This window comes from Hypomesus transpacificus, chromosome 18 (genome assembly GCF_021917145.1).
Source record: "Hypomesus transpacificus isolate Combined female chromosome 18, fHypTra1, whole genome shotgun sequence".
NCBI lineage: Eukaryota > Metazoa > Chordata > Actinopteri > Osmeriformes > Osmeridae > Hypomesus > Hypomesus transpacificus.
In genome coordinates, this window is record NC_061077.1 from 2,179,914 (window position 1) to 2,318,680 (window position 138,767).

General features: G+C 46.7%; 14 protein-coding genes, 1 long non-coding RNA gene and 3 other non-coding genes across 21 annotated transcripts in view; 7 read left to right on the forward strand and 11 right to left on the reverse strand.

Annotated features, from left to right (window-relative positions):
* Positions 1–2,387: 2,387 nt before the first annotated feature.
* On the reverse strand, positions 2,388–18,640 carry LOC124480197 (ERC protein 2-like). Its single transcript, XM_047039301.1, has 8 exons — positions 18,509–18,640; positions 15,102–15,830; positions 9,150–9,224; positions 8,093–8,137; positions 6,932–7,087; positions 4,623–4,730; positions 3,130–3,297; positions 2,388–2,402 (listed from the first exon to the last, which is right to left on the reverse strand). Exons 1-8 carry the CDS (start codon positions 18,638–18,640, stop codon positions 2,388–2,390), a joined length of 1,428 nt encoding a protein of 475 aa, XP_046895257.1.
* A 135-nt stretch (positions 18,641–18,775) lies between these two features.
* LOC124480198 (hyphally-regulated protein-like) lies at positions 18,776–22,589 on the reverse strand (the record flags this gene model as incomplete). Its single annotated transcript, XM_047039302.1, has 3 exons — positions 22,140–22,589; positions 19,738–19,997; positions 18,776–19,586 (listed from the first exon to the last, which is right to left on the reverse strand). A coding segment is annotated over exon 3 (756 nt), but the record flags the coding sequence as incomplete, so codon positions are not given.
* A 300-nt stretch (positions 22,590–22,889) lies between these two features.
* tlr9 (toll-like receptor 9) lies at positions 22,890–25,023 on the reverse strand. Its single transcript, XM_047040075.1, is given in 3 exon segments — positions 22,890–23,191; positions 23,333–24,854; positions 24,856–25,023. Coding segments are annotated over 3 exon segments (1,818 nt in total). The 5' UTR covers positions 24,945–25,023; the 3' UTR covers positions 22,890–22,984.
* A 2,374-nt stretch (positions 25,024–27,397) lies between these two features.
* apeh (acylaminoacyl-peptide hydrolase) lies at positions 27,398–35,518 on the reverse strand. The gene is made up of 23 exons (XM_047040574.1): positions 35,434–35,518; positions 34,522–34,651; positions 34,061–34,187; positions 33,759–33,846; positions 33,444–33,519; positions 33,154–33,245; positions 32,984–33,058; positions 32,709–32,846; positions 32,531–32,622; positions 32,337–32,377; positions 32,058–32,179; positions 31,843–31,903; positions 31,641–31,738; positions 31,399–31,453; positions 31,128–31,216; positions 30,492–30,630; positions 30,281–30,364; positions 30,121–30,201; positions 29,677–29,765; positions 29,084–29,274; positions 28,630–28,732; positions 28,121–28,227; positions 27,398–28,013 (listed from the first exon to the last, which is right to left on the reverse strand). Exons 1-23 carry the CDS (start codon positions 35,437–35,439, stop codon positions 27,908–27,910), a joined length of 2,190 nt encoding a protein of 729 aa, XP_046896530.1. The 5' UTR covers positions 35,440–35,518; the 3' UTR covers positions 27,398–27,907.
* Positions 35,519–35,720: 202 nt separating this feature from the next.
* Positions 35,721–40,204, reverse strand: LOC124480199 (GTPase IMAP family member 8-like). The gene is made up of 7 exons (XM_047039304.1): positions 40,144–40,204; positions 39,761–39,833; positions 39,379–39,429; positions 38,569–39,294; positions 37,783–38,455; positions 36,608–37,245; positions 35,721–36,265 (listed from the first exon to the last, which is right to left on the reverse strand). Exons 3-7 carry the CDS (start codon positions 39,407–39,409, stop codon positions 36,003–36,005), a joined length of 2,331 nt encoding a protein of 776 aa, XP_046895260.1. The 5' UTR covers positions 39,410–39,429; positions 39,761–39,833; positions 40,144–40,204; the 3' UTR covers positions 35,721–36,002.
* A 633-nt stretch (positions 40,205–40,837) lies between these two features.
* On the forward strand, positions 40,838–43,997 carry LOC124480462 (F-actin-capping protein subunit alpha-1-like). The gene is made up of 10 exons (XM_047039795.1): positions 40,838–40,898; positions 41,791–41,854; positions 42,030–42,081; positions 42,239–42,302; positions 42,578–42,784; positions 42,898–42,977; positions 43,082–43,160; positions 43,293–43,364; positions 43,591–43,653; positions 43,760–43,997. The coding sequence occupies exons 1-10, from the start codon at positions 40,860–40,862 to the stop codon at positions 43,898–43,900; spliced, it is 861 nt and encodes a 286-aa protein (XP_046895751.1). The 5' UTR covers positions 40,838–40,859; the 3' UTR covers positions 43,901–43,997.
* A 2,530-nt stretch (positions 43,998–46,527) lies between these two features.
* Positions 46,528–62,930, reverse strand: LOC124480461 (CTTNBP2 N-terminal-like protein). The gene is given in 7 exon segments (XM_047039794.1): positions 46,528–47,251; positions 47,253–47,699; positions 47,702–48,385; positions 50,370–50,477; positions 51,358–51,630; positions 59,613–59,720; positions 62,808–62,930. Coding segments are annotated over 7 exon segments (1,815 nt in total). The 5' UTR covers positions 62,814–62,930; the 3' UTR covers positions 46,528–47,062.
* Positions 62,931–68,714: 5,784 nt separating this feature from the next.
* On the reverse strand, positions 68,715–78,333 carry LOC124480617 (putative helicase mov-10-B.1). Its single transcript, XM_047040111.1, has 23 exons — positions 78,071–78,333; positions 77,716–77,818; positions 75,683–75,870; positions 75,320–75,416; positions 74,956–75,100; positions 74,435–74,684; positions 74,057–74,143; positions 73,493–73,655; positions 73,104–73,264; positions 72,735–72,908; positions 72,327–72,439; positions 72,007–72,203; positions 71,782–71,885; positions 71,524–71,621; positions 71,274–71,372; positions 71,022–71,127; positions 70,629–70,746; positions 70,354–70,545; positions 70,132–70,200; positions 69,899–70,024; positions 69,664–69,752; positions 69,393–69,514; positions 68,715–69,242 (listed from the first exon to the last, which is right to left on the reverse strand). The coding sequence occupies exons 1-23, from the start codon at positions 78,202–78,204 to the stop codon at positions 69,181–69,183; spliced, it is 2,997 nt and encodes a 998-aa protein (XP_046896067.1). The 5' UTR covers positions 78,205–78,333; the 3' UTR covers positions 68,715–69,180.
* Positions 78,334–78,464: 131 nt separating this feature from the next.
* On the forward strand, positions 78,465–84,396 carry LOC124480625. The gene is made up of 3 exons (XR_006957557.1): positions 78,465–78,844; positions 79,195–79,375; positions 83,158–84,396. It is a non-coding gene; the product is annotated as an uncharacterized LOC124480625 (long non-coding RNA).
* A 6,444-nt stretch (positions 84,397–90,840) lies between these two features.
* Positions 90,841–108,288, reverse strand: LOC124480619 (protein Wnt-2b-A). Of its 2 annotated transcripts, XM_047040114.1 has the most exons (8): positions 108,199–108,288; positions 107,980–108,094; positions 103,944–104,166; positions 101,750–102,760; positions 96,975–97,195; positions 94,937–95,214; positions 94,568–94,832; positions 90,841–92,261 (listed from the first exon to the last, which is right to left on the reverse strand). In XM_047040114.1, the coding sequence occupies exons 4-8, from the start codon at positions 101,932–101,934 to the stop codon at positions 92,032–92,034; spliced, it is 1,179 nt and encodes a 392-aa protein (XP_046896070.1). In that variant the 5' UTR covers positions 101,935–102,760; positions 103,944–104,166; positions 107,980–108,094; positions 108,199–108,288; the 3' UTR covers positions 90,841–92,031. The 2 variants fall into 2 exon arrangements, with proteins under 2 accessions (XP_046896070.1, XP_046896069.1); XM_047040113.1 differs by lacking the exons at positions 107,980–108,094; positions 108,199–108,288 and having other exon boundaries at positions 103,944–104,629.
* Positions 108,289–121,032: 12,744 nt separating this feature from the next.
* fkbpl (FKBP prolyl isomerase like) lies at positions 121,033–124,181 on the forward strand. The gene is made up of 4 exons (XM_047040115.1): positions 121,033–121,197; positions 121,638–121,775; positions 121,888–122,168; positions 122,264–124,181. The coding sequence occupies exons 2-4, from the start codon at positions 121,640–121,642 to the stop codon at positions 122,987–122,989; spliced, it is 1,143 nt and encodes a 380-aa protein (XP_046896071.1). The 5' UTR covers positions 121,033–121,197; positions 121,638–121,639; the 3' UTR covers positions 122,990–124,181.
* trnaf-gaa lies at positions 123,701–123,773 on the reverse strand. The gene has a single exon. It is a non-coding gene; the product is annotated as a tRNA-Phe (tRNA).
* A 90-nt stretch (positions 124,182–124,271) lies between the features above and the next one.
* LOC124480623 (EBP cholestenol delta-isomerase) lies at positions 124,272–127,232 on the reverse strand. Of its 3 annotated transcripts, none has more exons than XM_047040117.1 (6): positions 127,152–127,232; positions 126,140–126,276; positions 125,455–125,755; positions 125,205–125,241; positions 124,985–125,115; positions 124,272–124,823 (listed from the first exon to the last, which is right to left on the reverse strand). In XM_047040117.1, exons 3-6 carry the CDS (start codon positions 125,753–125,755, stop codon positions 124,603–124,605), a joined length of 690 nt encoding a protein of 229 aa, XP_046896073.1. In that variant the 5' UTR covers positions 126,140–126,276; positions 127,152–127,232; the 3' UTR covers positions 124,272–124,602. The 3 variants fall into 3 exon arrangements, with proteins under 3 accessions (XP_046896073.1, XP_046896075.1, XP_046896076.1); XM_047040119.1 differs by lacking the exon at positions 127,152–127,232 and adding an exon at positions 126,918–127,114; XM_047040120.1 differs by lacking the exon at positions 127,152–127,232 and adding an exon at positions 127,071–127,087.
* On the reverse strand, positions 126,583–126,654 carry trnah-gug. The gene has a single exon. It is a non-coding gene; the product is annotated as a tRNA-His (tRNA).
* trnae-uuc lies at positions 126,965–127,036 on the forward strand. Its single transcript has one exon. It is a non-coding gene; the product is annotated as a tRNA-Glu (tRNA).
* A 103-nt stretch (positions 127,233–127,335) lies between the features above and the next one.
* Positions 127,336–129,050, forward strand: ccdc115 (coiled-coil domain containing 115). Its single transcript, XM_047040121.1, has 5 exons — positions 127,336–127,523; positions 127,627–127,730; positions 127,811–127,920; positions 128,099–128,293; positions 128,798–129,050. The coding sequence occupies exons 1-5, from the start codon at positions 127,407–127,409 to the stop codon at positions 128,917–128,919; spliced, it is 648 nt and encodes a 215-aa protein (XP_046896077.1). The 5' UTR covers positions 127,336–127,406; the 3' UTR covers positions 128,920–129,050.
* A 219-nt stretch (positions 129,051–129,269) lies between these two features.
* On the forward strand, positions 129,270–136,055 carry si:dkey-109j17.5. The gene is made up of 5 exons (XM_047040112.1): positions 129,270–131,092; positions 131,528–131,737; positions 132,311–132,582; positions 132,864–133,461; positions 133,668–136,055. The coding sequence occupies exons 1-5, from the start codon at positions 130,943–130,945 to the stop codon at positions 134,496–134,498; spliced, it is 2,061 nt and encodes a 686-aa protein (XP_046896068.1). The 5' UTR covers positions 129,270–130,942; the 3' UTR covers positions 134,499–136,055.
* Positions 136,056–137,448: 1,393 nt separating this feature from the next.
* apobec2b (apolipoprotein B mRNA editing enzyme, catalytic polypeptide-like 2b) overlaps positions 137,449–138,767 on the forward strand; it is a 2,238-nt gene continuing 919 nt past the window's right edge. Inside the window, exons 1-2 of the mRNA XM_047040116.1 lie at positions 137,449–137,901; positions 138,685–138,767. The exon at positions 138,685–138,767 is cut by the window's right edge and continues 98 nt beyond it. Of these exons, the coding sequence (XP_046896072.1) occupies positions 137,603–137,901; positions 138,685–138,767 (382 nt within the window). The 5' untranslated portion in view covers positions 137,449–137,602. The remainder of the gene's footprint in view (positions 137,902–138,684) is intronic.

Genomic DNA, 138,767 nt, shown 5'->3' on the forward strand with positions numbered 1-138,767 from the left:
AAAGAGGGGAGGAGAGGGGGGAGAGGGGAGGTGGGGAGGAGGGGAGCTGACTGACAGTGCCTTGAAGGGTCATATCTGAATGTGCTCCTCACCTCTCCTCTGCTCTGCTCTCCTCTCCACACACCTGTTACCTAAATATCATCATGCCCCGGTCCCTTAATGTTACCTAATGTCAGCTGCTGTATCTCCTCTAGTGTCCCAGTGTCCTGTATGTGTATGTGGACATGGTGTGTGTGTTTTTGCACTCGCGCATGTTTACCTCTCATTCTGTGTAAACCATTAAATATCTCCTCCTCCCTCTGACCCCTATAACTCGTCTTTATGGGTTTTCCACATGGTCTCTCCAGAACACGCGGGGTCTTTACTTTGGACTGCGCCATGTTTGTTCTGGGGGGCTCGGCTAGCGCCGTGTCCCAAACCACACGGACGCAACCGGGGAACACGGGCCGGGCCCCAGGACTGGTGACAGCGGTCAAACGGGTTCAGATGAAGTCATCGTCTGCTTTGAAAACCGACGGTTCAAATAAGGGTCGTGGCAATGTCATGCCAGGTCAGGGTGGTCAGCTAAAGGAGGGACGTTCGGGTGCCTTTCCAGATTTCAGTGCTCCGTTTGTGGTGACTGTTTGAACCTTTTCAGTGCTGACTACTTCTCACCTGCAGGACCTTGTGGCCTTACTCACGAGACAGAGCAGAAGTGAGAGAGGGAGAAAGAGAGAGAGGGAGACACAGAGGAGAAAAAGAAAGGGAAGGAGAGTGAGAGAGCTTCAGAAGCGGGGAAGGGAGACAGGATGAGAGCTCAGCAGGGTTCAGGCTGTGTGGTGGAGAGTCCACAGCTCCTTCACAACTCACTAGCTCTCAAGAACATCCATCAGAGAGAGAGCACAGGACGATCCAGGACAAGAACCAGGAGAGGAACCAGGAGAGGAACCAGGACAGGAACCAAAGGAAAGGAACCAGGAGAGGAACCAGGAGAGGAACCAGGGGAGAGGAACCAGGAGAGGAACCAGGAGAGGAACAAGGACAGGAACCAGGACAGGAACCAGGACAGGAACCAAGGGAGAGGAACCAGGGGAGAGGAACCAGGGGAGAGGAACCAGGGGAGAGGAACCAGGACAGGAACCAGGACAGGAACCAGGAGAGGAACCAAGGAGAGGAACCATGAGAGGAACCAGGAGAGGAACCCAGGAGAGGAACCAGGATAGGAACCAAACCATAAAATGGGTGATGTTCCATAAAAACTCTCTCATTCAGAGTTACATACATGTTTCCTCTTTATCTAATATCTCTTTATGCTTTCAAACAGACAAAAACAAAGACAATATTCCAGAAAAAGAAACTTCTTCATCTCCATTTAAAAGCTAGAGTTGGTAGCATGGCAACTGTAGTGCACGGTACCAATCCATGTCAGCCCAGCTTCCTGTCACTCTCCCATTGGCTGGTTAAATATGTAGGGAGGCCTGTTATAGGTTACCTGATCAGGGGTGTATCATTTCACCACTCTGCTCTCCTGAGGATAGAATGACACCGAGCTATTAAAGGGTTACATTACTGCTGATATTAACAGCAAAATGCTTTCACACAGATCACATGCACACACACATCATTTTTCAAATTTTCCAGTAATCGAGAGATGGATTCAATCAGCCCTATTTAGAGAGCTGTCCCGAGCTTTGACTGACATATAAATGCCCTTCCATTCTGTCATCCCTCTTTCGCACACTGCCTCCTCTGTTCCCAGCCCCTCTCCGCTTTTGTTTCCACCATGAAGGCTATTCAAGAGTGGATCTCTGGAAGACACACACACAAGTAGATGTATACACACACATATAAACATACAGTACATATACACACACACACTCAACTATACACACACAGTATGCAAATGCAGAGGGGGGGGAATCAGGGATGGGAAAGGAAACAAGAGGGGCAGGAAGGAAGGAGGGGAAAGATGGAGGGGGAACATCGTCATGGTAATGGGGAGGCCGGTGCTGGAGGAGGGTGGGAGGGGCGGCGGGGGGGGGGGGGGTGGATACAGAGTCCGAGGCACACCGTGAGAAAGCCTGTCGTCTCCGCCTGGCTGAGTGACAGGGGTGGAGGAGGAATGCAGGGGGGGGCTGTGGTGTTGGTGGGGGGGTAAAGAGCTCCACCACTTTACAGACAGGCTCATCCTTTAGCCACTTAACCCTCCTTAACTCTCCTAGTCAGGAAACCCAAGCCTTCCCCGGGCCAGGGGGAACATGCCACATGAAGGAGAGCACAGCACAGAGGGCCGGAGACGAGCGCGCTGCAATCGGGACTGACAGGTTGTGTGTGTGTGTGTGTGTGTGTGTGTGTGTGTGTGTGTGTGTGTGTGTGTGTAGGAATGGCAGATCCAGTTACGAGGGCTCCTATGCCAGCATCTTCTAGGAGGAGAGGAGATGGCCATGTCAGGGATAGGGTTGAGAGTCAGGTGGGTTCTGGTCTGTTCTACATGAACCCTTTTAAGACACACAGACACACACACACTCACACACAGAACAAACTCCATGCACACTGACACACACCACCCAGAAAATGCCAATTTCTTAAGTGAGATATATTCCCCTTACCCATGTGCCAAACATTCTTTGCACATGTACAGACAATTAGACCTAATTTTGGCCCAAATTGCTTCCTGTAATGAAGAGTGGACATCGTTAGTGAGACGCTCTCCACTGCTCAACATGAAGCCGTCTAAAGTATCGGTTCCAAACTCTAGAGAAGTTTGCAGAAAAATGTTAACCGCCACCCTCCCTCCCCTCCCCACACACACACACACACATTAACACACCCTACCACCCCCTATGGCTGTGTGACTGATAAAATCATTAGACCCACAGAGTTCAGAACTTCAAAAGACAGAGATGAAAACGCTGCCAGTTTCTATCTGCCTCTCTCCCTGGCGGGGCGAGTTAGTAGGCAGGGTACCCATTTAGAGAGAGAGAGAGAGAGAGAGGGAGAGAGAGAGAGAGAGAGAGACAGAGAGAGAGAGAGAGAGTGAAAGAACAATAATGTGTGTGTATGTACTTTGTGCTTGTGTGTGTGTATGTACTTTGTGCTTGTGTGTGTGTATGTACTTTGTGCTTGTGTGTGTGTGTGTGTTAGACTCACCTCAGTCTGCAGCGTGGATGATCGCTGCTCCTTGGCGTTAAGAGACTCCTTCAGCACGTCAATGTGTTGTTTGCAATCCGAATTCTGATTGGTCAACGTCTCCAGCTTGGTCTGCAAGGCCTGCATGTCCGATTCTTTCTTGTTCAGTTCCTGCTTCTGTTGGTCTATCTGTAGATTACACAGCACACACACACACACACACAGTGTTAGCAAAACAGGCTAGCATCCCTGAATGGACGTGAATCAACCCTTGAACACAAGAACACAAGACTTGGTGAACACAGCATGCAGGTCCTTCTGCGTTAGCACACACACAAGCAGTACCAAGCATGCACCCTGCAGGCCACAGTGGAGCCACCTTCATCTGGATACACCCTATATCTCCTCTGATGCTCAGTTTAGGGAGTGGGAAAGATCAAGTAAAGGAGCTCTGTTCCTGTTGCTCCTCCGAGCCCACAGCAAGATGGTTCTCATCACACGCTCCCTCAACAGAACCAACGGTCGAGAAATACTGAAATGCGGGTCAAAACGACTCAGATGGATGAACATGTATCGTACGGGTACCGTACAAAACAACTCGTATTCGAATGATTCAAATATATGGTTTTAGGACAACTCATGATCGTTGATCGATTGAACTGATCCTTTCTGATTACCCTGGGATGGTATTCAGTCTAATGCAAAGATGTGGAGGCAGACGCATTCATATGATCTTGGATTCCTCTGATGTCATGTATAGGGTTTCCTCTGTGTCTTAGCTGTGAAGGTGCCCCCCAAAAAATGCTCTGCTGTGCAACCCAGTCAGCCCTAGTCTTGTCCTGTCCCAGTCCTGCCACTGGCCCCTGTGAAGCCCCTGCAAAGCCTCTCCGGAGACCCTGAGGAGCCCCTGCATCCCAACAGCCAACTGGAGAGCAGGAGAAACACTCAGAGGAAGAACAAGACTTATGAGGGGGCAATGCTACACTCTGATATCTGGCAGGCTGATGATTGGTTTAGAAAATGGTGCAACTGAAGGGAAAAGATTTGTAAGACCAGCACCGAAAACCACAAAGGAAATCAAATGGGCCATTTGTGTAAGTGTGTATATATGTGTGTGTGTGTGTGTGTGTGTAAGTGCATGGGGAAGGGGGGGGTTCTGACCCCGTGTTCTTTCTTTTTTCTGTCTTTTCGAGAGGGTTCGGTATGTGCAGGAGATTATCATCTGCGTTCACTGGTGCCAAAAAATTCAACAGGCTGATTTGGAGGGAAGATTTCTTAATTGTGGCGCTCGACAAGAGAACACGTCATGAAAGGGAAAATTCAGAGCCAGAACTGGACCAATAAGGAGGGAGAGGAGAGGAGAGGAGAGGAAGAGGACAGGACTAGCACGTGGACCAGCGAGTGAAAGAAGAACTGTAGAACAAGAAAAGAAGAGCCGGGAGATTCAGCAGGTGAGCGAGAGATCTGAAGACAGAGGAAAGTGAAAGGGAGGGAGGAGGCATGGGAGGGGGTACTTCTGGGCGGTGTGCTATCCAAGGTTGCTGGTAGAGGAGGAGGGTGGGGTCTAAATGGCGTGGGGGGGCAGCCCTGGAAGACACTGGGACGCTGGACGAGAGTTTGTCCTGAAGAAACAAAAACACAAGAACACAACAACCGCTAAGCTAGGTGAAACTGCTGACTAACAGCCCTCCAGAGACTAAACAGTTGGGTTTGAAGACGTGTTTACAAATGGCTGAGTGAAACAGGCTTTGCAGGAATGAATAAACATTCCAGTTTTTCAGTTCAATAATACAAGATATCTTTCTGACTGACTCTAGAAAATGAATGGCCAGGATGCCCCTTTTAAATCTTTGGATGACACAACTCTCCTTTTAAACCAACAAATGATTTAATAAATTAAAAGTTAACAATTTAGATGTACACCGATTACTTTGTTACTAAAAAAGCCTATTTAGTACAACAATGTAGTTACATTGGAATAGCCATGTAATGACATGAGTTTAAACCCTAACTGATGTTCTTCCCACTGGGACAACAGACCAAACACCTGAAAGGAATGATGGCAAACCAGAGAGGCCTGGGACTCCTGTCCTCCTCCTCCTCCTCCTCCTCCTCCTCCTCCTCCTCCTCCTCCTCCTCCTCCTCCTCTCAACTCATTCCGCCCCTCCACCCCCCGTGTTCAGCACCACCCTGGCCTGGTGCTGAAAGAACAGCCCCCTGGAAGATACTGCTGACGACAGATGCCATGAGAGAGACGTGACTTTGGCAGTGTGTGTGTGTGTGTGTGTGTGTGTGTGTGTGTGTGTGTGTGTAGCTGACATATGGGTCAGACAAAAGTGAAGTACCTGAGAGGGTCCACCACATTATGGTATATCCGTGTGCATGTGTGTGTGTGTATGAGTGTGTGGATGTGTGTGCGTGTATGAGTGTGTGGATGTGTGTGTGTGTGTGTATGAGTGTGTGTGTGTGTGTGTGTATGAGTGTGTGTGTGTGTGGGTGTGTATGAGTGTGTGTGTGTGTGTGTATGAGTGTGTGTGTGTGTGTGTGTGTGTGTGCATGTGTATGAGTGTGTGTGTGTGTGTGTGTGTGTGTATGAGTGTGTGTGTGTGTGTGTACGCTTGCAGAAAGACGAGGCCTCCGAGACCAAACCCTAGCCGTCACAGTGATGTATATCATTCCAGAACGTTCCAGTGAGGAGAGAGCTCTTTCCTCTGCTGTTGTAAGCTCACAGTCATCTGTCAAGGCTCCATTCATAAAAACATCCTTTTGTGATTGCATCAGGAACTTCCCCAATGCATTGACAAATGGGGCTTACAAAGAGCGCCATTAACTAAGCAAAGAGAAACATTCTCACATGAAACGCTACTCGACGAGCCAGGCCATCACAGACACTCAGACAGAGCTATGAAGTCTATGAAACCCTACACCTCACTGTCAAACACACCCTCTGCACAGGCTTCATCTACCTACTCATCTACGTGTGTGTGTGTGTGTGTGTATGTGTGTGTGTGTGTTTGTGTGGGCCGGTGCGTATGTGTGTACGTGTGTGTGTGCTTGCACTACTTATGAATAAACCAACATAAAGCTACAGAACTTCAGGGCAGACGAAACCTGACCCGGGTGGTGTGAAATGCCAGCTTCCTGCTGGCTAAAGAAAGTGAGGTAAAGTGACACCTTTAATCGTCAGGGGATACCAGTTTGTTCCATCAGGACAATCACGCCGAGCAGGAAGTGCATCAGAGAGCTGTGTAACGGCAAGACTGAATCAATGTCTCTAATCCAGCGGGGTATAGCTCAGTGGTAGAGCATTTGACTGCAAAGCCAGAGGTTACAGGTTCAAATTCCCTTTAGGATAAAAGCGTTGTCGTCGCGACTGCATTTGAGTCATGGCAAGCAGGTCTCACAGTTCTGAACAGAACACCTTTACAGAACCACAGCAGCACAAACATGATCACTCAAGCATGCGAAGAGGAGAAAACAGTAGGCAAAACACCTCAGGCAAACTGCCTAAGGAAAAACAGACAAATCAACCAGACTAAAGCCATGCAGCGAGCGGCCCATTCCCATGACCTTCCTCCTTCACGAACATGCAGAGGAGAGCAACACACACACAGAACAGGAACTTCAAATCATATTTCTTGTTCCGCTAAACAGAACCACACACTGCGCAGTCCCTTTGAAGTTCCACATTGTCCTGTAAGAACTCGGGAGAGTCGCGAGGTGGCGTTTCAAAGAGCATGCGCACACGCAGCAGAGAGCCGAGGAGACGGAACCGAGCAGCTCACACGAATGCGGGGCAGAAGAACCACCCGGAATGTTCTACCTTGGTCTTCATGAACTTGGAGTGGCTCTTGTAGAGCTCCGCGTGCTTCAGCTCCTCGTGGCGGTCGTCTGGGTGGAGCAGGCCGCCCGTCTTTAACATCTGGACCTCGTCCTCCAGATCTCTGATGTTCCTCTCCAGGGAGGAGATCTTGGTGTCCTGAACCACCACCACCACCCCGAGGAGAAGCCACAGATGTCACACACTGTCAGAAGGCTTTCTCTCTGACACACACACTGTCGTCGTTGACGTAAACCCGGTTTGTGTTCTAGGGTTTTCCGTGGGGGGTCTTAGGATGCCTGGAGCTACCTATAAACAGCTATCCACTCTATGGTTTGTTTTGAAAGCTCATGCGGAGTTTCGGTGGATACGGTTTCGAAAGACAAGTCATGCATTGCAAAGGAGGTTGGGACAGAGAAAGAAGATGACTTTGTGACACAGCCTTTACCTGAAAGCAGCAAAGGGAAGGATAGTCATGGGGTCAAGAGGGCTAAGCTAACCAGCTAAGATGACACTTTCCTGTACGTCTAGGGGCCAGTACATAGATGCTAACGTGAGCACGCACATGATAGTTTGTTATTAGTTGGACCACCCCTAGGTCATGTATAGGGGCCCATCTAAATGCTGTTGCCAACCACTGTAATGAATCTGAGCTGAGCTGTTGCTCGTATTAGACAAGCAAATTCTTCTGCCTTCTTTAGCAGTGTAAACTGAGGCATCCTGTACGCTAGACTGTAATGCACAACAGCCTCTGGAACACATCCCTAGGTAGTCCATCCTGAGTGCATTTGTACTGTATACAGTATGTTTGTTTTTTTTCCCCCTGTCTATGAGGGAATGGAACAGGGCACGTCCCTGAAGTTGTTCAGCTCCATAGGACCAGACATACATGGAACGGTAAGCCTTGGAGGAGAGGCACTGGTAATTGAATAAATGGAAGCAGGCTGTATGATGCCATGAGGCAGAGAGACCACAGGCAGAATGCAAGCATCTGACCTTTATTATATCCCCTGACATCAATGCCCCCACCCCTCCCGGCACACACTATATGCAGGCCACAGTTATTCGCAGGAGTGATTGTGAGAGGAGAGGAGGGAAGGGGAGATGAGAGGGGAGCAGGGGAGAGGAAAGACGAGTCTTTAAAAAGTGCCACTCTTACTGTACCTGCCAGATAACATCAGGATCAAAACAGAAAGGGGGCGCTGTCGTCTGAAATCACACGACAAACATACACAATTCAGCACAGTACAAAACCCACACACGCACAGCATCACAACTGACACAAAACAGCACACATTTAAACACTGACAAACATACAATTCGCTCAATAACACACACACAGAGAAGTGAAACTATCCCTCTTCTTGTATCTGTGTACATGCCTCTGCCTGACTCAGTATCTGGCTAGGTGTCTGGCTCTGGAATGCTACGATGCACCAGTGAAATACAGTTTCAAGCAGACCCAAGCGAGCATGCCATTACAACGCTGCCCACACTCTGTTCCAACACATGCAGTTTGTTAATGGGTGGACAAATCACAGAGTGTGTGTGAAAAATAACTGTGGTTTAGCAGTAAAACATCCACGTTTGTGGAAAGCATGTGCTGACTGCGTGTGTGTGTGCATGTGTGTACATGTGCGTGCACACATGTGCAGTCAACTGCATTTTTCACAGCTTCCACTTACTTCAAAGAGTCAGGATGAGAGAGAAAGCTTCCATATGTGACATTTGAAACAAATTGAGTAAGTATTCAACTCAGCATGGACCAATATGCACCCTGGGAATGGCCTCTGTACACACTCCACACGTATGTGTTTGTACAGTATGTTTGAGTGTGTGCGTGTTTGAACAGTATGTTTGTGTGAGTGTGTGGGTGCGAATGTTTGCAATTAGATCCTTCCTTCCTCCTCTCCTCACACTAGAATGATTATCAATAATTGACAAGGTTTCTGTATGAAACTGATATCACAGTCTGGGTGAACTACTGGCCTGTAGTACATTATAGTAGGACAGATCTGTGTGCGGGTTCCAGATCAGTGGCAGGTCAACGGACAACATATCCTTGATCATAGCAGTATCGATCACTAATGAATTTTGGTGTGTGTATGGATGGCTGAGCGGGCCAGGCTGTGTGTGTGTGTGTGTGTGTGTGCGTGCATCGGTATGGGACTAGCTCAGGATGGCGTGTAGTGGGCTGCTCTGAGGTGTGAGGAAGGCCTACCTTCATATCAATGACAGTCTGCAGGGCCTTGGTCTTGGTCGGGTCTGCTTGGAGCTGGTTCCTCCTGTGCAACTCCTGAGGAGGAACACGGTAGAAGTAAGCCTGACGATTCATCATCGTCTCACTTCCTCTCTATCTCTCTCTATCTCTCTCTCTCACACACACACACGCTGGAATGTCACTAGCTCTCTCTTCTCTGCAGCTACTGTATGGATCTCTTCCTGTCCCGCTCTGTTCCAGAGAGTTCTGTCCTTGTCTCTGTGGGACGCACCCTCCTCCTCCACCTTCTTCTGCTCCTACGTCTCCCTTAGCGACCGTAAACCCTCGTTAGAGGTGCTGTAGCTAGGGTGCCAAACTGAAGCTACTGGTGCCACAATCTCTTTCTGTCTCTTGCCATCCCCCTCTCTCTCGTTCTCTCTCTCTCTATGTCTAACACACTAAAGCTCTCGCTTAGCAACACTTTCTGCAAGCACATGCGCTATCGCCAAGCTTCAACTATTAATAATTGATGTCAACACTGACACATAAGATGGTGTCCACATGCACCATTTCAAAGAACAGTATAAACTTGTCCTGGGAAGTAACCTATTTTATTAATATGCTTGTATAAAATAGTGAAAAAGGACTACTGTTGTCAAAAGTGAACACAAAACTATTATGGGTTGTCTAAACCAAGTTATCACAGTAAGTTTAGTCTCCCACAAGAACTAGAACAACAACTAGTGTCTATGTAAGGAAGCCGGAGTCTAAGTTCTGAAAGCTAGAGGCTACAAGCTAGAGGCTACAAGCTAGAGGCTACAAGCTCGAGGCTACAAGCTAGAGGCTACAAGCTAGAGGCTATAAACTAGAGGCTATAAGCTAGAGGCTACATGCTAGAGGCTACAAGCTAGAGGCAGGGCTGGGTGATATGGCCAAAAAAAAAATCACAATAAGTTTTTACATCGATCGATGTCCATAACTATCTAAATGGGGCCTAAATATTTAATAATAACAATTTACAGTTTTACAAGTATTCTCTTTAGACAGAACCCCTGAAGAAACCAGGTTAATGTATGCTTGCTACCAGCAAGGCACACTATTATCTCACATTACTCAGTGGACGGGTGTGCTTGCGACGCGCACGTAGACTAGCTTAATATGTAACTACTCAGACAGTTTTCAGTAGCCTAGCCTACGTAGAGATGAAAGGTGTCAACATTTTCATCTCGTTACCGATTGCGTTACTATTGTTTTCTGTTGCACAGTTTATGATTATTCAAGTTTTTGCGGCTAAATATTTACCGGCAGGCAGGTGAAAATGTTTCCTTTGCAAAACGATTGTATCATTGTAGTATTTTTGTTGGTATAGGAAAACGGAAAACAAAAAACTGTATCGAAAATGTACATCTCATAAACGTATCACCGTTACCGTGGAAGATTTTCTTGTGTAGATTTTTGGGATCGTTTTATCGCCCAGCCATAGCTAAAGGCTGGAGGCTAGAGGCTGGAGGGGAAAGGCTATAATATACAAGCTTAATGCTAGAGGCAAAATAATGTAATTTTATGCAGAAGGCAGGAGGCTGGAGATCATAACTCTACCTTCAAGCCGCTGCTTGATGATGAACACCGCCTCTTTGCCCAATGGGATAGACAGACATGGAGGAGACCCAATCACAGGAACATCAGAATATCAGACAGAATGACATAAGGAAAAACATCAGACAATCATTAGCAGGAACACACACACACCGACACACGCACACATACAGAGACACACGCATTGTGTGTGATATTCTGATGCATTAAAGCCTCGTAACAAACACATCTACTATGGGTGTGTTTGTGTGTGTTTACAATAACAACACACTATCCTGAAGTGTGTATGAGTGTGTGTGTACTGCTTCACTGTGTGTGTGTGGAGTGGTGAAGCATTGATGGTTAATGTGTATCCACATGCGCGTGCTCAGTCCTCATAAAGACATCATAAGGGTGTCCACGTTCCTATGCTGCCCCACTAAAGGGAAATGAAGTCATCAAAGACAGCGAGTCATCAAAGCATCTCTCTCTCTCCATATGTGTCAAAGCGCTGGGCATATGGAATGAATAGGATCAAAAGTAACTTTATATCAATGACTGCCAGAATCCCCAAACAAAGGAAATGGTCGAAAGGTTCAACTTCAGCCCCGAGGCACTGGTGTCACATTCATCACACACACAGAGAAGCACACACTGACCAATCATACCAGAAACCCAGATGGAGGATGGAAAAAAAACTTCCCTGAGCTTTGTATATTTTCTTAAAGGTCTAGCCCCCAATGTACAAATAGTGTGTGAGTCTATCAAGTCATTGACTTGTAAGTGTGCTTTCAAAAGGACAGAGACTGTGTGAAACGGCAAGAGTGTTAGACAGAGCACCCTGGATGGATGGATGGATGGATGGATAGGGGGGGGTAAAAGAGGGAGAGGGGAAGAGGAGGAGTGTAATTTTGTCCCGATAAACTTTTTCCGCTCAAACATTCTGTGGGATCAGCAGAGTGTGTCGGGTATGCAGTGCCCTGGGTGTCTGCGCTTTGGTGTGTGTGTTGTATGCGTGTTGTGTGTGTGTGTTGTATGCATGTTGTGTGTGTGTGTCTGTGGCGAGGAGGTGGGGGGGGGGGGTTAATGACAGTTGAGAAGGTTTGTTAGTGGAGATTCGGGGCAGCGAATCAGAAGACAGCTTCTAAAGAGCCCAACAAGCCTTTGACCAATTACACTAACCACATCAGATAGCCTATCAGCCTGCAGCACAGACAGAGATGTGCGTGTGTGTGTTGTGTGGGTGTGGGGGGGGGGGGGGGGGGGGGTGGAGAGGAGGGGAGGGTTAACTCCAAGACTATACTACAGTCAACCTTAGCTAAACCGTCTCCAAATACACAACAGCCTTCATGCCCAACAACCCTCCTCTAATTGGTTAACCAGTCTCTTTTCACCTTGGTTCTTGTAGTATAGTCTGAGTAGGTATATGAGTGTGTCCATGCAAACTTTGGTGGGACTGAAAGTAAGTCTCTGGGTTAGTGTGCGAGCGTCGTGTGCATGCATGAGTGCGAGTGTGTACGTGGAAGTGTTTGCGTGTGGGTATGGATGTGTGTATCTGGGTGTGAACGTGTGTGTGCATCTGGGCATGTGTGTCTGTGTCTGGGTGTGTGTGTGCGTCTGGGTGTGTGTATGTGTCTGGGTGTGTGCGTGCGTCTGGGTGTGTGTGTGTGTGCGTGCGTCTGGGTGTGTGTGTCTGTGTGAGCAGCGACCTCCTGAAGCTCATTTCTCTGCCACTGGCAGCAGGTCAGAGCTGGGCAGGAACAGGCCAGTGGCGCGGTTGTTATTACTGGGTCTTTTGGGAGCAGGCGGCAGGGGAGAGTCGATTAGGCCCAGATTTATGCCTCCGACTTTGTGTGTGTGCGTTGGCGTGGGTGTGTGGGTGTGTATGTGTGGATGTGTGTGTGTGTGTGGGCGGGTGTGCGTGCGTGCGATTGTGTTCTTTTCAGGCCACTTTTGGCCTCCCGTCAGTCAACACTGGGCTCTTGAAATGTTTCTCTCGCAGGCCCACCAGCCATATCTTGTGGAGTATTGCCCCTCAGTGGACAACACTGGTGCAGCACATAGAGCGCACGTTTGTGGTACAGGGACGGCTATTCGAAGGATCAAACAACTGTACAAGCAGAGGTGTGTGTGACTCTGACGGCACTCATCACACTAGGAGTCAGAGCTGAGGAATAAGAACCACCCATCTCTCTCTCACACACACACACACACACACACAGTACCCTGACACTGCCGCTTAGCAGGTCGACTAGTGAGACAGAGAGAGAGAAAGAAATGGATGGAAGACAAGAGACAGAGGGAGGAAGGCCCTACTACTTCTTCTCTGAAGGCCTGCAAAACAGCCTGTGCTAATGCACACACAGCCACATCCACCCTTACACTACCCTCTGACCTAGACCACAAAGACCCACAGGGAGCATCCAGGGAATTCCAAATGAGTAAAATAAGATAATATAAACAAAAAAACGAGGTGCTAATTTCACTTTATACAGGTCAACAGCAGCTACAGGAACCCTCTCCCTCCCTCTCCCCCTCTCCCCTTCTCTCCCTCTCTCCCTCTCTCCCTCTCTCTCTACCCCTTAACCCTTGTCTGAAGAGGAAAATTAAAGGCGCAGGGAGGGAGAAATTAGAGGTATTTATTATCCTGTCCTAAAGCAAACAGAGCGGGTAATTTCAAGGGGAGTAATGGCAACAGTAATGTGAGGCAGTTGGAGCTGGTTTCCGTTGAAAGTCATCAAATGAACAGAGAGTAGTTCCTCCCCTAATAACAAGCCTCCATGCCACAGTCACCCTGCCCCTGCTAACAATGACAAGTGTAAGTGTAAGGCTAAATTACTGCATTCCGGCTTGACTCATGGTGCCTATACTTAGGCTGCCTAGCTATCTTACTGCTCCGTACAGCCACTCATGGTGAACATGGTGTTTGCGCACACACACACACACACACACACACACACACACACACACACACTCTCTCACAGGCTCTCCTTCAGCCCATCTGCAGGCTCAGACATGCAGAGTGGAAGACAACAGTTCCTCTCTTCTCAATCAGGGCGGTCCGCATGTTTTCCCTCATTAATCACCGATTAATATTCATCCAAACAAACCCTGTTTTTCTACCCAAGAAAAACAGTCCCTCTCCTCTCCCTCTCCTCTCTCTCTCTCTCTCTCTCGCTCTCTCGCTCTCTTGCTCTCTCTCTCTCTCTCTCTCTCTCTCTCTCTCTCTCTCTCTCTCTCTCTCTCCCGCTCTCATACCTTCTATGTAGCACGCCCAGTGTCTCTTCTAAGCTGATGGACAGTTATAAATATCTTGGTAGTGAGTGTGTACTCACCTTCTACACACGCTGAAAAGCCAGCTCCCCGCCCCACACACACACACACACACTCACACACACATGCACACACAGATACACACACACTCCTGTTGTAGCGTCCAAGCATGGGCCCAAACCCCCACGCTCGCAGCTCCGAGTTGCCGCGGTGACCAAACCCCCTGGCAAGGGGAAATATCCCATCAGCCACTGCAACAGGTTACAGGGCGTGTCCTGGTGTAAGGCTCTATAAGCTGGTCACATACATGTCAAACACCCCCCCCCCACACACACACACACACACACACCATAATAGCACTAAACAAACCTAAACCTAACTTAATCAAAGTTGTAACCACAAGCACACCCTCAGTGACAGCACTGGGTCAGAAATTAAAGACTAAGAAGATTTAGGAGTTAAAAATAAACATGGCAGGAGCCAGGACACAAGAGCTGTCTATTCCCAGCCCTCAGACGGCACACACACACACACACGCACACACGCAAACTGGGTAGGATAGTGTGATTGTGAGGAGTCTGAATCCCAGCATACAGGCTTGTCTAGGACCCGTACGAACCATAGAAGAACCTTCAGAAAACAATTCCATGAACCGTGAGGTTCCAAACGTAGGCATGCTGAGCTGGAGAGGGTCCTATTTTAGAAACTGTTTTATTATTCTCTTTACTCTCTCACTGTCTCTAACACTCACACACACACACACACACGTCCACACAGGCAGGAACAGTGCGAGAGCGTAGTAAGGAGTGCAGGCTTAAATCTCTCTCTGCACTAATCTGACCCATTGATTAGACCTGCTGAGCTGATCACTACAACCAAATCAGCTTTCTGCTTTCACACGCTGCTGAACACACACACACACACAATTACTGAGTCTGGGTTGTGGGTGGGATGTGGACCATGTATTTACAAGCAAGCTCCAGTAGGGGGTGTTATGACATCAACATACTTTCTTAAAGGGAAATGATCCAAAACGCACACACACACACACACATCACACATATCTTAAGAAAAGAGGCAGATACATGTCATGTGTAATATGTATAGATGTCATGTGACACACACCTCTCTCAGGTGAAGATTCTCTTCCTCCAGATGGCCGAGCTCCTCCGTAGCCATGGAGACGACCCCTGGCCTCTGTCCCCGGCCCCCCTGCAGCATCTCCAGCAGCCTCTGGATGGACTCGTCCCTGGCCCCCAGGGTCTGCTTCTGGGAGTCGATCCTCAGCTCCATCTCCTCCATGGTCCTCCTCAGGACGGACAGCTCCTTCGCCTGCCGCTCGTGCTCCGACTGCAGGTGGCTGAAATTCTCCTCCGTGAGGTCCTTGGGAGGGGGCGAGGACGAGCCATCACACCCCGGGACCTGGCAGGGGCTGCGGGGGTGAGCAGGGCTGGAGCTGGGGCCTGGGTGTCCGGGGCTGTACAGGTGGCTGGGGCTGCCCCGAGGCCCAGCGACCAAGGTGCTGGCTGGGCTGTGCCTCTGCGCGGGGATGGAGATGCCGTAGCCAGGACTGGTGGTCTGGATGTCTGCTTGGTGGTGTCTGGAGTTGTAAGTGTTGCTGGGGCTCTGTCTGGGGCTCTGCCTGGAGCCGGGGCTGGGGCTGTGGCTGGTGCCCAGGCCAGCAGGGCTGTGTCTGGGGCTGTGGACGGGACTGAAGCCCCCCCGACGCTCCTGCTGGTAGGGGTCCACCTGGAGGTCCCTCTGAGAGCTGGAGGCCTCCTGCTGCAGACGGCAGTTCTGCTCCCTGTGGGCCCTCAGCTCCTCCTGGAGCTCTGCCACAGAAAGCAGGAGATGCTGGGGGGAGGAGAGGAGGGGAGGGGATGAGAGGAGAGGAGGGGAGGGCTCTTTATTACGGATGAAATTCCACGTTACCAAACATACATATATGGAGCAGACCAGACCAACCATAGATACTAGTAGGCATACTGAGAAACACCTGTTATCCACACCATACGTGTGTTGGAATAAATAATTCTCATTCAAGAACAGAGATTTGTAAGAATGTTGATTGTTGACCAATTGTTCAGTACCAATAAATCTCCACTAGGTGGCTGCCTCTAGCAGGTGCCTGCAACTGAACATAGATGTAAACCCACCAGTCCTGACACTGGTGGGTTTACACCAGACACAGTATAGAAAATGTAAAGCTGCTTTTAATCTTATCATGCATGATCCTCTTATGTCCTCTATGTGAAACTACTAGTTTTGACCATGAGAGCTTTAATATTGTGTGGGAAATAGCTTGCAGTGACCTCGTAAGAAAACAAAGACCTTTTCTTCATTTGAGCTCGTTTAGGACTTGAGATGACACACCACTAGGAAACCATGGAGACGGCGACCAAATCAGAACAGTCCAAACCTGTTCCTGGAGACTCCAAGCTCTGAAACTAGGCTTACCCAGTTGTACCCCAAGCCCCAAAGCTTCAACGCCAGTAGACACGAGTGAAAACAGACGCACAAACACGGCAAACAAAGCATGACTGACTGGAGGACATTTCAACAGGTCGTCCATCTGTGCCACCACCTCCAATGTCCCTCTGACTACACAGCTGAAGAGCCGGCGAGACAGCCCGGGCGCCAAGGACGGGACGTGTCGAGAGGTGGGAGGTGATGTTTGAAATCCATAATAGATTCAACCGGCAAAACAGCGAATGTTTAATGAGGCCAGACGAGGACGAGGGGAGCTGCTCCTGTCAGAGCGAGGAGGCACGCACAGACACGGAAACCATGACGCGTCGTGTCGCGCGCGGGCGTCTGGCGCGCTCTCTGCCCGGGTTAGTCTCTTCATCCCTTTCCCTTTCCGTCTCACACGCACGTGTCAAACCGCAAACACGCATAACACACACACACACTGACCACACAGATGAGCAGATGGTTAAGGCCAAAAACAGACCGGAGGTCAAGCCTTTGTCGATGAAGGAAAAGGTGACATTGTTATGCTAATGTGGCAGAATGTGTCATCTACAGCCAGAACCCTCCCCCCCCTCGGCCAAGGAAGGGTAGGCAGAGAAGAAGGTGAAAGGAGGAGGTGAAACAATAGAGGATACCTAAAGAGATAGAGGAGGGAGAATGAAAGGGTGTGGAGAGGGGAGCAAATGCACTGTGCGAACGTGTGACATGTTATGGGATGGGAACAGGATGAAGGAGAAAGAAGATGGGATTTCAAGAGATAAATGATCATGTGGAGAAAACCCATGAGACTGACTGGACAGAACCTGTGAAGTGATCAATAATCCGATCTGAGCTGTGGTTATTAATGATTACGGCTGAATGATCCTCCAGTGGGAGGTTGGAGGGGGGTGTGCGTGTGTGTGTGTTTGTGAGAGTGTGCACATGCATACATGCATAGGAGGTAATGATCAAAAGTACCTTTAAAAGGAAGAAGCAGATAGAGGCAAAGACAGAGGCAGAGACAGAGGCAGAGGCAGAGACTGAGGCAGACGCAGAGGCAGAGACAGAGGCAAAAGTACCTTTAATTGGAAGAACCAAATAGAGGCAAAGACAGAGACAGAGGCAGAGACTGAGGCAGATGCAGAGGCAAAAACAGAGACAGAGGCAGAGGCAGAGGCAGAGACTGAGGCAGAGACAGATGCAGAGACAGGAAGAGACAGAGGTTGATGCAGAGGCAAAGACAGAGACAGAGGCAGAGACTGAGACAGATGCAGAGACAGAGACAGAGACAGAGGCAGAGGCAGAGGCAGAGGCAGAGGCAGAGGCAGAGGCAGAGGCAGAGGCAGAGACTGAGGCAGAGACAGAGACAGAGACAGAGGCAGAGACAGAAGTACCTTTAAAGGCAGAAGCAGATAGAGGCAGAGGCAGAAACAGAGGCAGAGACAGAAGTACCTTTAGAGGCAGAAGCAGATAGAGGCAGAGGCAGAAACAGAGGCAGAGACAGGCAGAATTACCTTTAAAGCCAGAAGCAGATAGAGGCAGAGGCAGAGACAGAAGCAGAGACAGAAACAAAGATGTAACAGAGATAGAGGCAGAGACAGATACGGACAGAGATGCACCTCAAACAACCCCAGAGAGACAAAGTGAGGACTAGCCTCCAGTAGCTGAGCATGATTGAAGCTTGTCTTTGTTCCCCTTCTGCGCTAAGTCACTTAGTATTAGCAGCCCTGTACTCGGGCACGAATCAGAACTGTATGAATTCACTGACAACCTTGAGGGGGATAACAAAGTACGAAGGCAGAAGTGCTTCAGACAAAGCACTCAAAGGAATGTGTATTAATGGTAACTTTTTTAAGAACAGCTCTATAGTGCACACCCTGAGGGCTCAAGGCTTCTGTGGGCCCTATGTCTACACCACTGACAGGAGTATCTAACAACCATGGAAGTGTGTCAAGAACTGAGTGTGCGTGTGTGTGTGTGTGTGTCTACCAACAGCACACAGCTGTCTTGCTCTGTGCTATGGTTGTGGTTGTGGTGACATAAGGGGTTCACAGAGAACACATACACACTGGTGGACTCACCTGGGTCTCATCCGGGTTGGTCCTGTACTGGTCCTTCAGTATGGAGGTGCGTCCGCCCTCCTCCTTCCTCATCCCCCTCTCTCTCTTCACCTCTGGGCTCCAGAAGTTCACACTGTTGATAGAGGAACCCATCCTCCCATCCCTCCCCTCCCTGACCTCCCTCACCTCCCTCCCCTCCCTCCCATCCCTCACCTCCCTGCCCTCCCTCCCATCCCTCACCTCCCTCACCTCCCTCCCATCCCTCCCCTCCCCCCCTCTCCGCAGCAGCTCGTTCTCTCTCTGCAGCTCCCTGAGCTGATCCTGGAGGTCCAGTGACAACCCTTCTCCTCCCACAGCCGAGCCCAGGCCCGATGCACCTCGGCCAGCCTGCCGCAGCAGCCCTGAAGGCCCTCCCGTCTGGAGATGCTGGGTGTGCTGCTCCCCGTAGGCGTCTGGGGAGTGGGCCGTGCCCAAGGAGGTGGAGGTGATGTTGGGGCTGCTGCCCATGGCTGTGGTCCGGTCTGCGTAAGAGGTCCGGCTGGTGTTGCGGGTGGTGTTGCGGCCTAGGGTCATGGTTCCTTTGGGGTAACCCCCCGATGACCCCAGACCGTCACGGTCACTCAGGTAGACGGGTCCAGATGAGGTGTAGGCAGCGCTCAGGGACTGGACGTTCTCCATAGACATGGTTTTACCACCTGTGTCGGTGGTACCCGATTTGGAGCCTGACCCTGGTCTCTCTCCTGATCCCGACCATGTCCCTGTCCTCGATCGCGACCCATTCCTTGATCCCGTCCCTGCCCCAGTCCCAGACCCTGAACTAGGCCCTGCTCTTGGCCCTGACACTGACCCCGGCGCAAGCCCCGACACAGAACCGGGTGCGAGCCCTGATCTCAATCCCACCACTGTCCCAGCTTCCACACCTGTCTTTGACGCCGACCCGCTGGCCCCTCCCAGTTTGCGAGGACCCTGCTTGGAGGACCTGGGTAACCGTGGCGACCGTGAAGAGCTGCCTTCATGTCCGGAGCCTCTGGATCCACTGTGCATCTTGTTCTGAGAGAAGGCCTGACTGTACGCGCTGGGGCGCGTCAGCTATACATGACTGGACAGGAAAACAGATAAAAGATCGTTAAAAACAGAGAATCAGGTTCATTTCCCCTCAGAAAGGAGCGTCAGCAAGAAAACGCCCCGTAGGGCAGGAGAAGAAGAGTTCCTAGAAACCGCCATCTTGTTTGGCTTTCAGTGTGCCGTACTTAAAAGTTCTCCCCTTTGCCTGGTCGTGCTGTTAGGTCTCTTTCGGCAATGAGAATGAAGGGATGAAGAGGGTGATGGAGCCAGGTCTTGAGTCAGCGTCTGACGTCAGCCACTCGAGGTGGATGTGTCAGAGTTGCAGTGTGGGTCTTGGTTGATTCTAAGTTTAGATGGTAACAGTTACTGCCAGGTTCTGAGCTCTCCCACGGGCAGATGGACAATCTGGTCATCCTGTTGCTGCATGAGGACATTGTGAAAATACCTGTTCAAGCAGGACAAAGCAGGAGACAGGAAGAGAAGGTGAACTTTGAGAACATCCGAGTGTTTCAGAGACAGTAGCAGAGACAGAGGCTGAGGCTGGGGTACAAGTTGAGGCAGAAACAAACAGAGCACAAAGAGAGAGTGATCAAGACAAGGGAGGGGGGTCAGAAACAAGGACAAGTCAATACCACACCAGCACAGTCAAGACCATCCCCTGAGACCAGCGCTGTTGGACAGGCAGGATGGGAGCTCGCGACCATGTCTGGACATGTACCCTGCAACAACAGAACTGCTTGATTCTCAACCCCTGTGGAATTCACTGTCATATAAACTCACTAACAGGCCAATATAGGAAGTAATATGACCACTCCTATAAGCCCTATAAGAAGCATAGTGGTAATAGTAACAGTACCAATGTATTTTCTAGCACTGATGTTGGCGACAGCAGTGGACCGAAAGAAGGCGTATGTTGATAGATAAATGAATGCTGTGAGACTGGTAATATAGACTTCAGGTTTTTACCGTGGGTGGTAGAGTGATAGGGGGGTACTTCTGCCCTCTAATGTCTTTGCCCTCTGTCAGCCAAAGTACAGGGCACAGACGAGTTGGGGGGGGGGGGGTGGCAGGGAGTGAGAGAAAGCGAGCGATACAGAGAAAATAGGAGAATATTACAGAACCATGGACAGCGTACTAACAACTTTGCGTCAAGATCACATTGCTAAATCGAAGCTCCGACCAAACTGAACTTCGATAAGTTACCACACACGGTAGCGGTCCTAGCACTTTTGGCAACCTGGGCAAGATTTATCACCGACACCCCCCATTGCATTACAAATAGAAACTTGGAAATTAGAATTAGAAATCTGAGCGTAATGTGCGTAATGTGCCAGTCTCTGATTTTTCAGTCTCTTTAAACAAGCCAAGGTGAGCGGTGAGGGGAGAAATCGTGTGAACGAGGTTAGAGTGGGCCCACTCAACAACTGCAACAAGATACCCAACACATGAAGGTGTTGTGATTAAATGAAATAATTGTTAAAAATTCGGTGTGACATCTCCCTGACAATGTAGACCTGGCTTGTCCAAAACACTGTATAACCCGAATACAATCAGCCCACGGGGACTGCAAAAGCGGACGCAAATCCATTCCTTAATCCCTCCTCATATCTAAGAGGATTGGACGTTTGAGTCACAACCCGGTGCCACGGCTGGACGATTGGTTTAGGCTATGTCCATCACATGAACTGTCAATCCCTTGTCCATCAGAGTATGAGTGACAATGAATGATATTGTCTCGCAGTATTCCACCCAAAAGAAAGCAGTGTATTATGTTTTCACGTAAAACCTAAACATCTCAAGTCCTATGCTAAGTAAGTGCTATGAAGTACAGTAAAACATGAATGTATTATCTCTGCATTTTAATCATTCACACACAAGCGCAAACAGGTTAGCATATTGGCTACAACCCGTGTTGAATCACATTTTACAAGAACTCGGCCTTTAAATTACAATGATAAAATGGTGAGTTGGAGCAGCAATATTTCCTGTGGCCTTTCCCTTAAAGTAGGCTACAATTCCATGAGACGCACACAGTTCCACATGTTAACGCGGGGCTTTGCCATGTGTCTTAGCAAACCGTTTTTTAAAGGAATTGTTGCAGATTACTGCCTCGTTATTCTAAAGAACATGTTCTGAATTCTAACTAAAAGTAAAACTAATTGGAACTAATCGACAATCACTTTCTCCAACCAAAAAGCAGGTTTTCCTAATACAGCAGATGGCAACTAACTGTTGTTGAGGTTAATGGTGAGGTTCGCTTGACCTCAGACACTGCGCTACAGGTTTCTTACGTATAAGATACCTGAGACAGGTGTCAAATCTGATTGTACGTAAATTCATGATGTGGGCTACAGTAGCCTATGCTACTCTTTCTACGACAGACCGCGGGACCAAACAACTCTACAACCACGGCTGGGGGGATTAGTCTGACTCTAATGTGTACTACATGTATTTCTACATTACATAAGAATTAAGCCGCCACAGTACAAACTGGTATAGTTCACGTTAAAAAAGCAAAGAAAGTGCTGGAAAAATGTATCAATGTGATGTGTACCGATGTTTGTAAAACCTCCAGTCCTCCACTTACCGGACAGGCCATTCTCCATCACTGTAGAGTCCAGCTCGTGTCCCGGGCAAGATCCATAGTCTCATCATTCTCGTGACTTGTCCCACTGTCAGGCCTCAGGCGCGCGCACTCGCTTGCTAGCTCGCTCACCCACCATCGGTACGGCAGCAGCGGAGACAATTAAAGGGACCGCGATGGTTAGAGTTGTGCGCGCATACATTAGGCTATTACAGCTCTGGAACGACAGACCAGTATACCGCAAGTTCTATAGGCGCGTAGGCCATTCAAAGCCAACCGCATTCTTCGTGCACCAAGGACACACAAACAGATTGTAGACATAACACATTATTAAACTTGGAGCCCCTCCAGTCGTGTTTCGTTTCAATATGAACTGATCTTCCACACCCAAATGAAAAAGTTGGGGGAGTTAAGGGATCATTCCACCAGCCCCCCTCGTAACATCCACCTGACACCAACACAATGCATGTGTGTAGCCCCAAACACGCACTGTTGCATAATAAGGAACTGATCAGTCATTCAACATCGATGCAGCTGTGTTCCTGTTTTTGGCTTCTGGCTTCATTATTACTATAATAATGAAGTGGTTATTACATCCAGCGGAAATAGGCACACTGACGTAATATCTGCGTTTCATTTCCCCTTTGTTGAGTAGTAGACATGGGAGGACATTGAAAAGTTAATGCTTTGAAGAAAGTTGTAAGTGTTGTATTTATTATCATTATTATTATTATTTTTTATTGTATTTCCATTTATTTTATTTCACACAGCTGGGGAAACAAATGATTATCTAAAGAAAGAAAACAACCTTTTGATTTAAAAAAATGCAATTAAATTCATTACGTTTACTACATGAAGCTCTCACTCATATTGCCGTCATAGGATTGCAGGTTGTCTGATGACAGCGCTGCTCTCATACTGTTCCAGAATAAGGGCTGGGCTCGTGGGTTTCTGGGCCAGGACAGCACTGACTTTCTGCACAGCCTTTTCCTCAGCTGCAGATATTTCATTTTAGGAAACACCTCATCCAGAAGAACCAGCACTGCCACATCCACCTTTAAGACAGAAAAATACATGACATGTTGAATCCCCTAATAGACAATACGATTGCAAAACACTACACGCAGCAACACCACAAACATAACGTATGACAGGCAAAATGTGGACTAATAGAAAATATATTAGATCTTGCTGACCTTCTCATCCAGCAGCCTCTGCTGAACCATGAAGAACGCCTGGCGGATCATGCCACTAACGTTTGCACCACTCCCAGTCCCACCGCTCGTGAGGACGAACACGGTCTTTGCGCTGCTGTACACTGCATTATGGAGGTTCTCTATGCAGGACAAGCCAGGAAGCCAGTCCCTTTCTTCCAGGCAGAGACGGAACCTCCTGCGACCTCCATTCTCTAGGTGGACGGTCAACTCATTGTAGACCCAGTCCCTCACCGATTGGTTCTCAGTGTCAAACACCACAAACGCATCATAGTGGTCGTCGTAATCACTGCCTGGTAGTTGCGAGTAGCCTTTGTGTCCGGCCCACAACAACTGAAAGCAGTACCAGAGGTCCCAGCCATAGAGGTGCTTCAAGAGGGGCAGAGCAGTGAGTACCAAAACTAGGAAGGAGGTGGAGAGGAACGACACCCTTCCGAAAATCTCCGGGCAGGAGCGTGGGTCCATAGTCAGCAAGTTGGTCCCTTGCAGGGACTCTGGGAACTCGCATTGCACGTGCGTCGTGAGGCGAGGGATGTGCACCGGACTAGCCCGCAGGAAGTCTGAAAACCAGGCTGTGTCACATGAGCAAACAAATGGATTCCCATGCAGAGTGAGTGTTTTGAGGCTGCTACCGTTTCCCATGAGGGCAGGCAAGATCTGATGTTTAAGTATTTTGAGTTGATTGTTGTTTAGGTAGAGATAGCGCAAGCCCTCCATTTTTCGGAAGAATTTTTCTGGAAGCTTGCTAATCCAGTTGTAGCTCAAATCTAAGACAGTAAAGTTCGATCTAAAAGGTATGACTACATTAGGCAAGCTGGAGAGACGGTTTTTACTGATATTGAAGTGTTGTAACTGGCTAAGTACTGTGATGTTCTCCCATGGGAAATAGTTCAAAAGGTTATCGCTCAGTCTCAGTGCTCTGAGACTTTGTGGCAGATTACAAATAACCTTTTGTGAAAGGGACCTCAGCTGGTTCCTGGAGATGTCTAGATATACTAAGTTGGTGAGATATTTGAAAAACTCAAGGTAGTTGTCTCCTGTCTTCCACATGATGTTAAGCTGGTTCCCGGCAAAGTAGAGGTACTTAAGGGAAGTGCTGTTTAGAGCTTTATCTATTCGCATCCCAATGTCATTGTCATCCAGACTTAGCACTTCTAAACTGGGTAGGTTATTTATAAAGCCGAAGCGATGGCCCATGCCCCTCATCAGGAAGTGAAACTCATTGTTGCTTAGGTCTAGTGCCTTCAATGTGGCATTCAACTCCTGGAAGGCATTTTCATAATAAAAGTCAATCCTGTTGTGAGCCATGTTGAGGTACACAAGGTTGTCCAAATGTATGAACTGTTTTCCATTTAAAGCCTGACTCATATAGTTGTAGGAGAGGTCCAAACAAACAGCCCTCTCAATTCCCTTAAATATGTCACCCTTTATTGAGGTAATGACATTTTGAGAAAGGTCAAAAGTCAAGCTTTGATTGCAGAATTGTATCCTGAAATCCCAAATAGTTCGGATCTGAGAGAAATCTTCCTTTGATATCTCTGTCACGTCTTGTGTTGTCATGGCGGTGAGGGCTGTTGGACTTGGAGGAGCCCATAGCTCACGCCTCTCCCAGATCATGGGAGGTGGGTTCAGATCATCCACCCTGGTGTTGCCATTTTGATTCGCAGACATCTGAGGCAACTGATACATGGAGTTGTTGGTACACTTTGGAAGGAAATTCAAAAGGTTCTGGGAGAGGTCTACCTTTCTCAGGGATGGTAACTGTCCAAGAGCAGTTAGGTCGGAGGACTTTATGAAGTTCATTCGCAGCTCTAGGCTCTGAAGGTGACGTAGCTTTGTAAGAATTGCAAGGCTTTTGCTGGAGAGTTTTAGGAAAAAATTCCCACTAAGGAGAAGATAGTTTAAGTCTGTGATTTGGCTCAGATAGTTTGAGAGCACCAGGTTAGGAAATGTCTTCTTTGGTTCGTAGTTGTAAATGAGACTTAGCCAGGTCAATTGACTCAGCTCTTGAAAGAAGGTGCCATTACGTATGGCATGAGACAAGAAGTTGTCAGAGATATCAAGCCTTTTTAATTGTCTCAAAGAGCTGAAGAGGCCCTCCGGAAATGTACGCAGAGAGTTTCCTCTTAGGCTGAGAAACGTGAGTGAGCTGTTGTTGATTTGTAAAGAGTTTCTGTGTAGCTTTAAGGAGTTGTTATTAAGGCAAGGGAAACAGGGCTGGGCTGCATGATCACATCGTTGGCAGTTCCACTCCAAGTTAAGCCACTCAAGTTTCGTCATCCCAACAAATGCCTCATCGCCAACCTCAGAGATCTTGTTCTCCCTCAGATCCAGTTGTTTTAGTGAGAGAGGCAGCCCCAGAGGGATGGATGTGATATTGTTAAAGCCAAGATTAAGTTTTATCAGGTTACTTAGCTCATTGAAAACTCTCTCATTGATGTGGAACGACTGGTTGCAAGGGTTGAGATAGTGACAGTTCTTACCAAGAAACAGCTTCTTAAGCCCTGGAGTACCGAGGGGTTCACTTATGTTAAAGAAGTGATTATATTCCAGATCCAGAACTTCCAGGCTAGTGGGCAGCCAGGGGAGGGAAGAAAGGCTGTTCCCTGACAAATACAGTATTCTGAGTTTCTTAAGGCCTCTGAAAGCCTCCTTGTTGATATCCATCTGACATAACGGATTCCCCAGATCCCGTAGACTACCAGGGAGGCAGTTCCATCTGAGGTCCAACTCCTGTAGATTTGGAACACCAGAGAAAGCTACTCCCCTGACCTTCTGGATCTCAGTATGACTCAAATTCAATAACGTAACAGAGGGAGACTGGATCCAGGGGATGTGAGTGAGCTTCCTCTGAGAGCAGTCTACGTGCGTGCGGTTCACTTCATTGTCGCAGGGGAAGAACCTGGGATCTATGCTTCCAACCACAGGTAAAAGCTGACAAAGACAAAGTAGGTGCACATAATCCATAACCTGTAACGACAGAAGTAAACATTAACGATGGGAGGAACATTTCAATGAAGGCATTTAGGGCTGTGGTGCAAATTGAGAGGCCAGTTGTTTTCAAAACAAATTACAGGCTGTCTAAATGTCCCTCCAAACACATCATGCACTAAACCATAAATCACATTTCAACTTAATGTTTGCGGGGCAGAGGGAGGAAAAAGAGAAAATGGCCTTAATCAAGTCAAAAAGATAGGGTAACTGGCAAATAAATACAATACATATCTTTCCAGGTAGATTTACCTTCATGGTTCCCTATACAGTACATATTGATTTCCAGTGGCCAAAAAGGTCACATGCTAAAACATCCACTTGAATTGATTTTGATGTGAAATACAAAGTGCCCAGATATAAATGAACACATTTTGCTCAAATGTACTACTGTAACAATTTAGACATTTTACTGTATGTAAACTAAATTACATGAAAGTGTTTACCTTCAGTAGAAAAGAGAAATGAACAAAACACTTACCATAATTGTTTTGGAATAATCATCAACAACAACACCTTTCTTTTGCTTTGACTTGCAAATTTCAGAAATTTGTTGTAGATATTTGAACATCCACCGTGTATTAAGTGTTTGGAACAGAACAGCCCCTCGGTTGTTCTGATCTACTGTACTTACCATCCAATGGTTTAGTTTGCCTATTGAGAAGTGAGAGTCTGTGGTAACCTGTCATGTGTTAACAAAATGAGCTCATATCTAATCAGAAGGAGGGATTGAACCCTCTAAACACGATCTTGACTATTCTAAAGCCCTATCTAACTGCAACCTGTAAGACAAAGTAGAGAAAAACAGTATCCGAACTGAGATTATCTAGAAATAACATGTATTGGGTACTAGTGGTGCTCCTAACTTCATTCATTAAATTCTCAATTTCCATTGAGACGCGTCATTTAACACATCATTGAGAAATGACAGAGGCATAAACCCTGTCATCAGAAAAGTTAGTCCTCCTTCAGACGACAAACAAAATACAAAATAATGGTTCAACAAAAAACACAAAATACAACATAACAAAAAATACAATAACAAAAAATACAAAATAATGGTTCAACTTTTTTATTTAAATATGAATGATGGTTTTAATGTCCTTACCCAACACAGTACATCTTCATTAATACAATATCTTTTCAATAGTGTATGTCCCCACAATCAAATCATGTATAGATCAGACTTTAAGGCTATTTTAAAAGAGATAACATATTTCATTCTGAATGGTGGTACCCCTACAAAAGCCCTTGGAAGAAATAATAATTTTAATGAAATTACAAACCTCACCAAAATATGTTTGACTGTTTTGGTTTTGACAAAATTAAAAGAATATTACTACATTCTCTAATGGAATTGTGATTCAATCCAAATGACAACGAAACAAATAGATGAAACAGGCAAGCCCCTGGAGAGTTAGTGCAGATAAAGTCATTGCATTTAGGTTCAGTTCCCCCAAACTCAGTGCTCCTTTTGGCCACTAATAGTTTTCGGCAGGTGCGCTTGCTCATAGCGTTCACACGCAAGCCGCTTAAGCATCGTCACGCCGCCTCCCGTCCACGCCGTCACACACCCAGGTGCTGCGTCATCCACAGGGCGATGTTTACGAAACCGTCCGACTCGGCGTCCACCTTGGAGAGAGAGTGGTTGTTCCCTGGGTACCAGAGCAACCTGAAAGACAGCCATTCACGTAGGAGTGAGTCCCAAGGGGCTGAGGGTGAGCTAGCGTTTCACCACAACTACTTGGTGTGCTTGACAGCAGAGCGCCCCCCACTCACTTCACAGGAGCCTGCAGGGCCTTCAGGGCTCGGTAGTACTCCATGCCCTGCTTGCTTGGCACACGTTTGTCCTCCTCTCCAAGGGTCAATAGCACAGGAGTCTTCACCTGGGCCCCAGAAGGCACAAACACACAGTTACAATACGAACACATTCAAGCGCACATGCAGTGGGACACTCAGGTAGGGCACACTCAGGCAGGGCACACTCAGGCAGGGCACACTCAGGCAGGGCACACTCAGGCAGGGCACACTCAGGCAGGGCACACTCAGGTAGGGCACACTCAGGCAGGGCACACTCAGGCAGGGCACACTCAGGCAGGGCACACTCAGGCAGGGAACACTCAGGCAGGGCACACTCAGGCAGGGCACACTCAGGCAGGGCACACTCAAGGCAGGGCACACTCAAGGCAGGGCACACTCAGGCAGGGCACACATCCTGAGGGATTTCACTGAGAGGAATGAAGCTTCATTGTATAGCCATGTGGTGTGTGGTTCTCATGCCAGCTTACCTGAGGGACATATTTTATAGGGGACTTGTCAAGCATCTGTTTCCAGACAGCAGGATCTGGCAGGCAGTTTGGATTGTAGTCATAACCAGCCTCCACCATGCACCTGCTCACACAAGTACAGAGGCACACATTGTCACAAGGAACAGAACAAAAAAACCAAAATAACCACTTCTACAGGAAGCAGGGGTTAGAAACTGAATGTGTCACAACCCTGATGCTGCCAGCCTGTGTGTGAACAGTTGAATATTCCAGAGAAGCAGGAGACATCACCTCTGTAAGCAGCCACCAAACCCCCCCCTAAAAAGTCCTGAGATCAGTACTAAGGATGCTCATAAAAAAAAAAAGATCTGACAGATAAACGACGGTCGTTAACGACCTTTAACCTACAAAATTTAACATGTAAAATGGTGGAGTGTCTCTGACCCATACAAAAAATACCAATCAAAGTGTGTACCAGTCTGGGATGTCAGTACTGCCAAGCATGGAGGCCAAGTTGATGACCGGGTTGCGAGCAACGCAAGCCTTGTAGAACTCTGGGTACTGGCCAATCAGATGACATGCCAGGAAACCGCCATGGGAGCCCCCTGAAACTGCCACCTTCTGCTTGTCAAACGCAGCGTCCTCTAATACGCTCTCAACAGCAAACTAGTGTCAAAAGAAAAGATAGAACAGTGAGACTAAATTAGAGCTCATGATCGAGAAAATGGAGGGGGGGGATTGAAAGCATGAGAAAGTAAAAATATTGTGGAGGAAAAAAAACGACAACTATTCTGAATCTAAAACTGAGAAGAGAGCACATGATAGTGAAAAAAAATTGAAAGAAAAAAAAAAAAAAAAAAAGGTAATTAAAAAAAACCCTGTTCTTAACCAAATTGTGACAGGTTAAAGTACATTCACAGATGTCTTCCTCTTTTTTTCCCCTTCCCATTTCCTCTATTCTGGAACTATTCTGAATCTAAAACTGTGAAGAAAGCACATGAGAGTAAAAAAAAAAAAAGACAATGTTCTGAACAGATTGCAGTGAATGAGGTCCCCCCATCTCCTCACCTGGACGTCCTTGACGTCCTGAGAGCCCACGAGGCCGGGCAGGCTGAGGACGCTCTCCTGGCCGAAGCCGATGGATCCCCGGTAGTTCACTGAAACAACAGCAAGCCCAGCATGCCTCGTGTCAAGACAGGTGAAGCTCTGTTCTAACTGCCTACTGTAAGGATGTCTAGTGGTGGTCATTCAAAACGCGTCAGCAGAAAAGACGCACATGCCAACAGGCACACGCTAACACACTGCCGCTGTCCTGAATTGACCCCCTAACAAGCTCATCTCCTCTGAGTGACATCCTCCCTGTGAACAAGGGAGAGAGAGAGACCTACTCATCCACTTAAACAAACACTCTGTCTAGTCTTTGGCTTATGCTGTTGGTGCCTGGGTTCCACACCCAGGTCAAACAAGAGTTCCTCCAGTATGAAGGGATGTGATGGAGGGATCTCCACTCACCTAGCAACACGGCAAAGCCCATCCTACACAGAGCAGAGGAGGAGAGGAGCCATTGTGCCACAAACACTGAGTGAGGACCCCCTGTGAGAGAGACAGATGATGAATACTCAGCATGCACACACACTTATGCCCCCCACACACACACACTAAGGTGACCCACCATGAGGTGTGACGATGAGAGGCAGCTTCAGACCCTCCTTCATGTCTCTTGGTTTCAGCAGCAGGGCGTCAAAGTCCAGACCAGCTGCAGACGACAGGACAGATCATGTTAGCGTCCATCAGTTTTCAACCCATTAAGACACTGAACCCACAACAAAACTGGAGATTTAAGCCATCCATTCTTTAGAACAAAAGTGGTAGGGTGCTCTCACGGTATTGGCTGTTATCTTGGTCTGAGGGCGGGGTGAAGTTCAGGATCTGCCAATCGATGTCAGGCTGTGTCTGAGCCTCTTCGAGAGTAACCCATGTCACTTCCTCCCTGGAACCACTCGGTGGCAGGAAACCCACTCTCTAAACACAGGAGACCATATCAAGGCCTCAAGATGGGCTCAATTCAAAAGTGTGGAACAAAGCTCTTGTAAACAACACATGCTGTCTACTTCACATTTGAACGTTCATAAGTTAAGTAGTGTAAGTCATACTGTTCAAGCACCCTTCCCTCTGCTGAGAAGAAGACATGAGGCCTACCAGGTGACCATGAGGCCTACCAGGTGACCATGAGGCCTACCAGGTTAACATGAGGCTTACCAGGTTAACATGAGGCCTACCAGGTGACCATGAGGCCTACCAGGTTAACATGAGGCCTACCAGGTGACCATGAGGCCTACCAGGTTAACATGAGGCCTACCAGGTTAACATGAGGCCTACCAGGTGACCATGAGGCCTAGCAGGTGAACATGAGGCCTAGCAGGTGACCATGACGCCTACCAGGTGACCATGAGGCCTACCAGGTGACCATGAGGCCTACCAGGTGAACATGAGGCCTAGCAGGTGAACATGAGGCCTACCAGGTTGGGGGGGCAGTTGGGGGCAGAACAGCTGACCACCATCAGGTTCCTCTCAATGGTCAACAGCGACCAGCTACCAATGTCCGACTCTACATACAGGGAACACACACACACACAAGAATAAATGAGCTGGCAGACCAAACCAGCAGAGTTCTGTCTGTCTACGTAGGAGGAGAAGCAAAAGCAGATGTAGAATATCAGCATGAAGACAGTCAAGGCCAGAAACGACTTGGAGGACGCAGGCAAGTTAAGGTAAACACAACCCACTCACTCGATGACGTCAGCGAGGTGACAGCCCCTGTGGTCGTGTCCACTGACAGCAGCTCCTGGAAGTGATGACACATTACCAACCACAGATTGCCACAGTGCGAAACCAATCAAACCAAATATATTCACGTCACAAGACACTTTGTTCCAATATCAGTTCTCTGTAATACAAGAAGGAGCTACGGGCTCCACTGTTGGTGGTGGGTTTCCGTGGTGACGGGGTGTTTCCGTGGTGACAGTGCGTACCTTGCGGCTGCGCTGGGGGCAGGAGAGGAGGACGCGCTGGCTGTCAGCTGACCAGCACAAGGGGGACAGCTTGGAGGTGTAGATACCGGCAAAGCCATCTACACCCGCCCACACAAAGACAGACGTCAGAGTACATACACACACTTATTGGTTCACACTTACTTGTTCAAACATGCTGACACACACACACACAGTTCCTTACCCTCTCTTGGTCGCTTGACTATATCCACCACCACCGAAGTCTGTTTGGTGTACCAGTCATACTACAGGCACAGGAAAGCACAGTCAATCCAGGGTCTCAGTCTCAAGTAGAGAACACTAAACCCTGTCGGTCTGGTTCCTGGGAAGCTCAGACAGAACACTGATGAACTGATAACCTCAGGTGCAGTTGAGAGAAAGGTGGAAGAGCCGCCTCACCACACACAGCTTGCTGCAGGGCTGGTGGGGGCCGTAGACGGCACACTCCAGGTAGACTATCCTGCACTGGTCTGGGCTCAGTCTGGGGGAGCACACTGCACTGGAGCCTGACGACAGCTGCTCTGAAGGCCACAAACACACACACACAGGGAAATCAATGCAAATACCTGGAGGAAGTGGTGAACTTGTGAGATACGTACATGTCTAATGGATTATTGAAACCAGACAGGGAAGGTATGATATTAGTAGTATACTACTAGACAACATAATACCCCTTACCACATTTCCCCCCGGTCAGATCCACGTAGAATAGGGAAGACCTTCAAAGTGATGCATGGGTAGAGAGCATGAAAACATAACCAGTGTTGACATTAGCATTGGAACATTTTGCAGAGGTACTCCAACAGGCCAGGGGAGCTGTCACTCAACAACTCCTGCCCCAGAGTCTTTAACAAGCAATACAAAGCGCTCACCTCCTGTTGGGGCAGAACTTGAGTCCAAGTCTGAAAGGCTCGTGCCACCAGCCCACAAACACCACACCAGTGTCCCCTGGAGCCCAGAAGGCCTGCAGGGTAGGGACAGAAATGCCGCAAATAAGTGTCCAGCCATCGAAATATAGTCATTGAGTGAAAACGCAACACAGACACATACCTGTCCAGGAGAGATGTCTTCAGGAAGTCCCTCCAGCACAGAGACATTATTGCCCTCGATGTCCAACACACACAGCACAGGAGCACTCTTACTGACCAGGGTCTCCCCCCAGTCCTCGTAGAAAGCAAACTGCTCCCCCTGCCGGAATGAGTCACACATACAAGTAGAGAAACCAATCCGGCTAAACACTCTGTTATAACACCATCACATGATGTGGCCTTGAGGCTGAAACTAGTACTGTACGTGTTCAATACGTAGTTGAATTTCCTGTTTACCTTAGTGACTTCCTTCTTTTCCATTTTCATAGCGTCTTCCTCATCCCCAAGTGAACTGGACTCTGGAGGCTCTGTCTGTACACCCACAAAGACACAGCGAGCCCAGGGTTTGAATACTTGGTAACTCGTGTTTGACCTGTTAGCCTTTTTGACTTTCTATATTTCCTGACCTGGAAGAAGGACTCGGCCTTGGGTCTCTTTCTTTCGGCCACATACAGCAGGTGGGTTTCGGAGAGCGACCACACCAGACAGCCAAACTGATCTGAAACACAAGCCAAAGTAAAGAAACAACTGTCTAAGATAACCCTTGCTATTATTTAAGAGTTAAAACGACATCCAGTAATACACAAGTCGTCAGCCTGCGCTCTGATGACAGAGGTTTATGGTCAGAGTGATGAGTGATCTGTTTAGAAGGTAAGAATGAGGGAGGATTTAAATAACGTTCCAGAACAGGCCTCACCATCCTCATAGACCTTCCCGTGCTTCTTCAGGGCGGTCAGGTTGATGCTCTTCACCTTGATGTTCTTGCTCCAGACCTGAAGGGTTGAGGGGGCAGGGGGTTTCACAGTTCCAAGTTAAATCATACAAAGACACAAGGCAGAATAATATGAGCACATTGCAAAATATTACTGACTCAACAGAGTTGATCCTGTGATGCTACAAAAACTATTTCCACCGTGAAAGATCAACACCTCTTTTTGTTTTGTTTAATGTAAATAAGAAAAAAGCTACTTTTTCAACTCAGTCACAAATACGGCTACCATGTCGCCCTCACCTCCAGAAACTGTTTGTCCTCTCCTTTGACCGAGCATTCTCGAACCACAGCTTTCATCTCACCAGAAGGAGAGTCTTGACTCAACAGCCTGGTAGAGATAGGGAGCAAACTAACCTTAATACACGCACAATCTAAATAAAAACAATTACTTCTCAACAAATAACTTGCAGTGCAATAAGCTGGTTATGTCTGTTTCATAGAACTATCTAAACTCCAAAAATCTGTTTCTATGCTACAGCCTTTGACATGTGACGTCAAGACACTTAACATTTGGTGAAATAACTGACAAAACGTCCACGTACTCTCCTTTGGTCTCCGTGCAGTTTCCTGAGGGGCCGGAGTACACCACTGACTTATCATCATGAAACACTATGTACTGACGGCAGAATTTGACATTCTCATTCCTCTCCAGGTCACGTTGACTCCATTCTGGGGGAAGACATGGAATCAAACCATTGATGATGTATCCTAAAAGCACAAGCAAGTGATTCTGTGGAACTGCAGGCCCCGTGGTGTGCGTGTGCTTTTAAAATGTAACCCCAAATACAATATACAGCCCAATATGAAATTATATCATTTATTTGCTATGGTTCAGAAAACATACGCTTTCCCAGATACTACTGACAGATATTTAGGCAACCAGAATAGTCTTGGCAACCCTAGTCTTTAATTTGGGGCAACATACAACATGCATTGGAAAAGGTCAGACACACAAACACAGGCACTAACATGCAGAATCACAGACAGACGACAAAACACAAACCTGTGTAGATGTTGCTGTATTTTCCTCCGTATTGGGAGGTGATGACGGGCCCTACGTCGGCTCGGGACAGAGAGGGGAAGAGACTCAACTCTCTGTAGAGTTTAGAGATGTCCTCCGGATTGGTCATTACCTTTCCATAACATACAACAGAAGCACTGACACAGCGGACCAAGGATGTGCACCGCCTTACAACATGAAATGTTACTGATCTGTACATATCCCTACGTTTACGTTAGGTAGCTATAGCTAGTTCTAGGCTAAGTTAGTCTATTCGAGCAGTATTATTATACTTTCTAGATACTGTAGACTAGAGATACTGTAATCAGGAAGCGACATAGTAGCGCCAGGTAGTTGTTGACAATGTGCTAACTCGCTAACGTTAGTGCAGCCATGCAAAAATTGGTTAGTTGTATGTAGTAGAAACATAGTTGCTAGCTGCCTTAATATAGCGTATGAGTAACGTCTAGCTAGCAACAAAAGGTGACAGTTAACCTTGCTAGCTTTCTAACTGGTACATAGCACGCCACTAAATAGCTATTTAATCTCGCTAAATAGTTAACTTTGCTACTGTGACCAGCAAGCCCTACCAGTCATTCTAGGCTTACTAACAAAATATAACATAGCTTGGCAGCTAGCACTCTTGGCTAACTAATTTCAACAGGTGTGCCTCTCCTCTCAAGGCTAACCAGGAAGTTCCCAGACCACTGTGTCACCACTGAACTGTTTAGCGAGAAAGCTATACTAGTAGCCTACTTAGCATTTAAAAATATACTGCTAGTTAGCAAGTAGCTAACGTAGCAAGAAAGCAGCAAACTGTATACTGCTACTTTTCGTATCAACTACAATCTAAAACCAACTTTATATAACAAACTGATATGTGCTAGTTAATGTGACATGTTCCCATACACATACCTCCATTGTTGTGTTGACAAGTTACCTCATCAACTCAACTTCCTTATAGGCGTGATCAACTTCATGCAGCGCCGGCGGCGCCCACAGGCGGCTGACTTGAGGAAGTGCATGCCGGTTAGAATGTTTTTTTAATTTTTATTATTATTATGCCAAGGTATCAATAACATTACATTACCGGATTCGATCTGGCAACCTTCAGATTACTAGTCCGATTCCCTAACCGTTTAGCCATCTGACTCCCCTATAATTAGCAAAACATGACCTTACATTGTGATAAGCATATTGCCAATGGGAAGAAACACAAGAAACACAACAGACATGGTGAAGCTGAATATTTTGGTTTTAAACATTTCTTGTCTGGAAGTCAGAGTCTGTTTGGTTTGTCCTCCAACATTAGGACAAACGTTTGGGGTCAGTTTGTATTATAAAAAAGTCAGGCAGGTTCCTGCAAGCTATTTAGTTGTTTCACACGAAAAAGGCTACATACTACGATAAAAGCAGGAGACTTTCACTTAACAGGAAAACAGTCAAAGGCAGTATCAGTCTTTTGGTGGGTTGTCAAAGACTTTTTAGTTCTGATAAATTGTTTTCTCAGTTTGACTGTTTGCATATGGGTTTATTTGTCTGGCTTCAGCTAGAGAGACATGTCCCGAAGAAGAGGTCCCTGCACTCGTTAGGTCATATCCTGTAGAGGAAGTTGCTTCAGTACAGCTGGCATATCCTAAAGATGAGACTGAGGTTCCGTGGTTCTCTTTCAGCCAATCATATACCTTGGCACGAGACCCATAGCCCCTGTATGAGCTCCCAGTTCCAGAGAGTATGTCACCGCTCACTGAAACACAAAATAAAACATTCAGAGACATAACAATAATAAAGCCCTCCATAATGTTCAACTACATGGCAAAACAAACACCTTCTGAATTGTGAACTATTATTTGATGTAGTGTTGCTTTAGTGTAACTTTTTTTTCTAGCATGCAATGTAACAGTGCCATACAAGCTGCATTACTGATTCATGATACTTCACTGTAGGTCTATTGATTAAATCATTCATGATTCCATTTTGAATGAATTGTTTTGAAATGTGCAACTTTGCAAAAGAAGGTTGAGGGGTATGTTAAATGGTAAAAACTGAAATTGAAGTCAGTTGTTTGTACTGGGACTATGATACTCACTGCTGGGTGGAGTGTGTTCGATGCTGTTCCTTCTCCTGACAGTTTTTAGAATGGACTTGTCATGTTCCATCGCCACTACCTTCAACATGCGCTCTATAAGCTCTTCCTCCCTCCTTTCCCATTCCCCCTGAGTAAAAGCAGACTCCTCTTTAAAACTTGAGCTTCTCTTGGATGTATTTTTTGTCTCCCCAAAAGGAAAGTGCCCTCTGTTTCTCCTGGTCATCTGCTCAATCTTCTCCATCAGTTCTGTCACCTCAGAGACGTTAAAGTATGTGCAGTTCAGAACATGATACCTGTGCCCACATTTCTCCACCAGCCACTTGAGGTCTTCTCCTTCAGACTCGATGTACTCCTCAATAGCTCTACCCCCCAACCAATGTCCCCAGGTGAACAGGACTAAGGTATGTTTCCACACTTTCTCACCAAGGGCCTTCATGTTTGCCTCTATGTGGCTCCTGTCTGTCTTTAAGAAAGTGTCTGTGATTGGAACGACCAGGAGAAAAGCGTGTGGTCCTGGTGAACACAGACTTAAACCATTCAGAAGGTCGCTGGACTGGCTTGTGTCCCAACCTGGGGAGTCAACCACTGTCAGATTCCTCCCTGCAAGATGCTTCTCTCTTCTGATGTACTGTGCCGTTCTGCATGGAGAATTAAATTCCTTTGAGAGAAAAGACAGTTCATTGTTCAGCAATCAACAAGAAAAATTGCCTCAAACATTGCTTTACTGTAATTTGTTTTTCTCTCAGTACACTGCAAAACTTGTTTCTGTATTCACAATCACAGCAATGGAGGTATGTCTATAGGAACATTGTTTTGTTTGATTATTTGTTTTTTTTGAATGTGAAACGGAATACAATGTTTTCATCTTAGTGGTTTGGATACTCACCCTAAGTAGCATTGTGTCAAACACATTGTGACACAGTATCATATTACCAGCTGTACTTTTCCCAGTCTGGCTTTTCCCCACCAGCATCACCCTTAATTCTGCCTGGTGAACATTTTCCCCTGTTCGACAGAATCATAACAGAACAGTGTTCTTAATGATCTGAAAGAGGCCTTTATCTCCATAGTATTCAACTTTTGTTTTAATCTTCACAAGTTACCAACATAAATGCATGTGAAAGGCATCCTCACCTTCAAAAAGAGCCCCTAGTGTCATGTTTTGTCTGTGTAACTTCAACATGGCCATCTGTGCCTTTCTCTCCACCTCTTGACCTGTCTTCTCTAAGGACTCTGAAACATTTCTGTCAGGCACATAATGGTGACCTTGGTTTCCAGCCACCATCTCCTCTATCTTCTCCAGCAGGTCTGTAACCTGAGTTGAATCACCTATGTTCTTCTTGTTGAAGACATGATACCTGTTCCCACACAGCTCAAGAAGCCCCTGGAGGTGATCCCCTTCACATTCTATGTGGCTCTCAACATTTATGTCCCCCAGCCAGTCTCCATGTGTGAACAACACGATAGTATAACTCCAGACCATTTCTGTGAACAGTGTCATGTGTTCCTTCACTGCTTCTAAGTTGGCGCTAGTGAATGCTATATTTAGAGGAACCACTAGTAGGACAGCATGGGGTCCAGGAGGACATAAAGTCATGCTGCGCTGTATTTCCAGTTTGTCCATCTCAGAAGTGCTGCTAAGGCTCTTGTTGTAGAACCACCCTGGTGAGTCGACCACTGTGAGATTGCGGCCTCCGATGACACCATGGCTTGTCTTACAGAACACAGTTCTTCTACCACCAACTTCAAAGACTTTGTTGTCCAGAATTGTGTTTCCTGTTGTGCTCTTTCCAGCACCCTGTCCCCCCAACATCAGAATCCTAAAATGGGATTGATGATGTGATTCACCTGTCAGGAAAAGGGATGTGTTTATTCCATGTTCAAGAACACTCAACCACATTAGATTGAAACCACAAAATAATCATTCCTCAGAAAAAATTAAAATAAAAGGATGAGCTCACCTTTAAGCGACTGCAGTCTGGATCTTCGTTTTAGCACCCCGGTCCTCCTCTTATCTGCTTTTTCTTTAATTGTTATTGTCTTTTCTTTCAACTTAACAAAGCCACCTTTCTCAGTCTCATAGTGGCTGTCTCTGTTTACCCCCACCATCTTATCTATCTTCTCGAGCAAATCATTAACCTGAGTGGCATCATTCTTGTTCTCAACATGGAGAACGTGGCAGCGATCTTCACATCTCTGTACAAGCCGTCGGAGGACAGGTTGTTCTCTGAGGTTTTGAATCATGCTCTTTGGGTACTGAATGTCTGCACTAAACACTACAATCGTATGTCTCCAGACTTGGTCACTGAAAAGAACCTTCATGTGCTCTTCCAGTGATGCTTCATCAATTTCATCAAATGGATAACAAATAGGAATGACTAGGAGGAAGGCATGAGGCCCAGGTGGACATAGATGAAGATTCCGTTTGATTTCAAATTGATCCAGTTGAGGGGTCAAAGCCAAAGGATGGGACCAGACCCAGCTGGGAGTGTGAACCACTGTCAGCTTCCTCCCATGCACTTTTTGTTGTGTCATCATCACTTTCTGGGCAGTTCTTTTCCCCATCTCAAAAAAGTCTCTACTCAGGATGAGGTTTCCTATCAAGCTTTTTTCACTTTGTTCACCGTCATTCATCTCTCTTCCACCAATTAGCACAATCCTTAATTCTGACTTGTAGTTTGTCCAACCTGTGTGTGAGATACACAACATAAAGAAACATTCCTCAGCTGATATACATTTCGTTGTTGGTTGATTGTTTCCAGACAACTCACCAGAGACAGAGGCAGAGCCTGTAGTTGCCATCTTTGTATTTTACTTTCTCTCTGAAAAATATCATAGAGACACTGGTAAGTTGCATATTTGCATAAGGTGCTATTGGTAAGTAGAGATCTCAAAAGCACTGTGTTTAATGAAAATATTGGTGAGATTGGTGCTATATTCATTTGTTTTTCACTCCAGTTAATGATACATGGTTGTCACATAAAATTGCCAGGTTGATGTTACAATATTACAGCATCATACATTAATTTTCAATTAATCCTGGAAAATTGTATTCAAAAGTAACATCAGTTCATAGAAAAACAACGCAGAATACATATATCTTGTAAGAGCAATAAACAGCAATGAAAGAGCCATGCCCTTTGTGAGCCATACCTGGCAGTCATTAACTAATCATCAAGCCAGTTTACAGGAAAAGGTTTTTTTCCGGTTCTCAGACAGGGAGATTCTGTTTGGGCAGACAAGACAGTCTAATAAATAGAAAACACAATCACAACACACACTTAATTAATCTGGATTAGAGTTATAGCCTTAGATTAAGGACATGTATTTGAAAAACCCTCATGCTCAAGTCCCTCCTGCAGTATAAGGAGAGTACACAACTCTTTACTATGCTACTCCTTTTACCAGTTGTGGTTGATTGTACTGAAATATTATAAATTGCACTATTCTTGTCAGTTGTATTTTGAAATCATATTTTTGCATTCATATTATGGTTTCACTAAAAACGTAATTGATGGTAGTCTATTGCTACTTACCTATGTATCTGAGAGGTGGTTCCTGCAGACAACCCCTCATAAGAACAGACATCAGACAACTAAGATGACAAACACTTTACATAAGAAACAAATCTTTGTCCGGTCAAAGGTCTGTCATCTTGGTATCTATTCTACACCAACTGCCAAGGGAGTGGAAATGTGCTAAGGGAACTATTTCTAGTCCACAGTCAAGTTCATTCTGTTATTTATTAATACTTTTACAAAGCAACAGCATATGAAGCCTTGCTCCTCAGATAACAACGTTAAAAAACTCAAAGCAAAAGAAAGTGATGTTGATAATACATCCTACCTACTGCCATTCAGAGCTCTTGTTGGGCAGTGGCATTTGACTGCCCTGCCATAAGCTACAAAGGCTATCGTACATTCCATAGTTGATTTGACAATTTGACAATTCCTGTAAATAAGACTATAATAATAATAAGTCCTCTGTCCAAATGTTTTTTACTCTAAGGAAGTTTTTTACTTAGGAAGTCAATGTCCTCCCTTCACATATATTTCGACATATTAACAGATTGACAGGTTCATATAAGAGCTTTTTTTAAATACTGAAACTGAAGAAAATGTAAGGTTCTAGAAAGGGAAAATGTAAGTGGTTTAGTATGTAAACATTCATAATAATGACATAAGGTGATTTTTTGTAGCGGACCTGTCTGTCAGTCAGCTGTGTGGAGAAGGTGGGGTCACAAAGAGCCAAGATGGCGGATTTTGAAGAACCGCTGTCAGATGAAGAGAAGGTAGTCAAACCTTATTATTAACTGAAATGCATGCATTGCTTCTCTTTTGAGATATTGTCCATTAGTCATGTCATAACAACGAATAAGAAATTCATAATTGAATTAATTTTCCCGAGAGGAAAAACTTGGATTAGCTAGATTTGCTAGTTTACCAAGCTAACTTCTCCCTGATTTATTTGCTAGCCTTAGCTAGTCGACTGCTAGCCAGCGTGTTTTTGGTCATGTTTTGTTTACAGTGAAACCAAATGGCATGTTACATCATTTTAGATTATTAACTAACTAAATCGGCCACAACTGTCGCCTCGATCATGGACATGACTTGCTTTAATTTGTAGTGCTACCTAGCAAGATAGTGACCAATCCAGGAAGTAGGCTAACCAGTTTGCTTCATTGGTGGAATGTATGATGTTTTCTGCACAGCCTGCTGGCTATGCAACATCAGATTTCTGGGTCAAACGGATTGAGTTGCCGCTCAAAGCTCCCGTTAGCTAGCTTCATGTGTCCTGACGTTTGCATGTCTGTCCTACTCTCCCCCCTTTTCGGTGTCACACACACTACTGTAGACAGTGGTGCCAAGTCAAATTCAGCTCTTCTGTAATGAGCTGAAGTCACAAGCAGTGAATGCTAATTTCAAGAGGCTAGTTCTGGGATCAGTAGGTAGAGCAACATTTAAAAATTACTTTAATTATTAGATACTTATTGAATTCTGTAACATCTTGAATAATGAAAAAACTAAAAGTTATGAATTTTTCATGGTTGACCAACCCAAGGCCATTAGAGCTGTAGTATCTGGTTTATTTCCTCTCCTGTGTTCTCTTGCTTGATAAAATGTAAATTGATAATACGGGCAAATTAAATGTTGGCCCATGAAGTAACCAACTTGTCCTTGCAGGTCCGCATTGCGGCTAACTTTGTGACCCATGCCCCTCCAGGAGAGTTCAACGAAGTCTTCAATGGTAAGAAATCACAAGGGTCGTTGAAAAAAATTCTATAACTCCAATAACCAGGTTGAAAATAGAAGGCTTACGTAGTCCTATTTGTATTTGCATGTAAACCACAGTGTGTGCAGTAAGACTTTGTTTTCGTGGAACCAATGTTCCATGTGTTTTGCTTGTGTTTGTCGTATTACAGATGTGCGACATCTCCTCAATAATGACAAGCTGCTTAGGGAGGGAGCTGCCCAGTGAGTACCTCTGGGTTACTGGGGGGTTCCGGGGGGGGGGGGGTATAAAGCTTTATTGGTCATTAACTAGTACTTGTTTAGCCTTTATTCACGACATATCCTGGCTTTAGATTTCTGATCGGCCCACATCATAATGATGATTTCTCCGTATTTTCAGCTCTTTCGCCCAGTACAACATGGACCAGTTCACTCCTGCCAAACTAGATGGCCAAGATGAACAGGTGAGCGGGTTGTTCAATGAAGGCTCACTTCTCAATAATGCAGTATGTTGTCATTAGATGTCATTGTCCTTCCACCATGAGAATTTAGTGGAAGAGTTTGTCTCACCGGACAGTAATCCCGTCATCCCGTGATCTCAACGTAGAAAGCCGTCCTGTCATCCCGTGATCTCAACGTAGAAAGCCGTCCTGTCATCCCGTGATCTCACCGTAGAAAGCCGTCCTGTCATCCCGTGATCTAACCGTAGAAAGCTGTCCATGCCTCCTCCTCTCTCCAGGTCCTGATCACGGAGCACGGCGACCTGGGCCAGGGCCGTTTCCTGGACCCCCGGAACCGCTTGTCCTTCTGCTTCGACCACCTGAGGAAGGAGGCGAGCGACCAGCAGCCTTGTGAGGGAGAGAGCGCCCTGCGCACGTGGAGAGATGCCTGCGACGCTGTCCTGAGTGCCTACGTGAAGGAGCACTATCCCAGCGGAGTCTGCACGGTAACACACACACATACACACATGCACACGCATATACACACACACGCCATAATGACATCAGTGTTGAAGTCTGCAGTTGTGAGCCTAACACAAGTCCCTTTTACATCTGGCAGGTATATGGGAAAACAGTTGACGGCCAGCAAACCATCATTGCCTGCATCGAGGGACATCAGTTTCAACCCAAAAACTTCTGGTATGGAATTCCAATGAACAAAGTTGACACCAAGACCATCCATCACCTGTCTGATCTGTCGTCTGTCTTTATTCATAATCTCCGTTTCCATGTGCCTGTCTCAGGAACGGACGCTGCAGGTCAGAGTGGAAGTTCACCATTGGTCAGTCCACTGCCCAGGTGGTGGGGGTATTGAAGATCCAGGTGTGTGCGACTATCCCTCTTGAAATGCAATAAAAATAACACCAAAAAATCACTTTAATGGGTTATTAAAAGAAACGTAATTGACATTGTTGATCACACTGTAGGTGATGAATATTCTCTCTCTCTGTCTAGGTTCACTACTATGAGGATGGCAATGTCCAGCTCGTCAGCCATAAAGAAGTGGAGGAGTCAATAACTGTGACTGTGAGTGAATGACAACCAGACAACCTGCCCGTAGTTCCCTCTGCCGTCTTCATTCTCTAGATGTCATGGTTTAAGTGTGATAATGACAAACTGATAGAGAAGCTGCTACGTTTGTCTCTGCTGCACCAAAAACCACCCCGTGTGCCTGTATTGAAAAGGCCAGTTTTGGTTATGGCCAGTCAATGCAGAACCGCTTGAAAAACATACTTTTTTTTTTTACCCCTAGAATGAGAGTCAGACCGCCAAGGAATTTGTCGATATCATTGAGAATGCTGAAAACGATTACCAGGTAAGTGTTTTACAAATGTATTTGTATGTATGTGTTTTTTACATCTGAAATGTCTTTGTTCCTTAAGTCTTGGTTATTGTCATGTTTGCTCTCCACACCTGTCCAGACGGCCATCAGTGAGAACTACCAGACCATGTCTGACACCACCTTCAAGGCTCTACGCCGCCAGCTGCCAGTCACACGCACCAAGATCGACTGGAACAAGATCCTCAGCTACAAGATCGGCAAGGAGATGCAGAACGCCTAGCTGTCGCACCTGAGGGCCACACTGCAGCGGATCACACACACAGATAAACACACACACACAAATACACACACACACACACACACACACACACACACACACACACACACACACACACACACACACACAAGGACTAACCAAAGCAAATATATATTATTATGGGTAAAAAAAAAAAAAAGAAGAAAAAAACCGATTCTTCAGATTCTCAGACTGCTAGGCGGTGTTGTCTGTTTTGGAAGGACACGGTTGTGATTTGGAGAAAGATCTTTGGGTCTGACTTATAAGTTCCAGGAAGGGGGCTGAGGTGAGCATTGCAGGAAGGCAGCTGAGGTGAGCGTATTCCTGAGGAGCTGTGTGTCAGGACTGCACATATTCAAAGCCGTTTTCATCTTACCCGTTTACCCGCGTAAACACCAGTCTGGCGACATTCGATTGGAGACTGTAAACTGACGGAAAGTGACTTTTGCTTATCCACTCCTGTGCAGATCTGTAATCACTGAAGTAGCACGAGGGCATGTTTAGATGTAGTGGAACAGGGCAGCTGGCAACTGCATTCATTAAAGCACACCAAGCCCAAAGAAAGCAGGGTCTGATTTGACCGGGCACAACCCTGGCACAACGCATAGGATTTAGACTGAGTAGATTGTACTAAAACAGAGATCCATTTTGTCCCCCCTCTGAACACTTGTCCTCCTTAGTAGCCATGCCTCAGTGTTTGTGTAAGGCCATCCCTCTTGGAGGATGTGTGTGAGTGAGGTGACTGTATTTGAAGTCTAGTTGTTGACATTTGGTACCATGACGACATCTCAACTGTAATTACAGCCGTCCAGCTGAATACTGATGTGTGTTTCAAATTTCAAAAGGCTGGAGGCTTCAAGGGACAAGGGAACATTATTTGGGTTTCTCTTTGTGACTTCTGTGCTTAGTGTCGTGAAAGCTAAGACGACTAAAATGCCCTAACAGGTTCTCTCTTTCGTTTCTGAGTGTGTGAATGTCTCCACGTGGTTGTATCACCTTGGCAACAGCACCTCCATTGTTGTAATGGTCTCTCTTAGTTGAAGGGAGACTTGTGTCAAACTAAGATTTGCTTGCCAAAATCTCTTTCCTATGGTAAAGAATCCATACACACAAGGTTTCACCAATCTTATGATGCTCAGATCTATATTTTAATACATGGGTTTCTGTTGAATCGAGTCTTAATGTCACCTATCTATCATGCTCATTTGTGTTTAAATTGACACCAGAAGAATACCAAGTAGCTTTGTCATGTGTTTAAAAAAACATTTATGCACAACACACACACCCTTACTAGCGAAAGGCAGACTCTGGATGAGGTGTTACTCATGTGTCTGTTCCATGCTCTAAATCTCTCACATCACTGTTCTCAACTGTCCACGCTTCAGGATCTGAACTCCCCCATTCTGTGCAAATAAATGAATCTGTAATCACGGCCTGCTTGTGTGTCAACGTCTCAGTTTCTGCCTGTTTCCTGTTGGCTTTTTGTGAACAGGCTGTTACATTTAGTTGCCCTGTCAGTCGTCGTATCAGTGGCCTTTCTCCCCAGCTGCAGGGAGTTTGGCTGATACTCCACAGGAAAGAAGTCTAACAGGATGAGATTGACATCTATGGATTGAAAACGCTAGATTGCTTTTTTTGCAGTTGTAAGACACGAGATAGCATATTTATTTGGAAATGCGTTAGATAAAATTCTGATGGGACAAAATGACAGATGAAAGAAACAGATGCAGTAACAGTTCTGCAGTATTATCAGAAAAAAAATGTATGCTCTCGTTTCTGATCCAGCAAGGCAAACACCACTGTGCCTTTTTATACTGTATCATTCCATAAAATAAACATATTCACAAACAAGACACATAAGCTTCAGTAAAGTAACAAGACATATGTTAGAAAAAATACATTAAACTGGTTTAATTTGTAGGAAAGGACAACAGTAGTACAGTACTATTCCAACCTGCAGTCCCAATCTGGGGAGCAGCCACTTCTTGACTTAACATTTCTCTCCAAGACAACATGGATGGTTCACACTGAATTTCATGTAAACAATATCGTAAGACACGAATTTGGTCCCTTTTAGTCAAAGTAGCGACAAAATTGAATGTTCCCTGAATAGAAAGTTTGAATTTTAACTGGAGAATGTCCCTAGGCCTAGTGCAAGGTTTTGAACAAGGACAATATTCAGTGTATTCATGACTAAAACATACAATGACTAACAGTGACATGTACAGTACATGGGCATCATGCAGTTACTGGATATGCTTCAAATTAAGGGCACTCACAACTTATGTGTATCTATTGCAAAGAAAAGTATGTTTACTATTTACATGTGCTTTAGTTAACGTTGTGCTTGTGATTTGATTTCCTACACAGCTTCTGTATGGTGTTAGTTAATAATGCAGATCATGCCTATTTCAGTATACTACAGTCTACTCTCATGTCTCTCTTTTTCTTTTATTTACACATATTTATGTTGAGACATCTTGAGTCTTGATATTGGCTCAAGCATGGGACTGGACAGCAAAATGGATGTGGTTCTCATCTCTAGGTCACTGAAGTGATGTGAGAGAACTGGAGTGGATGTAAATAACACGTTAGCGAGGCTGCATTTACTGTAGACTGCCTTGAGGATCTTTCTCCTTGACTTTATGAAGATAACGTGTTACATTAACGAATGATAACGACTGTTCTAGGGGTTGTCATCTGAGCACCCTCTTGATTTCTGTGTTTTTTTTTTCTTTTTTAGTTAAGACATCTGTAAGATGCACTGAGCTCTGACGTGTGAAAACATCTTAACTAAGATAAATATGGTGGCTTTTATAGAAAGCTATGAAAAAAAAAAAAACTAAATATTCAAATCTCTTTAAAAAAATTATATATATATAAAAAAACTAATGACTGCCATCAAGATCCTGAACCAAAAAGTGAAACCAGGATATTCTATATATTCTTCTAATTTTAACTACATTGTTTCCGATTGTTTGTAAGTAGTAACGGGGGTAAGGAACTTTTTTTTTAAAACTTTTGAACAATATGCAAGGTAGTTCTGGTGGTTCGTGCTTTTAAAATAAGGAGGACTGTAATTACCACCTGTAATTACGAGGGCGGCTAAAAACATTTTAGAACCAGACAACTACCTTCTACCAGCCATTAGCTGCTGGAGGAGAGAACTATGTCCTGCTCCTTGGCTCCCTCCTGCCCGTTGCTAGTAAGTCCACAACCCCCTGTCAGCTCTGGGAAGAGACTGGCCCTCGCTGGGGGGCCCGGGGAACCTGGGGAGGGACTCATACCAGGCTTCTTGGGAGGGATAGGGGGAGGGTGGCTGCGAGGGGTGAGGGGGGGAGCGGATGCCCGGGGAGAGGGGGCCAGGGGAGGACTTCCCACCAGAGCCCGGAGGGGACGCCGCCAGGCTGCGGTAGTCGGTCCCAAACGGGGAGCTGTTGAGTGGGGGGAGCTTGGCGCCGGCCTGCTGGCTGGTGAAGCGCGAGAGCACCTGGGTGACGGTGTTGCGGGCCAGCTGCTTGGCTGCAGTGTTTTCGGGGGGAGGGGGCACGGGTGTGGTGGTGGGGGAAAGGTCCCGGGGGGAGAGGGGCTGCGTCTCCAGCTCGGCCTGGCTCTGGAACTTGTGGCGGGCGGCGTGGAAGCGCTGGTTGACCCCGGCTTGGTAGGACGACTGGTGGAACCCTGGGCTGCCCAGGCGCTTGGCTAGCACGGGGGAGGAGACGGGGGAGGAGGAGAGGGAGGAAGAGGCGGTGCTGGAGGGGGACAGGTTGGGGTGGGGGGGTGGGACTGGGCATGGGACTGGGACTGGGGGTGGGTGTGTAGAGGGGAGTGTGGGCCGGCCCCGCCCACATTATCCACCCCATTTTCTGCACCACTGCTCTCCTGGGGGGGCTCTGCCTCTCTGGGGGGGTGGTGGCCGTTGACCTTTGACACCGCGGGTGTCTTGGGAGTGACAATCCCCTTCCCATCAGGCTCCATCTGACCCGAGGTTAACGACGCAGGCGCCACTACCGTCTTCGAAGGAGGAGAGCCTTTCACCTTTTTCACCTCCTCCTCCTCCTTCCCTCGCTCCCCACCTCCCTCCCCCAGCCTTCTCCTCAGCTCCTCCACCTCTCTCTCCAGCTCCCAGCTCCTCTCCTCCTCCCTCCTGATCCTCGCCCTCATCTGCTCCCGCTCCGTGTCCAGCTCGGCCAGCTGCCTCTCTGCCCGGGCCTCCAGCTGCGCCGCCCGGCCCCTCTCGCCCTCCAGCGCCCCCCTCAGGGCCTCGGCAGCGCCGCTCTCTTCCTGGAGCCTCTGGCGGAGCTGAGCCACGCGTTCTGCCTCCTCCAGGGCCTGGCTGCTGGCCCGCTGCAGCTCCTGGGTCAGGGCCGAGGACAGCTGGCGCTGGTGGGACAGAGACTCCTCCGCCTGGCCCGCCGCCCTCCGCTGCTCCTTCTCCAGCCTCCGCACCGCCGCTCGCTCCAGCTCCAGCTGCAGGGGGGAGGAGAGGGCCGGGAGAGGGGGAGACCGGGGGACAGAGAAAGACTTCATGAAAGTTGCATGGCTTTGAAGGTTTCACAGAAGGATGATGATATTTTGTTAGGGTATCATTTTTGGGAGTTGGGTTAGATATGCCAACACAGTAAACAGCGTTTGGCTGAACTCCACTAGAGTAAAAAAAGGTATAAACTGGATTTATCATGTTGTTTTGTATTGTGGTAGTTTCTATGTTTGCCCAGAGGGAGGCGACAGAACCCCATTCTACTTTCACACCTAGTTAGTTCCCGGGCCACTATGGTTCAAATAAACTGGATGATATTGGACACAAATCATATATATATAATACCCAAAAGACTATGTAAGGACATTATATATTTACATGATCTAGGTTTACACAAACATCGCTCATGTGCAAGTCATAATGTCACTGACTTTCGTTTGACAGTTTCTTTATTGCTTGGCACCACCAAACTTGGCACTCAGTCTATTTACACTATACAGTTGTATATTTCTAAAGTAATTATCCAGCAACCCCCCAAACATACAGATGTTTCTAATTGAATCGGTGGACTGGTTAACATAACATAGTAATTATGTACACGTTTTATACTAGAAGTGAGTTACTGAACTAAGGTGACATTCTTGCATGTTGAACGGTCAGCTAGCATTAGCTGAAGGTTCCCAGTTGTCTGACAGCGGAAGGGGACCACACATCAGAACAGAGTGTGACTCCTGTGCTACTGGGCCCAGACGAAAGGAAGGAAAGCGTCAGGGAGGCAGGAACCCACACACCCAGAAGCACACACACACACATTGACACACAGATCCTTTACACCTCTCTTATGTAAGAGACTCGACCTCGAGTGGTTGTGTGTGTGTGTGTGTGTTGACCTTGGTTGGTCAGGGACGGTCATTATCTCAGGCTTTCCTGTGCCCATAAAGATGCAGGCTACCGGTCAGCCTGAACAATAGTCTCCCCTCCTCCTCAGTTTCCCATGGAACAGCCCTGTGTGTGGGGGGGGGGGGGGGACTAGCCTCACTCCACCCTACAGTGTTCTACAAAAGAGCATGGTGGATGCTGGTTAGCTCAGTCACAGAGATTTAAAGCCCCTGTCAGCGTGTGGGGGGGAAACAGAGGGAGACTGGGGAGGAGGAGGAGGAGGAGGAGGAGGAGGAGGAGGAGGAGGAGGAGGAGGGGAGGAGGAGGAGGAGGAGGGAGGAGGAGGGGAGGAGGAGGAGGAGGAGGAGGGGAGGAGGAGGAGGGGAGGAGGAGGAGGAGGAGGAGGGGAGGAGGAGGGGGGAAGGGGAGAGGAGGAGGGGGGGTGGAGGAGGAGGAGGAGGAGGAGGAGGGGAGGAGGAGGAGGGGAGGAGGAGGAGGAGGAGGGGAGGAGGAGGAGGGGAGGAGGAGGAGGGGGAAGGGGAGAGGAGGAGGAGTAGGGGAGGAGGAGGGGGGAAGGGGAGAGGAGGAGGAGGGGAGGAGGAGGAGGGGAGGAGGAGGAGGAGGGGAGGAGGAGGAGGAGGAGGGGAGGAGGAGGAGGGGGGAAGGGGAGAGGAGGAGGGGGGGAGGAGGAGGAGGAGGAGGGGAGGAGGAGGAGGGGAGGAGGAGGAGGAGGAGGGGAGGAGGAGGAGGGGGGGAAGGGGAGAGGAGGAGGAGTAGGGGAGGAGGAGGGGGGAAGGGGAGAGGAGGAGGAGTAGGGGAGGAGGAGGGGGGAAGGGGAGAGGAGGAGGGGGGGAGGGGAGAGGAGGAGGGGGGGAGGGGAGAGGAGGAGGGGGGAAAGGGAGGAGGGGGAGGGGGGGGCTGGAGAAGGAAAAGAACGAGGACAATGTGTTCTACACAGATGTGCTTGTCTGTCAGCAAGGGAAATTGTGTGAGCATGTGGAGTGCCAATTTATTGGGAGGTCTCTTCTTACACACACACACACACACACACACAAACACACACACACATAAACACACACTTCACCTCATACACACCTGCTGCAGTAGTTTCTCCCGTTCCTTCTCCAGCATGAAGGTGACATCATCACCCTGCGCCGCATCGCGCGCATGCCCACGCCTCTCCTCTTCCAGATCTGCAATCACCTGTCAATCAAACAGAATACGACGATCAGATCACAGAGTTTAACAGTACAATACACACACACACACACTCAATGTTCAACAACACTTAAATGCACAGCTTATTAAGACAAACACTGAGACATAAACATCTTCAATAATCTTGGTTTCTTCCAAGCCTTCTAACACTAGCTCTGTCAGAGAGCTCTCTGTGGTCTGGTTGGGATTCCACCAATATGTAACCCTCCATTGATTGGTAAAATCTGAATGGAAAGAACCGGTAGCAGTTGTATGGGGTGAAGTACTTAAACCATCCAAGCATGTGAGATCAGAGAATACATCCAGGAGAGAGTGTGGATGGTAGAGGAGCTCTAAACAGGGCTTTTATCTCAGGGCTCTGGTCGAGTCCCCATGCCTGACATCATATCCTTTTCTCCCAGGGCAGGGAGGAACCAGAGCAGACTGTACCCAGCCCTGGCTGTGACTAAGCCCCATATCCCCTAGCTCTCTCAGGCTCAGGGCTGGGTGTGTCAGCCTGTCTGCCTGCCCTTGCCCAGTGTATGGGCGGCTGAGAGCTGGAGGCTGGGACACACACACACCCCCCACACACACACCCAAACAACAGGCCCATTGTCTGAGTGTCAGCCCCCAGCATGGAACAAAGCCTGGAGACAGAAGCATGGGCTGGGGCCATATTGTCCCCTTCACACAAGTCTGGGATGTGTGTGTGTGTGTTTTCGTTTTCTTCAATGCATCTCAGCACCTGCCAGTTGGGTCATCATTCTGTTTGTATCCACCTCACTCTCCTTTGTTTGTGTGTGTGTCTGTGGTGTGTCTGCGCGTGTGGGTACGGTGTGGTGCGTGCGTGCGTAGGGGTGTGTGCGTGCGTGCGTATCTCCCTCACCCTCCTGTGTCTGCTCTCTGCGGCAGCCAGCTGTCCCATCATCCTCTCCTGCATCCTCTTGCAGTGGGCCATGACCAGCTTGAGCACGGCCAGAGGGTTGGGCCCCACCGCGCTGCCCCGCCCCGCCCGGCCCGCCGTCTCCCCGCCGCCCGGCGCCTGCTCGCCGTCCGTCCAGCTCTCCATGGTCTCGCTGTCGCGCTGCAGGGCCCGGAACGGGTCACTCAAGTCGTACTGGCCGTAGCGCTCCTGCACGAACGAGTCCCTGTGTTGCGCCTGAAACACACACACGCACACATACAGGTCAGACCTAATACAGTCTGCAGCATAGTCTGTTATCTAGAAGGGATAAACAGATAGCCTTAGTCCCAGTTCAGGCGAACTGTAGGGCAGACAGGACTAGGAGCAGGTGTGAGTTCTAGAAGTACCCAGGGCTATGGGGGAACAGTTATATATACCCTTGCCAGGGGCTACATGGAACATGAGTGGATGAGTGTAACAAAAAAACATGACTCGGCATACAAAACAAAACCCCTCCAGGTGTGTGTGTGTGTGTGTGTGTGTAAGAGGAGGGGGGTCTCTTTTGTAGACCGCCGAAACAGGAAACATAATGTGGAGAAGAGATAACATGGGAGGTGTAGCCACTGCCAAGAAAAACACCACAGTGATGTAACACACACACGTGCGCGCACACACACAAACACCGGGATTTAATCCTCTGACTCACTTTCACTTGCCAATACTTTTACAGTGCTACGAGGAGTTTGACATACAGTGCGTAAATATGGTCGTGTTCCCGTGCATCTGAACCCTGGGTGTCTGTGCGTGTGTGTATCTATGTGTGTGTATGCGTGTACGTGTTTGCATGGTTGTGCGAGACAGAGGAGTGTGTGTGGAGTGAGTGTTCAGTGAGTGTGAGCAGTACCAGATGGTCTCGGCCCCTCAAACCAAACACAAAGGGGTGAGGCAGGGCTGCACACCCCCACTAGGGGCAGATGTTCACCCCCCCCCCCCCAGGGGGAGGGATAGGGGTGATGGACAGGGCGAGGGCACAAACACACACACAACACAGAGACAAACACACACACAAACAAAGAGGCATTAACAGACACACACAGACACACAATGATACATAGTTTCCGCATGGAGAACGACCATGGTTATGTTCGCACACTGAACCCAGACCTTTCCACGGTCACCTTCCTTCATGTGTGTGTGTGTGAGTGTTTACGTGTCTTACTGTCCCATGTGCACCACGGCCCCCAGCTCTGATGCACATACGTGAGCTCTAGGGAATGTGAGGTCAGGTACGTTGGGAGAAGAGCCCAGAGGTGCATACCTGAGCTGGGAACCCAGACGAGAGGAGAGGAGGTGGGTAGACGGAGGAGTTGGAAATGTACCAACACGCCACAGAGATGGACGTGCCTCCAGGCCCCCCCCCCCCCCCAGCCCCCCCCCCACACATGTGTCTTTCCAGTCCTCATCAAACTAGCTGTGTACAGACTGGGCCTGGAGAATCCTCTCAACACCGCCTCTCTCTGCCCCGAGCCCACCCACACATTCCTCCCCTGGTACATCACCCTTCCCCTCTTTCTCACTCACTATCTCTCCCTTTTCCTCTCTTTCCTTCTTTCACCCCCTTTCTGTCATTCTCTCTTTCACCCCCCAACACCCCCCCCCCCCCCCCCCCCCCCCCCCCCCCCCCCCCCCCCCCCCAGGGCACCGCTAGAGAGGCCTGCTATCTGAAGCACCTTCTTTCACTAAGCAAACAAATGAGGAGACACTCTCAGTCACGAGATTACAGGATCAGACAAAGACACTGTCTCAATACTCCGAGCCCCTCTCATTGTGACTGTCTGCTTGAGTGTCTGTGTGTGTGTGTGTGTGTGTGTGTGTGTGTGTGTGTGTGTGTGTGTGTGTGTGTGTGTGAGTGCGTGTGTGTGAGCCTCATCGGTACAGCTAGTCTTAGTCTTCTTGTGGCGGAAACTACAGGCAGTTTCCTGAGTAATGTTTAACCAGACCATAATGGGGTGGACTGAGTGTGTGTGTGTTGAAGTGCTAGCCTTAGGACCTAGCTACGGTATTGAAGGGGACCGGTCCCCCAGAGACTCCCACTGTTCATTCCTATTCCACTTCCAGATCAAAGGCCTCTAGGAGAGAGCAGCATCCTTTTATGCTCCAGTAATCACAGAGTCCCTTCAACTCCTGATGAGATGACCACAGCGCAGTCTTTGAAGACCAGGGCTCTGGGAACTAGCCTACTTAGTCCTGCAGTCATTGAACACCAGGCTTTCTGGGAACTAGTCTGCTCGACACTGCCGTCTTTGAAGCCATCTGAGAATGTGTGCCGTGCCAAGACATTCCTGGGTTTCCCTGTCGCTGGCGTTTCTGGGGATTCCAGTTGTGTTCAGAAGCAGAACATGAGCTCCTAATGAAACCCTTTTAATGAAGCAGGGTGTATGGACTGCAGCTGAATCTGGTCACATGTCCCAGCAGTGTTGGGCCAGGTCAGGACAGGACAGGCGGCCTCCATGGTCCCCTCAGTGGGCCAGCTACCCTGAGCCCCAGGCACAGGATGCTGCCTGCCATTGAAAGGAGCAGAGGGCTCCGGTTTCCTCCTCCGGCTTTGGTAATGACTGTCACACAAAGCGCTCTGAGACGACGCCATTATGACTCAGTTCTGAGAACAGCCGGCGGAGGGTACAGTTACAGCGTAAGAATTCACCATTGTGTGTGTGTGTGTGTGTGTGTGAGAGAGTGTGTGCGGGAGCGTGCTCGCGCGTGAATGTGGATTTCAGCACTGACACGCTGGTTTCCGTGGTAACGTCCACTCCGATGGGAAGGTGTTCTGTCCCCGGGGTCTGTGCAGGGGATTGTGGGAAATGTGAAGCATTCCGTAGGGAAGACATTAGCATTTGACTGGAAGGCACACGGGGATAAAAGCCTGAGGACCAGAATCATCAAATATGAGAGCCCTCTCTCAACATGCTCAGTAATAAGGGAACGGTATGTTTAGGAGTCTGACACACAGTAACCCACACTCCGTTTAATAGCTCTGTTCAATGAATCTCCTACCCAAGCTGGTTAAACATCTAACACAGGGAGCTAAAGCTAGCTGCTCTCGAACAAAAGTTCAAATTTATAACCAATATCAAAGTCCTCCACGTGCATCAACCAAATAGCTGGTGTGTTGTCACTTATTAACTAGTGGAATCATCAGGGCTGAACTGAAGTGGTTGCAGATGTATGTGATATTGCATCCTTACTAAGACGGATCTAAGACAGATTCGAGAGACCGCAGATAGAGTACGGCTTGTCTGTGTTGTTCTATGTGTGGAAACTGCAAGTGGCAGCTCGGATCCAAGACGGATTTGGGAGACCGCAGATAAAGTGCGGCTAGTCTGGTTTGTTATATGTTTTAGATCTATTACTTTTATCACTTTTCACTATCATTATTGTTTTTGATGATTTTATGTAAAGCACCTTGAGCTGCAATTCTTGTATGAAATGTGCTACAGAAATAAAGTCTTACTTACTTAAGTACTTACTTACTTTCCAGACTGAGAGAGAAAGAGAGTTACTGTAAGTCGCTCTGGATAAGAGCGTCTGCTAAATGAATAAATGCAAATGAAAAGAACAAGAGAAAATAGAAAATGTGAAAGATAAGCTCTACAGAGAGAGATCCACATTTGTTTCGAGGCAGGAGAAGGGCCCAGTGTCTGAAGGGGTGTGTGACGTGTGTGACTCTAACAGACCCTGACAGCAGAGAGAGAGAGGGTGCTCCAGCCCCGCCCCGCTCGCCCTCTGTCACTAGCCTTCACCACTCACTGAGAGAATCACTAGCCCACAGCTACAGCGCTGGGGCCAAGTTTGGATCTGTTCTTCCAATTTACAGAGAAAATGAAGCATTGCCATGAGGGCAAAGGTCAAACAATGGCTCAGAGAAGGAAGCCAACTGCTGGCTGCGACTGCTGTCATAGGTGAGATATGAGACTGGAGGAAACAGACAGAAATGATGGTTGGAATGAGGGATGGAGGTATATTTACCAGATATTTCTTTGTCGTCTAAATGTGTGTCCTTTCTGACTCAACAAGCCACACCTGTCAGCCTGTGATGATATCAGATACAGGTCATTCCCTCTGATTCTTCCCAGAAGGTAACAGACCCATTAATCCTGATTGCAGTTCTCTATATCCGCATTCAGATGCATGTCAGTCACACACAAACACACACACACACAGACACACACACACACTCTCGCCAACCTGGGAGAGCTTAGGAAAATCTCCCTCAAATTAGCATCAGCTCCTTCCCCGCCAGTCTGCATGCCTGCATGCCTGCCTAGCAGAAGTGAGTTGCTAAATCCCAACACGACTGAACTGCAGGCGGAGATAGACAGCCTACTGTTCTCATGCATTTACATTTAGTCATTTAGCAGATGCTCTTATCCAGAGCGACTTACAGTAAGTACAGTGACATTCTCCCCGAGGCAAGTAGGGTGAAGTGCCTTGCCCAAGGACACAATGTCATTTGGCACAGGCGGGAATCAAACCAACAACCTTCTGAGTAATAGCCCGACTCCCTAACCACTCAGCCATCTGACCCCCCGTGCCCCCCTCATGCACCTGCAGGAGAGGGCGGGCCTGGAACAACACAGGCATGCGTCTCTCAGCAGAGAGAGTACTGACAGGTATGCAGAAAGTGTCAGACAGAGAAACTAACTGACAGACACGCACACACACAGGTGTGTCAGTATATTTGCATGGTCTGGACACACACACTAAACATAAAAGTGCAACAAACAAAGCTTCATCTCAGTTTATGTGGCTTCCAGGGAAACGCTCACTAATATTTAACTTTTCTAGAATGTGGCTCTTAGGCAAGGAATGTGCCGGAAATGATACTATTGACTTGGTTTCCACACATTGTTAACACAGTGTGGCAGAACCAGACAGGTAGGACCAGAAAGGACTTCAAAATCAAAGGCTGAGAAGAGAAAACAGGACACATGCAGTAGCTGCATTAGACATTTGATCCATTTAGCGATGTACAACTAGTGCATATAGGCAAGTAAGAACATGAATCAAGAGCCAGAAAGGCAGTTTTAACAATATATCAGTGGTTAGTGAACAACTTACATTTTACCAGACACAGTGCAACAATAACAGAATCTCAACAATATGACATCATTTTGATGCGTTGTTCATGCACACACACACACCCTCTTGTGCTCTGATAAGACAGTCTCTGCTGTTTTGGTTTGTGTGTACATTGTTTGTCCACCTTCTCAATCAAAGGCTTATCAGCACTGAACAAATACCCTCCCTTCTCTAAACACATAGCAGCCTAGGGTGGAGTTAACTCAGTCACCAAGTTTGATGACTATCATGGTCGCCTGAACACAGTAAAGAATAAACCTGATCTAGGGACAGTATCAGACACTACAACAGACCTTGTAGAACTTGCACATTTGCAGTTTAAACCTTTAACCAAAATAACCTAATACTCAACGCTATTATGTGTGTGTCTGTACACAAATGATCTCAGTTCCCATTAAATAATTACAATGACATCTCATTCTTTGGTGTCATCTTGGTTAACTTCAGGTCAAGGAGCCTTTGTGCCGTTAGCCCTTCAGGCGGATAAACTGGCTGGCACACTGAGCAATGAGTGCTTCTTTACTTTTTGTACTCATTGTTGAGCATACAATATCCCTTCAATATGAATGTTCAGGCAGAGGACAATAAAGGTACAGGACAGTCCGTAATCTTAGCAGAACACCTACAACCCGGTCTATTTTTAGACTGCGTTAAAAATGCCATGCGGTAAACATGTCATAGGAAATGACATCAGACTGGCAAAACAATTCCCTTCATCACAACACCACTTTAGTACCATGGTGACTGACATGGTAGCCTGCAAACTAGTGGTGGTGTGACTTCCTGGTAAGAACTGATCAGATATTCAGGCATATATGTTGTGGTACTACTAAAAATAGAAACTAGGGATAGTCAGATTTTGATTTATCATTCTGTTTTCAGCAAAACCAGAATCTGAAATGAAAGATTAGCATTTTGGCAGTGGCTTAACATTTGACTCAGAAGAGTGTTTCCAGGAAAATCCCATGACAATCACTCACATTTTATGTTTTTGTATCACCATGTTATGAGATAACATTCTCCTGGCAATGAATGCAGTAGCACATCATCACGTCATACTACATGTACTGCTGCTACCTAAATGTACTGGACCCTCCACATAAAACCATACTAATTAGCTTAGCTAGCTATACCTGTTGGACTGTGTTTCTGACTACACACTGTTAGAAGACGTTTTTGTCATCAATCAATGGCAATGCAATCTAGCTAACCCAAACTCCAGCTCATTGCGTGATTGTCTTCAGCTTAGAAAGAGTTAACAGGGTTTCTGAGGACGGTTGCCACCAGCAACCAACTGGTATCCCAAAAAGCGCACTTGCAAGGAGAAAATGTATTTGAAGCAAGAGGAAAAAACGGACATATCCATCCATTTCTTTCTTGACGTCTCTTTCTCTCTCACACTCGTGTCCTTGTGCCTATTTGTACTGTGCTCCTTGTGATATGACGTGGATGATTAACGTGAATTGCACTTCCTTTCATGTCCTCCATAATGTAGCATTTACCGTAGTGTCACTGTGTGTGGCATAGAAAGAGTCCAAATGAAAAAGAGAGGGTGGGTGTGGGGAGTCGCCCTGAGAGGAGGGGGGGGGTGAGGGGGGGCTTGGCTGGCATGCCTGATGCCCAGACATGGAGCTGTACACAGGGCAGAGCAGTCTGGCATTGCCTCCCTGGTACTGGCCCTAAGGGCACCCAGACACAGACATCTACCCAAAGACAGGCCTAACATGGACTGGCCAAACAAGTTTACAGGCCCGCTGGGAACAGACCCAGTAGGAGGGAACAAGGGAAGTCTGCGATTTGGGGGGATGGGGGGCACAGCTTTGGACTTCCTCTGAACTGTAAACAGAGACCACCAGGGTGTGTGGAGAGGGGTTTAAGAAAGACCCACCCTTTGTGTGTGTGTGGTAACATACAGTAACAAACATCTTTCTGTCAACCATGACCAGAGCAGAGCAGGAAAGAGTTAGAATGGAGGAATGTTCCAGTAAAAGGACAGAGGAGCACAGATACAGGGGGGGGGGGCATAAATGTTGTGAAGGAGAAGCGAGAGAGTTAGGGGAGTAAGAGGTCTGCTTCTGACCCTGCACGCATCATCTGGGTTACTGCCAGCTTAGATTTGTCTCAGCCTGGCATTATACAAGTCCTTCTCCCTAAGGACTTGGCTTCGGTTCTCATATCATAGCAACACACACATACACACACACACACAACAATTAATAAACCTCACCCTGTCCTATCTCAAAGTGGAGATATGACTAACATATTACTTTCTTTCAAGGGAAGACTTGTTGAGTCATCCAGCTCTGGGAACAAACAATTCCATTGTGGTCTCCTCCACCACAATATCCACAATCCCAGGTCAGAGGTCATTGTGTCAATCGAGGCGTGTTTTGTGTGTGTCTGTGAGTGTGTGACTAAACGAGAGAGCCAGAGAGCGAGAGCAAGAGGAGGAGAGAGCGAGAGGTAGAGAAGAGAGAAGGAGAGATAGAGAGAAGGAGAGGCACAAATGCATTGTCATGCCACCTGTGCTCTGCTAATGGTAACAATGTCGATAAGAGATGTTTGCCACGCGATCCAAATAAACACAAAGAAATGGTGTGAGGAGACAAAATGGCGTCTCTCTTGCTCAGTTGTATACCTCTGGAGCTGGAATTACTGCTCTGCCATTGTTTTTGCCCTGCCCGTTTCCTCAGTTTCCTGTTAGCCACTGAGCTACACACACCCACACACACACCCTTCCTACTGATAATAATGTATATATCTGTGGCATGAGGTTACCAGTCAGGGACACTACATTGCTTAAACAGTAGCAACCTGTTGGAGGAAGAGGAGGGGGGGGGGGGGGGTAGCGAGGGTACACGTTTGGGCAAAGCTTTGTTGTGTCCAATTAAGTATGAGTCATGAAGTGAGATTCACTGTATACTGCATACAGAACTAGCATACTGACTCTTCAGAAATATCACATACCAGCCCTGCTGTCAGAAAGTTGGAGGTAGTGAGTAGGAGCGTAGGATGTGGAAGCGCAGGGTCCAGCATTAGTGCGTAGGGTGTTGATGTGTCGGGTTTAGTGTGATGGCGTGCAGGGTGTTGTCACTCACCCTGAGGGCGTGGATGACCACATCCTGAGCTTCCAGCTCTCCCTCCAAGACACTGAGGAGGGTCAGCAACTCTGGTCTACTCAGCGTCTCCACGTTCATTATCTCCCCCTGGACACACACACACAGTGAGGAGAGAGAGAGAGACAGAGAGAGAGAGACAGAGAGAGAGAGAGAGGGGGGGGGGGGGGGTCATCATCTAGGAAAACAGCGAAAATCTCAAAAACTTCGTCTGACATGAAATCGCTCATACACTTTCCTCAGACAACAAAGAGACGTTTCCTCCGAGTCTGAGTTTGAATGGCGCTTTATGTGAAACTGTGAGCCAGTATTGAGCGCAGGGCCAGTGGTGTGAGGAGATGTGGGGGGGGGGGGGAGGTTGAGGGCAGCTGGCACCTCCTCTGGGGCCAGGCAGGGTTGTGTCCTGAGTTATAAACAGGAAGTCATTAGCATATCTGCATGCTAAGACCCTTCAGAGAGACACTGAAGGGCCGTTGTGTTCTTTAACAGATTCTGACTGTCTATTCGAATTGGCAACACACACACACATACACAAACTAAGAAGACTGGGCGACGGAGATGGGATGAAACCTTCTTTTTCTACGGAAGGGATGGAAGGAGGTAAACCTTACCTCGCTAGAGTTACTCCCAGAGGCCATAACCCCCGAGTGTCGGTGTCTCACAATTGTGTCTTGACTTCTTTTTTTGTCTTTATAGTAAAGTATATGAACCATACAACAAGGTGTGTAGCATGTTTCCTAACCTACCAGTGTGTGATGGTACACAGACCACCAAACCTGCCACGGACACTACTACAGTATGTGGACCCAGACCATATCGCTCTCTTTCTCTTTTCATTGTATGTTTTCATGCAGTCTCTCTCTCTCTTTCTCTCTCTCTCTTTCTCTCTCTCTCTCTCTCTCTCTCTCTCTCTCTCTCTCTCTCTCTCTCTCTCATTTGTGGGTATTGTTTATGTTTTTTATCCATAGTCAGCGATATGATGCAAGATACTGTCTACTGTATGTGTAGTTGCTTATTACACTATAGGCCAGAGGATCATTGTAAGATCATAGGGGCATAACCTAATAATCGAATCACTCATGGCAGAGTAATAAGGCCTCAGTTCTGGGTGCATTGTTCAGTTACATCATATTGTTTACTATATCCTCGGCCGTGGGTTTGGACACAACAGTCTTTATCGCCACAGAGTAAACATGGCCACAGTATTCTCTATTCCCAATGTTTCTCCTCTCCTAAATGTATTCCCCTTTCCTCCTCTCTGTGATGTTTACTTGAACCATGACTCCACTGTTCCAGAACGTTCCCTCCCAATGACCACGCTGCATTCTGTGGTCCACCACTCACTCACAGCAAGATAACACATTGTAGCCTGGTACTTACTTCTAACCCAACGCGTCGTAGGATACATGCGTTGTCCACGGATACACACACACACACATTCTCTCTTTCTCACACATGGGCACAGACAAAAACATAGTAATTAAGGTTTATATAACACAGTGTGGTTACAGCGTTGGCTTCACAAGTGTAAACTCTCCTATAATGATTAGATGAGAGGCTACAGTTCAGATTGGTGGAAGGCCATTCACGACTGAAACTCAGGAGGGATTTAAAGCCACTCTGATGGGAAACACTAGCCCGCTGCTATAGAAAACCACATTGTTCCCACATTCCTGGGATATCCACTCTATGGGAATCATTCCATGAGGGGTAAGCCCTGAATCCCCCCCTTATCCATGCGTTCTCCCCCTACATGTGGCCTTATGTAACAATACCTCAGCCCTGACCACCCCCCCCCCACACACACACAGACACACACACTCTCCACAAACACACACACAGACACAAATACACACTTGCTACTCAGCTGTGCAGTGCCATATCTCTCAGACAGGTCTCTACATTTGTTTGTCATTAAGGCTTAAAGCACACACACACACACAGGCGTCAGAGGCTTCTTCGGGAATCAGTTTCTCCTTGACCCCAGAGTAAGTGGCCAGAGGGACTTCCTCAGATGGGGAGACAGTAACAGATTTACGACTCCCGACAGAAAATCTTCACACCCTCAAGACAAACAGTGTGTGTCTGTGTGTGTCTCTGTGTGTGTCTGTGTGTCTCTGTGTGTGTCTGTGTGTGTCTCAGTGTGTGTCTGTGTGTGTCTCTGTGTGTGTGTATTGACCATGTCTCAGTGTCAGGACAACCAGAGCGATGCACAGAGCATGATCTGTACACCAGTCTCGTTTGCACATCGATCTGTGAGCTACACAGAACTTCCTGTGGGGTGTAGCACCCTCTCCATAGAGCGTAGCCTTGTCTAGCCAGGTTTCTCCTACACTCCCCATACTGCCAGCCCCATGTAAAAACTGGGTGGTGGAAGGAGACTTGAGACAAACAGGTCTAAAAAGAGGACAACGAACCACAGATCATTAACACTGTGTTTTGTAATCCTTCTTGACAGGCTTACAACCGTCTGTCTTCATAGATTTACATAATAGGTGATCGCTTGAAAATGTGACATTATCAGTAACATTGGATACATATGTATCAATAAACGAGAGTCACCTGTTTTGGTACTAGGGAGTCGAACAGCCTGGTTATAGGTAGATCGATAAACCAAAACCAATTCTGAAGAGAAGATCTTGAAATGTAGCCTAATAAGTGCTGGGGTGTGCAGCGAATGGATTTCAGTCGGACCAGCTGGGTCTACATGCATCGGAAACACCTGCAGTACCGGATCCCATTGTCTGATCCAGACCCCGTGTGGACAGACGACTATACTATTCAAGTCTTTTATTCGCCAAAACTCCTACACAGGCCTAAGTATCGGATCATTCATCAATAAACAACAAATTGCGACTTTGAATGCTAAAATACCCAACAAGCCTATCAATAGTGCTTTAATATATGAACAAAGCATTACAAATGTGACTATAGGAAAGCTCTTAGACAATTTGAATGTTCCTAAAACAAGAGGAATAATGGTAAAATGAAATTACAATTAAAAACCCGCTAGATATTGGAAAATGTGCATTTTAACGGGCTGCAAAGTTTCGCACACGCTGAGAATCATTGAATTCATAAAAACAGGACAGTCCCACCCGCTTGCATTAATGCAATGACACGCATTGCTATTGTTATTTTTAGCTTATTATCTATCATCAACAAGAAAATGCATACCTTCATGCGTATCCTCCTGGTCGTATTAACTTTCCGACATCCAAAACGAAAAAGGTTGACAATCCGACTGTCTATGCGAATAACCCAGAGACGAATATTAACAATCGCTTGACAAGACACACAGCCTATGGATGGGGCGTATTTCAAATATCTGACGAATGGGGGAAGGATTACCAGCGGGGGACAGGGCAATGGGCGGTCCTACATTACTGGAGGATAACCCCCTTTGTTCAGGACGTCCAGATTTAATACAGTGAATTTGTTGTCCTGACAGCAGCAGTGGGTGTCATAGGCTCATACACCAAACTTGATCAGAACGTGAAATTTAATGATTCTCAATGTTTATAATAGGTAGGCTGTCACATGTAATTTGTTATGATTTTGGAATATAAATGGAAAATATATGTATATATATTTTATCATCCCATGATCTTTTCACGATGGTTTTTAACGACAAAATTGCCTACATTTGGAATATATGGAGAACGGAGAACAGTTATCTAGTATGTTAGCTCCCTCTACTGGCAATAAACATTGCTACCATGGATACTTTGCAACGAGCAATAACGATACCTAAAGCGACCTTTAACAGTCAAACCACCACAATTAATGTAATATGAAAAGCAAGATAAATGGGTCTCAGAGCTGCTGTGTATCCATAGAATAGATGAAATAGGAGAAAAAACGAATCCTATCAGAATGATACAAAGGTCTGAGTTGATAGGCAGGTGGTGAAAGGTTATTACTTATTAGGGGCCGTTTAGAAAATAATTCAGACTGCGTTTACACAAACACATATGAAACACATCCACATTCATATATGAAACGTTAACACGCATTCATGCTACTGAAAACGTAGGCTATAAATAGGCCTACATTTGAAATGCTCGGACAGACGCATGTGAAACACATTCACACACTCATATGAAACGCTCAAGTCAAGGATGAGTAAGAAGCTTTGAGAATATAAGGGCGTGAGAATATTGTCACTATATCTGTTATGCATTTCAGTATATCCGGAAGTCATATTTCGAAAAATGTTTCGAAATGTTTAACAAATATTTTTGAAAAAAAGTTTGCATCATTGATGAAGACTTGATAAGGACTCTGCTTTACTCTATTGTATTCTGCTCTAAACCTCTTGTTCCCCTCTCCTCCTCTGTCCTTTCCTCTTCTTTCAATTCACACATGAAAAAGTTTGGAAAGGTTGAAAAAAGTATTTTCACGAAAATCACAAAAACTTCTGCCGTCTGACATGAAATCGCTCATACACTTTCCTCAGACAACAAAGAGACGTTTCCTCCGAGTCAGAGGATCAGATCTGAGTTTGAATGGCGCTTTATGTGAAACTGTGAGCACAGAATGATCGAAATTACGTGTTACCCCACCGTAAATGCTTCCCAAATGAGTTAAAACTTCAAACAATGGTTTGTGGTAGTTATATCATCCCTTCACACTAATCTGGAACCATATTTTCTGATTTGGAGTCATCACAGAGCCAATACCACAGAGGTCACCATTTCTGACAGCCGTCAGAATGTGTGACCCATGAAAAAAGCCCTCCAAAAATGTTTCACCCCACCATAAATGCTTCCCAAAGGAGTTAAATCTAGTGTCTGTGACACTGAGAACACTTGTCATGGTCTTAAACCCATACTAGGAGTCGGAGACCACTTGGTTTGTGAAGAAGTATTCCCAAAGTCACACATGGGAGATGAATCCGGCCTACCCCATACTGGGGGGGGACCACTTTCCTCAGGCCTCCAGGGAAGTGTGTTTCCCGTGCGTTCTCAGTGTAAAAGACTGTCCAGACTGTAATATACAGGGGAGGAACCAATTTCCCCAGGCCTCCAAAGAAATCAGTTTCACCTGTGTCTTCAGTGTAAAAGACTGATGTATAGATGAAACTTGTTATATATAATGATCAGAGTAACATACCTATATCACCAGCATCACAATGTTGTTTTATAAATGGACAGACTGTAATATACAGGGGAGGAACCACTTTACCCTGGCCTCCGGGGAAATCTGTTCCACCTGTGTTCTCAGTGTAAAAGGCTGATGTATAGATGAAACTTGTTATATATAATGATCACAGTAACATACCTACATCACCAGCATCACAATGTTGCTTTATAAATGGACAGACTGTAATATACAGAGAAGGAACCACTTTACCCAGGCCTCCAGGGAAATCTGTTCCACCTGTTTTCTCGGTGTAAAACACTGATGTATAGATGAAACTTGCAATACATAATGATCACAGTAACATACTGTGCATCAATGTATTGCTTTATAAATGGCCAGACCCTAATATACAGGGGGAAATCCCTTTCCTCAGTCTCCAGAGAAGTCTGTTCCAAGGGTACAAGACTGATGTAAAATATTTGAAAAATAAATTCTACAAAAGGTTTTGAAACCATACCATTTCAAACGTACCACAGAGGTCACCATATCTGACGGCCATCAGAATATGTACCCAACCATTACTTCAAACGATAATCTGGAACCATATTTTCTGATTTGAAGCCATCGAAGAGCCAGTTCCACTGAGGTCACCATTTCTGACAGCCGTCAGAATGTGTGACCCCCCCCCCAAAAGATCGAAATTATCCGTGACCCCACCGTAACTGCTTCCCAAAGTAATCTAATCATCAAACGATTGTTTGCGGTAGTTATATCAACCCTTCACACTAATCTGAAACCATATTTTCTGAGTTGGAGTCATCAAAGAGCCAGTTCCACAGAGGTCACCATTTCTGACAGCCATCAGAATGTGTGACCCAAAAAAAACAAACAAAAAAAAGATCGAAATTATCCGTGACCCCACCGTAACTGCTTCCCAAGGGAGTTAAATCTTCAAACGATGGTTTGTGGTAGTTATATCATCCCTTCACACTAATCTGGAACCATATTTTCTGATTTGAAGCCATCACAGAGCCAGTTCCACTGAGGTCACCATTTCTGACAGCCGTCAGAATGTGTGACCCAAAAAAATAAAATAAAAAAGAATCTTAATTATCCGTGACCCCACCGTAACTGCTTCCCAAAGTAATCTAATCATCAAACGATTGTTTACGGTAGTTATATCATCCCTTCACACTAATCTGGAACCATATTTTCTGATTTGAAGCCATCACAGAGCCAATAACACAGAGGTCACCATTTCTGACAGCCGTCAGAATGTGTGACCCATGAAAAAAGCCCTCCAATAAATGTGTGACCCCACCGTAACTGCTTCCCAAAGGAGTTAAATCTTCAAACAATGGTTTGTGGTAGTTATATCATCCCTTCACAGTAATCTGGAACCATATTTTCTGATTTGGTGTCATCACAGAGCCAATAACACAGAGGTCACCATTTCTGACAGCCGTCAGAATGTGTGACCCAAAAAAATCAAATAAAAAAGATCGAAATTATCCGTGACCCCACCGTAACTGCTTCCCAAAGAAATCTAATCATCAAACGATTGTTTGCGGTAGTTTTATCAACCCTTCACACTAATCTGGAACCATATTTTTCTGATTTGGAGCCATCAAAGAGCCAGTTCCACAGAGGTCACCATTTCTGACAGCCGTCAGAACGTGTGACCCCCCAAACAAGATTGAAATTATGTGTGACCCCACCGTTGCTGCTTCCCAAAGGAGTTAAAACTTCAAACGATGGTTTGGGGTAATGATATCATCCCTTCACACTAATATGGACCCATATTTTATGATTTGGAGTCATCACAGAGCCAATAACACAGAGGTCACCATTTCTGACAGCCGTCAGAATGTTTGACTCCACCGTAACTTCTTCTCAAAGGACTTAAAACTTCAAACGATTGTTTGGTGTAATTATGTCATCCCTTCACACTAATTTGGACATATGTTTTCTGATTTGGATTCCTCGCGGAGCCAGTACCACAGAGGTCTTTATATCTGACAGCCGTCAGAATATGTGACCCCACTGTAACTGCTTAAGCTTTCAAAACCTTTTTTTAGGCCTCCAGGGATATATGTTCCCCCAGGAAAATCTGTTTGCCATTTTTTTCAGTGTAAAACACTGACGTATAGATGAAACTAGCTATACATACTGATCACAGTAACATACCCTGCATCATTGTTTTGCTTTATAAATAACCAGACTCTAATATATAGGGGGAACCACTTTCCTCAGGCCTCACTGTATTGCCTTATAAATGGCCAGACTGTAATCAGAATCAGAACTTATGTATAGATGAAACTTGTTATACATAATGATCACAGTAAACTATCTACATCACCAGCATCACTGTATTGCCCTATAAATGGCCAGACTGTAATCAGAATCAGAAAGGGTTTTAATCGCCATGAAAGTTTGCACAGACAAGGAATTTGCTTTGGCAGGAAGGTGCATACATGAAACATTTAGGAATCTTAAAATGTTGTAATACATTTATTCATTTAGCAGACACTTCTATCCAAAGCAAATATGAGATCTAACTATACTAAAGGTACATGGACTAGCAATACTGAGAATTAAAATAAAATATACAATAAAATATTAAGTTGCCATCATTTACAATATAAAAATAGGGTTAAAATACAAAATGACAAAATATTGTCAGTATTTAAAAAAATACAAACGGTACAAAATATACAAATTGTGTATTGTAGTGCAAATTGCAATGTGTTTAAAGACATTAAAGTCATTTAAAGTCAGTGTGAACCCTTGGCCTTGTTGAAGAGGCCAACAGCGGATGGGAAGAAACGTTTTTGTGGCGTGTGGTATTGGTCCTGATGGACTGCAGCCTTTTGCCGGAGGGGAGTGACTGAAACAGGTGAGTGTCCAGGGTGGGAGGAGTCGGCCACAATCTTTCTTGCTCGCCTCAGGGTCTTCGAGGTGTGCAGTTCCTCGAGGGTAGGCAGATTGCAGCCGATCACCTTCTCAGCAGTGCGAATGATACACTGCAGCCTGCTCTATCCTTGGCAGTGGCAGCAGCGCACCAGATGGTGATGGAGGAGGTGAGGATGGAAATCTGTTCCCCCTGTATTTTCAGTGTAAAAGACTGACGTACAGATGAAATGTGTTATACATGATGATCACGGTAACATACATCACCAGCATCACTGTTTTGCTTTATAATGTAAATGGCCAGACTGTAATATACAGGGGTGGGGATCAAACGAAGCTGGTTCACGCAGGAGCCTATAAGACCTAGTGCGTCACTAGCAACTCGTCATTATGACGCTGTTAGGGCACACTTTCTAGCAGGGCGGGATACATAGCAGGGTATCACAGCATATGCATTGCTAGTGCGACAGATGCTCACAGTCATCCTGATCCTGCTGCCTCCCCGATCTCCACCCTTGGTTCTGTGTTCCCTTTCGTAGGGGAATGTGTCGCTGCTCTATGCTCAGATGTCGAGACAGCGTCTCCGTTGGGCGCGGCAGGGAGCCGCACTCTCCTCAGGCCTCCAGGGAAATCTGGTCTATTTTTGTTCTATTTGAATTATCTTTTAGAAAAATGTTCTGATCGTTTTGAAAGGTCGAAAAAAAAAATGCTAAAAAGTTGAAACAATATTTTCTAAAAAAGTTTTGCAACATTGATGAGTACTTGATGAGGATTGCATGTGCTCTGCTTTACTCTGTTACAGTCTTCTATTCTCATCTCCACACTCCTCCTCTCCCTGTGTATGTGAAAACTAGTTTAAAAAAGTTAAAAAAATACTTTTGAAAAAAAACTTATAACCTAAGTATGTGTATGTACATGTTCAGTAAGTATGAATGTGTGTAAACATTTCACATGTGAATGTGTATGTGTTTTATATGGGTTTGTGTGGGGACAGTCTGAATTATTTCCTAAACGGCCCTCATTAAAAGGTCAGTGTTCACCTTTCGCTACCTTGTGAGGAAGATAAAAGATTGACTCAACAACTCCTAACACAGTGAGCTCAACTTCCATTTAATCACAAAATAATTCATCCAACAAAGTGCTGATAATCATCTCCATTAAGTCCAAGTACTTTTCAATTTGAAGGGCTTTGGTCATGAAAGGCACTTTGGCTAAGACACGGAAAACTGTAAGATAATGGCATCCAAGAAACCACTGGATCAAGAGACCACTTTAAAGGCAGGGCAGAGGGATTCTCTGAAAAGTGAAAACATTCCAGAGGGCTTCAGACCTTGACATATATCAGAAGAAATAAACTCTAATGAGAAAAATGGGATTCCGAAGTTCTTTAGGCTGTCATGTTCCATAGTCTTCGGGATGGGTCCATTCCAGTTCAGTCCAGTCTAGTCAGAGTCCACTCTCCAAAACTAAAACCACACACTCCCTCCTTCCTAGGAGTACTGGTTGTGGATGAGTGTGTGTGTGTGTTCTGGAACGATTCCCGAGTGCCATGGGCTCACACCTCGTTTCTCCACTCCGGGTCCAAAAGCTGCTGAGTCATACTCTCTTCCGTGTCCACTAGGGGCCATGTTTGTGGGAGAGAAAGAGAGTAAAAAAGAGAGAAAGAGAAAAAAAAAATCACTGAAGTTAACTGAGAACAACAATCTATTTACATGAGAGATTGTGACTGCGTGTCAGTGCGTGAGCCAGCCTGTGTGTGTTTGTTACCTTGAGGCTCTGCTTGAAGGTAGAGAGCAGCCAGTCTCTCCACCAGCACTTCCTCCTCCTCCTCCATGGCGTGACAGTAAAAAGCAGCAGCAGTCCCTTGATCCTCACAGTACTGGATGAACCTGAAAGAGAGAGACACGAGGTGAAAAGGCGATGTGTATACAAACCAAGAAGAGACTGTGGTGCTGCCAGGTTGGAGTTACAATCAGGAGATGACCCTCAAAGTAATGGATTCAAACACGGAACCCAGAGGCCTAGTTACATCACTCACCTGCCCCATATAGGGTCTTCTCTCAGAACTATGGGGTTTCCCACCACAACAAGCAAGGCCTTGGCTCGTGTCGTTGCCACGTTGAATCTCTGTGAAGGGAGGAGACGAGTGAGTACGTGAATTTACACATTTCACAATTCACACACACGTTCAAGTATCTGTATGTGGTCTTGTAGTGTGTGCGTCTATGTTACGGCATTTCCGCTCATGAGTGAGTACAGGGATGAGTTCTGACCTTCTCGTTCTTGACAAAGCCAAGGCTGAACTTTTGATCTAGCTTGACGTATTCATGGGAGCTGCGAACTGTTGACACCAGGATCACCTTCCTCTCTTGTCCCTGGAACTCCTCCACTGAGCCCACCTACACACACGCACACACACACACAAAAGGCACCACACTTTTTTAAAGTTTCATTGATGGCAATTAGCTTTCGATAAAAAATTGTTGCCTAAAAATGTTCTCAAAACCTTCAAGTCTTTAAAGTTCATCTTAAGCTCCTTCTCCACTATCTTGATGGCCTTGCGGATCTTTTCCACCTATAAGACATACACAAACATCATTAGACATAAATAGGTTCGCATCTGTGAACACAAGCCTAGGTATACGTTTAATGAAAAAGACCTAATGTCTGAGAAATATATACATTTGAACGGAAGTCAAGAGATTGCGCTGCTGTTCACAGTTTTCACCTGTTTCCTGTATGGGGCAATAATCCCGATTTCCTTGGGGCTGATTTTTGCCAGGCCTTTCTTGCCCTGGGTCTGGAAGAGCTTCTTCAAGTATTCTATCAGGATCTCTACTTCTGCCACGTTGAAGAAGGAGGGGCTGTTAGCCTCACGCTCATCACGACCAGTTACTCCATGGAAGATTATGGGGAAACCCTGGGAAAGAGATGAGAGAAAGAAAGGTTAATGCTGTGCATGTGTGTAAGCGTGTGTGTGTGTGTATGTGTGATGTGACCTACCTGCTTCTGCAGATGTTCCCAGTTGCAGTAGGAGTTGCGAACAATCTTGTCGGCGAACACCTGGAGCTCTCCATCGTAGAAGAGCTCGTTGGGAATCTTCAAGATGGCAGGATGAGACCTGGAAGAGATAGGGGGACGTATGAATGCATCATCGCTCGCCAGTTTAGCTTCCTCCCTGCCTTGCCCACATCGCGGATTGAACTCTGTCTCGCACACATGACCCCCTTTCATAAACACAGCTTTAGCAAGCAACGCCACCAAAAATAGCAGTAGCAATTTGATGGCTTGGGTGGAAGGTGTATAATTCAATGTAATTAATTCAACTCGGTTACACACACATATTCATATATAGCGAACAGCATGTACTATATGTAAGTGCTACAGCGCACATACCTGTAGTTGCGCAGTAGTTTGGTAACATAGCGGTCGTTGTAGGTCCCTCTACTTCCCTTCTGGTACAGCGACACATCCTTCATCAGCCTCTCCAGCAGAGATAGCCCTGCCGGTAGAACGAGGTCAACACCAGTGAGTCTGCAGCTGCCAGACTAAACTGTGCTTGACAGAAAATGTGATGTTTATCACATACAACTGACAAACAGGGTAATATGATGTGTCATGCTCTGTGTGGTGGAGGTAACTCCTTACCCATCCCATGCTTGATGGCCAGAGGAGATCTCAGGATGGGTCCTAACTGTTTGGGATCTCCAGCCAGAACCACCTGACCTGACCCAGGCTGGAGCAGTCCTGTAGAGTTACATGTAGAACACACACACACACACACACACACAAGATACCCAGTAGAGTCACAGAGCTTGCTAAAAGAGAGATGATGCTAAAACCATCATCATTACTTCTAACTTATAAATAAAATAAGGCATTTTTCCTCCAATCTTACCTGCCAGGGGAATAATGCACTCTGTCTCCACTGCATGTCCTGCCTCATCTACAAACACATGACTGTAGTGACCCTGGGGCACTCCTCCAGTCACAAACCTGAAAGATGCAAACACCCACTGTTGGCATTCAGGCTAAAGGAAATATATGAGGGGCAGTTCTATGGGTGTATGTGAAGCACAGGTAACACACATCAGTTAGCATTGGTGGCTAGGGAAGTGCTTCATTAATATGTCATTAGCAGTTAGCCTGAGTCTACCTTCCAGCAGTCACTAGGGTGGTGACCATTATCTTGTACTCCATAAGACTCTCCTTCGAGGGAAACACAAAGGTCTCCCCGTCCTCATCCAGGTTACAGCACGTCTATTTACACGTACACAAACACACAACAGACATCAGTGAGAGGCAACCAACAACATCCAATAAGGACTCAGATTACAGACTAATGGACCAATGGTGGTTTAGATTAGAGACAGGCACTGACCAGTAGTTCCTCAGGCACGTCCCAGGGGTTGCGGCTGCTGGCGTACATGCGCAACACCAGCCGCTTGTCAACGTGTTCTACAATCCTCTTACACAGCAGATCTGCCGCACTATTGGACGGAGCACAGGCCAGGATGTGGTTGAAGCTGTTCGTCTTCACTAACTGTTTAATGGCCTCCACCACAGTCACCGTTTTTCCTGGGAGTGACACACACACACACACACATTTGATTGTTAGCATTCATTGGAGGATCATTTAATACCTTTACATATACGGTCTAAAACATAAGAAATTACGATAACCTTTCATACACATCTTACCTGTTCCTGGTGGGCCAAACACCAGGTAAGGAGCAGGTCTGGAGGAGCCAGCCACAATGTTCTGGATAGCTCTGAGCTGTTCTGGGTTCTTCTCCAGCTTCGCGTCGTAAAGCCTGGGCAGACATTATGAAAGACGAGGGCGGAGTTTAATGTAGATAACTGAATCTGGGCGCAAAAGCCATAATTAAGCCTGTCTCACGGGAGCACATAGGCTGCATATAAAATACCCTTTTTTCCAGCTCTTTCTTTTGTGTTGATCCATATAAGGACACAATGAAACCACTGCGAAAATCTAGGGGATGTTACTGTTTTGGTTGCCATAACCGCAACTTGAGGAGAGCAGAACTGGTGGAGGAGGTCTTTCCGGGGTATCAAACCCAACTTTCGTAGAGGAGCTCAGAAACTGACCTGAGATCAGGGAGGTCTGGCATGGGAACGGAGTCTTTCTCAGAAGGAAACAGCACCTCCCCCAGCTTGTATTGGGAGGCCATCTCTACTGCCCTCTGCTGGAGGCGAGTTATAAGGCGGCTAACTGTAAACTCAACGTTGAACTGCATTCCATCTATGAAGCTTGCCAACAGCCTAAAGACATACACAGCCACACAACTGAATTAAACTCTTAAAAACACATCAACATCATGTTGCATAAAAACACTAAAAGTTAGAAACTTAGGTGTGAGAAATAAATAGATTTATAATAATTGATTAGATCGAGTAATTTAGACATGTCAACCGTACTGTATTCCTTGTCGTTAGGTCTAGCTGACTGGTTCTTACTTCTTATTGAAGTTCAGCTGGATCGTCTCCAGTTCCACTCTGTAGACAAACCCTTTGTATTTCACCAGGCCTGCTGAGCCTCGCGATGCTTCGGCTGTCTTGGTGACTAGCAGGGCATCCCCCCTGAGCACCGACGGACGGTTCTCTGACACCCCTGGCACCTGACGGGAGGGGGAGCATGACAAAGAGATGACATCAAAACAAATATCAAAGCAGAAATGTGGACTGCGTTTGTGTGTTTGTTTTTGCTGCGTACACTGAGCGTGCAGCCCCATTTGAAACACCTGCTCTTTGTGTTCCTTTTGATGTGTACCCTCTCAGTGTGGACGTTAATGTGTGCCACGTCCTTGCTAGGGTGTGCGTTTGGGGGGCCGCGCACGTCCACTCACATCGAGAACCAGGAACCTCTTATTGGTGGGGTGAAAGTGCATGGGCTGATTGGTCATGTTGTACTTCTTAATGTCCACCTCCATCTGCAGCTCTTCGAGGTAGAGCAGCAGCTGGAACTTCTGAGAGTAGTTCTCCCAGCTCAGAGCACCTTCCAACACTGGCCTGCAGGGGGAGCATTCAAACGAGATGCATCTGAATATCTATTTGAGATGACACAGTACATTCAGAGAGTAATCTCAGCGAATGTTCCTTGTCTGCTGCATTAAAGAACCTTTGCATTTGAACTGAACCAAACCTCTCCCAAGCCTCTTTTCTTAAGAAGCAACCTGTGGGAGCCCAAAGCCCAGCCTCCAACACTCCTCAAATAGTTACTCTTATATTCAACTCAGTAAGTTACCATATAACCAGCCAGCTCTGGATAAGAGCGTCTGCTAAATGACTAAATGTAAATAACCAACCAGCCATTTAAAAAAAATACAGTAAAACATCTTTATCGTGACAGATGGATCAATTAATGGATTAAGTTTGAATGGATGGATGACTGGACGGACTGAAAGACCTACCTATTGCCACGAACGAGCTCCATTACATAGGCCGGCACCTTGTAGTCCTTCAGCGGGACCACTTGGACCAGATGCAGCTTGGCCGTGCTGGAGAACGAGGGGATGAAGAGGGCAAAGGAGGTTAAGAGATGTTTCCCCCATTCTTCTTACAGGGGCAGAATGGGACATCACTGCTCAATGACTACTCCAGCAGATAAACAGGTGATTTTGATGGGGGGGGTTTTGATAAAAGGAAAAAACAGAAACTGGTGCTGGATATCTGAGATCGCCAAACTAGATGATGGTGAATGTATCGAGTGACGGGAGTGTAACCCCATATCAGGTGAAGAGTTAAGCGTGTGGTAGGTGGCAGGTATCGGGTGTGTGTGTGTTATCTACCTTTCAGGAGGCTCTCCATCCTCCACAGTGAAGTACTGGGAGTTGGAAGCTGTAATGGGGCGGCGTCTGTAGGGGGCTGTGGGGGCCAGCTCCCTTGCCAGGGAGGTGACGCACTGGGCTTCCAGGAATCGGACGATGTGGAAGGCCGGGGTGGAGGGCAGGAGGTCTGTCTTGAACTCGAAGGCCAGAGTGGCGGGGTAGAAGCCGACCATCCTAGGCTTGAACTTGACCTGGATCTCATAGCGAACACCTTAGCAAGGCATGGGAGACAGCTGGTTCACAATACACTCACAGATGACTAACTCCTGAAAGCTTTTGGTCCAACCAGTTTATTGACAGGAATCATCTAAGGCCTGGAATGCATACATGAGCACTGGGTGTGGACTTTGATATTAATCCGGTCTAACCATCCATGGTCTAACCATCTCGCCATCCATGAGCATGACTGTGTGTGTACAGTACACATAAAGGTTTGTGGTTGTGCTGTGTATATATTTGCTTGTGTGTGTGAGTACTCTTACCAGGTAGGAGTTGGAGCGGGTTGGCTCGGGTGACTTTGTGCTCATCTTCCAGGATGAAGCAGTTCATCCAGTGCAGGGCAGAGTAGTAGGTGAAGTGGACCGGGCCCGAACCCTTGTTCTCCACGAACAGACTGACCACATAAACCTGAGGAAGCACGGAATGCCGGCACTTACGTGAGTCCAATAATGTCTCAAGCCCAGACCAAATTATGCATTTTCCTGTACAATATAAAGAGAGTGACTTTAAGACACAGGCCTCCCAAATGTCAGCCTTGGTATTTACACACATTGATGGCTGGTTTTGTTGTGGTTCCTTCAAGGTTTTGCAAAAACCACAGAGGTCAAGCATGGTTCTAACCCTTACCTCTGTCACTCCATCCACAGAGATGCGAATTCTCCCCTCCTCCATACTATGATCAGTTGTGATGGTGACCCCCCCTTTGTCAGATATATACATAGCCCTGGGAAAGGGTAGGTTATGGGGCAATGAGGGTTAGAGGTGAGGGTGGTTGGTAGGGCACTCACAAAACATCAAATCAGAGAAATACATCCTTCCTTCCATTCAAACACTGATCTGACATGACTAAATTAATAACTGCTTTGTACATATCTCAATATTTAACCATCCAATTGTATTAGATCAGAGATTGCATTAAAGAAAGCAGGGAAGGAGTATTTACATGTATTGGAGTATACGCTGAGGGTCTGGGGTCTGCTTCCTGCTTACCTGTTGGCTTTCAGGTTCTGGATGAGACGATGTGCTAGTTCTCTCCTAGCACGGACCCCTGACAAGACCTCTGGGGCTGCGCCCTGGTCAGTAGAAACTCCATTCTGCACAGGCACGCCATTGGATAGCCCATGCTGCGGTGGCTGGGGGCGGGGTCTTTGCCACTGATCTTGATGAAAAGCCCTCACCTGCCAGAGAGAGGTGGATAAGGACGTCACAGAACTCTCTTTCTCTCGCTCTCTCTCTAGTCTCCTCCTCAATCTGCCACTCTGAATGTCTCTCCGTCCCTCTTTTTAGATTCTAAAAATATCTCCTGGGAGAAGTTTGGGGCAATATAATCCAAATCATGAACCAGGATGTTGACATGACTTCAGGATGTCACATCCCAGCCAGGTCCCCTTCCAGCTTACCACCTCTGCTCAGTCCCCTCTCAGCCTGCTGCAGTCCTTCAGGACTCTGTGGTTGGCTGGGCTTGTTTCAAACAATACTTCACCACCATAGGACCACGCCACAGTACGTTGCAACAGAGTACAGTGCATATAGACAGTTTGAAACTCAGTATATGCGTTGACATTTTACCCACACACCAGTCAACGTTCCCAGTGGTTTGACCAGAAAGTGTAGTTCACCAAAATCCCAGTGGAGATCACATATGTCACTGTTCACCTGCATACTTCCAGAGCTGAGGGGGAACCTTTCCATCTCAGAGTCGTAGGTCACTTGCTACTGAAACAATTACAAGACAACTCAAGAACATGGGACTGGAGGGCAGCCACCGAGCAGCCAGACACCTGCAAGTTTACATTTTACATTTACGCATTTAGCAGACGCTTATATCCAAAGTGACTTCCAAGAGAGAGCTTTACAAAAGAGCATAGGTCACTGATCATAACAACGAGGTAGTCCCAAACATTGCAAGCAGCCAAAACATAAAGCATACATTGTGAAAAAACTAAACAAGTGCCAAAAGAGAAGACCCATAAGAGCATGCAGTTATACAAGTTACAAATTAAAACAACATGAACCACAAAAAGGTGCAGGACTGTACCTGTAGAAGAACAATCAATAGTAAAATATTTCACAACGAGTACAAGACTCAACTTCGTTATAAATAACCTACAAGAGCAACAAGTCACTGAATAAGAGTCATTGTGATCCTGGAGGAAACTAACAACAGGTCCAGCCAAGCATTCCTAAGTGCCGTTGTACTCCCGGAAAACAAGTGCATCTTGAGCCTTTTCTTGAAGGTGGGGAGACAGTCAGTGTCCCTGATGGAGGTGTCCCTGATGGAGTACCTGCTAGTTACTGCAGACTGACTTTTACCACTGGAACCATAACAGGAAACCCAGCTCTGACATAAAGCCTTCACTTCCCTCTCTGCATAGTGCAGCAGGCCACAGAGGTGTGATCACATGATGGCCATAATTGCTTGTATCATATGTTTTACAATCTATCTTTACAAAAAAGACAAAGTACATTAAGGTGCAGGTTGGAATATGGGTCTCAAAAGGCAAATAGAGAGGAATTTAGCTGAGGTATTTACTTCTGTCCCTTCTTTTATCAGGGTGTAACTAAAACAGCAGTCTCTCTAAAGTTTAGAGACAGCGCTATCTGCTGTTTTAGTTACACCCTGATAAAAGAAGGGAGAGAAGTAAATACCTCAGCTAAATTCCATACTACTTTGATCTGCAACAGGAAGACAAGACTAAGACAGGACCAATCGAACCCTGGACATTCCTGGCACTGGGACTTTATTAGTCGGGCCATGGCTATCTGTGGCACACCTGCCCTCATATCCCAGGAAATGAAACCCAAACAGACGTTGCATTTCAACGTTGACACAGGTTAAACGTAAACACAGACTGTTTGCATTTGTTGTTCAAGGTTCACCGGGAAACGTAATATCACGATGACATTGTCAGGTTTGCCCAAAATGTAGGCCTACTCGTAACCAAGCCGGTCAAGGGCCTGGGTGACGAGTGGCATATATGAGACTTATGATCATTAAGAACTAAGATCTTGAGGGGGTTTACCATGGGATTGAAGTGTACTTGTCCATCGCAAATCCTGGCTTTTCGGGACAACCTTAGAGCATACAGAATCCCACTGAAGTTTGGGTCCTTGAGTCCAGGAGCTCTGTTGAAAAAGACAGAACAGGTGCATGTTTACATTTTAGATAAAAACAAAGGTCATAAAATATTATGCTAATGCAAGAAAAAACACAAAAGCCTTCCTATCAACAAACACGAACACAAGAGCGTTGCAGCCTTATTGGGCACTAGATTCAGGTTGCCCACAGAAAGCTTTTTTTTTCTTGGATTTCATTCGGACAGACAAACAACTACACAGTAGCGTGACCTGACCGCACCAAGAGGAAGACAGGCCTACCTGTTCCTGAATTCGGAGTTGTAGATGTCACGGAGTTCGAGCTTGACTGTAATGGATCTTCGATTTGTTTCTTCTAAGAATTCAATGAATTCCAGTCCAACTTGGCGACGAGCCTGCATACTCCGTCCACTCATGTTGTATAAAGATGACGGATCAATTCCGCAACATAGATTGAAAGTTTAAATTTACGATCAAGCCACAACAGTTACGTGCAGCTAAATATCAACAATCGCCCTGTGATTTGAAATGAGTTTCTTCGGAAATGATGATACCAGGAAGAAACGAAACCTAAATTTAACTGGGCGGATACCCTTGATAAACGGGAGTTTAGCCTACTCCATGTAGCAGGCCACTATTTGGGCATATGATTGAGATAAATCGTTAGAGCTGTGAATCTGCAGCCTGTCTTTTAGGTTTAAAGCCCTCTCATGTGTATCTCTAGTCTATTCTTAGCATGATCATCTTTTATGCATGCTACATGGAGTTTGTTGTTTTACCATAACCAAATTACCTAAACCACGCTGAAAACGTGAATGTATTTAGCGTACTTATAGGCTATAATATTCATATATTTATGTATAAACAATTATTTAAAGAGGGTACGAACAATGTCGTAAGTTGTTATGTTGCTCAGTTCACTCCAGCGAGTGCTATCCGGAAGGTGGTGTTGCAGCAAACTACTTATGACACAAGATGACGCTGTTGACTCAGGTTGATCGATGTCATACCTCAAGGATTCGGTACAAAGCGTTGACTGGAAGTGCCACCAAAGAGGTTAGTGTGTGTGTGTGTGTGTGTGTGTAATTGTGTGTGAATGTGTAAAGGTAATCTGTACGGGCCATGGTTAGAGTAGGGTAGGTCTTGGTCATAAAAGGGTCAAGTTGGTTTGAGGCTGAATCTCCAGAATACTACAAGACAGAATAGGTTTCTTGTCTTGTGTATGAGACTCTAGAGATGGTCAAGAAGGGTCAGGACAATGTAGCCTACTGTAGAACAACACACACACACGCACACACACAGTTGTCTCTGTGTGTGCATTAATGTGTTGGTATTGATATCAGCGTGTACAGACTTGAGCGGTGACTCATTAAACTTGATTGTGGTATTTTGTCCTTTGGCTGAAGGAGCACTGGACAGTGACTCATCAGCAGGATTTGCTAGCCGTCCTGACTCCCTGATGGCCCACTGGTGGCCCGGCTGTCCTGACGGCTGTGACTCTGCTCTGTCAGCAGGGAGTCATCTCTTCCAGACAGTCTCACACACAACCGAAACCTGCTGTCAGCAGAAGGAGTCTGGCCAAGACAGGTTTGACTCGTCATAGCAGGAGTGTGTGTGTGTGTGTGTGTGTGTGTGTGTGTGTGTGAGAGAAAGAGAGAGAAAGAGAGAGAGAGGTTCAGTGATCCCTCTACCTGATCTGTTACACACCACTATCTTTAACTTCCTCATCTAGCCATTCCATCCTGTGTGTGTATACATACTGTATATCCATGTATACAACATGTGAGCGTGTCTGTGCAATGTGCTTGTATGTTTGTGTGTGTGTGTGTGTGTGTGTGAGTGAGTGCGTGTCAGTGACCCAGAGAGGCTGCTGTGTAGCGAGTTAAATGTCCTCAGCTGCGTTGCCGTGGCGATGGGAGTTCTAATGGGGGGACATTATGGTCTGAGGAGCAGGGTAATGACTGCTCTGGCCGCCGGAATGCCTTGATCTTATCGCCGTGGCGAGAGGGACGCTCAAACGTTCTAATAGCCCGGCGTACTAGCCGAGAGGGTCTTCTGGTCACCCGGAAACCAAGACCCAACGTCTCCCCGAGGGCGCTCTGTACACCTTAAACCAACTGAAACCATTTCCAGTTATTCTGGCAGTGACCCCTCCAATGATTGCCATGCAGTGTACTTCCAATCCTAAATCACAGTCTAGCGCTTGAGATTGAGCGTAGTAAGGATCATGGTTGGGAAACGACAGCAAAAAAAACATAGAGGAGAGGGAAGAAACGAGACAAACAGAGGGGAGGAAGGAGAGAGGAGAGACAGCTGACATTTTGGCAGAGTAGTGGCTTGTTACTGCTTTGACATGCTGTAGAGTACACACACACCACTCCACTCTTATACTCTCACAAATCTCATACACTGGTGGACTGTATACTCCAGCAAATCTCATAAGTCCATCTGAATACCTCAACAGTCTTGTCTTAATCTGCTTGTTTTGAAATTAGTGATGAATCGGCAATTTTCTCCAGACCCCCAGACAGGCTTTATCCACACCTATTTGTCTGTGTTAAGGGTTTAGTTAAATTTCTCCACATGATTGGTTGGATGCCAACGCGTGTATGCCTGTCTCTGTGTGTATGTGCGTGTCTGTGTGTGCGTGTCTGTGTATGTAGGTGTGTTTTTGTGTGATGGGTGCATGCTGCTTGCATGTGTGTGTCTGCATGTGTGTGTGTGCATGTGTGTGTGTGTGTGTATGTGATGGGTGCATGCTGTGTGTCTGTGTGAGGCTAGCTGGCTGGTGGGCTATCTTTCCCTCTCAGACACCCCATCTGTCTCTGTCACAGCGACCAGCAACTAAACACAAACAACACACACACTCACACACAGACACACACGCAAGGCAATCTGCATTTCGAGATTTCCCTGCGCCTCAGTGTCTGTTAGCATCCACACTATAAGTGCATCATGATTCTGCTGTCTCCTATTGTGGTCCTCCGCCATACACAGGGGGAGGCCATCAATAAGTCAACACATTAGTGACACGTTTATGTCGTAAGTTGTTATGTCGCTCAGTACACTCCGGCGAGGTCGGATTGAAGTGTGTGTGCTCTAAGAAAAAAGTTGTTGTGTTGCATTGCAGCCGCGCCCCTCCTCTCTCCCTGTCTCAATGATAAGGTAGACAGACAGTTCTCAGCTTTATGAGTGCTGTCTCTGTGCTGAAGGGTTTCATCGAGCCTACTCAAGTAGACTAATCTCCTCTGGCCTTTCTCTCTGTCTCTCTCTCATCCCCCCTCTCTCTCTGTCTCTCTCTCTCTCATCCCCTTCTCTCTCTCTCTCTCTATCTCTCTCTCTCTCTCTCTATCTCTCTCTCTGTTTTTTGGTCTCTCCTGCCGCTCACTCACTGTCTCTCTCTCTCTCTCTCTCTCTCTCTCTCTCTCTCTCTCTCTCTCTCTCTCTCTCTCTCTCTCTCTCTTTCTCTCTCTCGCTCTGTCTGTATCTCTCTCTTCACCCTTTCCCTCTTTTCTCTCCAGCATCCAGACAGTTCCAGAGAGCCCCACTTCTAATGCTTGCACTCCTTGCCTCACACGATAGGCAAGGAGTGCGATAGGCTCCTCTCCCCTAGAGAGTCTCTCTCTCCTGGCCATCATCTATAACCCCTCCCCGCTGACCAGGAATGTAGCCTTCCCCAGAGGCTTGAGAAGGTGCTTGTGCGGGGATGATGGGGATGGGAATGGTCTCTTTAGTTTGGGGCTAAAGCTAACAGGGCTAGCAGCTCCATTGGCTCTTGGTGATTTTATGGAACATCTAACTTGGCGCTCTGAGCAGACAGTTTGGCAGTGATAGTCATGAGATGACGATGATTTGTGCCTGTCTGTCCATCCAACCACTTGGCCGACCTATCTGTGTATTTATGTGGTTGTGTGTGTTTGCACTTTTGGTGAAATGTGTGAAGAGTGCTCTCAATCATATGCTAGTCTTTATGATATGAATGAAGTGACCTGAACTTAAGGGTGGTGGTGTGGGTAAAGGATGCAGTGGTAGAGGTCAGTGGTTGGAAAGATGTAACCCTACTCAACCCACTTGAGAAGAAGGGCTACTGTAATGTTCAGTGTTCAAGTGTTCTGGGTCGTGAAAACATACTGTGATTCTTGCACAACATTGCATGTAAACGGATAAGGAATGTTATACGCTGAGTCATATTAAGAGACTGACACTAAACAGAACACTGGAAGGGAGAAGTAGGGGTTTTAACTCTGAATCACAGAGCAGATCTATCAGCTTAAGAAGCATGCCTAAAGATATATTTCCCTTTGAAACGGGATCATCGTGAGACAGCATAGAGGATATATTTGCTAATTTATACTTCTGTGTATAGGGTTAGCTGGATATGACTCTCTTCTTCTGGTGCGAAACCGTGCGTTCATTGTCCCTCAATGTTTCCACCAATACACTTTAGCATGAATGGGATAATTTAATAACAGAAAAGGAGATTCAACTAAACATGTTTTTAGTAAGACGTAGCTGCCAGCAATCTTTCCCTTTTTCGAACCAAATACAAGCCTGAGTTAACTCGCTTATGTTTTCTGGCCCTAGAAATCCCCCTTGTTTGTCATCAACATAGGCCTTTTTTTTGTATCAGGATGCCTGCGTCTTAGTTATGAGATCAATGTGTTGGTGTACTGGACTGTGTGAAACTGAGCTTGAATATTGGACGTGATGAGGCCATGAGGCTGGCTAACCTCACGGTCAATGGCGTGGTTATCAAAATGGTTGGCCATGGTCCAGGGTTACAAGTCCCGGCTGGAGGATGGTGTTTGTGTGTGTATGTATTTTGGTTGTCTTTTTGATGGAGTATTTATATCGGTTAAGTGGAATTGTGTTTATTGATATGTTTGCTTGGGGAATTGGTTTTACAAACACCCCCCTTCACCCAGTTGAGACATAGAGAACATCTTCCTTTAGCTTGGAGTGCAGAGGGTTTGGTTGCCATGTTTGGAGGAATCCACCCCAAAGATGAACATCACAGTCCCTCACATGCGGTCTTTTTGAGCGTTTTCCACGAAAAGTGTTGTTGTTGCATGCTGTGGTGTTGGCGACCCCTCTGTGTCATAAACAGCTGTTGATGTGTGTGGTTCAGTGTCTGATAAACACATTAGACTCCTGTTTATTCTGTGATAAACTCTCCCAGTTTAAACACTTAGCAGAAAATGTGATTCTACGACAACGGTATGATGATGTGTGTGTGTGTGAAGTAAAAGCACCATGGCAATGGACTGTGGTCCATAACCCCTCCTCACACACACTCAAACATGTACAATATATACGGTTCACACGCACACCTCTGACATTTATGAATACTAAGTTATTTACATTTACAGGTCTCTGGCATCATCTCTTCGTCATCTTTCCGTCATCCCTCCGCCATCCCTCCATCCCTATCTTCCGTATATAAGGATGAATTTGGCACAACATGTTCTGTTATCTCTGTCAGAACTGGTTTGAAGCAAACTTCCCCCTGTAAGTATGTGCAGTATGTGTGTGTGTGTGTGTGTGTGTGTGTGTGTGTGCGTTGGTGTGTACCATGATTAGTTAACCGTACACTGGCACCGGAGTCATGGCTCACCACTGAAAGATGTTCGTGAGATACCTGGCACCACACAGCATTGATTTACACTCTCCGCCCCATCCTTGTGCGTTACCGTGTGCGCACACATGTACTGACCCAACCTATCCATGTGTTTGAGCATGTGAGTGTGTGTGTGTGTGTGTGTGAGTGATGTATGGCGTACACACAGTGCTATTGGGCAACATCTCCAGCTCTGCACTGCTACCTGCCCCCACAGACTCTGCACGAGAGAGGGAACGAGCCCTGAACGCACAACGCGGGGTCAGGGGAAAGCCTAGACACAACCCAATCACAAACGGGGAGAAAATAAAGCCCACCTCTTCCATTCTGCCTCTCACTCAAAAACTGATTGTGGTTTTAAAACTCCCCATAGATGACATCATACCAGTGCTTTGGGTCCTGGTGTACCAGTATGGATACAAGTTTAAGCCTCTATGAAGCTGTAATATATTTGATTGAATGATCCCTTTAGCGAGAGCAGGAGCCAGAGGATAAACAACCATCTACTGGCCCAGAGGGACGGATGAGTTTCCTAAACATGTTTCTGTTCTGCCAACACCTTATTGTAAAACAGAAATGATATTGTTCTACTGGCAGCTGGAAATAAATGTTTTCCTCCAGAGAAGGCCTCCATGCTGTGTCAAGCGATCGCTCTGTTTATCATTGTTTACCAGGCGACTGAGGCTACTCTACCGTGTCTTTCCTGGAGGTGCTAAAAGGCTTCAAAAGATTCAAAGGAGATTTACTGGCAATTTACGCGAACAAGGAATTGTTTTCTTGGGCTTCTGTGGCTTATAAACCCATACAGAACGTTTGAGACCCAACTTCCCAGAGACTGTCGCATCGCAGTGAGCAAAGCTTTGGCCAGGCATTTCGTACAGGTGGCCCCTACAGTGGGGACCAAGGGCTGTGGTCTCTCTCTCTGGACCTAAATGATGGTCTTCCCTGGGGAAGAGCCGGCTTGGAGCCCCTCCAGCCCACTGAGTTGAAACCCATCAATCAGGTGATGTTCCACATCCAAACAAGCATGTGACATGAGAAAGAGAAGAAACAAACTAGTTCACGTCACATTGTCAATAAACATACATGTTCATGTATACATACAGAGGCTATTATTCCGTCACCTTGTTCCTTGCATACACATATGCACAACTGCTTTTATGCAGTCAGGATGCAGGAATCTCAAATGGATATGAGATGTGTTGCTGATCTGAAAAAAAAATCTTGACACAAAGTTCTGACCGGTGATTTATTAGAGTAACTAGGACAGTGTGGCAAATCTGACATCTGGACTTGTCACACACCCCAGAGGTCCAGCACATTCTTCACCTTACAAGGTGTGGGTCGCGACGTCAGGAGGTGTGTGTGTGTTTATCTCCCTCGCTGAGTGGGAATTTACAGAGACGCCTCGCAAGGCACAAACAACAGTGACCTGGACAAATAGTCGAAATTCCATTAACATACCACAGAATCTGGGTGTTTGGGCTGACCACGCACACACACACAGACACACACACACGCCAGAAAGGGAGAGAGGTGTGGGAAACAGGACAGATGCAGGGTCAGGGTCAAAACGCACAGCCTTCGCACACAGAGAGATATACCAGTCAGAGATACCCCTGAGTGATACCAGCTGACACTCAGTGATGCTGACATTAACCGTGATATCCAGGGAACCTTACAGACAGTGACAGATAGTAGTTAAGAGTTCCAGTGTGCACACACACACAGTAAGAATGAACAAAAGCTTATCCTCTCACTCCTCGTAACCGCTTTGAGGTGTTCTACAAAGGTTTATGCTGAGCCCTTTAACATTTGACACTAACGACAGTTATAATCCTGGTTGATGCACATATTGTTAGTTTAAGGATAAAGTACAGCATTTTGCATGGTTGCCACCACACTAACAGGCACAATACAGAATTTGCGCACACAAAAATTAATAGTTACAGAATACAGTGGATCCTTATCAAAGCTTATTTATTTTGGGCAATATCAACGGTCCATTTCAAATATCAAGTATAGAATTCTAAGGATTCCTTTTGTAAACTATCTTAAAAATACACTTTAATAAACTGTACCTGTCCCTGTAATCACTTTTAAGAAAATGTCAGTTCTATTTTTCTTCCTTATTCCCCTCAATATGTAATACAAAAACAGGATGGATAGTAGATAATATGGGCGCGGCGGTAACCATATGGGCTGTTGTTTGATCGGCACCATAAAAAAATCACAAAAATAATTGTTAATATTTCAGCCATATCACAATGGATCACAAAGCCTTTTGGACATCAACTTGTGAATATTCTACCACTGATAACATGTTTTATATACATCTGTTGGCTAGTTTTCAAATAAGCCTATCATGAAACAAAGAGGGAAATGTGAAACGTGTTGAGTTTTGGTTTGAGAAAGTGCCAAAAGAAAATAAATTGAAATGACCACCGCAACCCTTAACTAACTGTTGCATGAGCAATTACACCTGTTACAGGTCTGTAGCTATTTTGGTCTGTTGCACTACATCATACATCACAAAACACCTTGTTTGTGGAAGTATTGAAATATAGTTGTGGTGACTAAATGAATGACCTTTTTTTTTAAGGCGTTTCACTCACCACAAAAATGTTTGCATTCAAAAACAACATTGAAGTAAACGATTGTAACCAAAGGTGAGATTGACAACGTTGTGTTGGTAGGCTCTCAACTCCAGAGGTGTGTGTGTGTGTGTGTGTGTGTGTGTGTGTGTGTGTGTGTGTGTGTGTGTGTGTGTGTGTGTGTGTGTGTGGGGGTGTACGTGTGGGGGAGGATTTGTATGCTTCAGGAGCACTATTGAGGGAGTTGAAGGATCTCATACTGTGCTACTCCCTTATGTGGATGGGATGAGTGGGGAATGGCAGTGCTTCGAGAGAAAGGGAAGGGAGGGATGAGAGCTCTGGAGATAAGACTTTTTTTGGGTGCTTTTTGCAGCTCTTATTTATAGAGACAGTTGGAGGGAGAGACAGGAAAGCAGGGAGAGAGGGGGGGGGGGCAAGATGCAGGAAATGGCCCGGGCCAGAATCGAACCCAAGCGCCTGTGCGAAGGCCTTAGCCGTGGTGGTACGCACTTTTACCCAGTGAGCTACTAGGGCGCCCCTAGATGAGATTTTCCGGGGGGTGTGGTAAACTGCCGTGTTCCCCTGGGCAGGCGATACACTGGACACCTCTCAATGTCCGAGAGCATTCTCCTCCTGGGCTCCAGGCAGGTCACGTAAATATTAGTCTCAATGCCCTAATAAATCTGCCCCTCCTACTGCTGCTCTCACAGCCCCCAGACATGTTCCCTTGACACCACACTAACACCTCCCAACACACACACACACACACGCCTGGCCTGTAGCTGCAAAAACAGACAGACAGAGAGAAAAAAGACACACAGGGAGATGAAGAGAGAGACGGGGAGAGAGACTGTGAGGAACACTAACTCTCTGCACCTACAGGTGGCTGACAGCAAGTGTTCTACAGCTCCGACCCCCAAACATCTATCTATTAACTATTGCATCCAAGCAGCCGACAGAATAGTTTACCTTTAGCTCCAGGACATTGTGATTGACGCTACAGCAGCTGTCTGCGGAGAAACAGACAGGGACATCGATATCCACTGGCATTATTATGACAGTGCTAAACTATATGAACTTTGACCTTCCAGACCACCAGTCACCCCTAAATGGAGCAGTGTCCTATACAAGCCCTCTGGGGTAAACACCACCCATACCAAACACCAACACACACACAGAGACAGACAGGCATGCGAAATGACAGACAAACACACACACACACACAATACAGACACAGGGAGTGAATGACACAGCATAAGAGTGCGCTGACATGCTGAGAACCTGGCCCGATAAGTGAGAGGTGAGTATAGGGGGATTTGGGGGGTCAATGCCTGCAGGTGTGTGTGTCTGTGTGTGTGTGTCCTTGTGTGTGGGTCTGCTCCAGACTCCACGACCACCCCAGCTCAGAGATGACGGTGAAGCCATCCGGATCCTTGTTCCCCACCCAGGACCCAGGTTGTTGGAGTGAGAGGTGGAGGGAGCGGGAGGAAGAAGACAGCACAGCCCAAAGAGGAGAAGAAAGTGGGGATAAATGGAGGATAACATTTAGCGAGAAAGGGGAATTACAGCAGTAGCGAAGAGAGGGAGAAGTTGTAATTGGGGAGGGGAGTGGGAGAGAGGGGGAAGGCATTGGGGGACGAGAGAGGAGGGGGAGAGGGCAAAGGGTGGCAGGTGGTGCTAGTAATATTGACGAATTGTAGCGAACGCGGTTCTTTCTGCTCAGATTAAGATCTTGACTGCTGATAAACATGCCCGACAGGCCTCTCAGTAACCCTATACACCCTCTCCACCCTCCCTTCATCCATCCATCTATCCATCCCTCTCTCTTTGTCTCCTTCTCTCTCTTTTCCCTCTCTTTCTCCATATACAATGATTCTGCTCTCCATCCCTACTACAGCCTATTTACTGTGGCCTAAACCATTAGTCCTCACTCCTGGTCCCAAAGTAATGTGCAGTGTTTTACTATGAGATGTCTTATTTGTGTCCACACACTAGGAGCTATCGGCATGCCTCGTCCTATCCTGCCTTTACGCCTCCAGGCAGCCTTTGTGTATGTGCCTGTGTGTGTCTGTGTGACTGTGTGTGTATGTGCCTGTGTGTGTCTGTGTGAGTGTGCATTTTTGTGCCCGAGTGTGTCTGTTTGCATGTCTGTGCCTGTGTGTCTGTGTCTGTGTGCATGTACGTGTTTGCAAGCCTTTCCTATGTGCATTCCCTCTGCATGCATGGTCTACGTGTGTGTGTGTAACCAGAGCTCAGTCTATTTTCAATTCTCAGGGCTGATGTCACTTGGCCAGAAAAACTCAGACTGACATGCATTACAGCCGGGACATGAGCACCATCAATCTGCATAGCTGTCACAATGAAGGGAGATCGAGAAGCAGAGAGGAGGAGAAGTTCAAAGGGAAGAGAGGATAGAGAGAGTGAGGACTGAGAAGGCAGGAGGGCCGGAGAGAGTGAGCGGAGACACGGAGTGAGAGACTGGGTGAGATGGAGGTGTAAGGATCAGACGGGCCGTGCGGTACACGCTCAGTCCATTTACAGGAAGGGGAGGAGCTCTGTGGTGTGAGGCTCCACTCGGTGGGGCTTGGCTACACAGAACCAAAGAAACAGACTGAAACACACACAGAGAGAAAGGGAGACGTGTGTGTGTGTCTGTGAGGGGGGAAGTGGGCTGGACAGGATAATCTGGAAAACCTATGTGATAGATTATGTATGAGAGATTATGTAGGGTTTAGCTATACAGGACGAACAGGAGGAGGAAGGAGGAAGCTGTACAGAGAGATGGATGGGGGACAGGAAAGAGAGAGGGTGGAGAGTGAGAGAGAAGGGGTGGAGGGAGAGAGGGTGGAGGGAGAGAGAGGGGGGTGAAGGAAGAGGGGGGGGTTGGCGGGAAAGAGAGGGGTCGCAGGGAGAGAGAGAGACGGCGTAGGTAGAGAGAGAAAGAGAAAGAGGGTCGAGGGAGGGAGAGAGAGGGAAAGGGGGGGAAGGAGAGAGAAACAGCTATGCATTCATTGTCCGAACATGTTCTCTCGTTTTAACTGCTTATGAAATGAGTTGACCCCCCCTCCAACACACACACAAACACACAGTACCCCTTTACCACCACCATGCCCCTAATGATCCCCTGTGATGCCCTGCTAAAGGAATGCCCCCTGACATCCAGGCCACAGATGGACCTGCCAGTGGAACGTGGGCACAGGAATAGACCCCTGCTAACTGGCATGACCCAGAGGGACTGTGAAGTTACCTTATCTTAGCGACTGATAAAGCTTAGGGCCCTGCGGTGAACGGTGGCTGGCTACCAGGTCTGACATCATCTAGAAGAATGACGAAGGCAGTCTGATAAAGAATCCACTGGTCCAAATGAACCGTTCAGAAGCAGAGACAAGTTATTGGTTATCTTTGTTCTGTTCAGTATTTTGTTTTCCAGGTATGAGTGTGAAAGTGTTGGGACACACAAAATGACGAGCTTGACCTGACAGTTTTTGGAGTAGAAATGCTTGACAAACGTATTTTGAGACTCACCTACCCCTTTAAGAGGGGTGCTGTGGCTTCTTCATGGATTGTGGTATGTTCTGAGCAGATGCTCTGCATTTCCTGTCTCCTGGAGCCAGCGTGACCAATCATACCTCAGGTCTCCACTGCTTCCTGTCCCAGCCAGGGCGAGGGGAGATGATCTCATCACCGAGGGACACATCCACCAACCCAGTATTGGGGGATACGGAGATGGGTTAGAGCAATATAAAGGATGTTGAGTGAACGAACACACAGACACACAGACAGAAAGACAGATGCTCACATACACACACACACAGCAGTGTTCTGTTCTGTGCTGCTATTTCAATCAGACAATGTGCCCCCCACCCACCCACCACCACCGCCATCCCATTGGAGTTGGTTCTGGAGCACCCGAGTGATCAGCCTTCCTCTGTCATCTCCCAAACTCTCACACACCAACAGATGGGTGTGTGTGTGTGGGTGTGTGTGTGTGTGTGTGTGTGTGTGTGTGTGTGTGTGTGTGTGCGTGCGTGCGTGTGTGTGTGTGTGGGGGGGGAATCATCCAAAGTCCTCTTCCCCACTGCCCTTGCTAGACACCACCACCCCCTCATCCTCCACACAATACCCAGACATTACACCCCTAATACAGGGCTGGGGCGGAACTAATGTGGGCTGGGCCAGAGAAGATTGCTGGAAACTATTCCCTTTGATAAGCCGTCCGAGAAAGCCTTTGATAGAAGCCTGGCATGGCAGGAGCCCCCTGGCCCCTCTGTGGCACTCAGCACGCCCAATCACATCCCAGCCATCAACAGGCCGCCCTAATTACACCCCTCATCTAGTCATTAGGTACCCACCTGGAATTCCTGCGGTGTGTGTGTGGAGGAGGGGCAGTCGTCAAAGGGAGAGGGGGGTAGGTGTGTCTGTGATCTCTTTTATCAAACTGCACCCCCCCCCCCCCCCCCCTTACTCCCATATACACGCACCTTGTTTCTTAGACTGAGCCTGTGTCGTTGGTACAGAGGGCCGTCTTTATCTGTTGGTTCCCCGGGTCTTCACACATACTTTGACTCGGTGACCCCAACCTGGTTAACTGTAAGAGCAGCCATCGTTTGTGCTTGGCGGGCGTCTGTGTGTGTGCGTGTGTGTGTGTGTGTGTGATGGGAATAACACTGGGTGATGAGGAGAGGTATGGCAGCACTACTCCTACTCAGTCACACTGATTAGTCATGCCCTGTCTGCAGTATGAATCCCCCCCCTCCTCTCTCTCTCTCTCTCTCTCTCTCTCTCTCTCTCTCTCTGTGTTTCTCTCTATCATTCTGTCTAACCCTTTGTCTCCGTCTCTCTTGCTGTCTCTCTCTCTTTTCCTCTTCTTCTAACACTTTTACTGTCTCGTTCTTCCCTCTATCTCTATCTGTACTTGTAAAACCACCATTGGGAACATTATCTGTAATAATGAAGCAGATGTTTATTTACTCCTTAATATTCTCTGTGTCTTGGATGGGCAGTGCATTGTTTACACGTGTGTTGTGAATGCCAGTATCGTGAAATTACAAATGAAGGATTCCAGTTTCATACCAATACACAATATATTTTATATGAACATCTGTATGATGTCTGAACATCTTTATAATAATTATAATAACAAAGCAATATACAAAAGTTATACAAGCGAGTTTGAGAACAGAGAAATACATCTCTTGCTATGCAGAATTGACGTCTTAGTGGACAGCTAGCAATCAACTCCTCAACGGCGTTCGCTGTCTTTCACACCCAGATCTCCTCATCGACGCAAGTGGCTCCCCTCCCCTCCCAACATACGTAGTGCAGTCTCACCCTGAGATGAGAAACATAACATCACTTTATAATTTAAATAAATCACACCGCCCTCCTTCAAAGTTCAGAGGATGTGTCTTTCCGTCCATACGCCGATCCATCCATCCGTCCATCCATCCATCCGTCCATCCATCCATGCTCTCAGAGCGCAGAGAGCCAAATTCTCTGTGGCTCAGTGATCAAATCCATTTCTTCTACGGTCAGAGACTTGTTCAGTCACCTCTCACTGTCTGACTAAGCAGTTCCGGTACACAAAATAATGTCTTTCCCACAAAAATATGTAAATGTTGTGATTATATGATATTGTCGATATACTACTGAATAAGCTCAAAGGCTCAGTTAATGTCAAAGTGTGTTGTTAAAGCATTACGAAATCAGCAAACCTTTAACTCGCCCTACCCCCCAAGTTATAAAGACAAAAATGCAATGAAATGTCCTTCAGCGCTTCAGTTTCAGTTCACCTCAAACCTCCCAAACCTCCCAGACTGTTCGTAGTTTAGGTATAGGGCTTTTACAGAGAGGGGAGAAGCTGGGATTTGTAGTTCAATTCTAGTGCTTTTCACAGAGACAGGAATAGAAGCCATGCAACGGGGAACTGGAGAAAAGGGGCGGGTCTTGACACATTTTCCCAGAATGCCATGTCCTGCAGGTTGTCCTGCCAAGGGGGAGAGGGGGGCGGTTGTTTATGAGGGGGTGTGCCCTCAGGTCTGGTCCTGCCAATCGGCTCGCTTGGGGGCCTTGCAGGTGTGTATGTCCACGGCCTCTTCGCAGTCCTTACACTCCACGGCGCAGCACCACTTGAACTTGCACTCACACTTGGTGATGCGCTTGACTCGCGTGGTGTCGTAGCCCCGCCCACAGCACATGACCTCACAGCCGTCAGTGCCGCGAGACGACTTGTTGCAGACGCGACCGGCCGTCCCCAAGGAACCTGCGGACAAACGCAAGAAGGATGAGTTTGATGGTGCCGCCCAAAACATGTTCCTCCTTTTCCCTTCCCTCATGTCGCTACAATTTAAGAAACGTTCTTGAAGGGTCATTTCCCCCCCCGTACCAAAATTAAATGTGTGCCTCACTGCGTTAGACTGCAAAAATGTCTCGTATTTGGGATCTTGTCTTAAGCGTTGCAACACATTTATGAGGCAGGCATTTTGATTGTGCAATGTACAGGCTCAAGTTCTTATTATAACAGAGAGCATTCTATTTATATCCTACAAACTCAATCATAAGATCGTTAACACAAAGTACAAACCTACCAAACCTCAAGTCTTCTGCACTCACACACACACACACACACACTGTTGGGGTGCTGTTTCAACAAGCAAACAAGCCGTGTACTGATCCCCTGGTTTCCCTTCAACACCCCGACAGATCCTCTCCCTCACGGTCACCCTGCTGGGAGAGAGACCCCAGATTCGGGAGCGTTCAGACAGTCACCTAGGGCACAGAGGTATGCGCTCCTGTGTTCTCAGGGCGTCATCCCCACGGAGATTAGCCCTGAAGGGGTGTGAGAGTGGGAGAACCCTGTCCACCCCCACCCATGGACCCACCGACACACACACCCCTACACCAGCTCATAGCTATCACAACACACTGCCTGGCAGAACAACAGGCCATAGATACAAATATGCGCTGTTGGTAGAGAAGCCTATAGTCATGCAGCCTTTCCCAAGCCGGTGCCCCCTTTGAAGCTGTGTGTTTGTGTGTGGTGGGGTCTGTGTGGTGTGTGTGTGTGTGAGTGTGTGTTCGGTGGGGTCTGCATGTGTGTGTGTGTGTGTGTGTGTGTGTGGTGGGGTTTCCATGGGTGTGTGTGTGAGTCAGGGTTAAATGGACAGTCAAGCGTGACAGACAGACAGGCTCTCAGACTCCGAGGCCCACTTTGCCCTGCAGCTATGCTTAGATCAGAGAGAGAGACATACAGAGAAAGAGAGAGAATGAGAGAGAGACATACAGAGAAAGAGAGAGATACTGAGAGAGAGACATACAGAGAGATTGAGAGAGACAGACAAAGAGAATTAAAGAGAGAGAGAGAATGAGGGAGAGAGAGGGCGAGAAAGAGAGACAGAAGTAGGGACAGAGAATGCGATGGACAGGAGAGGAGAGGATTTAGAAAAACGAGCCTGTAGTGTCCTGAGGCTGTGAATTCCATCAGAAGGAGGGAGGGAGGGAGGTGGAGGGATGGAGGGAGAGAGGGAGGTGGAGGGATGGAGGGAGGGAGGTAGGTGGAGGGATGGAGGGAGGGAGGGAGGCAGGGAGGGAGGGAGGGAGGTGGAGGGATGGAAGGAGGGAGGGAGGTGGAGGGATGGAGGGGGAGGTGGACAGAGGTGAGGAGAACGTATTGCTGTGGTTGGAGGTGTGGTGGCTGCTGAGGCTCGAGTCACACACACATACACCCGCACACACTTACACACACACATACACACGCACACACTTACACACACACATACACACTCAGTAGATCTTCATCCTAAACACTCCCCCCCCACACACACACACACGCACACACAACTTTTGTGCCTGTTTGCCCTTACATGCATGCCTGAGTTCCTGCTTGTTTATGTGTGTTAGAAGGGATAAGCCATACTGCTGGGCTGGGGTGAGGGTGAAGGTGGGGTTAAGCTGGAGGGGGAGGCTGGGTAGGACAGGTGTGGTAATCTAGGTCATCTAGACACCTATGGATTTACTCTGACTGGACACCAGCGATGCCAAACTAAAAACAATAGTAACAGTAACTAGAAACCTAAGCTAGTGAGTTTTCATTTATCTTTCTCTAGTGTACCGTCCATGTTTTTAGACAGCGTGTGTGTATGTGTGTCCTTGTGTGTGTCTGTGAATGCAGGTGTGTGTGTGTGAATGTGTGTGTGTGTTGACAGAGACCTGGGAGGTCAGGTGGTCACACTGCCAGCATGGCTCTGGAGGCACTGAGGTATTAGCTTCCCGAGACATCACACAACACACACACACACACACACACTCAGAGAGAGCAGTCAACTGGGAACACAGAACACCCGGTACCGCTCAGACAGATTGTGACACAACACACAACACAGACTGGTGATCCATCAACATTCTGGATGCTGTCTCCTGCTTATCTTCATGTGGTCAAGAGACACAATGGGATTTCTTCCTTCTCATGAGGAAATAGGTGTGTGTGTGTGTGTGCATGTCTGTGTATGTGTGTGTGTGTGCGCGTGATTATGTCTGTGTGTGTGTGTGTGTTTGTACTGCTCCACCCACCTGCTGCTTTGTCCATGAGGCAATAGTCAGGCGAGTTCTCAAAGTACACCAGGTCGTTCTTGGTCGCTTTGCGGAAGTCCTTATTGGCCACGGCAAAGCCTGTCCCGTCCTGGTTCATGGTGACCTCGATGGCGCCGTTGTACTTCCGCCTCAGGTAGTCGCCGGTCTTGCGGAAGTCAGACATGGCCATCCAGCAGGTACGCAGCGTACAGGAACCACTCACTCCATGACACTTACACTCCAGCTTCATGAAGCGCTTCACCGCCTGGGGAGGCAGACAGACAGTCAATAAGTGTGCGTGTGTGAGGTCGTGTCCATGCATGTGTGTGTGTGTACGCAGGTGTGTGAGTGTGTGTCTGGCGTCCTCACCGTCCTGCCACAGCGGTTGTTGTGCAGGTTGGTGAGTGCCCGGGCGTCCCGCACGGTCCTCTCCTTGGCGTCCACAAAGGCCTTGGCGAACTTGATCCCGTAGTTGATGTTGTCGCTGCAGCCGCCCCAGTCGAACTCCCCCTTCTCGTCCCTGGCCCGGCCGCGCTTGTGCGGGTCGCAGTTGCACGTCTTGAGCTCCCCTTGGCTGCAGGCGCGCGTCAGAGCGTACACCACGCCGGCGGAGGAGATGGCGTAGACGAACGCCGCCTCGCGGCTGCCTGCGGGGGGGGGGGGGGGGGGGGGGGGGAGGGAGGGAGGGGCTGGTTAACACACACGCTGTGAGGCAGGGCTGATGCAGTGCAGCCCTGTCAGCTGTCAGTGAGGTAGGTCGGTTGTATGTGTGTGTGTGGGTGTGCATGTGTGTGTGTGTGTGTGTGTGTGTGTGTGTGTGTATGTGTGTGTGTGTGGCCCATCAGAGCACAGTGATGCTGTTCAGGCAGAGGGCATCTCAGGCTTGGTGAGGAGCAGAACAGCTCTGTTTAAATATTAGTGTGGAGATAATCCTACTAGATGTGCTCTCCTCCACTCACATAAATTGTTTAAAGACAGACATAGTGATACCCCATTAATCAGCCCCACAATGATGTCATTGAGAGGTGATGACTCATGGACAGGCGGAACGCATGGTTACGGGTCAAGGTGTTACCTGCAGACCTGACACTGATTAGCTCTCCAGAAATCTCACTACAGAAATCTGGTTGCTGAGTAAAACAAATAAATAAATAAAAACAAGGTTGTCCAAAAGTATTTTATAACAACTCTTCTTCAATCCTTGTTCCTGCAAATGTTGAGAGCCAAGTGGAAAATTGGCTTGAAGTGAATGGGGAAGTGAATCATGTCAACTCATAAGAAAGAATAGAGCAATGATTTACTTTCTATAAAGGCAGAGTCAGTACTTAATTTTCCAGCTCCTAATTTTTAGACAGTGTTCTCAATCCCCTGAAATATTTACAGCTACATCTTCTATCACTGCACCTCTGAACCAAACGTTTCTATGGCCCAGTGCGCTCCTCATTGGATGATCTGGGGTGAGAGGGTTTTCTGGGTAGCAGGTTGAGATAGGTGGGCACCCAGGATCACCCCCACCATCTACACACACACACACACACACACACACCTCTCAAGGGTCAGGGGGTGGGGGTAATCACTCACCCCGAGGTGTTTGTCTGTCGGCGAGAATATCTCTCTAAATATTTACATCTACATTACTGTTTACCCGTTGCCGGAGCAGACACACACACACACACACATGTCCATATCTTGTACTAGGTGTGGTCCATAACCAGCCCCCACACATGTTTGTCATGGCTGAGGAAGGGACAGTAACAACTCTCCGTGTTTTTGACGTCCGATGTCTAGACTACACAAACACCTCTTCCCCCCTCTCGCCCCCCCCCCTCTCTCTCTCTCGCTCCACTCTCTCTGTCCAAAACACTAAACACTGTGTCTCCAACTGCTCTGGACATTCGTAGAGAGTGTTTATTACATCCAACTGTATAACCAGATAAACACTGCTCCAAAAAGGCACGCATGCTCTACTCAAAACTGTGTACATGTGCAAAGCGTATTTCTGTGAACGGTGTGTGCCTTTACATCTGTTTGCGAGTGCGTGTGGGTGGGTGCTTGCGTGTGTGACTGTGTGCGTGAGCGCATATATGAGCGTGTGTGTGTGTGTGTTTCAGGTCATTTTCAGAGCTAACGTGTGTGACAGGCATGAAACGCCATGGTGACGTTAACCCTGCGTCCCCAGCTCTGTGTGTCTATGACGAGGCACCTAGCATTACAGCACTCCATTATCAACTATAAACACACGCCACCGTACGCGTCTGTGCAGTGTGTGTGCGTCAAGGAGGGCAAGAAAGGGAACACTGTGGGAAAGTATGTCTGGAACACACTCGTACACACCTCTCTCCCACCATCCCCTACCTGCACACTCCCCCCCCCCCCCTCCCCCCAACACAAGGAAGAACACACTTACTGCGCAACATGACCCTCCCGAACACGGTGTGGTCCCGGTCCAGGGTGCTGCAGTTCCAGCGGTGGTGTCTGAACTGATGCTGGCACTCGCGGATCCACTCCTTGGCCCCTTCCCCGATGGACTGCATGATGTCTGGGTGGCGCTGACACAGCTGACGCTGCTTGTTTACCAGGCCCGGGATGTTGTCACAGATCACACGGGCCCCCAGCGCACCGATGTACCTGTGCAACACACGAGAGAGAGAGAGAGACAGACAGAGAGAGAGAGAGAGAGAGAGAGAGAGAGAGAGAGAGAGAGAGAGAGAGAGAGAGAGAGAGAGAGAGACAGAGACACAGACACAGAGACAGAGAAACAGAGAGACAGAGAGACAGAGAGACAGAGGGTCGTTAGGTTTGACCATTAAAGTCCTACATGAACACTAAGAAACTGATTTTTACTGACAAAGGAGTTCTTGAATATTGATTTAATAGCACACTTGTGTAAAAAGTTATTTAATCATGTTTGTCATCTGACTTGTTCGAATGACATACTGTACATGTTGAACACACACACGCAGGTTATGAGTTGGTGTGACAGTGTGTGTGTGAGGGAGAGAGTGCAGTCCTTGGAGTCAGAGTTCACTACACTTAACTCTTAAAGGTTTGAGAGTAGGAGGAGGAAACCATTTACTCTGCTCTCCAAATAAATAAGCACTTAACCTCTCCCCACGAGCCCTGTGCATGCTCGTGGGCGTGCACGCGTGTGTCAGCCTGTGTGTGTGTGTGTGTGTGTCGTGTGTGGTAGTCTCTCCCTACTGTGTGTCTAGCGGGAGAAATCATGTCGACACAAATCAGAGCTAGGAGTCAGGGGCCTCCATTAACCTTGTCAGGGTAGAACCCCGTTTACACACTAACCCTAACCTTCCTTCTCCCTTTTTTTTCCCTTTCTTTCTCCTCTCTCTTCCCCCCTTTCTCGACCCCCTCTCTTTCTGTTCCTCCCCTTCTCTCTCGGTCTCTCTTAGCCGCACTCTCAGGTTCTCTCTCTCTCATCCCCTTTTAACCCCCCTCTCCCTTCCCCTCTGTCTCTACCAAACACCCTCCTTTCTTCTCTTTCCCTCCTTCTTTCCATCCCTTTCTTTCCCCTTTTCCCCTACACCTCCCTCCTCCCCTTTGAACTAACCAACACTTCTCATCTCTAGATTTGTCTTTCTCTTCCTCTCTCTCACTCTCTCTCTCTCTCTCTCCTCTGTCGCACACTTTCTAACCTGCTTACCCCTACCTGTTCCCCCTCACTCTCTCACTCCCCAAACTCAGACACTAACAGGGGCTTTTGCTGTATCCATACAGGGTAAACAGAGTCCTGGACAACATCTGTCTTACACTGTCCAAGAACTGCATACTAAAGCTTCATATGTTTCCCCAACTTGATATGGCTGAATTGATTGCATGGATGTAAATATGAACAGTGCACACTTCTGTGTGTGTACACTTGAATGTGTGTGTGTGTGTAAGAACTGCATACAACGATCACCAAAAGTCATGGACAGTGACACATTATTTCTAGTTTGGTTCAGTACTGTAGCAAACAGGATACATTGACCTAAGACTAAAAACGGACTTCAGAGTCAGTTTGAACTTTGTTAAATGTCAATTGGATGAGAAATTAAAGCACTTTTTTGTACATAGTCTTCATTGTGTTTGAGCAGCAAAGGTCCTTGTACAATACAGTCATCATATTCAAGTTGAACATTGTTCGCATGCAATGACTGCATGAAGTCAGTGAGCCAAAGACTGCACCGGATCCTGGGTGTCTGAGACAGCCATCCTGGTCTATACATCAGCCATCTTTGCTTCCTGTTTTAAAAGAGTCTTACCAAGTTTCCTCTTCCAATTTGATTCATATTGCGAACTTCATTAAAAGTTAATCAACTTCTTTAAAAGTGCAAAAATACTTTGCTTAGTTTGGAGTTGATTTGCTTGCTTCCATAACATGACCTAGGTAGGCCAGCCCCAGCCCCACTCATACAGCTTAACACAACCTCCATCAAGTTTCAATTCATACGCATTCTTTGATCATCCACAACCGCAGGTCTTTTTTTCTAGATCTCTGGGATAATTTATCATAGAAAAACGTACCAACGGTAGGTTTTTTAATTTATTGTGTGTGTGGCACAGAAACCCAGTGCAGTTCTGAGGTTGCAGGGTCAGCCAGGGTCAGGGCAAGTAGGTCAGGGATCATTTCGATGTGTGCACGGCTGCTTTATGATGGAGCTCTAGTAGGACTCAGGGTAAAGGGTCTCTACTTTCCTGAGTGGGACAATTAGGACAGAGTGCTCATCAAAGGACCAGTCCACACACATGTACGCACACTCTGTCACAACCAGTCTTTCTTTTACTTTTTCACCTTTCCCCACACACGGACAGAGATGCACACAGGTACACACTGACACACACACACACACAATCTCTCTCTCTCTCTGTCTGTCTGTCTGTCGGTCTCTTCCTCTCTTTTTCTCTCTCTCTAACACACACAGTCAGGACTGGTGGTTTTATAGGGTACTAAATCATTATCTGCTGGTCTAAACTAACATGCCGTAAAGACCCACTATTACACTCTTAGAGAGAAAAGGAGTGTGTGTGTGTGTGTTTGAGAGTGTGTCTACATGAAAGAGAGAGGAGAGAGAGGAGAGAGAGAGGAGAGAGGAGAGAGAGAGAGAGGAGAGAGAGAGAGAGAGAGAGAGAGAGAGAGAGAGAGAGAGAGAGAGAGAGAGAGGGAGAGGGAGAGGGAGAGGGAGAGGGAGAGGGAGAGGGGAGAGGGAGAGGGAGAGGGAGAGGGAGAGGGAGAGGGAGAGGGAGAGGAGAGGGAGAGGGAGAGAGAGGGAGAGAGAGGGAGAGAGAGGGAGAGAGAGGAGAGAGAGAGGGAGAGGAGATGGGAGGGCCGGAGCAGGGTTTTCTTCTCATCCACCGGATCCCTCACATGAAAAAGCCCCTATGAAACAAACATTCAAATCTCCCAATCTCCAATCACAATGTTAACATCGCACTATCTGGGCTTAGCCATTGCTGGATAAACATTTAGGTAAATCGAACAATGATAAAAAAGTCCCACAATTAACACAATAAGATGGCTGTTCTGGGGTCAGCCTGTGTCTGATGGTTCATCTGGTGGGATGCTCCAGGAACTGACCCAGGATATTATGTAATTTATAGGACGGTTCCTCAGAAGGTGTCTTGTTGAACAATTTAAATTGAGGACTTTTCCAATGGATGCTAATCCAGTCACAACACAGTCAAAAAGCTCACTCTCATCATAAGTAGTAGTTACCTGAGGGGAATAGCGATGTGAACACAGCTTATGTGCAAAGGTAGAGCCTTTCACATTTTTCAATGAGGAATGCTGGTCATAGGAGGGACCCACAGCTTCTGTGATGCTATAGCAACTTGTACCTGAACAAGTATTTGTCTGTCTGGCAGAATTACATATAGCTCTTCTCAATAGATCAAACGTATCTATCTTTCTTGTGAAATAAATGCAAACAACTGGGTGTAAGATTATGGAAAGTGCATACCTCTATACGTTCATGTACACAGTATTATTTACATGATCCGATGCACACTGTGCCAGCATACCAGCAGGCATATGCTACAGTAGTGTGAGATATTTTCACATATTTTAACCCACCACCTCTACCCTAAATGTCTCATTTAAGGTACCTGGAGAATTAAGGACTGTGCCTTAGTGTTTGCGTGCGTGTGTGTGTGTGTGTGCGTGCGTGTGTGTGTGTGTGTATGCGCGTGAGTATATGTTAAGCCTATGTGTGTGTTTGGGGTTCCTGGTGAATTAATGACCATTCTGCCTAGCTGAATGCAGACTCCAGCTGAGTTGAACACGTTCGGAGCCAAGAGCGCCAACATAAATTACATTTATCGCTCTATTATTATTGCTATATCTGGCTGCCAAAAACTATCAGGAAATATAATGCATTTTTGGAATTGGGTACTTCCTACAAAAACTTGACTTCTCCCATTCACAAACACATAATATTTTTTTTCACTGTCCAAAACGTTTTGCTGCAATTATGGCATTCTTTTGAAATGTTTTCTGTCTCTTAATGTCCACCAACTGCTCCTAGTTTTTTTTGCAGCTTACCTTTTATATTGAATTACAGTTTGTGAGTTGGATAATTCTTATAATATAAAAATTAAACGATGTTTTCTCCGTTATAGTATTTGCTGCATGTTACCTTCTCTACTTGCAAGTTTACTGATGACCATATTTAGTAATGAGGGTAAATGCAATGAACCAAAGGTGCGCTTTAAACATGCATCGGCTTCTACAACGAATAAGACAGGTTAAGTCAGACTATTAAACAGTCCTATACCAGTTTAAGCGATAATAATGCGATAAGTTAATTAATTAATTAATTAATTAGCCTAATAAAATGATTGATTAAATGCAAGATCCATCCATGTACATTTCGATTGTCCAATACATTTTAGTATTATAGACCAATATGAGAAACACATTTCGATTATTAGAGAACATGTTTCCGTTTTCTCTAGTAGGCCTATAAGCTATGATTTGAAGTAACAAAATGTTTTTGTTTTTTGTTGTTTTATTTTGTGTGTGCAAAAAATAGATATAAAATCCCCCAAAAAAATGTTTTTGGAGATACTACTAATTCGTTTAGATCATTAATGTATGTACACAGTACGCAGTCTATTGTGTTGAATTTCGTCCATCTGTTGGCTGTGTCTCGTCTGTAGAGAAAGACATAGGTGGAACCAGCTACTCACCACCATGAAGAATCCACCCTGGGCGTGAGCACGAGCAGAAGCAGAAGACAGGCGCAGTATATCCGCGAGCTGGCACCATGGCCCTCACATGAGGATGTCCCACTTCGTGGCCCGTGCCTTAACCCCGCCGAGCTAGCCATTCTACTGGTCACCGGCGAGCCTTGAGCCTTACTTAAACCAAACATGGCTTGGTGCGTCTTGTTCTTGGTGATGGTTCTGACTTGAGATGAGGTCCCCGGCACTTAAAAATGTCCCCAATTTAATCAGAAGCGGTCAGCTGCAATACCAGCCATAGGCCTCGTTGTCCTGTGATGTTTGATTCCCTGTGGCGCGGCCGGTGTAGACTAACGGCTGTCATGAGTTTGAAAGGCAGTTTCTGTGCACCATGTCCACGCGCTCCACCAGGCGGTCCACAAATAACAAGGGTATGAACCCCGACGCGATTCCTTGAAAAAATGTTTCCTCAGACTCTCTTAAGAAAAGCTCCTTGGTACATTCAAAGATCTTTTCACCAAAGAAGCCTGTGTTTATTAAGTCAAAAACCAGAGTTAAAGTTGTGCTAAATTATTAACTGGAGCCACAATAAGAATCAGCACTAGAATCAGCCAGCCTTTTCGGTCTAGTCAGTGTTCCGTTGGGTCCGAGGCTTGCAGCGTCTCTCCGTTATCAACGTGTGGAAGATAAACTCACCGGCTCTGAGCTGCGGGAGCTGAACGTGTGTGTGAGAGAGTGGGAGGGTGTGTAAGCGAGAGAGGAAGAGAGAGGGTGGGCGACGGGGGAGGGAGATGAGAGGCCGGGGGCTAGGGGAGCGTTTCTGACAGCTCCTCGTTCTCATTGGGCAGACATGGAGGGGTTACAGAGTTTGAGTGGGAAGGAAGAAGGGATACGGATGAAGGGATAGATGGTGGAACAGAGAGAGGTGCAGGCTACAATTGGCAGTGTAAAAGGTCTTGCATCCAGCGGTGCATGGTGGTCTCGAGAGGGTCTCTCTCCGCGTGGTGCTCACTTCATCTGTCAACCAACGGGTTAAGGTTTAGCAGCAGGCATCAATTCAATTCTGGCACATTCCGGCAATGAGTAGGCTAATGTTTGACCCAAAACAGCAATCAAATTAATTGGATAAGCTTCCGAAATGTTTTTGAGCGGCAGAATGACCTTGAAGGCATTCTGATTTTTATAGGTTAAGCTTGTATGCTAGCCTTGTTAAATTCGTTATTGATAAAATATTAGGAACAAGGATCTAATAGGCTTCTAAAAGCCTAATGAAAATCATATTAGCCTAACCATGCATTTATTTATTATTCGTTTTAATGGAACCTATTTATTGCGCTCCCAATCCGCATAACTAACATCAACTAACTAACATCAACTAACAGCGGAACTTAAGTGCCCTATGTGAACTCCCACCACTGTCAAGGAAACAGAGCCCTTCAGAACGTCACAATTTCACTTTAATTGTAACAAGCAGTAGCCCATACAATTAGGCGATGAATTAGTGAATTTGACGCATTCCTTTGCCAGATTCTGGGGAAACGTATAGGCAGTACAAATCTAGGCTATAGACCAACCCTGCTCTTGCTGGTTGAGATAGATAACGCTCAAAAGTGATAGTTTAACTTAGTTATAGCCTCTATCTCATCTTTGAGCAGCAGTGCGGCCGTGGTCGGTGATTCGCCCTAAATGAATCAAACTAACCTATCTATGGGCTTTAGCGAAGAGCACGTTTCACATTGTTTGGCACCTTAAGGGATATCACAGAGGTATGATTAAATGAATGACTTATGCAGCTGGCCTATAGCTTAAAGACAGGGTTAAACTGAAACTTTTGTGCCTGTTGTAGCCTCTATCAGTAGACTTATTTCAATGAACATGAATCCTGTTTATATTAGATGTTGCCGTTTTGTTCAGTCATCTGTTTCCCTTGACCCCGTCCGATGCTTTGCACCTATATGATTGAGAGGCAAGCTCCGCCCCTCAACTACGTCATCTCAGCTCCTACCACTTATGAGTGGTCGGCAGAAAAGAACATGAGAAAACGGTGCCAAATCGCCCAGTGGAACAGCGCTATGGTTTCAATATGAAACATGTGTGCAGTGTTAGAGTGCTGAGACAGCGCTGAGGCAATGTTGACCCCCCCCCCCCCCTCCCCGCCAACACACGCACACACACAGACACACACACACTGCTGGCTTACCTTCACAGCTGTCTTGCAGTGTCTTAGATCTTGGAGCGTCCACAGACCAGTTCGAGAGTCCAAAACCTGTGGAATCTGATGCTAACATGTGTCGCATCCACTTTCCCACTGTCTGGTCCATAGGCTACCGTGTTGTTTTTGGAATTTGAAACTTATGCCATCAACCACGACATGATATTGGATTACCAATACCACACTTGATTCAGCTGACCCAATAATAGGCCTACAAATAAACAAGTAAACAAATCAGAAAATCCCTGTCGGAATTGAAACTATTAGAATTAGCTGTCGCAAACAGTAGTTTCATCAAAAGCTGAAGAAAACAATTATAGCATTTATGCTAGTGCATTAGTTAAGATAAGCCGCTTTCTGAGACATTTTCATTTCAGCTCAAAGCGGGTCTACAGTTTATTGTTGCGCGCACAGTTCAGAACTATGCACACACATACGTTATACCGTCAGCTCTGCACTCACAAGCACACACATGCACACACACGCGCGTGAGGCACACACACGTGCGTGGTGGGATAAGTGTGTGAGAGGCCATGAGTTGAGGTGCAGGAGCTAAGCTCGGGTGAATGTGTGCGTTGCAGCTTAGTGCACGATTTTCTGGTAAATCAAAAGGAATTACAACAGCACAAACACCACTGAGTTATGCTTCCCAGTGAGACAGGGTCTCTCTCTCTCTTGCTCTCGCTCGCTCTCTCTCTCTCTCTCTCTCTCTCTCTCTCTCTCTCTCTCTCTCTCTCTCTCTCTCCTTCTCTCTCTCTGTCTCTTGCTGTCTCTGTCTTTCGCTTTCTCTCTCAGCTTGTGAACTTGACCCTAGCTTTCTCTTCATAAACAATAACAGAGTCGAGTGCCTCCTTGTCAGTCGGTGGAATGAATATGCACTGATGTAAGGAGCCCAATCTGGCAATCGTCACCCATAGAGGAAAAGTACTGGGTGGGGGTGGGGGGGGGGGGGGATCCAGGGCTTGGACTTGGGTTGAGGGATAGCTGTGTAAGGAGGGAGGAAATCCTCTTGGGTGCGTTCTGGATGGAAGAGCAGGGGCTTTACTTCTCCCTGCAATTAATCCAATTAATTTCTGGTTGTAATCTTTGTGGATTATTTTGGTCCTGGAAGGGACATAGTGGATCTAATAGGCCTAAAGTATGTGTGTTTCCAATATGTGTGTGTCTGTGTGTGTGTGTGTGTGAGAGAGAGAGGGGTGGGGGGGGAGCAAGTTAGAGAGAGAGAGAGAGAGAGAGAGAGAGAGAGAGAGCGAGAGAGAGAGAGAGAGAGAGAGAGAGAGAGAGAGCCAGGCTTGTATTGGTGGCCGGTTGTCAGTTAAGGTGAGCTGTCAGACATGCTCTCCAGAAATGATCTTAGTGTCTATTCCCATCCCCTCCACAAGCCTGACCCGCTCTGCCAGAGCTGCCCTGCCAGAGCTGCCCTGCCAGAGTGGCAAGCAGGGAGGGCAGGCAAGGCTGCTGCACCTGCCCTGCATGGAGCCCAAGGGGACCAGGACAGGGAAAGGAGAAATGGGACTGTAATGGAAATGTTGGTCATATGCATAGATGTATGTGTATGAAATCTATAATCTTCTATGTTCATTGGTAAGAGACAGGAAGGGAAGATAATTAAGTTGAGTTCAAAGGAACGTGAGGTGCTGATGGCTCTGTGGGCAGCTTGCCCTGGGGGATGGGTGAAGCATTTTATATGGCCTTCTGTCCTCTGGTTACTGTAAGGGGTCAATGAGACAGTTGCTCTGAACTTTGGCTAGAAGGACTGTGTCCTGTTTCATTGTTTGTGTTAATTAAAAGTAATGTTTGAAGATGGTCACACAAAGGACAGTTGACCATTTGACTGGTCAACCCCTGTGGCTTTATTATCTACTGCTCTGGAGAGAGCTGTGACATAAAAGAACTTTGGGACACACTGGACACTTGGTATTGTTTCAAGCTGTCACTAAGTTGAGTTAGCCAATCACAGAGTGTGCTACATTGATTGATTGACCTTATAGAATGCCATTTGATCTTAAGTTTATATAAGGCAGTGCATGTGTGATGGTTGGCCATCACTCCTGCGAACGACCTGTGTTGATGGCACCTCCTTCGTTGAGACTGATCAGCAAAGCTTTGTTTATGTAATTGTATAGTCTAATAAATTGTATTAAAACCATATCCCTTGACTATTCAGATCTACACAGTGCCACTCGAATTCTTCCTTAGCAGGGACAATGGTAGGGAACAGGTGAAAAGGGTAGGAAAGAGGGCAGAGGGGAAGGGAATATTATAGGAAGCAGGAAATAAAGGCCAAGGGTCAAATGTATTTGAAATGTTGAACCTGTACATGGGCAACAGAGGGAAGCCATCTTAATAAGAGACCCAGTGACACGTACGCATGCAAAAAAGACAAACAGGCAGATAAATTGTTGTCACAAGATCCATGACTCATTGTCCTTTTACTAAAGAGTGACAACATCAGGCATCAAGCATCAGGATCAGAACTGCGGGCTGGGAAGATACCTGGGCCTGAGAATGGGAAGACTAGGTGTGTGTGAGTGTGTGTGTGTGAGTGAGTGAGTGTGTGTGTGTGAGTGAGTGTGTGTGAGGTTGTCTGGTGGGGATGGGGTAATGTTAGCACGGGTGAGAAGCTGGATTGATAACAATCAGGTGAGATCCAGAAGCATTACTCATGGACCTACATAAAGGTCATCAACATCACAGACCACTAAAAATACCACTGTCCTCTAGGGACAGGAGAATGATGATATGTGTGTGTTGTGCATGTGTATCTGTTGTGCATGTGTGTCTGTTGGGCACGTGTGTCTGTTGTGCATGTGTATCTGTTGTGCATGTGTATCTGTTGTGCATGTGTGCACGTTCTTGTGTGTACTTCACACCCCGGGAATCAGTTCTGTGATAATTTATTGTCACAGTAAATTTAGATGTGCTGACAGAGATGTAGGTTAGTGCTTGGGTCAAACTCTGTGTCACAGGCATTCTGGAAGCATCTGAAACTAAGGGGTCATAGTTCTCAATAATAAAATATAAAGGTCCTTAAAACCTTCTAAGAAACTCACAGCACTGAAACGTATTCGACATACAAACACAAACACGCACACACACATGCACCTACGCACACACACACACACACACACATCCAGACACACACATCCAGCTATGTACCCTTGGGTTGCATCACTGTTGGCCTCTATGGAGCTAAGCCCAGAGCGCATGTGACCCTTTCTTTCTTTATCCCCAGGAGAGGTTGTCCGTAATAGATTTTATAGTTGCACACACAACACGCGCACACACAACACGCGCACACACAACACGCGCACACACAACACGCGCACACACAACACGCGCACACACAACACGCGCACACACAACACGCGCACACACAACACGCGCACACACAACACGCGCACACACAACACGCGCACACACAACACGCGCACACACAACACGCGCACACACAACACGCGCACACACAACACGCGCACACACAACACGCGCACACACAACACGCGCACACACAACACGCGCACACACAACACGCGCACACACAACACGCGCACACACAACACGCGCACACACAACACGCGCACACACAACACGCGCACACACAACACGCGCACACACAACACGCGCACACACAACACGCGCACACACAACACGCGTACACACAACACGCGCACACACAACACGCGCACACACAACACGCGTACACACACAACACGCGCACACACACAACACGCGCACACACACATGCACAAACACACACACTGTCACTGTCAGTAGATGTGATGGTGATAACTCTATAACAGAGTTTTTACTGGATAGCTGGAGTATGCGGTCATCACTACAGGATAAACTTGGAGCAGGTGATACACACACACGCGCACGCGCACACACACACACACACTGGAGTGGAGGGCAAAGGTATTGTCTCTACCTGAAACAATACTCTCACACCACATACAGACATGCATGAAGACAGAAATACAGTGAATACAGACAGACAGACAAGACAGAAAACTTTACTTACCTATGGAGGCTAGTCAGTCAGACTGTCTTCTCTCTCTTTCTCCTTTCAGAGTGGAACTAAGTTTGTGCTGACGGGTTTCCTGTTCCACTGGGGAACTGTCTGTGTGACGCACACCCTGAAGAGCATAGGCCACAGGTCACATGATGGTGTGTGGAAGCATGAAAGTCAAGGGCCGTATTCCAATACCTGAAACATGCCTATACTTCCCCCTTTCCTTACCTCCGATGAGTGAGTGGGAACATGTCAGTAGGAGATTAGATTTACTCTCTCGCTCTCTCTAATTCACACCCTTTTTATCTTTCTGAATCCCTGTCTTTCTTTCAGCCTTTCAGCATGTCTCTCTCCCTCTCCTCCATCCTAATTTATGTGTTGCGTTCCTCCACGAGTGAGTTACATAGAGGGAAATACCCTGTGTAGCTGTCTTCCAGGGCAAATATGCATGGATGTGTATGCACTCTAGTAGAGCTCTGGTAGATTCATGTGTTTATACCAAAAGCAAGGCTTTGTTTGCACCAAAAAAACAAGCAACAAGGGTTTATCTATTTGTTTCTCTTACTTTCGTTTTTTTCCTGCTCGTTCTCATGTTCTCTTTTCTAAGTGGAAGAAACATAACACGAGACCACTCACAACAATGCTTCAAAGATACTGTCTCGCTCACCCAAAGGTTTCCCACAATGCTTTATCAGAACGAAAACACCAGGCCAGCCATCAAGCATGGTGCTCACCCCAAGCTAACACCCATCGTGTCTGACCAGAATCTATGACGTGTTTTGCAACCCTTCCCAGTAGAAACACCCGGACTGTTGGAGAGGCGATGGCGTGGGGGGGGGGGGGGGGGCAGGGCTCCAGGGCTCAGGGGAGGGGTGACACCAGAGAACCTCCCGTGTGGCTGAGTCAGCATATCTGTCAGGCTGTGGAGGGATGCAGATGTGATGGGGCACGAGGAACAAGGGAAACAACTGTGAGGGGGGGAGGCTTCTTTCACCATCATTATGTATATCTCACAAACTTAGATGGGAGATTGTTGAAGACGGCAAAGTTGTGTTTCTTTGTGTTTTGTTTGTGACAAAAAAACAAAAGTTGGTGAGAGCAATTGGAGAAAGAGAGAGACAGAGAGAGAGAGAGAGAGAGAGAGAGAGAGAGAGAGAGAGAGAGAGAGAGAGAGAGAGAGAGAGAGAGAGAGAGAAAGACAGAGTAAGAATGACTGAACTTTCAGGCCATTATAGCTGTTCTCTGATTAAGGGCTAATCTGCTCTAGTGTTTGTTTAGCATCGTAAGCCCCAGCTTCCCTCCACCTCTCTCTGACTCTCTCTCTGACTCTCTAGGACCCTTTATGAAGGTGACACTACTACATGTTGTGTCCCTATGCTCCTTGTGATGTCATTGTGGAGGTCATTTAGATTTTCTCTTGGAAGTCTTGTAGGTCCTCTTGTGGAAAACAAATGTACCCTTTGGCAGAGGTCATATAGGCCAGGTTATGGAGGTCATATAGGGACTGTGATGTAGGCTGTGCTGGCCCAGTGGTGGAGGTCACAAGGGCACTGTGATAGAGGCTGTGTTGGTCTTGTTGTGGAGGTCATATAGGCTCTGTAGTGGAGGTCAGGCCTTTCTACGCCCTGAGTGATGAGAGAAGGCTTTAACCGGCTGCAGGTGTGCCAGAGACAGGCGGGCAGGGGCTTTGAAGTGTGGGCCAACTGGGAAGGCAGCCCATCTCTGATCAAGCAAGCCAGGACAGACACATTCACTTTCAATTAACACTCTCCCTCTCTCTCCCTGCCTCTCGGATTCTCCTTTCCTCCGTATTTACAGCGACTACATGGAAATGTCAAATGAGTAGTTAAAAGTAGATCTTGATTGACTGTACAAAACAACACCAGATTGAATGTGTGATGGCGGCGGAAGGACATGCGGAGGACGCCAGAATCATCCTAAACAGCCACCATTCCAATCTGCTACATTTTCAGTTGTGTGTGTGCGTGTGCGCACTGTGTTTGTGTGTGTGTGTGTGTGTGCATGTGCGCACTGTGTGTGTGTGTGTGTGCGTGTGCGCACTGTGAGTGTGTGTCAGTGTCTGACCTCACCTCTCACTCCAGGATCCATGAATCTTCATCTCCTCTCCTCTTGCAGCTTTGGCTGCGGCCGAGCCCTGAGTTTTGACTAAGCTCCGACGCTCTGATCTATCGCCTCTCATCCATCTTTACTGGATGAAATCATGGATGCCCTCTCCTCCTTCTCCCTCGCTCCCACCTCCTCGAGCGCAGGACACGTGTCTCTGGGATAACCGAGCAGGTTCAGCCAACTGCCTTCAACAGCCATTGGATAGGGAAGCCGTCAGGGGTTTCATGGCATGACTCGATGAGCCCCTCCTGCCTCACACGCTAACCAAGCGCACACGCATGCATGCAGACGTACGCCGCTAGCATGCCCGCGTGCTCAGACGTACGCCCGCAAAAACCCACACACACAAACACACACACAGTCACACACACACGCAGTGACACACACACACACACACTCATTAAAGTGAGTGAGAGAGAGAAATGAACGGCTCTTTGGATGGTGAACTCCCAGGAGGGAGGTACATCTGGCTCCTGTTAGCCACCAGGGTATAAAAATCAAATGCGGTTGAGTCCCAGACGTGCTTGCACCACACATACACACACACACCAACAACCCACCCACCAGCCACATTCACCACACACACACACATTGTTGGAGGTAAGGTTTTCCATGGTGGTCATCTTCAGACCCACCTCACTCAGTGCTCCGTGGCAACCCTGGTGAACCGAAGAGACGACTAGATCTGGGAAATGTGCTCCCCTCAGCCCAGACACACCGTCACAAGAGCTCCCCAACCCACACCCTCTGGGGTGTCTGGGTGTGATGTGTAGGTGTGTGTCTGGGTGATGTGTGTGTGTGGGTGTACTGCTACCCAGGTTGGCTCCACAGCCCTTCATTTTAGCACCGTCATGTGTTGGTTCCCCTCCACGCACGAGCTGCTACATTTACATGTAGTCATTTAGCAGACGCTCTTATCCAAAACGACTTACAGTAAGTACAGGGACATTCTCCCCGAGGAAAGTAGGGTGAAGTACCTTGCCCAAGGACACAACGTCATTTCGCACGGCCGGGAATCGAACCAGCAACCTTCGGATTACTGGCGCAATTACCTAACCGCTCAGCGACCTGACTCACTGCTGGCCGCGAGTGCGTAGGAGAGCTAACATGCTGAGGCAGTGCAGCCTGGCACAGCAACAGGCTTAGCACGTAAACAGACACTCATGGGGAAACCGGTGACCTCGGACCGCACTGTCTCCGGAGGCCGCACTTCCAAACAAATCCGTCTCAATCTCCGACACATGGCAGCATCGGGCCGCCAACGGAGGCGATGACTCACCGATTTTGCCGTCAGTTCTGGCGATGCTTGAGATGCGGACCGCCGCCAGACGAAGTGTCGGATCAGTGTTCTGTGTACATTGCGGTGACGTGCTGATGCGTTTCATGGTGCTGGGATGCTGTGGTCAGCCAGCGTTGTCCCAGTGACTTTTTCAATGATGAAGAAACTCTGGTGAATTCACTTATTAAAGGATACTATGAAAACCTGATGGATACTGTTCTGGCCAACATATTCTGATTGAACAGATTTGAGTTCAGATTTCCTCGTCTTGCAAACAATGAATGGATGTACTTTTTAAAAACTATTTGTATAATTTTTTTTTACTTATATGTTCCTATTTTAAAGTTAAAGTAGGTTATATTTCTGCTCTAAACGTTTGTTTTACAATGAATTAGCTTCGAGGAAAAGCATCACAGGTGAGACGTGTGGTTTGTGGAGTGAGCAGGTCTTCCTGACAGTACGGTCCAGTCGAACCTCGTCCTGTGTGTTTTCTCTCACTGGAGGAATGTGTGATGGACTCCCAGACCCTGGGTGAGGTCTGTCTCTGCCCTTCAATTTCCTGTGAGGAGGCTGAAGCCCCAACAACTTGGGTGGGACAGACAGGACTCAGCTGGGATTACCAGACCCTCCTGGTGGGGTTCTGTCTGATGTAGTCATATCTGCTCTGCAGACAGGCTGGTTTGTGGCCTAGAGTCTTATTAGAGAGAGGAGTGCCACATAGATGATGACCCAACAGAAGGGGCTGTGTGTAAGAGTGAGCAACAAGGTGTGTGAATTGTGCAAATGTGCATCTTCCATGTTGTTTTGACAGTTTTGGAAGGTGATATTATCTAAAGCTTTCTGACGCAACAGGCAGGGTGATTTAACAGTACCCCAGTCCACCATCTTCACATCGAAGCTCCTGCACTTGCCAGACTGCTGACAGAAACCTGCAAGGAACTGTCCAAATCAAAATGAAAACGTTTTCTTGGTGAAGACCATGAGATTTCAATCCATCTTTCAACAATAGGTGTATTGTGGCGGGTTAGAGGAGGGCAGTAAAAGCTGGCACATCCTCCACAGCCGACTGGCATGGGGTTTGGTCTGTCAGAATGAAATGTTGCCTGGGGTCAGCTCTCTGTAAACTGCACTATCTCTGTGGGAGATGGACGGGCTGCCCTGGATCTCGGGGTGCCTCGGAGCACAGAGACAAACACACACACACAACACACAACACACACACACAGACACACATGCAGGCGCACACACAAATAAATACAGGCACCAAGACATGCAAATACACACAAACGTATATGCACAAACACATACGTATGTGCCAACCAACACATACTGTACACAATCACACAACACACACAAACACACACACACACACAAATAGAAATAATGGGTCAAAAAAGGTATGCCGTTAAGTGCAAATCTGTAGCTGACAAAGTGCAAAAACAACAAGATTCCATGACACTGTTGTCTCCTCTGTTTAGAGCATATCCGTTTCTGTAGTGTGTCTGTGTGAGTGATGTTTTGGCTTTGCTAATTACTGCAACCCAGCAGTTGCACGTCTAGAATTTCCCATTTAACCCCCCCGCCACACACACACACACACTCATGCACACACACACACACACATACACACACACATACACGCGTCTGGCCTACTCGCCATGTGCTCCTAATCCCATAGTCGTAAGGCACTCTTTGGTGGTCTGTCTTCTTAAAGGACCAATCCAAAGCACACTTACTTCAAAACCGGATCACCCTCATGCCCCCTCTCCTTAACCCCTATCTATGTGTCATCTCCCCTTCCATCCATCTTTTCATTTACCCTTCAACCCCTAATCTCTCACAAGTATTTTGCTAATGGGGACTGTGCAGAAGAATAAGCAGAGAGAGAGAGAAAGCAAGAAGAATAAGCAACATAGAGAGAATGAGAAACAGACAAAGAGAGGAGAGAGAGAGAGACGGACAGAGAGAGAAAGAGAGAGAGAGAGAGAGAGAGAGAGAGAGAGAGAGAGAGGGAGAGAGAGAGAGAGAGAGAGAGAGAGGGAGAGAGAGAGACAGAGAGAGAGAGAGAGAGAGAGAGAGAGAGAGAGAGAGAGAGAGAGAGAGAGAGAGAGAGAGAGAGAGAAACAGAGAGAAACAGAGAGAAACAGAGAGAAACAGAGAGAGAGGAAGATGTGTAAGGCATGCCCTGAGAGTACCTGGCCTAGTGGAATGGCCTGTTTTACATGGGCCTTATCTTGCTAGTCCAAACAAGGGTGCAGTGTGACACTTGCACTGAGATGACACGACGGGCTCTCCAAACCAGGGGTCTTGTAAACTCCCACAGACACCCTTATCAGTCCGCAGTCAGTTGGATTTGAAACAGACTCTCTCTTTCTCCCTCTCTTTCTCCTTCTCGACCCTTCTCTCAGAACGCCTGCACTTGCTCTTGCACCCCCTCTTTCTTACTTTTTCTCTTGACCCCCCTCCCCTCTCTCCACACACACACACGCACACACACACCTCCTCCCTCCTATTGCTCTCTCCCCCTCTCTAACTGCCCTGGGCCTCAGTACCAGACTGTGAGCAGAGGAAACATATGGTCACATGGTCACTCGGCTCACAGATCCACCAGAGCGATAGAGGGATGAAAGACCTGGACCGGGTCCTCATTACCTCCGTAGAGCAGCTGTCAGGGATGACACACTGGAGTGGTCAAACCTCAGTGTTATGACGTGCTTGAACAATTACCTACTTGCTGTGTTTTCGGGGCTTGGCATGTCAAATGGGGATCACTGACCGGTTCACTCAGGTTTCACAGGCCGTGACGGAAAGGGTTCTCAAAGCTTTTGACGAGGTGTTTTGCTTTTGAGAACCTTGCTGTGTTGTCCGTGATCGTCTTCAGAGAAGCCAGCGAGAATGAGAGTAAGAAGCGAGAGAGATGGATTGAGGGAAGAGAAAGGTGGAGTGACTGATTGTTAGGCATGGGACCAAATGGGAACCAGAGACTGGGAGATGTCAGAACGTGTGTAGATTTATCCTCCCTGAGCTGCTCCCATGAGTCCTGCCACAGAGGAGGATCGTAGGGGGTGAGATGGGTTTTAACAGAGGAGTACTGGATGAGGAAGAGATGAAGGTGGAAGGAGTGAGAGAATGAGTTGGGGAGAGAGAGAAACAGAGAGAGAGACGGACAGAGAGAGAGAGAGACGGACAGAGAGAGAGAGAGTGAGAGTGAGAGAGAGAGAGAGAGAGAGAGAGAGAGAGAGAGAGAGAGAGAGAGAGAGAGAGAGAGAGAGAGAGACAGAGAGAGAGAGAGAGAGAGGGGGGGGGGGGGGGGGGATCAGCTGGGTCTTATTTAGACCAACCTTTTGTACTCTGAACAGAACCCCTTCAGCACATCTGCCCACCGCATGTGGGTCTTCAATGGGTGGCCCACCCACACCCCTCTTGCACCCTCCATACCCCTCCACCTCTTCTCCTTACCCTCCATACCCCTCTACATCTTCTCCTTACCCTGCATACCCCTTTACCCCCTCTCCCATCCCTCCTAACCCCTCTCTCCTCCACCTCCCACCTTCAGTCCCAACACAAGCCTCTGCCGGACATCAGTAGCTTGTTAGTGACATTCAACTTTGCATCCATGTCCCAAACATCCCACTCTGACAATGCTCGACTGCTCCACTAGGCCAATCCCGGGCAACCTCACATGGACCCATCTATCTGAATGGTTCATCAATTCTCTAATTGGCCCAAAGTCAGGGCGTCATCCCACATCGCTGAGTGAGCGATGGGACAGCAGTGTGAGAAGCCAGCCCTCGGTGTGAGGCCCAGCGCATGTCACGTCTTCTGTCACACTCCAAGCTAACAGAACACAGATCCCAACCCTGCTACCTCTGGCAAGGGCGGGGGCCTGAACTGAGTTACCTCCCTGCCTCTTTCAAAGCTCACGCCTATATAAATCATGGCTGGCCAGGTGGCACAGTCTCTGCTTCTTGACATTTGTTTCTTTTTGTCGGCCACCTCAGCTCTGCCTCGCCCCCCCCCCCAGCCCAACCCTCCCTTTTCCCCGCATGAGTTGACCCGCTGGTCTGGGCTGGGGAGAAGGGGATGAGGAAGGGCGAGCGCGGGGCGTGCCACACGTGTACGGGGTTAGCTCCAAGCTGATACATCCTCCAAGTTTCTCCCCACACCTCACAGACGAGGCCCACCTGAAGCTAGGCCGTAAAATCTTTATGGGTATGTCAACCATGCTTTAACGTCGAGGCTCCCTCATAGGCTGTGATCAAGAAGGCTGCTCTCTCTGATTACTCTGTTAGAGTGTGTACGTGCGTGTCGAGAGTGAGACGGAGAGAGGGGCAGAGAGACAGAGACAGAGAGAAGAGATAGAAACAAAGAGACAGAGAGAGAAACAGGGAGAGACATAGAGAATTGAGAGGGAGAGAGACAGAGAGAGAGAATGTTTTATAACATGGTACGGAAATGAGTCAAGAGTGCAACCAAAAAAAAGGAGACATCCATACAACAGCACTTGTACACCTTGTGTAGCAACTGAGCGGCAACAGTTGGGTGGGTTTGTGTGTGTGTGTGTGTTGAAAATGAACAGTGGCAGACACATGCTCAAACTGTTCAACTGGTCACTAGTGGGTCAAGTGTATTCCCACTGTGTGTGTGTGTGTGTGTGTGCGTGTCAATGGCAAGGGAAGCACATCCAGATGTGCATTACCATGCGTGCGGAGGTCTCAGCCCCCACAGCAGCTCTCTGGTCACACACACACACACTCACACAGATGCATATCCATACACACACACACACACAGACTCTAATTCAAAGCGTCATCGGAGGAACACTTCAGGCACCATGCACAGGAAGCCCTCATTACATGTGTGTGCCGATAAAAGCGGTCTCCCCATTTGCCCCTGGGCTCCTGATAGCCATCTCCTCCCTTCAGTAGGTTCCCACTGAGGCTGTGCAGGTCCGTCACACTAACTGGCCCCCAGGGAAACACCATAATGGAGTTAAGCTTTAGATAAAACAGCTTGTCTTGGTATACAAGTTAGTGCCAGTTGCCGTATTGCTTAAAAACACACGCACGCACGCACACCAACCCACCACACATTTATGAGCTGATTTTATATTCCACAACAATGACAAAGTACTGGTATAGTATCGTGTGTGTTTGTGTGTGTGAGCGTGTGTGCACTTGTGCCTGGTAGAGGCTTTGATGTGTGAGGCCCTTTCGATCACCCTTTAGCACATTTTGTTGTAGAACTTGAGGAGTCTGTTTTGTGCACTTCCAAACTCCACATCTGTGTCCACCAGAACACCTCACACACCAGAGCACAGTTAGACGATGCCAAACAGACTTTTTGGCCCAAAACACCACAGCCCCCCTTCCCCGTACACTGTAAGCACCACACCACATTCGTTTTAACAAATGATTTAACATTTTCAAACCTGAGATAGAATTGATGCCCAACGTGGTAGAGTAGAGTTCTTCAGTTACGTGGGAGCGTCACTCTAGTTGAAACTGCTCCTCTTGAACTCCTTTTTGACTCCTCAGTAACAGACTGTCATGTTGGGTCTGTGTGGATTGTCCAATGATCTGTAGTTGTACAGTACAGGGTGATCTTCCATGTATTTGTCGAATCTTGCCTTGAAACTGTTGACTGTGGACGCTGTGACCACCTCTTCAGGTAATGTGTTCCACCAGGGTATCACTCTGTTTCCAAAGAAGGCCTGTCTCTTGTTGCTATTTCTCCTTGTCCTTGTTAGACGTAGACTACGTCCCCTCGTTTTCCCTTCTCTCTTTACCTCAGGTGGTGGTGGTAGTACAACATCCTTCCTGTCACAAGCTTGACCTCTCATGTTGGAAGGGGCTTGACAATCTGAGTAAGCAAAAAAGGTGTTAGGGAGTCAGATGGCTGAGCGGTGAGGGAGTCGGGCTAGAAATCAGAAGGTTGCCGGATCGATTCCCCGCCGTGTCAAATGACGTTGTGTCCTTGGGCAAGGCACTCCACCCTACTTGCCTCGGGGGCAATGTCCCTGTACTTACTGTAAGTCGCTCTGGATAAGAGCGTCTGCTAAATGACTAAATGTAAATGTAAGCAGGAGGCTTGATGGTTGATGGGGGGTTACTGAGGGCATTCTCCAAACAGGTCCAAAGTTACACCCTGGGCCTCCCCCCTCCTCCCCATCCTCCCATCATGTCAGTGGCATTAGATAATCACCTTGAGAATCACGCCTGATCCAGTCTGAATCGGAAACCGGATCAAGACCTGAATTAATCAACTTCCATTGACAGACATGTTAAAGATGGCATACTATGTCAAAGACTATTAGGTGATTACATGTTATATCATGACCCCATCGTACGTCTGTGTAGCTGTATATCATAATGTTATTTATATGAATTTAAATGCAAAGCAAAGCGCTTCACAAATCTTGAATGTTGGTGTTCCTTTTCATTGATGCACTTGGCTGAAGGCCAAATTTAAATCTATGTATATTTATTTATATTATGAACTCTCTGCAGTCACCATGTAAAACACACACACACAGACCATGGCTGCTCAGCTTACCAGGGATAAACACCTCGCAGTGCAGCCCGACTCGTTTATTGCCTCTGAAGAAGGAACTTTGTGTGTGTGTGTGTGTGTGTGAGAGCGTGTTTTTAGGGGTGTCTCATGGATGATAAGGGATTACATGGTGAGGTGACTAGCCTTTTTTGAGGCAAAACAAACCCAAACCCATAACTTGGACGTAGAGACACACATCACACACAAGCTCAGACCAAAACACAGCTGGGATTCATAGTCAGGTAGGACAGGTCCTGTCCCTCAGATGAACAAAACAATTACTGTCACCTGTCCCCAAAGCTCAAACCCTCCATAATTCTCTACTCTCAACATTTACATTTTTGAATCACTCCTTGATCTCCATCATTTCTTATTTGCTAAATTCCTTTCTCCCCCCCCCCCCTATCTCTCTCTCTCTCTCTCTATCTCTCTCTCTCCCCCCCCCCCTCTCTCTCTCTCTCTCTCTCCCCCCCCCCCTCTCTCTCTCTATCTCTCTCTCTCTGTAAACAGTGGGCTGTGATGATAGTTTCGGCACTGGGATTGACATTCCCGGTTAGTTCCGCTGAGTGATCCGGCTGGTGGTCGACCGTCTTCATCCCCGTGGGAGGAGCCCCTCCGCCCGAGAAACCGCCAACAAGTGTCCTGAAGAGAAGAGAGAGAGGTTGGAGGAAACACAGGACAACCCCGAATCAAATCCCCTGAACTTGACAACCTGACAAACTGCGGACGTCACAGCTGTTGATGAACAGTTCTGTGCGTACCGAAGCATACAGCATGACATAATATGGTGATGCAACACAGCTGAGGGTGCATACCTCTACCTTCCCACCCCTCCCCTCTCCTGCCTGTACCCCATCACCCCTGCACTCCATACCACCCCTCCCTGCCTGTACCCCCATCTTCCTTACACTCTCTTCCTCCCCTGCCCATCCCCCTACTCTCTCGCACTCTCCTCCTCTTCCTCTCTTCTCACTTGCTTGTGGCGGCCACAATCATCATCACTATTTCCCTCTTTCACCCCTCTCCCCCCTCCTCCCCCCCCACTGCCTCACCTGTCTCTCCCTCAACTCCCCAAATGACGCAGGCCGAGCCCCAGAGTGAGCTTCGTTGAGGCCGTACCAAACCCCTACAGCAGGGGTTAGTCCTGGTGAGTAGGGTTAGGGCTCCTCGCCAGGCCCGCTCCTGGCTGCTCCTCACACCCCTCTGACGAACATGGATTGTCCCAAAGGTTCCGGGATGCGTGGTTCTGATCATACCCACAGGGATATTACACAAGAGGCCAGCAGGGGAGACGGGGGGAGCCAAGTGGGAGGTTGAGAAGGTTGTGGATGAGAGTGAAATCGTAGGGGTGTGTGTATGTGCGCGTGTGTGTGCGTGAGACAGTGTATGAGGAGAGAGCTTTGTTGACCAGAATTATAAAGTGTGTTTGGGTAATCAACACTGTATGCACCCAACTTAGCTCTCTCTCTCTCACACACACACACACACACATACGTTGTGTATATCTATCCTGGTCAATTCAGTCCCCTTCAAAATCCTAACTCTAACCTTACCCCAAAACCTAACCTGAACCCTAAACCTAAGCCTAACTCCATCTCTTAACTCTAACCATAAAGATATCCCTAACTCCTAACCCCAACCCTTAATGCAATTTGAACCCTAAAGCCTCGAAACCCCCCTCGAAATAGTACACACACACTTAAGTTTAGCACACAGTTTGGAGTTTAGCTTTTCCAAGCTGAATTTGTTCTGGAACATTAAAGTACACTAAGGAAAGGCTGACCTTCAACTCCCCTCCCCTCTCTGGATGAAGACATCTCTCCCCCTTTATACAGTGTGTCTCTCTGTGTGTGTATGTGTGTGTATGTGTATGTGTGTGTGTGTGTAGGGTGGGCGAGAGTCTGTTTAGAAATAGGATGTGAGGCCAATGCAAATGAATACAAACACACTGCTACACAAGTCAGCATTACTGGGGAAAGAGAGACACCTGCTGGCCATGCAGTGAGTGCGGCAGATGACCAAGAACTAAAAAGGCACAGTTCTTACAGTATATCGGAATATGACCGATTTCCCATAAGATTATCACAAGCCTCTTTGCAAATATACTTTATGGATGGCAGGAAGGCGGGATTAGGAGGCGCTGGATGGTGGAGAAGAAGATGGAAACGATGGAAAGAAAAACAGTGGAGGTAGTGGAGAGATAAGACAATAATGGCTGGAATGAACCCACCCCACTCATATTGACCTTGCTGTTAAGACACCTCTCATGTGGTTGTTCTGACATGATGATCCTCAGGATGGCAGCTACACTGTGATGTGGCTGCTGTAGATACTCCTTCACCTTCCTCGCTTCCTAGGACTGAAGCCCAGAAGGGCATTACAGAATTACCTCCATGTCTGTTTCTTATCACTGTATGCAGCCAACATAGCCATGAGTCCCCCTACAGAGAGAAACTCATAGAGTTTACATTAGTATTATCACAGTCTAGGCGTACTGGTGCACCAGCCAAAGCATTAGCTGTATGACATCCCTAGTAAACATTGACATTACTTTATAGTGTGATAGACAAACGTATAGGCTAATGGTTTGTAGTGAAGTTGATAATGTTAGTGCTTGTGGAGGTGACCACCCCACAGTCGTATTAGTGCTTCTCTTGTGTCTGTTAACGCTCCTGTATGCACACACTACACACACACACCTACACACACACACACACTCACACACTTGCTCTGACAGTGAAAACTCCTCTAAGTCAGATACAGTCTAATCCTCGCTGACAGACCGGCTTAGCACCAGCAGGCCTGCGGAAGATGACGAGTTCACATGAGAGTGACACACACACAAACCCGCACACACATGAATACATTTGTAAGACTGTTTGTACAATATGCACTTATAAGCATGATGGCCAAAAATCTTAACTAAGGGAGTTGTCACTGAAACAAATGGATTAGTTAATTAAATAGATTTTTCTCCTCAATTAAATGAATTTACAGTTGCAAGAAAATGTAAGTAAGTACCTGACATTATGTCAAACTATAACTCGAAATGATTTTTTCCCCCCTGTGTTTATCCCCATAGACTGTATAAAGATGGTTTATCCCAATAAAACTAAAAGGAGGCTTTCTCATACTGACTGTACGCTAGGATTTGTTTTATGCGAATGTCGTCACTTCCACGATAACACGGAAGTTGACGGAACTATGTACATTGCGGCTCACGGTGAGCGCTGGCCAGCTGCGTGTTCTTCATTGCAAGGATTTTACAGGTGAAGAGTTGTACTGTCTAGGCTAGATTATTAAAATGCATTACAAATTATTTTGGCTTTTGCGGTCATCATGTCTACTAGGACTATTATCACATTACAAAGCGTGCAGTGCTAGCTAACGCGCAAGCTAAGGTGCTATTGTGTAGCTAGTTGGCTACTGTAATCACGGACACTATCAAATTAGTGTCCGTGATTACAGTACTTACCGACTACCAGTAAGTTAATTAACGATTTAAACAAACAAAAAAAGTGTTACTTGTACTATGTTACGTAACCTAGGTAGTTCCTTTTAACGTATATCATCGGTTTTTGTCAGTGGTAGCACTTTAAGTTAGCTACTAGCTACTCCAAGTTGACACAACACACCACTGTTGGCAAGTTGCAGGGCTAATACATTACATTTTCTACTAATCACATCGACCCTCCACTCTTTTTTCAAGTGATGAAGCCTGCCATAGCAGAGACGTCGGGAAATAGCCCCTCCTCTTGGGTGTGTGTGTGTCCCAGAGGCCTTAGGGAGGTTCAGTGCAGGCACATAGAGCAGGGAAGAGAGTCTGGTCACACTGGAGGAGATGGGGGTAAGATACTTCTCCTTCTCACTACTTAACACTACTACCTCTTTATATTTGGATGTATTTTACTCAAACCTAACCGTAACCTGTTAGGACAATCATAATTTGTCTTTTTCAGCTTTATCATCAAGTGACTGCCCACGGTTGGGTTCTTTATGTCAGGTGAGAGTCCGACTCAAAGAGGGTCCGGAAATGGGTCAGCTGGACGCGAGCCTGTCGGTCACACCTGACCAGCCAATCACAGAGCTGACTGGGACACAGCCAACACCATTCCCACGTGCTCTAGACTCTGTCCTGCAGCTCCCGCTGGGTGATTGGACGGTGCTGCGACTCGGGGACGGTCAGTGTGACATCACAGAGAGCTGCCTGGAGGGGATGACAGCTAGAGGCATGTGTGAGGTAAACCAAAACATCCAAATACATAAACAGACAACACCGGTCTAATGGTCGAAATCTAAAGCGTGCAACATTTGTATCCTCTTCCCCCACTCTAGATATTACTGACCCCAGTGAGACACGGTTCCACAGCCAGCGCTGACTTGGTGCCTTGCCCTGGAACCGAGGATGCAGAAGGAGAGAACGCCACAGACCAGCCTCTGAGCGCCCTCGTCGAGCTGCATTCATTCACGCCAGGCAGGGAATCCTGGGAAGTCCCCCCAGGTGAGAAGTGGAGCTGGCTGAGGTCGCACAAGGAGCGTGGAGGAGCCCGCTTCAGGAGCGGCGACGTGTGGGGGGCCGCAGACAGTTACAGCCGTGCGCTCAAACTCCTCATCAGCCTCCAGCAACACACGCGGGAGACGAGCGGAGGGATGGAGGACATAGAGGAGGAGGAGGAGGAGGAAGACCAGCAGACAGGCGATGCCACACAGCAGCCGCCCTCAAAAGCCCCTCTCCCCTCAATGAGGGAGCACAGAAGCGTCAAAGCGGAGCTCCACTCTAACCTCTCTCTGTGCCAGCTCAAACTGCACCTACCCGAGAGAGCCAGGACCAATGCTGCTAAGGCCGTTCTGCTGGAGCCTGGCGGGGCCAAGGCCTGGTACCGGCTGGGCCAAGCCTGCCTGGAAGTGTCTGATCTGGGGGAGGCCAGGAGGGCTTTTCAGAGGCTGCTGGAGCTGCAGCCGGACTCATCCACTGCTCAGAAAGGACTCAGAGAAGTGGGGAACAGAGAGAGGGAGACAAACAGCCAGTTAGGACAGAGACTCAGTAAAATGTTCAGCTGAGTTTGGACTGAGATCGAGCAGGTGTTGGAATCTAGCTCTGGAAGTCTGTAACGTCTCATCAGCTCAAAATTGCTTGTAAAAGCATTGGTGTTACTGGTGCTGTATTGCTTGACCACCTTTATAACTGTCAAGTGCACTTAAGGAATATTTATTTTCTGAATGTAAGTCTTATGTAGGCCACATTTTATAGTAGCCTAGCTATATGAGAGACATCAACATTAATGATGAATGGTCAACTGAAGATTTGAATTTTGGATTTCAAAATAAATGCTTACAATGAATCCCAGCATGTAAAGCGCAATTACCCCCAATCCTTTTTCCAAAATAATGAATTGTCAAGATGATTGAAATAAAAATCGTATTTTTAATTGAAAAATGTTTGTTAAAATTCTGCTGACGAAAAGATGGTCGCTCGAATCCACCCATATGTTTTTCCATGCATCTGATATATGGTATGTATTTATACCATAACTTTAACAATGGCAGTAATACATTTGATTCATTTTATCACTGACTTTAATGAACCATCCATTGACTTTAAACATGCTATTCTGTGTTAAAGGCGCTAAATTGCATTGTCTCCTTGGGAATCAGTTGTAAAGTAATGAATTATACAAGGACGACAACGACTGCATACACCAGTGCCTTACTCAGCACTCGTCAGTCATGAAGTTCTAAATGTATATACAATTCAATGTATAGGGACCAAAATGCCGAAACCCGGGATCGAACCAGGGACCTTCAGATCTTCAGTCTAACGCTCTCCCAACTGAGCTATTTCGGCATGAATACATCGGCATGTTACTTTGGTATAAAAAGTTTTTTTTTTTTCAGTTCTTAAATTGGGTAAATCCAAGGAAAAATAAACTACCCACATACACATGTGTACGCAAAAATAAGCCTTCCCATTTTCTGGAATAAAAAACAAAAAAGGTTTATCTAGGACTTTGCAGTTGTCCAGTTGTTCATTACTTAGTTGTAATGTTTTTACAAAATCTGAAACAAGCCAGTAAGTTGTTACACTGTCATTACACAGTTGTTACACTGTCATTACACAGTATGATGTTGTCATTACACTGTTATGTTATTATTACACTGTTAGTAAGTTTGGTATTGCACTGTTGTTACACTGTTATTACACAGTTAACTGAGTATCTGTACTTCTACTTGAGTGGATGTGTGTACTTTTGCCATCTCTACCAGTAAAAAATATTGACCTCAAAAATATTTGGTGCCTTACAAACTTAAGGCATATTTATTGTCTTGTACTTTCAGTAAAAAAGGTATACAAGTGTTTTGGACTTCATATTGTGCAATCTCAGACTGTAGTTCTCCCATGTTGGAGTGAGTTAACAAAAGCCACATCATGACATATTACATGAAGAAAGGTTCAGACAGACAAGAATTGTACTGCACAATGACAAAAACCATACATTACTAATACCAAAAGTGTAGACCACATTTTTTTCAAAACAGTTTATTTCGACATTCAAACTTCCCTGGTTCCAACAGTATTAAAGTAGACACTCTCCCATATCCCAATTTTCCCTCTCTCCCCCTTCTCTCCCCCCTCCCTCCCTCTGGAATGACGTCTCAAACTCTCGTTCCTCTCCTCACTTCCTCTTCTTCTTCTGGGCCCCCCTGGAGTCTGTGTGAATCTGGGCAGACGACAGCTGTCTCCAGGAGTCTGTGATGAGAAGCAGAGGGATGATGATCCACAGTATGTTCATGAAGACAAAGTAGAACCAGAAGTAGATGGGGTGTCCGAGCTCGCTGTGGGCGTAGCCGTCCCTGTGCTCCGTGTAGAAGTAGAGAACCGCTCCGTATAGCTGGCCTGGAGGCAGAGATCAGGGTTAGAGAACACTGCACCCATGAGAGAGACACCAGAACACTGATGGAGTCCAGAGACAACGGTAGCTGGTGACTGTGTGTACATCTCAGACCACAATACAAATGTATGGAAGGCAGCTGACATTGAGTTTGCAAAAAACGTACCCAGTGAGACGATGAGCTGCAGGATGAATCTGTAAGGCCTGTTGGTCAGGAAGGCAAACACAGTCCAGAAGCTGAGTGGGCCCCACAACCAAGCGGTCACTGTCTCCATGCACACCGTAAAGTTATCCGCTCTGGAGAGAGAGGGGGTTGATACTGTATCATTGAGGCTGAATTTAAGATTCACTTCTGGTCTAGGTGCTGTAAAAACAAAGTGCCTTACATTACGTATCGACTGTCACCCTTGGAGTACTCTTTCCCTGTTGACCCGAAAAAAGGACAAGATCATTGGTCACATGATTTCTGTTGTTCGGATCAATCTTTCAGTTAGACAGTGTTATAGTAGTTTACAAATGAAGTCCCCAACCGTAACCCTAATGGATGAAAAGAAGCGTACGCTCAATGAATAAACGTAAATGAAAACGACAAGCTGTGCTAATGCATTGTCACGGCGTCTCCATGGTCACACTCACACAGCTGAGACAGGAAGCTCTGGTCGGCAGGGATGATGTCATAGTAGAGGGAGAACCAGCCCTCTATGACGCCATGAATGAAGCCGCACACGGCAAACCAGCACAGGGCCAGACGGCGTCCGACCCCCAGCCTGCCCCCGGCCCCCTGCCGTCCAGTTATCAGCCAGGTAGCGACCAGGAAGGCCCCCGATACAGAGAAAAGGAACACCAGGATCTCGGACATGGAACGGTCATTGGCCACGTAGTGTGGGATGGAGAGGTCCCGTGGCCAATAGGGATGGGGAACCCGTGTTTCCATCATCTGTCAGAGACAGAGACAGAGCACTGATAAAAGGAACTACAAAAAGTACTTTTGGTGACAAAACTACGAGTTAAACAGTGTAAGAACAAATACCATGACAGTTTTTAAATGTATTTCACCTGTCATTAAGGCTATTAATCTATTGTAAGGATGTACTGAGGTAACAACTTAATTAGAATTACATTAGAATTAGCCTATATTAATCATTATTTTAACAACTTTTGCCATTCGTTTCTTATAACCACTGCTTATCTGCGGGACCAGGGCGAATCATAATACCGAAGTGAGCATTTTTTATGTGCATTTTAAACAGATACAAACACAGACGCACAGCAGTCTGATTTGCTAACTAAATGAATGGAGTTTGTTCAATTACGCACTTACCTTGGAAGCAGCTTGGAAATGGGTGCTGGTCACGCTGTTTTAGAAATGTAAAATAGATAGATATTCCTTGAGTAAGAATATTTTGCCCCGACGTTCAAAGAACAATTTCAACACTGTCGGACGTTGAGATCCATTGGCTGTAGATGAAAAAGAGGCAGGCACAAATGATAACACAGGCCTATCAGATACCAAACTGTACATCCAGAATAACACACGTGAGACCGTTCAACTCGTTGATTGGTCATTCATGTCGGAACATGGATGTGGTGACGAGCAGTATCTCTACAATATCAGATCCAGTACGAGTTGTAAACGAACGATACCTTATCAACTATTGGCATCAACCAATGTAATAACCAACAGACACGTGTACTGTAAAACATTACACTTCCCTAATAACCAAAACAAATGCGAACCCTTTTGCCGTGTCAGGGATACATCCCTGCCGTGACCCGGATTCGAACCGGGGTTGCTGCGGCCACAACGCAGAGTACTAACCACTATACGATCACGGCAACCTACTGAAAGTTCTGCACTACGCGTTGAAAGTAGACCTTAAATATATTGTCGTCCAACCGGTTTATTTTGCAACATAAAAGTATTATAAGGTGAGGAATAAAAGTCAGGAATTTAATAAGATGTTACAACAGACTACATTGCAAAAGACCTGCATAAATGCAGGCACACATTGGTTCATGCCTTTTGGTTATCTGATAAAACAATTGTAGCAACAGCTTTCCATCAACACCAACCTAAAATTAAAATTATTGCACTTTACCAATGACTAGATATTGATAGACTGGTCTCACAACAAAATTAGCAAAGTCCCATATGGTCTAGCGGTTAGGATTCCTGGTTTTCACCCAGGCGGCCCGGGTTCGACTCCCGGTATGGGAACTACACTTTTTATGAATAATTAACAATGTCTTACAATTGCCTAGCTGCAATACGATGCTAAAACAATGTTGTCATTTCATTCCAATAGTATGAACCTGCAGGCACTGAGCTTTACCTAGCGTGATCTTGGATCTACGGAAGAACGAGGAAGCAGCAGCTTGGGTTGGCTAAACTATAGGTCAGGTGGTGTCTGTCACATGTCGATGCGGAACTGAAATAAGAGGAAGGGAAAAGCTTTGTAAACATTACTAAAGAAGCATACATTGCTGTCTATATCAATTAAACTGAAAGCGATAGACGTTTGTTCATCTAAGGATTACATTGCATGTTCTGCTATTTCGCTGTTTGGGACTGAGAGGACGAAAAGAAGATGGGGCTTTCTGACTCACAAACATCTTTACAGTTGGATGAGGTTTTGCTTACATTTATGGACCAGCTAGAGGAACTGGAGGAGAAACGAGGCAGATTGAACTCACTCATTGAGCAGGTTTGGGTTTCAGCAAAAAAGCACAACACAACAATGTCCGAACTGTCCGAATATATGTAGGCTAGAAAGACCGCACACTCAATGTCGTTTGTGTGCTCTCTAGGGATGGTTTTCCATGTCGCAAGCGCGTTATTCCATGGGCAACAAACAGGTTTCGGCTCTTCAGTATGGGAGCGACATGGAGCCGCTAGTCCGTGTGCATGCAAGGTAAGAAGTTGCTTTGATTTGTACGTAATGCTAATATAGATTTTCTAAATTTGCTGCCTGACTTGAATCGTGTGCTACAGAACCCTGACGAATGGTGATACTGAGTTTCACACGGAGAGAATTACGCGGACGTGCGATGACAACGAAAAAGACTCCAAGCCAGTGGAAGATATAGGACCTAAAGAGCAAGGTTGTCATATATTGTATCGACGTTATTTAAAAAAAGAAAATAACTACTTAATAACAATTTGAAGGACGGGATTAAGAAATAATAATAATCCAATTGTAGGCCTATTTGCTTTGAGTTTGTTTCACTCAATAACTCCCATGTTATTTCCAGCTCTTTCTTAAATATTGATGTTCACCAGGTGTGAGGAGAAGAACTAAAGCTAAAAAGGACGGTGCAGAATATGATGTGGATGAAAAGCCTTCGTCGAAAACGGAGAATGCTCCTGTTGATTTCTCATCCAAAGCAACTAAATCCGAGCAACAAGACCCACTGAAATGGTTTGGGATTCTTGTGCCCCAGTCTCTGAAACAAGCTCAGTCTTCTTTCAAACAAGGTTTGTTAGTGTTTTTTCTAAAAAAGATTATGAAAATTAAAAGATGATGAATTCAACGACGTGTTTCAGTGCCTCTGATTGTATAAAACGATACATTTTTACTTTATGTAGATTTCAACGTGAAGCTTCACGGCAAGCTGTTCAACATATAGCTAGGCCTTATGGTAGCAGTGAGGCCACGTGAAAGAGGGGCGACTAGTGAAGCTCTTAGCTTACTGGTGTAACTTTCTCCTCATGAAATTAAACATTGTCATACATTGTGCTAAATTGTGTGTTATGTGGACCAGGCCTACCTTGGAGGTTTACACAATGTAGTCGACGGGCTGGCAAAATTCATCACTGAAACAGTCACACAATAACAAGAAAACACAAATCTCATTTAGTGCACAAACGAAAGATGCAGCCATTTCTGTCACTCACTCATTCACTCACTCATTCACTCACTCACTCATTCACTCACTCACTCACTCTGTGTCTTTCTGTCTTTTTCTCTCTCAAATATAGGGATCGAGCTTTCCGCAGAGATTGCTGCTCTCCAGAGTGAAGTCCTGAGGACCAGAAGACAGTTGCAGCAACTCCTGAAAAACAAACAAAGTTTACCGGAAAAAACAGATGCAACCACATAAGACTAAATGCTATAGACTGATTTAGATTCCAATCTCGTACTTTATGGTCAAAGTTGTAAATGTAACCTATTAAAATATTTCGTGTATATGTATACATGTTTTTAGATGAAGATGCATTCCGACTTTTTAGTTGAAGATGCATTCCGACTTTCTGTGCTTCTTGCAAAGTCAGTGACATCCGGAAATGGGTTCAATCATAGGCTTGATAAATCATATGGGCACCTACAATATAAGCTTACCTATGGTACAACGGCATAGAGGGCAAGTGCAGTTAGATTTTGCAGATCATGTCGATAGCATCCCAGATTCCCAGTCCGATGCCTAGTAAATATAGCAGAATTCTCTCATTATATTGGCGCCTGTCTCGCGCCTTCAGGGAATGACTGACAAACGGAAAAACATGCAACTGAAAATGCAATCCCAAAATGAATTGAATCAGGAAAACGGTGGTAGAGCGTGAAAATACAGTGGGCCGTTTAGGAAATAATTCATACTGTCCTTACAAAACACATATAAAACACATTCACATGTGAAATGTTCACGCATTCATTCATGCTACTGAAAACAAATGAAATGCTCGCAAAGACGCATGTGAAACACATTCACACACATATGAAACACTCAAGTCTTAAGGATGAGTAAGAATCTTGGAGAATGTAAGGGTGAGAAAACGTTCAGTATCCGGAATCCATTTCAGCATATCCGGAGATCAGTAGTTTAGCAATTTTGCAGAAATAAGATAATAATAGCTTCAAACAGGACAAAATGTAATGTAACAAGTCAAGAAATCAGGGTTCTGGAGTGCAGCATTTTTTGCTGTCACTTCAATTTTTGGCAAGATACAATGCAGCCCTGCCCTGAAATGCATCCCCTATTTAATTTACGTTCTGTATATCCCAGCATCAAATTATTCCTACTGTACACTGAGGGGACTCCTAGGAATAACCAGAGTAAGTTTAATTCATGTGGCACTTTCCTAGTCAGAGTTAGAAGGGGGTACATTTCTTGGCAAGACACATTACAGCCCTGCCCTGAAATGCACCCCCATCAAATGATTCTTACTGTACATATGTGTTTGTGTAAGGACAGTCTGAATTATTTCCTAGACGGCTCCTCATACAAGGGTGGTGCAGTTTCTCACTATTCGCATTTGAACACCAGTAAACAAAAAGGAAAATGCAAATCACATGATTTCATTTGGATATGGACTGAAAAATTGCAGACAAAAATAGAAAATTTAAATCATATTGTGGAATTGCATTTTCATAAACTGAGGTAATGCAGGCTAAATTTGAAAATGAAAATGCTGTTGAGGGATCGCATTTTCATTTTTTAAGGCATGAAGCTGGCCATGACTTTGAAAATGAAATGCCAAAATTCATTTTTATTATTGTCAGTGAATGTGCATACCAGACATGAAAATATAAATCACATGATTGCCTTTTCATGTGATGTTGACAGACATAACGTAGGCTAGAGTTTCCATAAAAAATTGTGAATTTGAATAAAGTCAATATGATTCCATTCTACGCCAGTACCGTCTCAGATCACATGATGGTTAATCCGAATCCATGGATCCAACGGATAAAACCAAATGATACCGGGAACTGACGAAATAGAATGATATAATCTCGTGCACGGTGTACTTCCTGGTCCAATTGTAATGGAGACCGAATTGCTCTGAGACCAACCCCTCTGCCTCCATCGGACGGATGACAGACCAAGAGAAGAGGTGGAACACTTGTGTAGGATTAGAAACGATATACTTTACATCCAAGCATGACACGCACAGTGGCCAGCATCACTGTAGCCAATCTCAGATTCGATAGCTGTAAAAGCAGGCATGTAACTGCTGTTTGCAATGGTCTTTTGTTGCGCTCTCATGCCAGACTGTGATCATTTCGATTGAAAAGAAAACAACGCTACTCTCATGATCAGAGGCGAGGTGAGATGATACACTGTCTATCCAAGATCGTCTATCAAGAGTTCTATTCACTTCCGAGTAAAAGGGTTGTACAATCCAATGGCGTCAAATTCGAAGGTATCTATTTTGGATTACTTTAATATCGTATTTGAAGGGGAAAATGGCAAAATCGAATCCAACTGCAAGGCTTGTGGCACAAGGATTCAGGCCAAACGAAGTGTCACATCCAACTTCGTCACCCATCTGAAGGTAAAATGATCATATATTCTTGCCTTTTTGTGCATTCATATCATTTAGATTTGATAAAACCCTGAGTGGCACATTCATCTTGTGCAGAGACGTTTTTTTTTAAAAGGGGAGGGGATGGGAATTAGGGAATTGCCCGATGGCTTGGGCTAGTCGTTATAGCCGAAGATTTTGCCCTTTATGAAGCTGTCTACAATCTTCATAATGACTAGGTCACAGACTAATAAGGGCTTCTCAGTAATATGGAACAATTATTCAAAGCATCACATCCGGAGAAAAGGAATTATAGACGAAACATAATGGTTTAGGCTACATGGTAGCTCACAGAGTGAGATGGCTGTGATTGGATAATGTTTGTTTATAAAGTTACAAAGTTTCAGGAGGGTACCTTCCCCTCCACTTGTCTCCATCTTTCCTTCCTTGTATTCCTGTTCACAGCGTAAGCACCAGGCCATGTATGATGAGTTTGTTAAGAGGAAGGATATGAAGAGAGAGGCATACTCATCCAGCTCCATGCATGGCCTCACCTCCACCACCAACGGGGGCAGCGCCCGATTCTCTCACAGCATTTCTGCCGGAGGGGGAGGGACAGGAGGAGCAGGAGGAACTGCAGGAGGAACCAAGTTTGACCGCCATGATCCTCGGCAGGTGGGTTCACACCTGTAGATTCCTGTGCTTTTTTGTTTGTTTGTTGCAAATGCAAGCTTATTGCTGTGTTATCAACCTGGAGTAAAGCATATTTTTTAAGTGCATGATAAGGAGGTTATTCTGAAGAAAGCAGGCCGGAAGGAGTCACGACAAAGCAAAGGAGTTTGACTTTGGTTTATTAGTCGAGCGCCCGGATCAAACAATCAGTTCAAGACAAACTGATGGCATGAGTGAAAACTCTGTCTCTCAGCCATGCTTGAATACATGAGTTGGACAGTACAGATATAGAATGCACAGAATTACTTCCTTAACGGGTCTTCAGTGGTCAGTACACTGACACACTAGAGCATACACCAGCAGGTGAAGTGGTCGTTAATTACATTCAAGTCCCAGTTCGTGTATGATTTCCCTAACAGTCTCCTAACTCTCTGGGCTGTGTGCTATATTCTGCTCAGTGGAGGCCCTTGCTGCAGGACCTCTTGACCTTACAGATACTCAGGTTGCACATGTACACAGAAAATCTGCCTTACAGTGCTGTCATGAAGGCTTCCTCATGTTATCGTCATCCGTCAGGTCCTGATATCGGAGGCTATTGCAAAGATGATCGTGCGTGACCTGCAGCCGGCGTCCATCGTGGAGAACCAAGGTTTCCGTGAGCTCCTCGCCCTCCTGGAGCCTCGTTTCACCCCTGAGTCCCGGCGCTACGTCCAGAGCCAGCTTCTACCAGCCTACGCCTACCAGGCCCAGCTCGCCACCCGCCAGGCCTTGGCCTCGGCGCATGCTCTCAGTCTAAGCCTGGATTTGTGGAGTGGTCCCTCAGGGACCAGTGCAGGGGCCAATGCAGGGTAGGTGTATAGGAAACTAAGATATATGTTTTTATGTATTTGTCATATCCACATCCTCTCTTTTCTGGATACAAGACCTGCTCTCCTGTGCTTTTTTCTTTTATTTAGGTTCTTGGTAAACATTTGTATTTTAAGCAAGAATGTTAAGGTATAGATTTGAGCTCAATGCCATAAGTATAACATATTGTATAGTATTTGTAGTGTTCCTCCTCGGGCCAATGTTGTTTATCATCTACAACACGTTTGTAACAACATTCCCTGTCACCGTGTTTCATTGGTAGGTACCTGGGTGTCACCTGCCACTTCCTGACCGCTGACTGGCAGATGCGCTCTGCCTTGCTGGCATGCCTTTCCCTGGTTGGTGGCAGTTCATCCAATCGCGTGCTGACAGAGTTTCAAGAGGTGTGCCATGCTAACGGGGTCCTGGGACGAGCGTTCCGCGTGGTGGCCGACGCCTTTCCTGCTGAAACGTGGCCCACGTGTCATCTCCCCGGCTTCCACATCCACGCCAATGGAGAAGGGGAGGAGGAGGAAGAAGTGGACAGTGGGAACGAGGATGCGCAGGGAGCGGACAAGAGGAACGGAGGGAGTGACGGAGGGGAAGAAGTGGGAGAAGAGTGGGGAGACTTGTGGGACCAGGGTCTGGGTGTGTGTCGGGTGGACTGTTTCTCTCGCTCCCTGGACGCCTGTGTGAGAGAGGGGTTGCGTTCCTGCCCGCAGCTGTCCTCCGCCCTGGCCAAAGCTGCCTGCTTCTACAATTACATCACCTCTGCTGTGCCCACAGAGAAACTCAACCAGGTGTTCGGCAACCCCGAGGGCCCCCCGGCAGGTTTGGGGGGCCCTGCACCTGTGGAAAGGGACTGGGCGTCCCAGCTGAAGGTGGGTAGCATCTGTAATATTTAAAATACACCAACATAGACACATTATCCTGCAATAGTGCATTTATCTAGTTTTGGGCTGCACCTATGCTAATGAATTTTCTCTGCTATGATACTTCACCTTAGCTTTACCACTAGGATATTGGATACCAATATTTGGAATGATTATTCTTGTTATTTGGAAGGCTGACTGTGTCCTCCGTGCAGGTGTTGCGGCGCATGCTTGACTGTGCTGACTTCCTGGAGGAGGTGAGCGGGCGAGGGGAGCTGGCTCTGGGAAGCCCAGAGAGGGCGCTACTAAGGGAGCTCACAGACACGCTGGAGCCCTTCACTGAAGCCTGGGACATGGTGCAAGGAGACCGACAGGCAGACAGACACGTGGCCCTCAGCTTAGCTCTGCCCTGTGTGCTGGGGCTCCGGAAGCACCTGTCAGAGACCTCCACCCCCCATTGCCCGTCTCTTCTGCTGGGTCTGGCCCAAAGTGTGGAGCGCAGGCTGGCTCCTCTCCTTCAGGACCCTCTCTACATCACTGCCACCACCCTGGACCCCCAGTTTAAGCTGTCCTGGAGCAGTGATGACTGGCACAGGCAGGTTGTCCTGGAGGAGGTGAGTAAACTCTCCACCCCGGCCTCGAGCATCCAGGACCCCTGCTCGGAGACCCATCCCCAGGCCCAGTCACCTTCATCCCAGGCCCCATCACCCGTCTCCTCCCTGGCCAGACCCTGCAAGCTCTTTTCCTTCATCAAACAGAGGCCAACGGCGCAGGCCAAGAGCCTGGAGCAGGAGCTGGCCGCGTACCTGCATGAAGAGCCTACGGACGAGGAGCCCTTGCACTACTGGAGGCGGAAGGCCATTGACTTTCCTCAGCTTGCCCAGGTGGCCCAAAGGGCGTTCACCATCCCAGCTAGCAGCACGGGCGTAGAAACCATTTTTTCCCTGGCAGGACGCTGCCTGCGGCCAGAGACGGGCCGCGTCCTACCAAAGAACCTGGAGACACTCATCTACCTGAAGGCCAACTACAGGCTTCTGTGGATGTAGGGGAGAAATTCTACTGTTGTTCAGATACACACACTACTGACCGTAAGACATTGGGCCAATTACAACCAACTGAGCTAAGGGGATGGGTCTTATGGGACTCCAATTGTTGTAACTTGCTTGTTTCGGTAGATAAATAAATACTTTATATATAAACAAAATATTTTTATGGGTTCCATCCTTTATTTTGAGTTTTTACAGTTTGAAACGAGGGGCTACTTTGACAGCACAGCCCAGAAAAGTTGTATTTAGTTGCTATGAAAACTACTCATGTTGGTTGGAATTGGCTTGTGTCAAGAATTATGGGAACCTAAATTATTTCAAGGACTTCAAACCAACGTGAGATCTGGGAGCTTGGATTATGCATTGATTCCAGAGTTGCCTCAGAAGTCAAATCTAGCTGTTCTTAAATTGGGATTCTGGCTTAATGGTATTTGATGCCACCATTTTCAGACTTGTGTGCGTGCAGAGTAGCACTAGCCTTTTGACCACAGTCTAGATGTTTCTTTGGACAATCTAGAATAATGTATTATATTTCTGTGGACCAAGAAGGCTGATCAATACTAATGCATTTACCGACATTCTTATTACAACTGCAGCAGGATTTAGAATCATAATATTATGTTACAGAAAACACTGACTCCCAAACACAGCTTGTGCCTGTACTATACTACCAGCCAGTATACTGTAGTCAGATACCAAGGATAACCAAATGGTCTTTTATATAGCATTTATATATCAATGATAAGCTTAGGTCGTAACTAATTAAATATGTTAAAGCTTAGTGAAGCTGAGCCAGGAGTGATAGGCTTTACTTTGTACACACATTGTAAGATGGACTGACTCACTCACTCATTACCTTTCTCTTTCTCACTACAATAAACTTATAGAGTTGTACAATAGTGCATGAGTGCATTGTTTGAGTCAGTTTGAGACATCTTAGCATGTGTTCTCAGACATACAGTATGTGTTGTTGTTTGTCTGATAGTGAAAGCATGCCGTGTGCGCGTAAGAACAAATGTGTGTGTCCGCACATGTCTCTCGCTGGTGGAGGAATGGCAGGCAGACTGCCAATCTCATTTTTGACCCTAAAGCATTGATGTCTTCCCCTGCAAATCCTTCTTAGCCCACACGCCCTTCCACCGACTGGGGGGTCAATTTCATTTCAATTTCATTATGAGCTCTTTTTCCCCCTTCCAATTTCATGTCCAATTTCATTTCTGAGGATAGGGAAAATGAAATGGGATTGATCCCTGACTCTACCCTAAAAGAAATTCACAGGAGGGATTGAGTTGGTGATGGCTTGACATGTCTTTATGTGTGTCTTTCAGTTTCTGTGCGGATGTTTGTGCGCATGCATGGGAATGCTCCCTTTGTTTACGAACAGGGATTTTAATTGTGTAGTCCGGCCAGCGAAGCTATGAGGTCATTTAAAGTAATTCCATTATGGTTTGAGTTAACTGTGAGGGAGCCAGGCAGACAGGAAGTTACATTCGTCACTGTACTTGGTTCTACAGCCTATAAAGAGCAACACATGACTACTGAGACACAATATAGCGTTCTGTAGTTAGATGCCTTCCAAGATAGACCCGCCCTGTCTAATCCAACCCTGTCAGCCAGGTTGTTAGTCAGGTGGAGAGGGATGGAGATGGTTTGACAGAAACAGAATTGGTCTCATCCAACAATCTGGAGAAGGGGGTTGCTCATGGCAACGAGGCAGCCCCCCCCCCCTTTCTTCAAAATGTACATTCTTTACTGTCAGTTTCTTCCTCTTTCTTTTTCTCTCCCCAACCTCTCTCTCTTTCTCTCTCTTTCTTTGTCTCTTCCCAACCTCTCTTCTACTCTGTGGGGACACAATTTCTCTAATCAAATTACAAGGTGATCCCATAGATCATAATCATCAATTATCACTCTGAAACAGTCAACGGATGTACGTGGGATGTCTATGCTTCATGCGACTAGTTATCATTTAATACACAGATGTTTGTGTGTGAGTGTTTGCATATTTGATGCGAGTTTCTAGCATGTGTTTCTTTGTGGACGTGTGTTGGTATGTATTTTGAGCAGCTTGAAGACCACCCCCGCCCCAGTGACAGCTCATCTATTTGAGTTAGACGTGGGCAAGCTGTGCTAGCTACTGTGCAGCCTCGGTAATTGCCTCTGAAATGAATTACTTGGCAGACAGAGAAGCAGAGAGGGGGGAAAAGGAAATTGTAATTGAAGTGCCCCCCCTCCACCACCACCCATCCCCCCTCTCTTGCGCTTCACGTTATTACATCTGCAGTGCAGAAATTCATTTCCCTCCCAAACACAATCCCGTTCTCCCTCCTCCCTCTGTCCCCTCCCCTCCGCCTGTGGTGTCCACACTGACGCCTGGGGGAATTCAACCATTGATTGTTTGTCTTCAGCGTGCTAATTTCACACACGCATGCACACACTCAAACACTTTGTCCCAGAATCCATTGTTTTGAACTCCAAACAGAACAACTTTTAGCCTGTTCTGTTAGGTGCGTGTGGTTGCCCTTTAGCGAGACTAAGTGCGGTTGCACAGCCCAGGGGCCGAAGAGTTTATAACTGGCAGGAGTAGAGAGGTGTTCAGTATCTATCTATCTAGAGAACCCCGCTCACCCCTCACACACACAGAGCCACAGTCGCGCTATTAATAGCCTGCCTGTTGTCGGTTGCTGATACTACCGATACTTTGACAAATAGGAAAGCAGCAGTTGTGTGCATCTTTCTGTGTGAACTTGTTTTTTTTTTATATAACAAATACACAGAAGAAGCACGCACGCAAGTCTATTTCAGTGATGTCGTCTCGTTAGCATGACAATGTTGACTTTGTCGGCCAACTGCTGCTGTTATGACATGGCCTTCCCTCACCCCCAGGCACACACACACACTCATGGATGTCCCCTTGGCCTTTTAATAGACAGGCATGGAAAAAGGGGGAGTGAGCGAGGATACCACCGACTACTCACTGGACTGAAGTCAGACAAGCACATATATTCCAGCCACCACAATAGACCTATTTCTGTGGGGGGCTCACACACAGACCTCTCCTCTTACTCTGCCTGACAGCTTCGTCCTTTGAAACCCAAACACACGTCATGGCTGACAGGAACCCAGGTCGTCCCATTGTGAAGAAAAAGGAGAAGAAGTCCGAGAACAAAACAGATAAAGAGAAGGAGAAAGAAAAAGAAGAAAAAGTTAAAGGAGCGAAAAAACCAGATAAAACAGCGAAGAAGTCTGAGAAATCCGAAGAACAACCGCAGACACAGGAAGAGAAGAAGAAGGAGGGAGATGGAGGAGCCGGGGCAGGAGAGGAAGCAGAGGGGAAGATGGATGGTGTGGAAGAGAATGGAGAGTTCCAGCCTATAGACCTGCCACCATTTGAGATCGTCACAGGGTGGGTAAGATCTACTGTTCTCACTCGCTCCAACTTGCACAAACACACACAGAGACATCTCTCTTTTTCTCTCTCTTTTTTTCTCTCTCTTTCTCTCTCTCTCTTTCTTTCTCTTTCTTAATTTTCTATTCTACAAACAACAATACTCTACTGTTAGGGTACATGAGAGACACTGAGACTAATGACAGGCACCTGCTATCTATTCTCAGGAGTAAGGGTAGGGGTGACTCATTGAATTTATATAGCTATACCCTTCCAGCATACTCTACATTCAAACTTCCTTTCAAATAATACCTAAATAAATATTGTATTATGAAATGCAATTTCATGGTTCATATTCTCAGATATCTCATATATATTTACCTTGATGAATGAACAGGAAAGGACCAGGAAGGACAGTTTGAAGGATGTATTTGGAGGTATTTGGACTTTCCCTCAGCCCCTGTGTTAAACGCATGAGTCATCCTGACAAGGAGGTTGTTTTAGCTGGCCCGCGGCCTGCTGGGTTCAGTAGGAGGGCTGGAAACACACATTCACCACTGTCACTGACTACATTTAATAACAGATAGATCTGTAGATGGTGTGTGGTGGCCACAAATAAACGGTTTGAATTATGAAAAAGCTGGTGGTTTCATGTGCTGCCGAAGTGAAACGTTTTCTGTTATTTCAAGGAGACCAAATGTCGTTTTCTAGGTAAAAGGGATGGATATGTGACTGGAACTGATGTTGACACAAGGATTCTTAAGTCTGCTTTTCTCACTTTCTCTTGTTTTCTTCTCATAGGGAACAAATGAATCCGTTCTATTTCAAGTTCCAGTTCAGGAACGTTGAGTACTCATCCGGGAGGAACAAGACCTTCCTGTGTT

Excerpts from the sequence above, each read along its gene's own strand:
- LOC124480197 (XM_047039301.1), bottom strand. The coding sequence starts at position 18,640 with ATGGGTTCCTCTATCAACAGTGTGAACTTCTGGAGCCCAGAGGTGAAG. Across the intron at positions 8,138-9,149 it reads AGACTGTCATTGATATGAAG|ACGACAGCGCCCCCTTTCTG; the intron begins GTAGGCCTTCCT and ends GTGTGATTTCAG. Across the intron at positions 7,088-8,092 it reads ATCCTGATGTTATCTGGCAG|GACACCAAGATCTCCTCCCT; the intron begins GTACAGTAAGAG and ends GTGGTGGTTCAG.
- apeh (XM_047040574.1), bottom strand. Across the intron at positions 31,454-31,640 it reads GCCCCCAGCGCAGCCGCAAG|GAGCTGCTGTCAGTGGACAC; the intron begins GTACGCACTGTC and ends CATCACTTCCAG. Across the intron at positions 28,014-28,120 it reads GCCCTGCAGGCTCCTGTGAA|GTTGCTCTGGTACCCAGGGA; the intron begins GTGAGTGGGGGG and ends GCTGTCTTTCAG.
- LOC124480199 (XM_047039304.1), bottom strand. The coding sequence starts at position 39,409 with ATGGCAACTACAGGCTCTGCCTCTGTCTCTG. Across the intron at positions 37,246-37,782 it reads GCACAGATGGCCATGTTGAA|AACGGCACAGTACATCAGAA; the intron begins GTTACACAGACA and ends TTCTCCATGCAG. Across the intron at positions 36,266-36,607 it reads CGAACACACTCCACCCAGCA|TGAGCGGTGACATACTCTCT; the intron begins GTGAGTATCATA and ends TTTGTGTTTCAG.
- LOC124480462 (XM_047039795.1), top strand. The coding sequence starts at position 40,860 with ATGGCGGATTTTGAAGAACCGCTGTCAGATGAAGAGAAG. Across the intron at positions 41,855-42,029 it reads GTTCAACGAAGTCTTCAATG|ATGTGCGACATCTCCTCAAT; the intron begins GTAAGAAATCAC and ends GTCGTATTACAG. Across the intron at positions 42,303-42,577 it reads TAGATGGCCAAGATGAACAG|GTCCTGATCACGGAGCACGG; the intron begins GTGAGCGGGTTG and ends TCCTCTCTCCAG.
- LOC124480617 (XM_047040111.1), bottom strand. The coding sequence starts at position 78,204 with ATGAGTGGACGGAGTATGCAGGCTCGTCGCCAAGTTGGACTGGAATTC. Across the intron at positions 71,886-72,006 it reads ACGTGCCTGAGGAACTACTG|ACGTGCTGTAACCTGGATGA; the intron begins GTCAGTGCCTGT and ends ACGTGTAAATAG. Across the intron at positions 69,515-69,663 it reads GAAGACCCTATATGGGGCAG|GTTCATCCAGTACTGTGAGG; the intron begins GTGAGTGATGTA and ends TCTCTCTTTCAG.
- LOC124480619 (XM_047040114.1), bottom strand. The coding sequence starts at position 101,934 with ATGTTTGGTTTAAGTAAGGCTCAAGGCTCGCCGGTGACCAGTAGAATG. Across the intron at positions 97,196-101,749 it reads AGGGTGGATTCTTCATGGTG|GTACATCGGTGCGCTGGGGG; the intron begins GTGAGTAGCTGG and ends TGTGTTGCACAG. Across the intron at positions 94,833-94,936 it reads ACAACCGCTGTGGCAGGACG|GCGGTGAAGCGCTTCATGAA; the intron begins GTGAGGACGCCA and ends CTGCCTCCCCAG.
- fkbpl (XM_047040115.1), top strand. The coding sequence starts at position 121,640 with ATGAAGCCTGCCATAGCAGAGACGTCGGGAAATAGCCCCTCCTCTTGG. Across the intron at positions 121,776-121,887 it reads TCACACTGGAGGAGATGGGG|CTTTATCATCAAGTGACTGC; the intron begins GTAAGATACTTC and ends TGTCTTTTTCAG. Across the intron at positions 122,169-122,263 it reads CAGCTAGAGGCATGTGTGAG|ATATTACTGACCCCAGTGAG; the intron begins GTAAACCAAAAC and ends CCCCCACTCTAG.
- LOC124480623 (XM_047040117.1), bottom strand. The coding sequence starts at position 125,755 with ATGATGGAAACACGGGTTCCCCATCCCTATTGGCCACGGGACCTCTCC. Across the intron at positions 125,116-125,204 it reads GGTGACAGTCGATACGTAAT|AGCGGATAACTTTACGGTGT; the intron begins GTAAGGCACTTT and ends CTCTCTCTCCAG. Across the intron at positions 124,824-124,984 it reads GCAGCTCATCGTCTCACTGG|GCCAGCTATACGGAGCGGTT; the intron begins GTACGTTTTTTG and ends CTCTGCCTCCAG.
- ccdc115 (XM_047040121.1), top strand. The coding sequence starts at position 127,407 with ATGGGGCTTTCTGACTCACAAACATCTTTACAGTTGGATGAGGTTTTG. Across the intron at positions 127,524-127,626 it reads TGAACTCACTCATTGAGCAG|GGATGGTTTTCCATGTCGCA; the intron begins GTTTGGGTTTCA and ends TGTGCTCTCTAG. Across the intron at positions 127,731-127,810 it reads CTAGTCCGTGTGCATGCAAG|AACCCTGACGAATGGTGATA; the intron begins GTAAGAAGTTGC and ends CGTGTGCTACAG.
- si:dkey-109j17.5 (XM_047040112.1), top strand. The coding sequence starts at position 130,943 with ATGGCGTCAAATTCGAAGGTATCTATTTTGGATTACTTTAATATCGTA. Across the intron at positions 131,738-132,310 it reads ACCGCCATGATCCTCGGCAG|GTCCTGATATCGGAGGCTAT; the intron begins GTGGGTTCACAC and ends GTCATCCGTCAG. Across the intron at positions 133,462-133,667 it reads ACTGGGCGTCCCAGCTGAAG|GTGTTGCGGCGCATGCTTGA; the intron begins GTGGGTAGCATC and ends TCCTCCGTGCAG.